Source organism: Somniosus microcephalus, chromosome 12 (genome assembly GCF_052327205.1).
Source record: "Somniosus microcephalus isolate GS21.2 chromosome 12, FLI_Smic_1.0, whole genome shotgun sequence".
In the NCBI taxonomy this organism is placed as follows: Eukaryota; Metazoa; Chordata; class Chondrichthyes; order Squaliformes; family Somniosidae; genus Somniosus; species Somniosus microcephalus.
Window position 1 is genome coordinate 5,128,286 of NC_140998.1, and position 142,791 is coordinate 5,271,076.

Here is a 142,791-nt window from a genome sequence, read left to right on the forward strand (position 1 = left end):
ACACAGACACACTCACTCACACTCACACACAGACACACACAGACACACACTCACACACACTCACTCACTCACACTCACACACAGACACACACAGACACAGACTCACTCACTCACACACACACAGACACAGACACACTCACTCACACTCACACACAGACACACACACACACACACTCACACTCACACACACTCACACACAGACACACACAGACACACACAGACACAGACACACTCACTCACACTCACACACAGACACACACACACACACACTCACACTCACACACACTCACACACACACAGACACACACTCACACAGACTCACTCACTCTCACTCACACTCACTCACACTCACACACAGACTCACTCACTCTCACTCACACTCACTCACACTGACACACACTCACTCACACTCACACACCCACAGACACACACAGACACAGACAGACACAGACTCACACTCACACTCACTCACACTCACACTCACACACAGACACAGACTCACACTCACACTCACACTCACACACAGACACACACACACACACACAGACTCACTCACTCACTCGCACTCACACTCACACACTCACACACAGACTCACACTCACACTCACACACAGACACACACACACACACAGACTCACTCACTCACTCGCACTCACACTCACACACTCACACACAGACTCACACAGAGACTCACTCACTCAGACACACACACACACTCACACTCACTCACACTCACACACAGACACACACAGACACTCACAGACACACACTCACACTCACACTCACACACACTCACACACACTCACACACACACAGACACACACACACACACAGACTCACTCACTCACACTCACACACAGACACACACACACACAGACTCACTCACTCACACTCACACACAGACACACACAGACACAGACACACTCACTCACACTCACACTCAGACACACACAGACACACACTCACTCACTCACACTCACACTCACACACAGACACACACAGACACACACACACTCACACTCACACTCACTCACACACACACTCACACACAGACACACACACTCACACACAGACACACACACACTCACACTCACTCACTCACACACACACTCACACACAGACACACACACTCACACACAGACACACACACACTCTCACTCACTCACACACACACACACACAGACACACACACACACACTCACTCACTCACTCTCACACTCACACTCACACACAGACACACACACAGGAGAAATGATCTGCCTCTTCTGTTCGACATGAGCTCCCCTCCCTTGTGGCTCTCTGCCTCGCAAAGATTACTTCCGAATCAGTGTCATTATTTCTAACACCTTTAACTTAATGTTGGGCTCGAGTCTCACTCCCTGATGGAAATCTTAATACTTGGTATTGAAAGGGAGATTGGTGAATTACATGATGTTCTCAGTGACAATGATGAGTGAAATTAATTTTTATATAGAGATTGAGCGAGTTTGCGGTGAATGGATTGGGGTATTTTTAGCACACTCTGATATTAATATTAGTCCGAGATAACATTAGCCGCTGGCTGCGAGGGAGGATGGGAGAACGACACTAATACAAATGTTAGTGTGAGGAGTTTATTACACAATGGGATCCAATTATCATTTCAGTGAAAGCTTTTGTAAGGAGAATTTAGCAAATCCATTAATGAACCCAGTCACCTGTCAGGGTCACCTCTGACCTCCCCTCACTTCCACAGCCCCCGGTCCCAGTAACACTTCCAATGCACACAGTAAAGATCGGCGGTAAAATTCAGCGGGGCATAAAGCGGGCACTGGCGGATTGGCCGCCCGCTACACCCCGCTCAATTACTGCTTTCAGTGGAGGGTCCCAAAGCTCTTCACTACTGGGGTTTACTCGCCTGCTGTCCGGCTCTGTTGTAGACTCACTGGTGGAGATTGATCGCTGTGATTGGTCAACAACTCCATGATCCTTGGATCATGGGACTCCCAGGATGGGAGAGGGCCAGCTCGATGAAGCCGGGTCTTTCTCTTCCAGCAATTCCCCTGTTCCTGTGTGACTGGGGAAGGGAATCGGGCGGGTGTTAAACGGGCAGCACATCTCCCCTCCGAGTTGCATTTTACTCCCACTGTTCCATCTCGGGCCTGGGGTCACATCCAGCGCTAACTCGCACCAAGTCCCGCTTGTTGTGTATGTAACCTGTTCCACCTTAAGAGAGCTTAAGCCTGTTCCACCTTAAGAGATGTACTACTTTCTCAGGCTGCTGTAGACGTAATACCGGGGGTGAACACACCGGTATATAAGCACTGTGCAGTAATCTTGTATTCAGTATAGTCCCTACCTCCAACCAGTAAAGACCTGTTTTTATTGTTACTCATTAGTCTGTGTCTTAATTAACTAAATAATTCACAGACTTAACACCGCTCACCCATCACCCCTGTGCTCGCTGACCTACACTGGCTCCCGGTCAGTGTCCTAACTCGCACCAAGTCCTGTTCCCCCATCACCCCTGTGCTCGCTGACCTACACTGGCTCCCAGTCAGTGTCCTAACTCGCACCGAGTCCCGTTCACCCATCACCCCTGTGCTCGCTGACCTACACTGGCTCCCGGTCAGTGTCCTAACTCACACCAAGTCCTGTTCCCCCATCACCCCTGTGCTCGCTGACCTACACTGGCTCCCGGTCAGTGTCCTAACTCGCACCAAGTCCTGTTCCCCCATCACCCCTGTGCTCGCTGACCTACACTGGCTCCCGGTCAGTGTCCTAACTCGCACCAAGTCCCGTTCACCCATCACCCCTGTGCTCACTGACCTACATTGGCTCCCGGTCAGTGTCCTAACTCGCACCAAGTCCCGTTCACCCATCACCCCTGTGCTCGCTGACCTACACTGGCTCCCGGTCAGTGTCCTAACTCGCACCAAGTCCCGTTCACCCATCACCCCTGTGCTCACTGACCTACATTGGCTCCTGGTTAAGCAGCGCCTCGATTTCAAAACTCTCATCCATGTTTTCAAATCCCCCCCTGGCCTCGCCTCTCCCTATCTCTGTAATCTCCTCCAGCCCCACAACCCCCGAGATATCTGCGCTCCTCTAATTCTGCCCTCGTGAGTATCCCTGATTATAATCGCTCCACCATTGGCGGCCGTGCCTTCTGTTGCCTCGGCCCTAAGCTCTGGAATTCCCTCCCTAAACCTCTCCGCCTCGCTACCTCTCTCTCCTCCTTTAAGATGCTCCTTAAAATCTACCTCTTTGACCAAGCTTTTGGTCACCTGCCCTAATTTCTCCTTATGTGGCTCGGTGTCAAATTTTTTTTGTCTTAAAATACTCCTGTGCAGCGCCTTGGGACGTTTTACTACATTAAAGGAGCTATATAAATACAAGTTGTTGTTGTTGTTGGACAGAGGGGGTGAAGGACTCCTCGCTCTGACCTTTCACCCTCTGGGACCTAGGCTCAAACCCAGCCCCATAAACAGCAAGGTGGTCTCCTCTCTGTAGTGGGGTCCAGTAGATATTAGATGTTGGGGCGGGTTAGACACTCTCCTTTGTTTCTGGGACCCAGACCCAAATCCAACCCTGTAATAACAACAACTTGCATTTATATAGCGCCTTTAAACATAGAAGATAGGAGCAGGAGTAGGCCATTCGGCCCCTCGAGCCTGCTCCGCCATTCAATAAGATCATGGCTGATCTGATCCTAACCGCCAATCTACTATCACAGAACCATCTCCTGCATCTAACAGAATTAGACACACGAAATAGGAGCAGGACCAGGCTACACGGCCCCTGGGCCCGCTCCGCTACCCACAGGGCCATGACCGATCCGAACCTAGACTCATGTCCAAATTCCTGCCCGCTCCCCGTAACCCTTAATTCCCTTTACTTCTAGGAAACTGTCTATTTCTGTTTTAAATTTATGTAATGATGTAGCTTCTACAGCTTTTTGGGGCAGCATATTCCATGGATCTACCACCCTCTGAGTGAAGTAGTTCCTCCTCATCTCAGTTTTGAAAGAGCAGCCCCTTATTCTAAGACTATGCCCCCTAGTTCTAGTTTCACCCATCATCGGGAACATCCTCCCCGCATCCACCCGATCCAACCCCTTCACAATCTTATATGTTTCAATAAGATCGCCTCTCATTCTTCTGAACTCCAATGAGTAGAGTCCCAATCTACTCAACCTCTCCTCATATGTCCATCCCCTCATCCCCGGGATTAACAAAGTGAACCTTCTTTGTACTGACTCGAGAGCAAGTATGTCCTTTCTTAAGTATGGACACCAAAACTGTATGCAGTATTCCAGGTGCGGTCTCACCAATACCTTGTACAACTGAAGCAATACCTCCCTATTTTTATATTCTATCCCCCTAGCAATGAAAGCCAACATTCCATTGGCCTTCTTAATCACTTGCTGCACCTGCATACTAACCTTTTGAGTTTCGTGCACCAGGACCCCCAGATCCCTTTGTACTTCAGTACTTTCCAGTTTCTTGCCATTAAGATAATAACTTGCTCTACGATTTTTCCTGCCAAAGTGCATAACCTCACACTTTCCAGTATTGTATTCCATCTGCCAAATCTCTGCCCACTTCCTTAGCCTGTCTATGTCCCCTTGCAGGTTTTTTATGTCCTCCTCACTCACTACTTTCCCTCCCATCTTAGTATCATCTGCAAACTTTGATATGTTACACTCGGTCCCCTCCTCCAAATCGTTAATATAGATTGTAAAGAGTTGGGGACCCAGCACTGACCCCTGCGGAACACCACTAGTTACTGATTGCCAGTCTGAGAATGAACCATTTATCCCAACTCTCTGCCTTCTGTTAGATAGCCAATCCTCTATCCATGCCAGAATATTACCCCCAATCCCGTGATTTTTTATCTTAAGCAATAATCTTTTGTGTGGCACCTTGTCAAATGCCTTTTGGAAGTCTAAATACACTACGTCCACTGGTTCCCCTTTATTCACCCTATATGTTACTTCCTCAAAGAACTCCAGCAAATTTGTCAAACATGACTTCCCCTTCATAAAACCATGCTGACTTTGTCTTATTAAATTATGATTATCCAAATGTCCTGTTACTGTCTCCTTAATAATGGACTCCAATATTTTACCTACCACAGATGTTAGGCTAACCGATCTATAGTTTCCAGCCTTCTGTCTACTGCCCTTTTTAAATAAGGACGTTACATTAGCAGTTTTCCAGTCTGCCGGGACCTTTGCTGAGTCCAGGGAGTTTTGGAAAATTATTACCAATGCATCCACAATCCCTACCGCCACTTCCCTCAAGACCCTAGGATGTAAGCCATCAGGTCCAGGTGATTTATCCACCTTGAGTCCCATTATTTTACCAAGTACCACTTCCTTAGTGATTTTGATCGTGTTTAGCTCCTCCCCACCTATAGCCCCCTGTTTGTCCAGTGTTGGGATATTCTTAGTGTCTTCTACTATAAAGACTGATACAAAATATTCATTCAGCGTTTTTGCCATCTCCATATTTCCCACCATTAATTTCCCGGTCTCATCCTCTAAGGGACCAACATTTACTCAATGAGATCATGGCTGATCATCCAAACTCAGTACCCTGTCCCTGCCTTCTCCCCATATCCCTTGATCCCTTTAGCCTTAAGAAATATATCCAACTCTTTCTTGAATATATTTAATGAATTGGCCTCCACTGCCTTCTGTGGTAGAGAATTCCACAGGTTCACCACACTCTGGGTGGAGAAATTCCTCCTCATCTCTGTCCTAAATGGCTTACCCCTTATCTTTAGACTGTGACCCCTGGTTCTGGACTCCCCCGCCATCGGGAACATCCTTCCTGCATCTAGTCTGCCTAGTCCTGTTAGAATTTTATAAGTTTCAAGGAGATCACCTCTCATTCTTCTGAACTCCAGCGAGTACAAGCCCAATCGACCCAATCTCTCCTCATATGTCATTGAAGGTAGTAAAACGTCCCAAGCTGCTTCACAGGAGCGATTATCAAACAAAGTTTGACACAGAGTCACATAAGGACAGGTGACCAAAAGCTTGGTCAAAGAGGTAGATTTTAAGGAGCGTCTTAAATGAGGAGAGAGAGGTGGAGAGGTTTAGGGAGGGAACTCCAGAGTTTAGGGCCCAGGTAGTTGAAGGCATGGCCACCAATGGTGGAGCGATTAAAATCAGGATGCTCAAGAGGCCAGAATTGGAGGAGCGCAGAGATCTCGGAAGTTTGTAGGGCTGGAGGAGGTTACAGAGATAGGGAGGGGCGAGGCCATGGAGTGATTTGAAAACAAGGATGAGAATTTTAAAATCGAGACGTTGCCGGACCGGGAGCCAGTGTAGGTCAACGAGCACAGGGGGTGATGGGTGGAAGATGGGCGGTTAGTCAGGAGAGCATTGGAATCGTCGAGTCTAATACAACGAGGCTCTCTCCTCTCTCCAATGGTGCAATAGGTCTCTCAGTGTGTAAGACACTGCCCCTCCCACCACTGGAAATCACAGTCTCTCCTCTGTCTTATCTCCTCTCTTTGATGAAGAGCAGATATTAAAGTATCAGAAACAATTAACTGTGAACCTTGAAAAGATAGAGAGATATATCATTTAGCAATTAGTCATCCAGATTCAATCGTTTACTCCCAGTAACTGACAAGGGCGAGAGAAACTCTCCAAATTCAGACTCCCCTGACATTCCTCCAGCCAAGCGGGTCAGGACTGGTGCAGGCAACTCACTCAGAGAATGCTGTCAATGGTGGCCAAAGGACACGGCTCCAAATGTACAAGAAGATGGCAAATGTAAAGAAATCTGACAAAGTGTGGGATCCTGAGCGGCTTTCTCTGCCATTTTGCTTTGCCAATTACGTACAGCACAAAACGTTTCCACATAGGCTGTTAGTCTTTCACTGCCTTTTCTAAAGCATGGTACAAACTCACTTGGTATGGTGGTGTAGTATATTAGTGGTGTAGTATATTAGTGGTGTAGTATATTAGTGGTGTAGTATATTAGTGGTGTAGTATATTAGTGGTGTAGTATATTAGTGGTGTAGTATATTAGTGGTGTAGTATATTAGTGGTGTAGTATATTACAGGGCCAGTCATCCACAGCTGGGATCAGTAATGGTGACCATGAAGCTGTTAGATTGTCGTAAAAACCCACCTGGTTCACTAATGTCCTTTAGGGAAGGAAATCTGCCGTCCTTACCCGGTCTGGCCGATATGTGACTCCAGACCCACAGCAATGTGGTTGATTCTCAACTACCCTCTGAAATGGCCGAGCGAGACACTCAGTTGTATCAAACTGACCCTAACTGGTGTCAGGTATTCTGGTCACTCTCCATAAGATACCTGACACATCAAGGGAAATCCTTGGACACTGACTGTCATTCACTACACATTCTGGTCTAACATCCACTGTTGGTTTGACTCACGGGACTCCATGGATGACTGAAAGAATTATGGGATGGTTTCTGTGCAGGCTGGCTGCTGAACGACTATGCCAAGCCTCAAAGCAAATAGACACCTGGTAGTTTGGTGAATTTGGGCTGGGTGCTGAGTGAGATTGGCTCGCAAAACAAATCCAGAGGAACACAGGAACAGGAGGAGGCCATTCAGCCCCTCAAGGCTGTCCCGCCATTCAATTAGACCATGGCTGATCGGTGTCTTAACTCCATCTACTCGCCTTGGTTCCGTGACCCCTAACACCGTTACCCAACAAAAATCTATCAATCTCAGTTTTGTAATTTCCAATTGACTCCCAACCTCAACAACATTTTTGGGGGTGAGAGTTCCAGATTTCCACTGCCCTTTGTGTGAAGAAGTGCTTCCTGACATCACCCTTGAATGGCCTGGCTCCAATTTTAAGGTTCTGACCCCTTGTTCTGGACTCCCCCCACCAGAGGAAATAGTTTCTCTCTCTCGACCCGATCAACTCCTTTAATCATTTTAATCACCTCAGTTAGATCACCCCTTCATCTTCTAAACTCAAAGGAACACAAGCCTAGTTTATGCAACCTGTCCTCATCATTTAACCCTGTTAGCCCCGGGTATCATTCTGGTGAATCTGCACTGCCCCCCCTCCAAGGCCAGAGGAAAGGGAAACAGGGATAAAAGCAAAAGATAGGAAGGAGAAAAACAAAAGTGGCAGTCAGAGAAATCAACGGTTTAAATCAAACGTGGCCACAGTAAATAATAATTCTAATAGGTCTAAGAGCGTTAAAAAAACAAGCCTGAAGGCTTTGTGTCTTAATGCGAGGAGCATTTGTAATAAGGTGGATGAATTGGCTGCGCAAATAGAAGTAAACAAATATGATTTGGTTGGGATTACGGAAACGTGGCTCAAGGATGGCCAAGACTGGGAACTCAACATCCAGGGGTATTCGATATTCAGGAAAGATAGGCAAAAAGGAAAGGGAGGTGGGGTAGCATTGCTGGTTAAAGAAGGGATTACACAATTGTAATGAAGGATATTAGCTCTGATGATGTGGAATCTGTATGGGTAGAATTGAGAAATACTAAGGGGAAAAAAACATTAGTGGGAGTGCAGACGACACTAAACTAGGAGGGGGGGTGGGCTCAGAGGAAGAGACCAGGAAGCTCCAGAGCGATTTGGACAGACTGGGCGATTGGGCGGATAAATGGCAGATGCACTATAATGTGGACAAGTGCGAAGTTATCCACCTTGGGTGCAGGAACGGGAGGGCAAATTATTATTTAAATGGCAATAGATTGGGAGAGGGGGAAGTACAGAGAGACCTGGGTGTTCTTGTACACCAGTCACTGAAGGCGAGCATGCAGGTGCAACAGGCGGTCAAGAAGGCAAACGGTATGCTGGCCTTCATAGCAAAAGGGTTAGAATACAGGAACAGGGATACCTTGCTGCAGCTGTACAGGGCACTGGTGAGACCACACCTCGAGTACTGTGTACAGTTTTGGTCGCCTCATCTGAGGAAGGATGTTCTTGCCATGGAGGGGGTGCAGCGGCGATTCACCAGGCTGATACCAGGAATGGCGGGAATGACCTATGAGGAGAGACTATGTAGTTTAGGGATGTACACACTGGAGTTTAGAAGATTGAGAGGGGACCTCATAGAAGTGTATAAAATTCTGACAGGTCTAGACAGACTGGATGCAGAAGGAATGTTTCCCTTGGCGGGTGAGAACAGAACTAGAGGACATAATTTAAGGATAAGGGCTAAACCATTTAGGACAGAGATGAGGGGGAATTTCTTCACTCAGAGAGTGGTGAACCTGTGGAACTCATTGCCACAGAGGGCAGTGTACGCCAGCTCATTAAATATATTTAAGAGGGAATTAGATATATTTCTACGGGCAAAAGGGGTTAAGGGTTACGGAGAGAAGGCGGGGACGGGATACTGAATTAAAGGATCAGCCATGATCTCATCGAATGGCGGAGCAGGCACGAAGGGCCGAATGGCCTACTCCTGCTCCTATCTTCTATGTATCTATGTATCTATGTATAGACCTCCAAACAGTAAGGCGGAGGTTGGGGATGGCATTAAAAGGGAAATTAAAGAAGCGTGCAATAAGGGTATGTAGTGTATGTACCTTTAAGAGGAACTATGTTTTTTTTGAAGCCCCTGTGTACTGTAGTACCGGTAGTGACCACTCGGGTATATAAGCCTGTATAGCGTCTTGTATAGTTTAGTTCACCTCCAGACTTTGCTCAGTAAACACTTGTTAAATCAACTCCTGCATTCCGTGTTTCCATTAACACACGGATTCAACAGTGGCGACGAGTTAGAAACGAACTTACCTGCAATTCGGCAGCACCTCAAGGAGATCGATTCCTCAGACGAAGGTCGAAGAAAAAAAAAACTGTGGTTTCACCAGCTAAACGGGCTGGTGGCAGGTAGTGCACTGATCCTTCCTGGGCGGTGGGCTGGGGCTCGATCGGGGCCGGGCAGCGAGTCGGAAGGCAGAAGCAAACAGAGACAGAGGGTGGAGCACTCAGGAGATGGCCGGCGCTGCAAAGCAGGTTGGCGTTTGGGCCAAGCAGAGGGAGGGGAAAGTCCCAGAGAGTCCGACGGGAACGATTCTCCAAGTGACGGAGAAACTGTTTAAAATATATGTGTACATAAAAACCGCGGAGAACAGCGTTGGCAGCAGCGGCAGCGGCGGGAAAGCGCGGGAGGCGCCATCTTGACTCGGCAGGGAAGAAGGGAAAGCGCGGGAGGCGCCATTTTTGATTTTCAGGATGCCTAAGACTGGCAATATTACTGCTTTCGATAGTGATATAGAGGATTGGACCACATATGTGGAAAGAGTGGAGGTATATTGCAAGGCGAATGAAGTAACGGATGATAAAAAGGCATCGGTACTTCTAAATCTGATGGGCGCAAGGACATACGGGCTGTTACGAAACTTGATCACTCCAGCCAAACCGATGGACAAGAATTTTAAGGAGATTGTTGATACCCTACAGGAGCACTTAAACCCAACACCGCTGCTGATAGCGGAACGATTCAAATTCTTCAGGAGGAATCAGCACAAGAGTGAAATTAACGCTGATTACCTCACCGAATTACGAAAGCTGTCAAAGCACTGCCAATTCGGGGCAGGACTGGCAGATTCTCTACGAGACAAATTCGTCTGCGGTCTCCTAAGCGAAGGAACACAGAAAAGACTACTTTCTGAGAAAATTTGACACTGGACAAGGCTTTCAGTGTGGCTGTATCATACGAAGCAGCAGCAAGAGGAGCTGCAGAGATACAACAAAAGCCACAGGACTTCGGCACCCATGAAATGACACGGGGTTTCGAGAGATGTTATCGCTGCGGCAGATCCACCCATGACCAGAGGGACTGCTGGTTCAAGGACAAAGCATGCAGGCAATGCGGAAAGATGGGACACATTGCACGTGTATGCCGATCTGGAAAAAAATCCACTGACAGTAAAAAGGTCAATAAGGAAAAGTACAGAAAGGTACAAATGATGACGGACAGTAGCTCCGAAGACCAGAAGAGCGATAGCGACTCCGGAAACAAGAGACTAAGCTGTCTCAAATTACATAGTGTAATTGCCAAAGAAGATTACCAGACCATTTGCATTACCCTCACGATAGCGGGGTCCCCAGTTAAAATGGAGCTAGATATAGGATCAGCTCTGACCGTCATAAGTCGACGGGATTACGAGCGGCTATTTCCGCATATACCTTTGAAAGACACATCCATTATCTTGAAGACATATACGGGGCAGAAAGTATACCCCAGAGGGAAAATAAGGGTGCCTGTTGTATACAACGGCAAGGAAATACAGAAGTTGTATTTATACGTTCTGCAAGATGGTGGTCCACCGTTGTTGGGACGTGAATGGATCAGAAAGATACGTTTAGACTGGCACTCCATTCAGGCACTGACGGTGACCAGTAAGAAAAAAAATGATGATGACGTCATACCTGGACGATTAAAATAAATCTTGGCTAACGCCAAAGAAGTGTTTCAACAGGAACTAGGAACCCTGAAAGGTGCCACCGCCTCAATAAAAGTGGAAGATGCGGCAATTCCCAAGTTTTTTAAGGCAAGGCCGGTGCCATACGCAATTCGTCCAGCAGTCGAGGCAAAGCTGGAGAATTTGGAAAAGGCAGGCGTATTATCCAAGATAGATTGGAGCGAGTGGGCAACACCCATCGTCCCGGTCATGAAGAAAACGTTGAATAATGATAAATCTGAAGAACAGAGAAAAGTTCGCATCTGTGGGGACTTCAAGGTGACTGTAAACCCGGTTCTTCATACGGTACAGTATCCTCTTCCGAGGATAGAAGATATTTTTGCCTCACTATCCGGAGGGAAACGTTTCACCAAAATTGACTTGGCACAGGCATATCTACAGATGGAGGTTGAGGAGGCCTCTAAAAAGTATCTCGCGATAAACACACACAAAGGCCTGTACCAGTACAATCGACTGGTTTTCGGAGTAGCATCAGCTCCAGCTATCTGGCAAAGAGCTATGGAGCAAGTCCTGCAAGGGATTCCGGGGACTCAATGCTACCTAGACGACATCCTTGTAACAGGAGAAAATGACAACAAGCACCTTGCCAATTTGGAGCAGGTACTCACGAGGCTGAGAGAACGGGGCCTACGAGCAAATCGCCCCAAGTGCGAATTTTTCCAGAAACAAATATCATATCGTGGCCATGTCATTAACGAAGAAGGGTTGCATAAGTCACCTGAAAAAAATGAAGCGGTCGTAAAAGCCCCAGCACCTGAAAATGTCTCACAATTAAGGTCGTTCCTGGGATTAATAAATTACTATCATAAATTTTTACCGAACTTGTCAACGGTTCTGCACCCTCTTAACGCACTGCTACAAACGGGAGTAATTTGGAAATGGAGTGAAGACTGTAAACGTGCCTTCCATAACTGCAAAGGCTTGATCACGTCCAAGGAAGTGTTGGCTCATTACAACCCATCACTGCCAATCAGACTGGCGTGCGATGCATCCCCTTACGGCGTGGGAGCGGTATTATCGCATAGATTCCCTGATGGCTCGGCGCGGCCGATAGCTTTTGCGTCACGCTCATTGAACTCAGCTGAGCGTAACTATGCCCAGATTGACAGGGAGGCACTCAGCCTGGTGTGGGGGGTGAAGAAATTCAACCATTACCTACATGGACAAAAATTTACCTTGTTGACTGACCATCAACCCCTCGTCTCCACATTCAACCCTAAAAAGGGCGTTCCCATTATGACAGCGCAAAGGCTACAGAGGTGGTCCCTTTTCCTAGGGGCACACCGATATGACATAGAATACAAAGGAACAAAACAGCATGGGAATGCTGACGGTTTATCGCGCCTACCGTTGCCAACGGTAGAAGAGGCACCTACAGTGGACCCAGTGGAGATGATCCACTCGACCATAGTGGAATGTCTACCAGTGACAAATTCTACCATTGAAAAGGAAACGAGAAATGACCCGACTCTCTCACGAGTCTACGATTTAATGGTGAAGGGATGGCCAGCACATGGCGAACCATTGTTGCCAGCATTCTCGCAAAGAAGAGAACAGCTGTCAGTGTGCCGAGGAACCTTGATGTGTGGATCCAGAGTGGTGATTCCACCCAAACTCCAGGATAAAGTGCTAAAGGAGCTTCACGAGGGGCATCTGGGTGGAGTGAAAATGAAGAACCTAGCCAGAGCGTTTGTGTGGTGGCCAGGTATCGATGGAGACATCGAAGAAATGACCAAGAGCTGTCTAGGATGCCAGAAGGTCCAAAACGCCCCACCACAAGCCCCTCTACATCCATGGGAGTGGCCCTCATCTCCATGGCAAAGGGTACATATCGACTTTGCTGGTCCATTTATGGACTCAATGTTCTTAATCGCGGTTGATGCACACTCCAAGTGGTCGGAGGTAATAAAGATGTCCTCCACCACCACGGAAAAAACCATGACAGTATTAAGGACCATATTCACCAGGAATGGGCTGCCTGAACAGATCTGTTCTGATAATGGACCGCAATTTGTATCCGAAGAATTCAGGAAGTTCTTAAAAAACAATGGGGTTAAGCACTACACGTCCGCCCCATACCATCCCGCCACCAATGGATTAGCTGAAAGGTTTGTCCAGACCTTTAAGAAGGCCATAAAGGCCATGGGTAATGAAAACATAAATCTACAACATAAGGTAGATAACTTCTTGTTTGCGTACAGGAATGCAACACATGTGGTTACAAACCAAACCCCCGCCATGATGTTTTTCAATAGAAGACTAAGATGCCGGCTGGATTTGATCAAGCCAAACATCAGAAGGGACGTAGAGAACCGGCAATTTCAAGGCATGAATGAAAGGCCAACTAGAACCTTCCAGATAGGTCAACAAGTTTTGGCCCGGGACTACCGTACCGAGAAATGGCAGCCTGGAACTATTTGCACACGACTAGGACCGCTGATGTATACCGTGGACATTGGAGAAAGCATAATAAGGCGCCATGCTGACCAGATCATAGAGTCATCCGAAAAGTGACAACCTACACCACAACTCTATACGCCTAATGATGAAGCAGAGATACCCATAGTATCTACCTCCGATCCGGTGATACTGGAACCAGATGAACCCGACACTGGCATTCAAGCCGAATCGACCTTGTCAAAAGAACCTACTACACCACCGAGGCGTTATCCGGACCGAGTCAGGAAGCCTCCAGAGAGACTGAATTTGTAATTGATTAACTTCAGCAAATGTGTAGATTATTGTTCTTGTAAAAATGTTAATTAATGATTACTTAAAATGTTATGTACTATTTATCTAAAAGGGGAGGAATTGTAGTGTATGTACCTTTAAGAGGAACTATGTTTTTTTTGAAGCCCCTGTGTACTGTAGTACCGGTAGTGACCACTCGGGTATATAAGCCTGTATAGCGTCTTGTATAGTTTAGTTCACCTCCAGACTTTGCTCAGTAAACACTTGTTAAATCAACTCCTGCATTCCGTGTTTCCATTAACACACGGATTCAACAGTGGCGACGAGTTAGAAACGAACTTACCTGCAATTCGGCAGCACCTCAAGGAGATCGATTCCTCAGACGAAGGTCGAAGAAAAAAAAAACTGTGGTTTCACCAGCTAAACGGGCTGGTGGCAGGTAGTGCACTGATCCTTCCTGGGCGGTGGGCTGGGGCTCGATCGGGGCCGGGCAGCGAGTCGGAAGGCAGAAGCAAACAGAGACAGAGGGTGGAGCACTCAGGAGATGGCCGGCGCTGCAAAGCAGGTTGGCGTTTGGGCCAAGCAGAGGGAGGGGAAAGTCCCAGAGAGTCCGACGGGAACGATTCTCCAAGTGACGGAGAAACTGTTTAAAATATATGTGTACATAAAAACCGCGGAGAACAGCGTTGGCAGCAGCGGCAGCGGCGGGAAAGCGCGGGAGGCGCCATCTTGACTCGGCAGGGAAGAAGGGAAAGCGCGGGAGGCGCCATTTTTGATTTTCAGGATGCCTAAGACTGGCAATATTACTGCTTTCGATAGTGATATAGAGGATTGGACCACATATGTGGAAAGAGTGGAGGTATATTGCAAGGCGAATGAAGTAACGGATGATAAAAAGGCATCGGTACTTCTAAATCTGATGGGCGCAAGGACATACGGGCTGTTACGAAACTTGATCACTCCAGCCAAACCGATGGACAAGAATTTTAAGGAGATTGTTGATACCCTACAGGAGCACTTAAACCCAACACCGCTGCTGATAGCGGAACGATTCAAATTCTTCAGGAGGAATCAGCACAAGAGTGAAATTAACGCTGATTACCTCACCGAATTACGAAAGCTGTCAAAGCACTGCCAATTCGGGGCAGGACTGGCAGATTCTCTACGAGACAAATTCGTCTGCGGTCTCCTAAGCGAAGGAACACAGAAAAGACTACTTTCTGAGAAAATTTGACACTGGACAAGGCTTTCAGTGTGGCTGTATCATACGAAGCAGCAGCAAGAGGAGCTGCAGAGATACAACAAAAGCCACAGGACTTCGGCACCCATGAAATGACACGGGGTTTCGAGAGATGTTATCGCTGCGGCAGATCCACCCATGACCAGAGGGACTGCTGGTTCAAGGACAAAGCATGCAGGCAATGCGGAAAGATGGGACACATTGCACGTGTATGCCGATCTGGAAAAAAATCCACTGACAGTAAAAAGGTCAATAAGGAAAAGTACAGAAAGGTACAAATGATGACGGACAGTAGCTCCGAAGACCAGAAGAGCGATAGCGACTCCGGAAACAAGAGACTAAGCTGTCTCAAATTACATAGTGTAATTGCCAAAGAAGATTACCAGACCATTTGCGTTACCCTCACGATAGCGGGGTCCCCAGTTAAAATGGAGCTAGATATAGGATCAGCTCTGACCGTCATAAGTCGACGGGATTACGAGCGGCTATTTCCGCATATACCTTTGAAAGACACATCCATTATCTTGAAGACATATACGGGGCAGAAAGTATACCCCAGAGGGAAAATAAGGGTGCCTGTTGTATACAACGGCAAGGAAATACAGAAGTTGTATTTATACGTTCTGCAAGATGGTGGTCCACCGTTGTTGGGACGTGAATGGATCAGAAAGATACGTTTAGACTGGCACTCCATTCAGGCACTGACGGTGACCAGTAAGAAAAAAAATGATGATGACGTCATACCTGGACGATTAAAAGAAATCTTGGCTAACGCCAAAGAAGTGTTTCAACAGGAACTAGGAACCCTGAAAGGTGCCACCGCCTCAATAAAAGTGGAAGATGCGGCAATTCCCAAGTTTTTTAAGGCAAGGCCGGTGCCATACGCAATTCGTCCAGCAGTCGAGGCAAAGCTGGAGAATTTGGAAAAGGCAGGCGTATTATCCAAGATAGATTGGAGCGAGTGGGCAACACCCATCGTCCCGGTCATGAAGAAAACGTTGAATAATGATAAATCTGAAGAACAGAGAAAAGTTCGCATCTGTGGGGACTTCAAGGTGACTGTAAACCCGGTTCTTCATACGGTACAGTATCCTCTTCCGAGGATAGAAGATATTTTTGCCTCACTATCCGGAGGGAAACGTTTCACCAAAATTGACTTGGCACAGGCATATCTACAGATGGAGGTTGAGGAGGCCTCTAAAAAGTATCTCACGATAAACACACACAAAGGCCTGTACCAGTACAATCGACTGGTTTTCGGAGTAGCATCAGCTCCAGCTATCTGGCAAAGAGCTATGGAGCAAGTCCTGCAAGGGATTCCGGGGACTCAATGCTACCTAGACGACATCCTTGTAACAGGAGAAAATGACAACAAGCACCTTGCCAATTTGGAGCAGGTACTCACGAGGCTGAGAGAACGGGGCCTACGAGCAAATCGCCCCAAGTGCGAATTTTTCCAGAAACAAATATCATATCGTGGCCATGTCATTAACGAAGAAGGGTTGCATAAGTCACCTGAAAAAAATGAAGCGGTCGTAAAAGCCCCAGCACCTGAAAATGTCTCACAATTAAGGTCGTTCCTGGGATTAATAAATTACTATCATAAATTTTTACCGAACTTGTCAACGGTTCTGCACCCTCTTAACGCACTGCTACAAACAGGAGTAATTTGGAAATGGAGTGAAGACTGTAAACGTGCCTTCCATAACTGCAAAGGCTTGATCACGTCCAAGGAAGTGTTGGCTCATTACAACCCATCACTGCCAATCAGACTGGCGTGCGATGCATCCCCTTACGGCGTGGGAGCGGTATTATCGCATAGATTCCCTGATGGCTCGGCGCGGCCGATAGCTTTTGCGTCACGCTCATTGAACTCAGCTGAGCGTAACTATGCCCAGATCGACAGGGAGGCACTCAGCCTGGTGTGGGGGGTGAAGAAATTCAACCATTACCTACATGGACAAAAATTTACCTTGTTGACTGACCATCAACCCCTCGTCTCCACATTCAACCCTAAAAAGGGCGTTCCCATTATGACAGCGCAAAGGCTACAGAGGTGGTCCCTTTTCCTAGGGGCACACCGATATGACATAGAATACAAAGGAACAAAACAGCATGGGAATGCTGACGGTTTTGTATAGTTTAGTTCACCTCCAGACTTTGTTCAGTAAACACTTGTTAAATCACTCCTGCATTCCGTGTCTCCATTAACACACGGATACAACAGCGCACACCAGTCATCATGGGTGACTTTAATCTACATATAGATTGGGCTAACCAAATTGGTAACAATACTGTGGAGGAGGAATTCCTGCAGTGTTTACGGGATGGTTTCCTGGACCAATATGTCGAGGAACTAACCAGAGATCAGGCCATCTTAGACTGGGTATTATGTAACGAGAAAGGATTAATTAGCAATCTTGTTGTACGAGGCCCCTTGGGTCAGAGCGATCATAATATGATCGAATTCTTCATTAAGATGGAGAATGAAGTAGTTGACTCAGAAACAAGGGTCCTCAATTTAAATAAAGGAAACTACAATGGTCTGAGGAGCGAGCTGGGTAGGATTGATTGGGGAATGGCACTCAAAGGGGTGACGGTGGATAGGCAATGGCAAACATTCAAAGACTGAATGGATGAACTACAGAAGTTGTTCATCCCAGTTTGGCATAAAAATAAAACAAAAAAGGTGACTCAACCGTGGGTAACAAGGGAAATTAGGGATAGTATAAGATCCAAGGAGAGGACATACAAATTGGCCAGAAAAAGCAATAATCCTGAGGATTGGGAGCAGTTTAGGATTCAACAAAGGAGGACAAAGGGATTAATTAAGAAAGGGAAAATAGAATATGAGAGTAAGCTTGCAGGGAACATAAAAACTGACTGTAAAAGCATTTATAGATTTGTGAAGAGAAAAAGATTGGTGAAGTCAAGCGTAGGTCCCTTGCAGACAGAATCGGGGGAATTTATAATGGGGAACAAAGAAATGGCAGACCAACTAAATACATATTTTGGTTCTGTCTTCACAAAGGAGGACACAAATAACCTCCCAGAAATACCGGGGAACATAGGGTCTGATGAAAGGGTGGAACTGAAAGAAATCAGTATTTGTAGGGAAATGGTGTTAGGAAAATTGATGGGACTGAAGGCCGATAAATCCCCAGGGCCTGATAATCTACATCCCAGGGTACTTAAGGAAGTGGCCCTAGAAATAGTAGATGCATTGCTGGTCATCTTCCAGAACTCGATAGACTCTGGAACAGTACCCATGGATTGGAGGGTAGCTAATGTTACCCCACTATTCAAAAAAGATGGCAGAGAAAAAGCGGGGAATTATAGACCGGTAAGCCTGACATCGGTAGTGGGGAAAATGCTAGAGTCCATTATAAAAGATGTAATAGCAGAGCACTTGGAAAGCAGTGACAGGATCGGACAAAGTCAACATGGATTTACAAAAGATAAATCATGCTTGACTAATCTACTGGAATTTTTTGAGGATGTAACTGGTAAAATAGATAAGGGAGAACCAGTGTATTTGGACTTTCAGAAGGCTTTCGATAAGGTCCCGCATAAGAGATTAGCGTGCAAAATTAAGGCACATGGGATTGGGGGCAAGGTATTGACTTGGATAGAGAACAGGTTGGCGGACAGAAAGCAAAGAGTTGGAATAAACGAGTCGTTTTCCAAGTGGCAGGCAGTGACTAGTGGGGTACCGCAAGGATCGGTCCTAGGACCCCAGCTGTTCACAATATATATTAATGATCTGGACGAGGGAATTGGATGTAATATCTCCAAATTTGCAGACGACACAAAGCTGGGTGGGAGGGTATGCTGCGAGGAGGATATCATGAAACTCCAGTACGATTTGGACAGGTTAGGTGATTGGGCAGAAACATGGCAAATGCACTATAATGTGGATAAATGTGAGGTTATCCACTTTGGTGGCAAAAACAGGAAGGCAGATTATTATTTGAATGGTAATAGATTGGGAGAAGGGGAAGTGCAAAGAGACCTGGGTGTTCTTGTGCACCAGTCGCTGAAGGTAAGCATGCAGGTGCAGCAGGCGGTTAAGAAGGCAAATGGTATGTTGGCCTTCGTAGCAAGATGGTTCGAGTACAAGAACAAGGATGTCTTGCTGCAGTTGTACAGGGCCTTGGTGAGACCGCACCTTGAGTATTGTGTGCAGTTTTGGTCGCCTTATCTGAGGAAGGACGTTCTTGCCATGGAAGGAGAGCAGCGAAGATTCACCAGGCTGATACCTGGGATGGCAGGAATGACGTCTGAGGAGAGATTGTGTCGATTGGGCTTATACTCGCTGGAGTTTAGAAGGATGAGAGGGGATCTATAAAATTCTGTCAGGCCTGGACAGACTAGATGCTGGAAGGATGCTCCCGATGGCCGGGGAGTCCAGAACCAGGGGTCATAGTCTAAGGATAAGGGGTAGGACATTTAGGACTGAAATGAGGAGGAATTTCTTCACCCAGAGAGTGGTGAACCCGTGGAATTCTCTGCCACAGAGGGTGGTGGAGGCCAGTTCATTAAATATATTCAAGAAAGAGTTGGATATATTTCTTAAGGCTAAAGGGATCAAGGGATATGGGGAGAAGGCAGGGACCGGGTACTGAATTTGGATGATCAGCCATGATCTCATTGAATGGCGGAGCAGGCTCGAAGGGCCGAATGGCCTACTCCTGCTCCTATCTTCTATGTTTCTATGTTTCTATCCCTCCTGAGGTGCGGGGCCCAGAACTGAACCCAGTGCTCCGTGTGGGGTCTGACCAAGGCTCCGTACAACTGTAACATCACTTCCAGCCCTTTGTATTCCAGCCCTCTCGGGATACAGGCCTGCAGGCCATTAGACTTTTTAATTAGCTTTTGTACACGTCCACTAGCTTTTAGTGATTCCTGTACATGGCCCCTTAAATCTCTCTGCTCACTCACCATTGAGAAAATACTCCGATCCATCATTCTTAGGTCCAAAGTGGGTGACCTCACACTTCCCCACATTGAACTCCATCTGCCAGTTTTGCCCACTCACTGAATCTCGCAACGTTCTGCTCCCGTCTACACTGCTGATTGTGCCACCAACTTCGTGTAGTTTCTGGTTATTCTCTCATCTGTTTGTGGGATCTTGCTGTGCGTATATTGACTGCCATGTTTCCCTACACTGTGACTATGCTGAGGTCGTGAGAGGCGCTATATAAATGCAAATTCTTTCTTTCCTTCCTGGATTTCTTGCAGTGGCGAAGTCAGGTTTGACCGGCTGCGAGGTAGGGTTCAAAATAAATGTTTGTGACTCTGAATAAACTTGTTTTCGATCTCCTGACAGTTGAAATATGTAAAATATATAAAACAATTATATTAGGAAAAAGAGGATAGTCAGAAGCAATGCTGGCCCCTGAAAACCTGATAACGGCGATATTGTCAATGATGATAAGGAAATGGCGGACATGTTGAATAATTACGTTGCGTCAGTATTTACAGTAGAGGAAGAGGATCGCATGCCGGAAACCCTAAGGAAACTAAATCAGGGACAGGGACTCAATAAAATTAACATAAGTAAAAATAACAGTAATTAAGAAAATAATGGCACTACAGAGTGACAAATCCCCAGGACCAGATGGTTTCCATCCCAGGGATTAAATGAAGTAGGCGAGCACATTGCAGATGCCCTAACTATAATCTTCCAAAGTTCTCTCGATTCAGGAACCGTTCCTTTAGATTGGAATATTGCGCATGTCACTCCGCTGTTTAAGAAAGGTGAGAGAAGGAAACCAGGGAATTATAGACCAGGTTAGCCTAACATCTGTTGTCGGGAAATTGCTAGAGTCTATAATTAAGGTTAGGGTGACTGAACACCTTGAAAAAATTCAACTAATCAGAGAGAGCCAGCATGGATTTGTGAAAGGGGAATGTCTACGGATGTTATTTATATGGACCTCCAGAAGGCATGTGATAAAGTCCCACATAAGAGTTAGTAAGCTAAAGTTGAAGCTCATGGAATTGAAGGCAAATTATTGGCCTGATTAGGAAATTGGCTGAGTGGCAGGAGACAAGCAGTAGGGATAAAGGGCAGGTATTCTAACTGGCAGGATGTGACTAGTGGTGTCCCGCAGGGATCAGTTGGGACCTCAACTATTCACCGTATTTATTAATGACTTAGATGATGCCATAGAAAGTCACATATCCAAGTTTGCCGATAACACAAAGATAGACGGCATTGTAGGCAGTGTAGATCATAGAATCATAGAATGGTTACAGCATGGAAGGTGGCCATTCGGCCCATCGAGCCCGTGCCAACTCTCAGCTAGTCCCACTCCCCCGTCCTTTCCCCGTACCCCTGTCAATTTTTTTCCTTCAGATACTTATCTAACTCCCTTTTGAAAGATAAGATTGAATCTGCCTCCACCACCCTTTCAGGCAGTGCATTCCAGATCCTAACCACTCGCTGCGTAAAAAGGTTTTCCTCGTGTCGCCTTTGGTTCTTTTGCCAATCACCTTAAATCTGTGTCCTCTGGTTCTCGGCCCTTCCACCAATGGGAGCAGTTTCTCTCTATCTACTCTGTCCAGACCCCTCATGATTTTGAACACCTCTATCAAATCTCCTCTCAATCTTCTCTGCTTCAAGGAGAACAACCCCAGCTTCTCCAGTCTATCCACGTAACTGAAGTCCCTCATCCCTGGAACCATTCTTGTAAATCTTTTCTACACCCTCTCTAAGTCCTTCACATCCTTCCTAAAGTGTGGTGCCCAGAATTGGACAAAATACTGCAGTTGGGGCCGAACCAGTGCTTTATACAGGTTCATTATAATTTGCACACTTTTGTACTCTATGGGCTCGAATTTCCCAGGGCCGTGGAGGCGGGAATGGAGGCGTGTGGGGTGTTAAAATTGCAAAAAGTGGCGGGCAAGCCCAACCCCGCCTCCATCCCGCCTCCAAGCAATTTTCAAGAAATCGTGTTTACTGCTCCCGTCTCCGTCCCGCCTCCAAGAGGTGGGATAGGCCCTTAAGGCCCTTAACAAGCACTAAATTGCCTCTATTATCCCATTTTGAAAGGCCTTGGTGAATTTAACCCTTTTCCGACGTGAAACACGCCTGTTCTGAAACACAACGATGAAACCTGGCGGGAGCACAATTGGATTGCTGACTATCAGCTGCAGCTCCACCATTAAAGAGGAGATTTGATCAGTCGTCATTTGCAGGTGGCAGGACTTTGTTGTCTCAGGTCTGGGGGAACTTTTAGCAGGCATGACCACAGCTGTGGAAGTTTGGAGCCTGACACCCATCTCCAGTGTGACCTCCTGGGAAACCCCTCTCGCCACCTTCACTCAGCGCTTCCTCAACTGAGGTATCTACCAGAAGCATGGGAGCCATTTATTTCCCACCTTCTGGACATTAGATGAGGACGAAGAACAGCCGTGGCACCAGCAGAACCATGAACAACAGCAGCACCAACATCAGCAGCAGCAGGAGCACCAGGCTGCTGCTCACCCACCTGAAACTGCACAGGCCAGAAAGGGCCAGCACATGGAAGCCCGTCGGGGCAGGAGATACCCCCCAAACAGGGTCTACAGACACAGGGTCAGCTACCTCAACATGTCTGAGCAGCAGTGCCAATGGCGGCTCTGACTTTCATGAGAGGTAGTGGGTGACATCTGCGCAATGCTGCAACAAGACCTGCTGCCCAGAGGACCAGGTGGACAATCATTACCAGTGGCCGTCAAAGTCACCACCGCACTCAACTTTTTTGCCTCCGGCTCATTCCAGGGATCAGCAGCAGACATCAGCGGCGTCTCCCAGGCAGCCGCACACACTTGCATCACGCAGGTAACCGATGCCCTCTTTCCCCTCGCGCACAATCACATCCATTTCACCAAGGATCAAGCAAGTGTCACGGCGCGTGCGGTTGGATTAGCTCATCTGGCAGGCTTTCCAAGGTGCAGGGCGTCATTGACTGCACACATGTGGCCCTTAAGGCACCCCATTGCAATCCAGGTATTTTTGTCAACTGCAAGGGTTTCCACTCCCTTAACGTTCAGCTGGTGTGTGTGAGGGTGCCGGTCAGTTCCTTCAGTAACCCCTAGATGGCACCTTCACTGGTTGGTATCCCTTTGTTAATTGTTACCAGTTTCTCCTGTGTTTATTATTTAACTGCCTTTTATCTGGTTTATTGGTTTCACCTGTTTTTGCTTGTATTTAAGTTCTGTGGTTTCTTTCCTCTGGACTCAGTCCTGACAAGGGAGTCAGTCTTGACAAGGTGCTCTGTCTTGACTAGGTGCTCAGTTTTGGACAAGCTGGTTGCCCTGTGGTAGCTTGCCTTGAGCTCAGTTTGGACAAGCCGGTTGCCTCACGGTAGCTTGTCTTGAGTTCCTATCTTGACTAGCCGGTTGCCCTGGGGTTGCTTGTCTTGAGCTCAGTCTTGACAAGCTGGTTGCCTCACGGTAGCTTGTCTTGAGTTCCTATCTTGACTAGCCAGTTGCCCTGGGGTTGCTTGTCTTGGGCTCAGTCTTGACAAGCTGGTTGCCTCACGGTAGCTTGTCTTGAGTTCCTATCTTGACTAGCCATTTGCCTATGTGGTAGCTTGTCTTGAGCTCCTATGTTTTGTAACTGTTTACCTGTGTGATTCTAGTAAAGTACTGTTATTTAAGACTGCATATCTGCTTCTCGCCTCGTCTGTCTGCACTTGGGTCCAGAACCAGCCTCGCCCGGACAGCACGGCCCCGTGTCTACACAGCCCCGTGACAGCAACCCTGACAGTGTGTGACCACAAGAAGGAAATTTTGCATGTTTATGCCAAGTACCCTGGCAGTTGCCATGACTCCTTCATACTGCACCAGTCTAATGTGCCTCTGCTATTCAGTCCACCAGACCAACTTAACGGATGGCTACTTGGAGACAAGGGCTATCCCCTGAGGACGTGGCTAATGACGCCGTTGAGGAGGCCAGCCAACGAAGCTGAGGAGTGCTACAACTCCAGCCACATTTCCACCAGATCCATAAGCGAGCGAACCATCGGTTTGCTGAAGATGTGCTTCAGATGCCTGGATAGATCAGGTGGAGCCCTACAGTACTCAGCAGCCAGGGTCTCCAGAATCATCGTGGTTTGCTGTGCACTTCACAACATGGCACAGCGTCGTGGCTTGCAGATTCCTGAGGACCAAGTGGCTCCTCACATATCCTACTCAGATGAGGAGGAGGAGGTGGAGTGCGAAAACGAACATCTTGCAGAGGCCCATCAACCAGCGGCAGCAGTACGCGAGAACATAGCTGCCCGGGATGCAAGGTACGCACTCATCTTGGCCAGATTTGCTTAGCCTAGACGATCAAGCAATTTTGCCTCACAGCTTCTTACCAGAGCTTTGACAATGGCCAAGAACCAGCGGAGTCCTAACAATTTGATCACCATACTGACAATTGCAAGTAATCCTAAGCCCTGAATGTGGAAGTCCCATTAGCAAAATGACACACACCACAACTGCAGCAGTAGCCATCAGATTTTTTATTTACATTAACCATCTGATGGCTTTTTAACATTAAACATCAAATTTCACCCAAGTGACTACCCTTGTGACTATTTGTGCAGTATCTTTCTCTTACGCGTGCTCCTATGTGATGCTTCCCCTGTGGCTTCAGCAGATGTGGAGGCCTCTTGCTCACTTTCTTGCTGCTCCTGTCTCGACACCTTTGGCGGACATCATCTGGGGTAGCGAACCTGTGTGGGCTCGTCAGCAGTCTGCTGCTCCTGTGGCTGTGCAGGGGTTGAGACGCCCATCTCAGTTGGGTGAGGACTCTGGTGGGGCTCTGACCGAGGGCTCTGCAGTGGCATGGAAGTGTGAGCGCTTGGAGAGGAGCCCCCACTTCCTTGAGGTCTGCCACCAACTTCCCTCTCATGGGTCAGGTCCCCCTCAGCGCTTGCAAGTGGCTTGCAAGCACCTTGCTGCAATTCAAGGGGGCCATGGGGACCCGTTTCTGTAGTGGAAGTCCTACTCCCGAGGACTTGCCCGAAGGTCTGGTTTGTTTGCTCAACAGCCGACCATCGCTCCTCAAGAGATGTCAGTCTATTGTGAACAATGACCATGTTTTCACGACCCTGGCGACTCGGCTCCTCCATGGCCGTAGCCATCCTCTCCTCTACCATAGCCATCCTCTCCTCTACCGTAGCCATCCTCTCCTCTACCGTAGCCATCCTCTCCTCTACCGTAGCCATCCTCTCCTCTACCGTAGCCATCCTTTCCTCTACGGTAGCCATCCTCTCCTCTACCGTAGCCATCCTTTCCTCTACGGTAGCCATCCTCTCCTCTACCGTAGCCATCCTCTCCTCTACCGTAGCCATCCTCTCCTCTACCGTAGCCATCCTCTCCTCTACCGTAGCCATCCTTTCCTCTACGGTAGCCATCCTCTCCTCTACCGTAGCCATCCTTTCCTCTACCGTAGCCATCCTCTCCTCTACCGTAGCCATCCTCTCCTCTACCGTAGCCATCCTCTCCTCTACCGTAGCCATCCTTTCCTCTACCGTAGCCATCCTCTCCTCTACGGTAGCCATCCTCTCCTCTACCGTAGCCATCCTCTCCTCTACCGTAGCCAGCCTTACCACGGAGGCAGCAATCATTTCCATGTAGGTAGCCATCCTGTCCACGGAGGTAGCCATCGTTTCCGTGGTGATGCGTTCATGCGCCAATGCCGCCACAAAGGCTCTGCTCATGTTAGTGATGGACTCCTCCATTCGCTCCACACTCGCAGCGACCCTGGAGACAAAACCTGCCAGAGACTCCTGCACCTGTTCCTGGAGTTCCAGCACCGCTCTCCTTCTGGATGGACCCGGAGTCACAGGGTCGACATGCAGTGGAGCCGAGCTGGCAGAGTCCTGCGCCCTCTGACCAGGACTCTCCACTGCTGTCCCTGTCTCCACCATCTGCTGATGCTCACTTGTGAGCTGTGATACATCAGGTGACAACACTGCACTATCTCGCGAAGGTCCCACCGAGGTGTGAGTGTCTGCACTGGTGCTGGGTGCTCTGAATTCTGGTGACGTTGTGCCCTCAGAGGTTGCAGCTTCCTCTGAGGAGTCTGGCTGCTCAGGCTGTTCCTCCTGGATAGTGGGGACGGGGGCTTTCGATGGTCCTGTGGGGGAATAAAGGAAAGAGTCAGAGATGTGAGGCCAAGGTTACATGCACATTGAATATTGCAGATGATCAAAAGTCAATCTGTTAGAGCATCAGAATCATTATCAGTGACTCATGCAATGTCAATGAAAGAGATGATAAATTATTCTGTCACCAGCTTGCTCTGATGCACCCGCCTGTCTGTCCCCCACTTGCGCCTCATCCTCCAGTCCTACAATCTCCAGGGCCGCCTCCTCCGAGGTGGTGAGCTGGGCTACTGAGGGTGGCCCTCCTCCTGTCCTCGCTCTTTCCCTCTTATTGTGAGCTCTCTTTTCCTGCAATGAGGGAGACAAGTGGAGTTTGAGTGAGAATGAAGGAGTGAGTGTAGAGATTCCATAGCATAGATACTTAGAAGGAGACAAAGATGGAGTGAGGTGGCAAGACCAAGGGCCCTCCCTGTGTGTTGTCAGTTGTTTTTATAGCATCAGAGTGATAGGGAGTGTGAGGGCTGCATAGTCGAATAGTTAGGTGAATGTGACCATAGAGAGAGAGAGGGAATGGGTAAGGGTGCATGGATGTCAGTGTCAAGTGGGATGTGGAGGAAGAGATTGCTGAAGCTGAGTGCAGGTGAGGAGAGGCAATGGGGATCAGATTGAGGGTGATGGGAAATTCATACTCACTTTTCCAGTGCGCAGAAGGTCATGAAACCTCTTCCTGCACTGAAGCCAGGTTCTGCGGGTTATCGACAACAAGTTGACCTCCTGGGCCACCTGGATCCACACAGCCTTGGTCTGCTGGGGAGGCTTCTTCCTCCCTGAAGAAGGGAAGAGCACCTCTTTATTGGCTCTTGCTCCCTCCACTAAAGCTTGCAGGGCAACGTCATCAAACCTGGGAGCACACCTAGGTCTCTGGCTGGCCATTCTGCCTCTGAGGGGGCTCGACAGGGTAGATGATGTGAGAATATTTCCCCTCGTGGGGGAATCTAGAACGAGGGGGCATAGTTTCAGAATAAGGGGGCACCCATTTAAAACGGAGATGAGGAGGAATTTCTTCTGAGGGTCGTGAATCTTTGGAACTCTCTTCCCCAGAGAGCTGTGGAGGCGGAGTCAGTGAATATATTTAAGGTGGAGATAGACAGATATTTGAGCTACAGGGGAGTCGGGTTATGGGGATCGGGCGGGAAAGTGGAGTTGAGGTCGATGATCAGCCATGATCTCATTGAATGGCAGAGCAGGCTCGAGGGGCCGTATGGCCGACTCCTGCTCCTATTTCTTATGTTTTTATGTTCTTTTCCATCGCTAATCTAAACCTTATGATACTATGATCACTGTTCCCTAAATGTTCACCTAAATTGCTCCACTTGACCCACCTCATTCCCCAGAACCAGATCCAGCAATGCCTCCTCCCTCGTTGGGCCAGAAACGTACTGATCAAGAAAGTTCTCCTGAACACACTTCAGAAATTCTTCCCCTTCTCTGCTAAAGTAGCGCCCCAGCGAAGTTAACGCCCCAAAGGGGGCGCAAGCCAATTTTCCCCCCTGAGAGTCTTAAAAGTCGGGCCTACTTTTATCTCTGGCTGCTTCTCTTGCTCTCTTATTTAAAGTCTTTATTCACACGATTATCTATAGTTATATTAATTTGTTTATCTACTTACGTTAGAGAGAATGAAACACAAATACTCGCCCAACAATCACCTACCTGCAGTCCTGTGACGTCACTCCTTGCTTTTGCTGTTCTTTTGGAATTCGGCAGCCCCGAGCTCTTTACCCTGAGCTGCCGATTCCTGTCAGTCCACTGTCCCCGGGCCCCGCGCTCTTTACCCTGCGCTGCCGATTTCTGTCAGTCCGCTGTCCCCGGGCCCCGCGCTCTTTACCCCGCGCTGCCGATTCCTGTCAGTCCACTGTCCCCGGGCCCCGCGCTCTTTACCCTGCGCTGCTGATTTCTGTCAGTCCGCTGTCCCCGGGCCCCGCGCTCTTTACCCCGCACTGCCGATTCCTTTCAGTCCGCTGTCCTTGGGCCCCGCGCTGCCGATTCCCGTCGGTCTGCTGTCCTCAGGCCAACGGACTTTAATTAGACCAAAACTGTACGCAGTACTCCAGGTGTGGTCTCACCAATACCCTGTACAGTTGTAGCAGGACTTCCCTGCTTTTATACTCCAACCCCCTTGAAATAAAGGCCAACATTCCATTTGCCTTTTTGATTACTTGCTGTACCTGCATGCTAACTTTTTGTGTTTCATGCACAAGGACCCCCAGATCCCTCTAAACCTCAGCATTTTGTAATCTCTGCATTTAAATAATAATTTGCTTTTTTATTTTGTTTACCAAAGTGGATAACCTCACACTTTCCCACATTATACTCCATCTGCCAAATGTTTGCCCACTCACTGAACCTGTCTCTATCCCTTTGCAGATTCTTTGTGTCCTCTTCACAACTTGCTTTCCCACCTATCTTTGTATCATCCGCAAACTTGGCTACATTACACTCAGTCCCTTCATCCAAGTCATTAATATAGATTGTAAATAGTTGAGACCCCAGCACCGATCCCTGCGGCACCCCACTAGTTACAGTTTGCCAACCGGAAAATGACCCGTTTATCCCGACTCTCTGCTTTCTGTTAGTTAGCCAATCCTCTATCCATGCTAATGTAGGAACGGAGGTTCCTATCTGAATAATGGAGTTCGACTCAGTGAATCAAAACAACAAAGTTTAATAAACAAACAAGTTAACTGGTAAACTACAGGAGAAGGTTTACACAGGTCTGTCCCCTTGTCAGGCCCCCGAAGACTGCTTTAAGGCCCTGGAAGCTGACGTCATGACGTCATCACGTTCTCCGTGCCACTCGCGGTCACGTGATCGGCGTCATGACGTCATCACGCAGAGTGCAAGAAAGTACATACAGTATAGTTAACAGACAGTTTAAAGGTGCAGTCCACAGCTACACTACACTGTAGTTAAAGGGATTATTACTAATTGCCCTGAGTCTCTTGGTGGCTCCGCCACAGGCGCCCCCCCAGAATTCTCTTTAACAGACAGTGTCAAACGAACAGGAGGTTTGATGATCCTGCCCGAACGACTACGAAACTCAGGCAGCAGCAGTGGAACGTCGGGAGACGAGCTGGTGCTTGGCTGTGTCTGAAGCGGCGCATCAGGCGTGGAGGAAACAGTAGCAGGAGGTGTGGGGGAGGATGAGGCAGAAGCAGGCGGTTCAATGGCGGGCTGTTGCATAACTGGTCTGGCGAGCAACGGTGGTCGTCCACGGCGAGGTGGCTGGGCGACAACAACTGGTTTACTTCGATCTAGATGGGCTGGTTTAAGTCGGTCGATAGAGATGGCATCAGACTTGCCTCCCACTTCGACCGTGAAAATTTTTTCTCCCGATGAGATGACACGAAACGATCCAGCATAAGGCGGTCTGAGCAGATCTCTGTGAGCGTCCTGCCGAATAAAAACGTAATCGGAGCTCATGAGTTCTGCCGGAACATGAGGCCTCTGTAGGCTGTGATGCGAGGTTGGAATAGGCAGGAAACTCTTTGCCACCTCGTGATGCTGAAGGAGCTGCTGAGCCGGCGACCACGGTTCTGTATGTGGAGGGAGGAAGTCCCCTGGTACTCGAAGTGCTCGACCGTAGACTAACTCAGCCGATGAAGACTGGAGGTCATCTTTGGGGACTGTGCGGAGGCCTAGCATCACTCAGGGGAGTCTGTCCACCCAGTTGGGTCCACGCAAGCTGGCACGGAGGGGCGCCTTGAGAGGCCGATGAAACCTCTCGCACAGACCATTCGCCTGCGGATGGTAAGCGGTGGTACGGTACAGCTTGGTACCCAAGCCCTGTGCAACTGCGTTCCACAACTCTGACGTGAATTGTGGACCTCGGTCAGAAGAGATGTCAGATGGTACCCCAAACCGGGCCACCCACGACGAAATGAACGCCCTGGAGATGTCCGCTGCAGTGGTAGCGACCAAGGGAATCACCTGTGGCCACCTGGTGGTGCGGTCCACTACTGTCAGGAGATGCATGAAACCCCGCGAAGCGGGGAGAGGACCCACTAAGTCCACGTGTACGTGATTGAACCAGCGTTCCGGCACCGGGAAGATGGCCACTGGAGCCTTAACATGACGATGGGCTTTTTATTTTTGACAGTCCACGCAATTGTTTGTCCAGTCCCGAACGCCCGAATGCATCCCTTTCCAAACAAATTTGCGGGACATGAGCCGTTGTGAAGCTCGCATCCCTGGGTGTGATAAACCATGTATAGCCTGGAAAATTTTCTTACGCCATTCGACCGGCACAATGGGCCGGGGCACTCCCATGGATGTGTCGCACAAGAGCGTGGTTCCTGCTGCTTGGAACATAACATCGGCTACCTGCAAACTGGAAGGCGTGGTCCGGTACGCCTGTACTTCGGGATCTGCCAGTTGTTCTTCCGCCAACCCGACGAAATCGATTCCCAGGTGAACTGCCTGGACTGGAGCACGTGAAAGGCAATCAGCCACGAGATTATCTTTGCCGGACACATGTCGTAAATCCGTCGTAAATTCAGATATAAATGTCAGGTGGCGCTGTTGCCGAGCTGACCACGGCTCCGCCGTTTTGGCCATTGTGAAAGTGAGCGGCTTGTGGTCCACGAACGCAGTGAATGGGCGCCCTTCTAGGAGAAAATGGAAATGCCGGATGGCCAAAAACAGGGCCAGCAACTCCCTGTCAAAGTGCTATATTTTCGCTCGTTTTTGCGCAGTTGGCGGCTGAAAAAGGCCAACGGCTGCCAAGTCCCGTCGACCCATTGTTCCTGAACCGCCCCGATGGCGTAGTCGGAAGCATCGGTAGTGAGGGCGATGGTCGCGCCCGGGAGTGGATGTGCAAGCATGGTTGCATCTGCCAACACCGCCTTGGTGTCAAGGAACGCCTGGTCCATCTGCGGTGTCCAAGTGATAACATTCTTGCCCGACTTCCCTTTGAGTGCTTCGTACAGCGGCTGCATCAACTGGGCTGCCTTGGGGATGAAACGATGATAAAAATTTACCATCCCCAGGTGATGAGAGGGAGGAACTGAAAGAAGTCAGTATTTGTAGGGAAATGGTGTTGGGGAAATTGATGGGATTGAGGGCCGATAAATCCCATGGGCCTGATAATCTACATCCTAGGGTACTTAAGGAAGTGGCCCTAGAAATAGCAGATGCATTGCTGATCATCTTCCAAAATTCGCTGGAATCTGGAACTGTACCTATGGATTAGAGGGTAGCTAATGTTACCCCACTATTCAAAAAGGGTGGTAGAGAGAAAGCGGGGAATTACAGACCGGTAAGCCTGACATCAGTAGTGGGGAAAATGCTAGAGTCCATTATAAAAGATGTAATAGCTGAACACTTGGAAAACAGTGACAGGATCGGACAAAGTCAACATGGATTTACAAAAGGTAAATCGTGCTTGACTAATCTACTGGAATTTTTTGAGGATGTAACTGGGAAAATAGATAAGGGAGAACCAGTAGATGTGGTGTATTTGGACTTTCAAAAGGCTTTCGATAAGGTCCCGCATAAGAGATTAGCGTGTAAAGTTAAGGCACATGGGATTGGGGGCAAGGTATTGACTTGGATAGAGAACTGGTTGGCGAACAGAAAGCAGAGAGTAGGAATTAACGGGTCTTTTTCTGAGTGGCAGGCGGTGACTAGTGGGGCACCGCAGGGATCGGTCCTTGGACCCCAGCTATTCACAATATACATTAATGATCTAAATAAGGGAACTAGATGTAATATCTCCAAGTTTGCAGATGACACAAAGCTGGGTGGGTGTGTGAGCTGCGAGGAGGATACCGAGAAACTCCAGGATGATTTGGACAGGTTGGGTGATTGGGCAGAAGCGTGGCAGATGCAATATAACGTGGATAAATGCGAGGTTATCCACTTTGGTGTCAAAAACAGAAAGGCAGACTATTATCTGAATGGCAATAGATTAGGAGAAGGGGAAGTGCAACGAGACCTGGGTGTCCTTGTGCACCAGTTGCTGAAGGTAAGCATGCAGGTGCAGCAGGCAGTGAAGAAGGCAAATGGTATGTTGGCCTTCATAGCAAAAGGGTTTGAGTACAGGAACAAGGATGTCCTGCTGCAGTTGTACAGGGCCTTGGTGAGACCACACCTTGAGTATTGTGTGCAGTTTTGGTCACCTTATCTGAGGAAGGATGTTCTTGCCATGGAAGGAGTTCAGCGAAGATTCACAAGATTGATCCCTGGGATGGCAGGAATGACGTATGAGGAGAGATTGGGTCGATTGGGCTTATACTCGCTGGAGTTTAGAAGAATGAGAGGGGATCTCATCGAAACTTATAAAATTCTGACAGGCCTGGACAAACTAGATGCAGGTAGAATGTTCCCGATGGTCGTAGAGTCCAGAACCAGGGGTCACAGCCTAAGGATAAGGGGTAAGCCATTTAGGACAGAGATGAGGAAGAATTTCTTCACCCAGAGAGTGGTGAACCTGTGGAATTCTCTACCACAGAAGGCGGTTGAGGCCAAGTCTTTAAATATATTCAAGAAGGAGTTAGATATATTTCTTAGAGCTAAAGGTATCAAGGGGTATGGGGAGAAGGCAGGTACAGGGTACTGAATTTGGATGATCAGCCATGATCTCATCGAATGGCGGAGCAGGCTCGAGGGGTCGAATGGCCTACTCCTGCTCCTATCTTCTATGTTTCTAATATGAACTCCTGAAGAGATTTGAGTGTGTGAGGCTGCGGGAATGCCGTAACTGCCTCTACCTTGGTGGCCAGTGGGACGGCGCCTTCTGAGGTAATCCTGTGCCCCAGAAAGTCAATGCTGGTTAACCCAAACTGGCATTTGGCTAGGTTTATGATGAGGCCATGTTGGCTGAGACGGGCAAAGAGTGTGCGTAAATGGGCCATGTGCTCCTTCATATCCTTACTAGCGATGAGAATGTCATCCAAGTAAACGAAAATGAAGGGAAGGTCCCGTAACACAGAGTCCATGAGTCGCTGGAAGGCCTGAGCTGCGTTTTTCAATCCGAACGGCATTCGGAGGAACTCAAAAAGGCCGAACGGTGTGATGACCGCTGTTTTGGGGACGTCCTGAGGGTGCACAGGAACTTGGTGATATCCGCGGACGAGACCCACTTTGGAAAATACTGAGTTGCCAGCCAGATGGGCCGAAAAATCTTGTATATGCGGTGTTGGATACCTATCCGGCATAATGCCTTCGTTAAGGCATCTGTAATCCCCGCAAGGCCTCCATCCGCCGCCTGGTTTAGGGACAATGTGCAGTGGGGAGGACCAAGGACTGTCGGAGCGTCGGACAATCCCGAGGCGCTCCATGGTCTGAAACTCCACCTTTGCAGCCGCAAGCTTTCCGGGTTCCAATCTTCGTGCCCGAGCGTAAACAGGCGATCCCGTCGTGGTGATGTGATGCGCCACACCGTGCCTTGCGACTGCTGCCGAAAATGTAGGCCTGGTGAGCTCCGGGAACTCGCCGAGTAGGCGCGTAAACCTGTCCTGCGTTGGAACCACACAGGCGACCGACCAGGAGACGGTGGTGCTGCGGTGGCAAGGCACTGCGTGGAAAGTGGACGCATTAATGAGTCGGCAGTGTTGGACGTCGACCAGAAAGCCGTTGGCACAGAAAAAATCAGCCCCCAGGATGGCCTGTGATACTTTAGCCGTTATAAACTCCCACACAAAACGTTGACCACCGAGGGTTAAATTGACTGTCCGTTTACCAAACGTGCGAATAGCCGCGCCATTGGCTGCCTCGAGGGAAGGACCGTGACCGCCGGATTGCAGATCCAGCTTTGAAACTGGCAAAATACTGCACTGAGAACCAGTGTCGCACAGGAATCATCGCCCTGTCATGGAATGTAGAGGAGTTTTCCCGCTGAACCGACTGCCATAGTGAACTGGACGTGTTTTTCAGACCCTGTCATCCTTATCGAAGCTCGCGGGCTTGCTGGAGATTTTTTTGGGGCGAAACTGCAGGGAGGACGGCAGCACCGAGCCTTGGCGCCAAAACGGGCGTGGTACGCACACCAGCCTGCTGGAGGAGGGCTGGGCTTCGCTCGCGTGCGGGAAAGGCACTTCATGGCTGCACAGCATTGCTGTGTGACCATAAAAATCTTGTCTGCCTCTGCAGCGAGCTCGGCACAGTCCGTAATTGCAGAACTGGCCAAGGCTGCCTGAACTGGTTCAGGTAGCTGGCAGAAGAAGAGTTCTCGGAACAAAAAACATTGGGGCTCCGAACCCAAAAGCGTGAGCATCTGGCTCATCAGTTCCGATGGTTTTGAGTCCCCGAGGCCGGGCATAGAAATAAGCCTGCGTGCGCGCTCCGACTTATTTAGACCAAACACCTGTAGTAAACGAGTTTTTAGAGCTTCATACTTGCCCTCTGCCGGTGGATTGCCAAGGAGGCTGATGACCCGCGAGGCCGTGGCGCTGTCGAGAGCGGAGACCACGTAATAATAACGGGTCGAATCCGCTGTAACCTCCCGGAGTGCGAACTGGGCTTCTGCCTGGAAAAACCATGCTGCTGGTTGCTGTTCCCAGAACTGCAGCAATTTGAGGGCGACGGCGTTCGTGTTCATTATGAATATCTCAACGAAAGTTGTCCGACGAGATCGGGGTCACCAATTGTAGGAACGGAGGTTCCTACCTGAATAATGGAGTTCGACTCAGTGAATCAAAATAACAAAGTTTAATAAACAAACAAGTTAACTGGTAAACTACAGGAGAAGGTTTACACAGGTCTGTCCCCTTGCCAGGCCCCCGAAGACTGCTGTAAGGCCCTGGAAGCTGACGTCATGACGTTATCACGTTCTCCGTGCCACTCGCGGTCACGTGATCAGCGTCATGACGTCATCACGCAGAGTGCAAGAAAGTACATACAGTATAGTTAACAGACAGCTTAAAGGTACAGTCCACAGCTGCACTACACTGTAGTTAAAGGGATTATTACTAATTGCCCTGAGTCTCTTGGTGGCTCCGCCACACTAATATATTACCCCCAACTCCGTGAGCTCTTATCTTGTGTCGTAACCTTCTATGTGGCATCTTATCGAATGCCATCTGGAAATCCAAATACACCACATCTACTGGTTCCCCTTTATCCACCCTGCTCATTACATCCTCAAAGAACTCCAGCAAATTTGTCAAACATGATTTCCCTTTCCTAAAACCATGCCGACTCTGCTTGACTATATTATGATTTTCTAAATGCCCTGCTACCACTTCCTTAATGATGGACTCCAGCATTTTCCCAACGACATATGTTAGGCTAATTGGTCTATAGTTTCCTGCTTTCTGTCTCCCTCCTTTCTTAAATAGGGGTGTTACATTTTTCCAATCCGCGAGGACCTCTCCAGAATTGAGGGAAATTTGGTAGATTATAACCAATGTATCCACTATCTCTGCAGCCACTTATTTTAAGACCCTAGCATACAGTTTAAACACAGGGGCCTGTGAGTGCAGTCAGCACAGAGTGAACTACTGGGAGTTTGTTAAGTGTGAGAGTTCGGTGAAATGGAGGAAGGAGGTGCTTACTTTTCCTATCTTGTCCCGCAGAGCGGTGGCGGCGGACCTGAGTGGCAGCAGACCGAGGCCCGAGAGCGAGGATAAAAGCATCAGCAGACCTGCATCAACAAGAGAAAACGGCAGTGTGACGTCACAGGTAAGGCAGGTGAGTGATTGGTAGTGACTGTGGGCTAAGTGTTAAGTTAACATATAGCATATAACTACATTTTTAAAACTAAACTTAATTTAATTAATTTAATAAACTAAACAAGGTAAATAATTTGATTAATACTAAACGAATTAATTAAATTAATAAAATAATGGGAGAACAGGAGATGTGTTGTTGCTGCAATATGTGGGAGCTTGTGGACATTTTAAAAATGTGAGGTTATCCACTTTGGTGTCAAAAACAGGAAGGCAGATTATTATCTGAATGGCAATAGATTGGGAGAAGGGGAAGTGCAACGAGACCTGGGTGTCCTTGTGCACCAGTCGCTGAAATTAACATGCAGGTGCAGCAGGCGGTTAAGAAGGCAAATGGTATGTTGGCCTCCGTAGCGAGAGGGTTTGAGTACAGGAACAAGGATGTCTTGCTGCAGTTGTACAGGGCCTTGGTGAGACCACATCTTGAGTATTGTGTGCAGTTTTGGTCGCCTTATCTGAGGAAGGATGTTTTTGCCATGGAGAGAGTGCAGCGAAGATTCACCAGACTGATACCTGGGATGGCAGGAATGACGTATGAGGAGAAATTGAGTCGATTGGGCTTGTACTCGCTGGAGTTTAGAAGAATGAGAGGGGATCTCATCAAAACTTATAAAATTCTAACAGGACTAGACCGACTAGATGCAGGAAGGATGTTCCCGATGGCGGGGGAGTCCAGAACCAGGGGTCACAGTCTAAGGATAAGGGGTAAGCCATTTAGGACAGAGATGAGGAGGAATTTCTTCACCCAGAGAGTGGTGAACCTGTGGAATTCTCTACCACAGAAGGCAGCTGAGGCCAATTCATTAAATATATTCAAGAAGGAGTTAGATATATTTCTTAAGGCTAAAGGGATCAAGGGTTATGGGGAGAAAGCGGGGACTGGGTACTGAATTTAGATGATCAGCCATGATCTCGTTGAATGGCGGAGCAGGCTCGAGGGGCCGAATGGCCTACTCCTGCTCCTATGTTTCTATGTTTCTATGTTTCTATGTCCAGGGTGACCACATCTGCGGTAAGTGTCTGCAGCTCGAGGAACTTCGGCTCCGAGTCGAGGAGCTGGAATCCGAGCTGCAGATATTGCGAGACATCAGGGAGGGAGAAAGTTACCTGGACCTTTTGCTCCAGGAGGCAGCCACACCCCTTAGATTAAATACTTTATAATTGACACGTGGTCAGGGACAGGAGGGTGTGACTGCGAGTGAGGCCAGTACGGGGAACCAGGAGGTAGTATTGTAGGAGCCTCAGTCCCTGCACTTGTCCAATAGATTCGAGGTTCTTGCAACCCTTGTGGACAAGTGCAGGGACTGCGGGGAGGACGAGCAAACTGACCACGGCACCGTGGTACTGCAAGCCTTTCAAGTGGGGGGAGTAAAAAGGAAGGTGGTTGTAGTAGGCGACAGTATAGTTAGGGGGATAGACGCTGTTCTCTGCAGCCAGGAGCGTGAGTCCCGAAGGCTATGTTGCCTACCTGGTGCCAGGGTAAAGGACATCTCCTCCAGGCTGGAGAAGAACTTGGAGTGGGAGGGGGAGGATCCAGTTGTCATGGTCCACGTAGGTACCAATGACATAGGTAGGGCAAAGAAAGAGGTTCTGCTGAGAGAGTTTGAGCAGCTAGGGACTAAATTAAAAAGCAGAACCACAAAGGTCATAAACTCTGGATTATTACCAGAGCCATGAGCAAATTGGCACAGGGTCAATAGGATCAGGGTGATGAATGCGTGGCTCAAAGATTGGTGTGGGAGAAGTGGGTTTCGATTCGTGGGGCACTGGCACCAGTACTGGGGAAAGAGAGCGCTGTTCCGTTGGGACGGACTACACCTGAACCATGCTGGGACCAGAATTCTAGCGAATCGAATAACTAGGGAGGTAGATAGGGCTTTATACTAAATAAGGGGAGGGGAGGGGGAGCGAGGGAGAGAAATCTAGAATGCTGAAGAGAAAAGACAAGGAAGCAGTGCAGGAAAGTGATTGGGGTAAGGATAACCAGATTGTGTCAGGAAGGGACAGAGCGTACACACAAAGGAGTGCGCTAACAAACAGGGTCCGGGTAAGAACAAATGGTAATAAGACAAATAGAGCCATAGTACAAAAAATGTTAAGATGTCTAAAAATGTTAAAGAGACAAATCTAAGGGCACTGTATCTGAATGCACGAAGCATTCGTAATAAGGTAGACAAATTAACAGCGCAAATAGATGTAAACGGATACGATATAATTACGATTACGGAGACATGGCTACAGGGTGACCAAGGCTGGGAGCTGAATATCCAAGGATATTCGATATTTAGGAAAGACAGGCAAAAAGGAAAAGGAGGTGGGGTGGCGTTGTTAGTAAAGGATGAAATCAGAGCAATAGTGAGAAAGGATATTGGCTCAGAAAATCAAGATGTAGAATCAGTCTGGGTGGAGCTAAGAAGCACCAAGGGGCAGAAAACACTGGTGGGAGTTGTCTATAGGCCTCCAAACAGTAGTGGTAATGTAGGGAATGGCATCAAATAGGAAATTAGAGATGCATGTAACAAGGGTACTACAGTAATCATGGGTGACTTTAATCTACATATAGACTGGCCAAACTAAATTAGCAATAATACTGTGGAGGATGAATTCCTGGAGTGTGTACAAGATGGTTTTTTAGATCAGTACATTGAGAAGCCAACTAGGGAACAGGCTATCCTAGATTGGGTATTGTGCAATGAGAAGGAGTTAATTAATAATCTTCTTGTGCGGGGTCCTTTAGGGAAGAGTGACCATAACATGATAAGAATTCTTCATTAAGATGGAAGTGAAGAACTCCAATTCGAAACTAGGGTCCTAAATCTAAACAAAGGGAACTACGAAGGTATGAGGAGTGAGTTGGCTATGATAGATTGGGGAGCTTCATTAAAAGGCATGACGGTGGATAGACAATGGCTAACATTTAAGGAGCGAATGCATGAATTGCAACAGTTATACATTCCTTTCTGGCGCAAAAACACAAGAGGAAAAGCGGCCCAACCATGGCTAACAAAAGAAATTAAGGATAATATTAGATTCGAAGAGGAGTCATATAAAGTTGCCAGAAAAAATAGCAAGCCTGAGGATTGGGAGCAGTTTAGAGTTCAGCAAAAAAGGACCAAAAGATTGATTAAGAGGGGAAAAATAGAGTATGAGAGTAAACTTGCAAGGAACATAAAAGCGGACTGTAAAAGCTTCTACAAGTATGTAAAAAGAAAAAAATCTGTGAAGACAAATGTAGGTCCCTTACAGTCAGAAACGGGAGAATTTATAATGGGGAACAAGGAAATGGCAGAGCAATTAAACAAATACTTTGGTTCTGTCTTCACGGTAGAGGACACAAATAACTTCCCAGAAATGCTAGGAAACCAAGGGTTTAGTGAGAAGGAGGAATTAAAGGAAATTAGTATTAGTAAAAAAATAGTGCTGGAGTAATTAATGGGACTGAAAGCCGATAAATCCCCAGGGCCTGATAATCTCCATCCCAGAGTATTAAAAGATGTAGCCATGGAAATAGTGGATGTATTGGTTGTCATCTTCCAAAATTCTATAGATTATGGAACAGTTCCTACAGATTGGAGGGTGGCAAATGTAACCCCACTATTTAAAAAAGGAGAGAGAGAGAAAACAGGGAACTACAGACCGGTTAGCCTAACATCAGTGGTAGGGAAAATGCTAGAGTCTATTATAAAAGATGTGATAACAGGACACTTAGAAAATATCAATGGGATTAGACAAAGTCAACATGGATTTATGAAAGGGAAATCGTGTTTGACAAACCTACTGGAGTTTTTTGAGGATGTAACTGGTAGAATAGATAAGGGAGAACCAGTGGATGTGGTGTATTTGGATTTTCAGAAGTCCTTTGATAAAGTCCCACATAAGAGGTTAGTGTGCAAAATTAAAGCACATGGGATTGGGGGTAATATACTGGCATGGATTGAAAATTGGTTAACAGACAGGAAACAGAGAGTAGGAATAAATGGATCTTTTTTGGGGTGGCAAGCGATGACTAGTGGGGTACCGCAGGGATCAGTGCTTGGGCCCCAGCTATTCACAATATATATCAATGATTTGGATGAGGGAACCAAATGTAATATTTCCAAGTTTGCTGACGACACAAAACTAGGTGGGATTGAGAGTTGTGAGGAGGGTGCAAAGAGGCTTCAAGGCGATTTAGGCAAGTTGAGTGAGTGGGCAAATACATGGCAGATGCAGTATAACGTGGATAAATGTGAAGTTACCACTTCGGTAGGAAAAACAGAAAGGCAGAGTATTATTTAAATGGTGATAGATTGGGAAATGCTGATGTACAAAGGGACCTGGGTGTCCTTGTACACCAGTCACTGAAAGCAAACATGCAGGTGCAGCAAGCAGTTAGGAAGGCAAATGGTATGTTGGCCTTCACTGCAAGAGGATTTGAGTACAGGAGCAAGGATGTCTTACTATAGTTATACAGCGCCTTGGTGAGACCACACCTGGAGTACTGTGTGCAGTTTTGGTCTCCTTACCTAAGAAAGGATATACTTGCCATAGAGGGAGTGCAGCGAAGGTTCACCAGACTGATTCCTGGGATGGCAGGACTGTCGTATGAGGAGAGATTGGGTCGACTAGGCTTGTATTCACTAGAGTTTAGAAGAATGAGAGGGGATCTCATTGAAACGTATAAAGGGCTAGACAGACTGGATGCAGGGAGGATGTTTCCCCTGACTAGGGGGTTTAGAAAGAGGGGTCACAGTCTCAGGATACGTGGTAGGACATTTAGGACTGAGATGAGGAGAAATTTCTTCACTCAGAGGGTGGTGAACCTATGGAATTCTCTACCACAGAAGGCTGTGGAGGCCAAGTCACTGAATATATTTAAGAAGAAGATAGATTGATTTGTAGACACAAAAGGCATCAAGGGGTATGGGGAGAGAGCGGGAATATGGTATTGAGATAGAGGATCAGCCATGATCATATTGAATGGCGGAGCAGGCTCGAAGGACCGAATGGCCGACTCCTGCTCCTATTTTTCTATGTTTCTAGGATGGAGGCCATCAGGTCCAGGGGACTTGTCCACCTTTAGTCCCATTATTTTACCGAGTACTTTTTCTTTAGTGATGGTGATTGTTTTAAGTTCCCCCCTCCCTATAGCCCCCTGATTATGTGTTATTGGGATGGTTTTAGTGTCTTCTACCGTGAAGACTGATACAAAATATTTGTTCAAAGTCTCGGCCATTTCCTTGTTCCCCATTATTAATTGCTCAGTCTCATCCTCTAAGGGGCCAACGTTTACTTTAGCTACTCTCTCCCTTTTTATATACCCATAGAAGCTCTTACTATCTGTTTTTATATTTCTTGCTAGTTTACTCTCATAATCCAAAATCACTCTCTTTATTTTTTTAGTCGTCCTTTGCTGGTTTTTAAAAATTTCCTAATCCTCTGGCCTTCCACTAATGTTGGCAACATTGTATGCCTTTGTTTTCAATTTGATACCATCTTTTACTTCCTTAGTTAGCCACGGATGGTTCTCCCTTCTCTTAAAGTCTTTCTTTCTCACTGGAATATATTTTTGTTGAGAGTTATGAAATATCTCCTTCAGTGTCTGCTATTGCTTATCAACCGTCTTATCCTTTAATCTATTTTCCCAGTCCACTTTAACCAACTCTGCCTTCATACCTTTGTAATTGCCTTTATTTAAGTTCAGGACACTGGTTTGAGACCCAACTTTCTCACCCTCCAATTGAATTTGAAATTCAACCATGCTGTGATCACTCTTTCCTAGAGGATCCTTTACTATGAGATCATTAATTAATCCTGTCTCATTACACAGTACCAGATCTAAGATAGCCTGCTCCCTGGTTGGTTCCACAATGTATTGTTCTAGGAAACCATCCTGGATACACTCTATGAACTCTTCCTCACGGCTACCTTGGCCAATTTGATTTGTCCAATCAATATGAAGATTAAAATTGCCCATGATTATTGCTGTACCTTTCTTACAAGCCTCCATTATTTCTTGATTTATACTCTGTCCAACAATGTAGCGACTGTTAGGGGGCCTATAGACTACACCCACCAGTGACTTTCCCTTATTACGTCTTATCTCCACCCAACTGATTCTACATCTTGCTCCTCTGAGCCATGAACAGGTACAGAAAATAATCAAAAAGGCTAATGGAATGCTGGCCTTTATATCTAGAGGACTAGAATACAAGGTGGTAGAAGTTATGCTGCAGCTGTACAAAACCCTGGTTAGACCACACCTGGAGCACTGGGAGCAGTTCTGGGCACCACACCTTAGGAAGGATATATTGGCCTTGGAGGGAGTGCAGCGTAGGTTTACCAGAATGATACCCGGGCTCCAAGGGTTAAGTTACGAGGAGAGATTACACAAACTAGGGTTGTATTCCCCAGAATTTAGAAGGTTAAGGGGTGATTGGATTGAAGTTTTCAAGATATTCAGGGGAACAGATAGGGGAGATAGAGAGAAACTATTTCCGCTGGTTGGGGATTCTAGGACTAGGGGGCAGAGTCTAAAAATTAGAGCCAGTCTGTTAGGGAATATATTTTAATAACATAGATTTTAATATGATTAAACTAATGATTTAAAGAAATCTGAACCAGCCATTTTGAACACGAAGTCAGTCGGATGAAGGAAGTCAAACAGTGTAAATCAAGTGATGCAATAAATCGATTATTTAAAACTTACCACCGGACCCGCAAACTTTTATTTTAGTGTGTTGACCTCAAATCAGTGTGGTCCACTGAAATTACCCTGATCTAACACAGACCTTTCAGGAGTGAAATTAGGAAACACTTCTACACACAAAGGGTGGTAGAAGTTTGGAACTCTCTTCCGCAATCGGCAATTGATGCTAGATCAATTGTTAATTTTAAGTCTGAGATTGACAGATTTCTGTTACCCAAAGCTATTAAGGGATATGGGGCAAAGGCGGGTATATGGAGTTAGGTCACAGATCAGCCATGATCTCCTTGAATGACGGAAGAGGCTCGAAGGGCTGAATGGCGTGAGGGAGGAGGAAAACAACCAGCCTTCGTCCTCCAGGGTCGCCAACTCTGATTGGGCCTATTCCTGGAGGTTCCACCACTTGACCACGCGCCTCATACGGCCCTGCCCCCACACTCCCACCATTGGTTGCTGAACACGTCCATCACCGTAATGCTCCGCCTCCCTCGCCCAAATGGAAAGCCGACAAACTCTCTGTTACCTGGTTGGATGATTCAGCCCAGCAGCACTTTTCCCCGTTTCCAATACTTTTATAACTGATAAAGGGAATTGGATCAAAACTTGAAAAGGAGAAATTTGCAGGGCTGTGGGGAAAGAGCAGGGGGGAGTGGGATTAATTGGAGAGCTCTTTCAAATAGGCGTGATGGGCCGAGAGGCCTCCTCCTGTGCTGTGTGATTCGATGATTCTAAACATAGCACTCCATTCGTGTTTAGCGCACCCGATGATTTTTCTGCCCTGTTGCTCCCAGCAGTGTCCAGGAGATTAATCTACAATTCCTGGAGACTCCAGGACAGTCCTGGAGGGATGGTGACCGTACATGAAGCCTGGGGGCAGCACTGGCAGATCCTCTTTCTACAGAAGCGCCGACATCAGGTCCCACCGCCCCGCGACACATCACAGCCCGCCCTGCGCTTATAAAAATATCAACTTCAATCTAAGAATTAGCCGTTTGTGAAGCATGCCAATAAATAAAGGACGATAAATTACTTATCTCCTGCAAAAAAGCTTTGAATGCGCTCTTTAAAAAACTAAATATTAGTGAGGAATATTAAGTTTGGAGGAATCGAAAGTTTCCCACTTGTAAAAGATTTCCCGAGGGAGACAAGCACCAAATTGTTAATTATGTCTTTGAAAAGAACTGCTCCTGATACGCGAGGCTTGGAGCAGCATGCGGCAATGAAAGAGTGAGCCTTGCTCTTTCTCTTGCCTTGCTTTGAATTCCCTCTCTGGGCTTCCTCTCCTGCACAGAACAATGGGTAGCTGGGAACTGGAGGCCCTGGCTAGCCTCCAGGGGACTAGGCCGAGGGCAGGGTTCTAAGGAGAGCTGGAGCCCGCTCGTAAATATGGAAGAGAGAGATAAGACGGTGTCGGAGAGAAGGGACCTGCTCCCGGGGGATGCTGAGAAACGTGCGGCTCTGATGAAAGAGATGAGAGAGATTAAATGCCTCCTTTTTTTATTTACTGTCTTCATGTCCAAGATAAAAGAAGTTGTAATTGACTTTTCTCTGGAAGCTGCCTTTCCTGCGTTTAACGCTTTGAAATCGGAATAGTCTGCGGCGAGTTCACACACCGCGGCTCCAGAAGGTCACAAGGTCAAGTCCAATACAGGCTGCGGAGAGAGGCTTTAGTCATGACCCCAGGCAGAGTCAGACCCAGTCTGTGATTGGCACACCCAGAAATTACTAAAATGAAAACCAGGAGTTTTAAAATAAAACTCCTACCATTTCCCCCCTCCCCGGCTATATCTGTGTTGTGTGATGGGGGGATCTTTGGTGATTAACCAGGCTGGGGAACATCAGGTGGAGCCTGGGTACGAGATGGACGAACTAACTCTCCAGGCCATTGAGCAGCCCTGCGATGAGCAATATCAGACTGGCTATGCTCAACAACACCTTGATTGGCAGCTGTTCGGTAAGTGAGTCAGGATCAAATGATTGAGTTAGGCAGAACTCTCAGCTTCCTTCATGGAATGCTCTACACCCTGACTTTGCTAAGATAGACACAGTTCCCATTAGTTCAAGGTTGGACAAAGCCCTTGCTGCACAGAGTTTCATAGAAAACTCCTCCAAGTACCCGCCGTGGCTCAGTGGGCAGCACTCTCACCTCTGGGTCTGAAGGTCGTGGGGTCAAGTCCCACTCCAGACACTTGAGCACATAATGCAGACTGACAGTCCCAGTGCAGTACTGAGGAACATAGGAAGAGGAGGAGGCCATGTGAAGGAATAGCCATATTCAGAAAAATACACCATCCTATGAAAGAAAAAGCCTTATTAAAACATGACATACTGGGTTTGGAAATCTGGAAGCCTTAACAATCAAAAGCTGTAAACAGCATACAGACTTTTGAGATAAGATAAGTTGTTGACACTGAGACAATAGCCTTATTGAAGTAGAAAGTTAAAGGTTCCAGAAGTCTGAAGCCTTGGAACAGAACACAATAGCCATATCCACTTTAGGTGTTATAAACCAACACTTCGGAAAGAAACACAGAACATTAAAGAAACATGTGCCTTTGTAAAAATGACATCAAGTAAAAGGAACACCTGCCGGCAAATCATTTTTATGTTAAACTTAGAACACAAGAGACACGAGTCTGTGGTACAACCAGCTGAGGTGATTAAGAATTGTATAGATCATCCTAAGTAAGGTGTTCTAAATGCAAAATATGCAAACAGGAGACTTTGATAAGAATGACATCAAATAGATGCACCTGTTACAACCATTTTTTTTTTAAGCTTGAGACACCTACACAGCAGACATAATTCTGTAAGCTACAAGCTGATCTAACTGTAAGAACAGCAGGGGTCAGCAGAAGAATGACTAGAGATAATTAGCTTACATCAGCAGAAAACTTCAAAGGATATACCACTGCAGAAAGGGTATAAAAATTAGATGTTCAAATGGGAAGACAGAGTCGCTGAAAGGGGCAAAGCGATTCTCAGGCTTCAGAGGCAGGCTCTGTAAGTTTTCAACTCTTTGAGTCTCGGGTATCAAAGGTATTTGATTTTGGTAGATATCCTGGAATAGACTGTACGAAAGGCTGATATTTAAAGATATTTAGTAGACGAGAATCATATATGTATAACTTCAAGTGTAGCCATTGCCCAAATAATATTGCCCATAATTACTCCTGGGTAACTAGAAAACTTGTTCAAAATGTAGCTGCACAGTCAAAAGCAGTTTTGACTAAGTTTTGATAACAAAGAGCCACAGACTGCGAGTGAAGGTTAAATCATTAAATAACATATTATAATGCTGTATAGAACTTAGAATTCGCTTAACAAAACTATAAACAAGATAAGACTGAACATGGCAAAGTTGGTGGAAAAATACTGGAAAGGCGGGATGCTACCTTAGTCTAAGTGACAATGGTATTTTGGCCATTAGAACCAATTAAAAAAGGTGATTTTGTTAAAAACCATATATGGACACTGGCCAAACCAACTTTTGATAAGAAAAGGGTTAAAATCTCGATACCCAAAGAACAACTTCACACAGACATACTGCGAGGACAAAGGAACAGACTTAAGACGACGTCATCTGTGTCCGAGAGGTTCCAGAGACCGAGGGCTGTGAGCTACTCGTTAAAGCTATCGCCTAATGTTAAGTATGTTACGCTGTAAGCTTAATAAATCTTGACCTATTGCTCAAACATAATGGCTGCTGCCTATTGCTGTCTTGTCCAAGAACTCAGAGATCATTAAGATCTTACAAGACTAAGAAATGTAAAAATGTAACGAAGTTAAGATTTGAGAATAAGGATCTCTGATAATAAGAATTGTAAGCTTTTTGTATTTGGAACTGTTAAAGTTGCGATTGAATCACCAGCTGTAATTACATGTTGGTTCTTTAATAAATCTATATTTTTTTAGAATTGTCTCACATAGTACTTCTGTTTCAAACTCGCGAACTCAATCTCTGTACACACTTTGTTGAGGAGTTGCAGAATTCTGGGGGAGTTTTCCGGACCCTCATAATATCCGGAAGGTTACAGTCTAGTTAAACTTATTAAAAGTGCTATCTGGAGGACAGTAACATCTTCAGGTCGTTCCTTTCCTTTAGGGAGAGATAGTCTGGACCTTTAGACCCAATTAAGCGTCTTTAGGATTCGGCTACCTCTAACTTTAGTTGAAGGTGAACGTCTGAGGAATAGGCCTGATCTGGGGTAGCCCGAAAGGGGCTAGGACTAGTAATAATCCCTTTCAGCCCCTCGAGCATGCTCCAACAGTCACTGAGATCAGGGCTGATCTGGACCTCAACTCCATTTACCTGCCTGTGCTCCAAATCCTCTGATACTCTTACCCAACAAAAATCTATCAATCTCAGACAATTAAACAACTATTGGGAGGAGGAGGCTCCAGGAATATCCCCATCCTCAATGATGGTGGAGCCCAGCACGTGAGTGCAAAAGACAAGGCTGAAGCGTTTGCAACCATCTTCAGCCAGAAGTGCCGAGTGGATGAACCATATCGGCCTCCTCCTGAGGTCTCCACCATCACTGAAGCCAGTCTTCAGCCAATTCGATTCACTCCACATGATATCAAGAAACGGCTGAGCGCACTGGATACAGCAAAGGCTCTGGGCCCTGACAACATCCCAGCTGTCGTGCTGAAGACTTGTGCTCCAGAACTAGCCGCGCCTCTAGCCAAGCTGCTCCAGTACAGCTACAACACTGGCATCTACCCGACAATGTGGAAAACTGCCCAGGTATGTCCTGTCCACAAAAAGCAGGACAAGTCCAATCTGGCCAATTACCGCCCTATCAATCATCAGCAAAGTGATGGAATGGAAGGTGTTGTTGACAGTCTATCAAGCGGCACTTACTCACCAATAACCTGCTCACTGATGCCCAGTTTGGGTTCCACCAAGACCACTCGGCCCCAGACCTCATTACAGCCTTGGTCCAAACATGGACAAAAGAGTTGAATTCCAGAGGTGCGGTGAGAGTGACTGCCCTTGACATCAAGGCAGCATTTGACCGAGTGTGGTATCAAGGAGCCCTAGTAAAACTGAAGTCAATGGGAATCAGGGGGAAACTCTCCACTGGCTGGAGTCATATCTAGCACAAAGGAAGATGGTTGTAGTGGTTGGAAGTCAATCATCACAGCCCCAGGGCATCGCTGCAGGAGTTCCTCAGGGCAGTGTCCTAGGCCCAACCATCTTCCGCTGCTTCATCATAGAAACATAGAAACATAGAAGATAGGAGCAGGAGTAGGCCATTCAGCCCTTTGAGCCTGTTCCGCCATTTAATGGGATCATGGCTGATCATCCCAATTCAGTACCCTGTCCCTGCTTTCTCCCCATAGCCCTTGATCCCTTTAGCCTTAACTGAGGTAGTGCTGCACTGTCGGAGGGGCAGTACTGAGGGAGTGCTGCACTGTCGATGGGGCAGTACTGAGGGAGCACCGCACTATCGGACGAGCAGTACCAAAGGAGCCCTGCACTGTCGGAGGGGCGGTACTGAGGGAGTATTGCACTGTCGACGGGGGAGTTAAAGGGAGTGTTGCACTGTCAGAGCGTCAGTACTGAGGCATGTGTTTCACTGTCGGAGGGGCAGTACCGAGGGAGAGTTCCACTGTCAGAGGGGCAGTACTGAGGGACCGCTGCACTGTCAGAGGGGCAGTACTGAGGGAGTGCGGCACTGTCGACGGGGCAGTACTGAGGGAATGCTGCATTGTGGGCGGGGCAGGACTGAGGGAGCGCTGCACTGTTGCAGGGGCAGTACTGAGGGAGCGCTGCACTGTCGACGGGGCAGTACCGAGGGAGCCCTGCACTGTCGGAGGGGCATTACTGAGGCAGTGTTTCACTGTCGGAGGGGCAGTACTGAGGGAGCGCTGCACTGTCAGAGGGGCAGTACTGAGGGACCACTGCACTTCGGAGGGGCAGTACTGAGGGAGTGCGGCACTGTCGACGGGGCAGTACTGAGGGAACGTTGCACTGTGGGCGGGGCAGGACTGAGGGAGCGCTGCACTGTTGGAGGGGCAGTACTGAGGGAGCTCAGCACTGTTGGAGGGGCAGTACTGAGGGACCGCAGCACTGTCGGAGGGTCAGTACTGAGGGTGTGCTGCACTGTCGGAGGTGCAGTACCGAGGGAGCGCTGCACTGTTGATGGGGCAGTACTGTGGGAGCGCCGCACTGTCGGACCGGCAGTACCAAGGGAGCCCTGCATTGTCGGAGGGGCTGTACCGAGGGAGTGCGGCACTGTCGACAGGGCAGTACTGTGGGAGCGCCGCACTGTCGGACCGGCAGTACCAAGGGAGCCCTGCATTGTTGGAAGGGCTGTACCGAGGGAGTGCGGCACTGTCGACAGGGCAGTACTGAGGGAGCGCTACACTGTTGGAGGGGCAGTACTGAGGGTGTGCTGCACTGTCAGAGGTGCAATACTGAGGGACCGCTGCACTGTCGGAGGGGCAGTACTGAGGGAGCGCTGCATTGTCAGAGGGGCAGTACTGAGGGAGTGCTACACTGTCAGAGGGGCAGTACTGAGGGACCGATGCACTGTCAGAGGGATAGTACTGAGGGAGCGCTGCACTGTCGACGGGGCAGTACTGAGGGAATGTTGCACTGTCGACGGGGCAGTACTGAGGGAGTGTTGCACTGTCGGAGGGGCAGTACTAAGGGAGTGCTGCACTGTCGGAGGGGCAGTACTGAGGTGGTGCTGCACTGTCGGAGGGGCGGTACTGAGGGAGCGCTGCAATGTTGGCGGGGATGGACTGAGAGAACGCTGTACTGTTGGATGGGCAGTACTGATGTAGCGCTGCACTGTCAGACGTGCAGTATTGAGGGAGTGCTGCACTGTCGGAGGGGCAGTACTGAGGGAGCGCTGCACTGTCGGAGGGGCAGTCCTGAGGGAGCGCTGCACTGTTGGAGGGGCAGTACTAAGGGAGTGCTGCATTGTAGGGCGGGTAGTACTGAGGGAGCGCTGCACTGTCAGAGGGGCTGTACTCAGGGAGCGCCACACTGTTGGAGGGGCAGTACTTATGGAGCGCTGCACTGTTGGCGGGGCAGTGCTGAGGGAGCGCCACACTGTTGGAGGGGCAATACTGAGGGAGCGCTGCACTGTTGGAGGGGCAGTACTGAGGGAGTTCTGCATTGTTGGAGGGGCAGGACTGAGGGAGCGCTGCACTGTTGGAGGGGCAGTAAGAGGGAGTGCTGCACTGTTGGAGGGGCAGTACTGAGGGAGCGCCGCACTGTTGGAGGGGCAGTACTGAGGGAGCGCCGCACTGTCGGAGGGGCAGTACTGAGGGAGCGCTGCACTGTTGGAGGGGCAGTACTGAGGGAGCGCTGCATTGTAGGGCGGGCAGTACTGAGGGAGCGCTACGCTGTTCAAGGGGCATTACTGATGGAGCGCTGCACTGTCGGAGGGACAATACTGAGGGAGCGTTGCACTTTCGGTGCGGCAGTACTGAGGGAGCGCAGCACTGTCGGAGGGGCAGTACCGAGGGAGCGCAGCATGTTGGAGGGGCAGTACCGAGGGAGCACTGCACAGTCGAAGGGGCAGTACCAAGGGAGCGGTGCACTTTCGGTGTGGCAGCACTGAGGGAGCGCCGCACTGTCGGAGGGGCAGTACTGAGGGAGCGCTGCACTGTTGGAGGGGCAGTACTGAGGGAGCGCTGCATTGTAGGGCGGGCAGTACTGAGGGAGCGCTACGCTGTTCAAGGGGCATTACTGATGGAGCGCTGCACTGTCGGAGGGACAATACTGAGGGAGCGTTGCACTTTCGGTGCGGCAGTACTGAGGGAGCGCAGCACTGTCGGAGGGGCAGTACCGAGGGAGCGCAGCATGTTGGAGGGGCAGTACCGAGGGAGCACTGCACAGTCGAAGGGGCAGTACCAAGGGAGCGGTGCACTTTCGGTGTGGCAGCACTGAGGGAGCGCAGCACTGTCGGAGGGGCAGTACCGAGGGAGCGCTGCACTGTTGACGGGGCAGTACTGTGGGAGCGCCACACTGTCGGACCGGCAGTACCAAGGGAGCCCTGCATTGTCGGAGGGGCTGTACCGAGGGAGTGCGGCACTGTCGACAGGGCAGCACTGAGGGAGCGCTACACTGTTGGAGGGGCAGTACTGAGGGTGTGCTGCACTGTCAGAGGTGCAATACTGAGGGACCGCTGCACTGTCGGAGGGGCAGTACTGAGGGAGCGCTGCATTGTCAGAGGGGCAGTACTGAGGGAGTGCTACACTGTCAGAGGGGCAGTACTGAGGGACCGATGCACTGTCAGAGGGATAGTACTGAGGGAGCGCTGCACTGTCGACGGGGCAGTACTGAGGGAATGTTGCACTGTCGACGGGGCAGTACTGAGGGAGTGTTGCACTGTCGGAGGGGCAGTACTAAGGGAGTGCTGCACTGTCGGAGGGGCAGTACTGAGGTGGTGCTGCACTGTCGGAGGGGCGGTACTGAGGGAGCGCTGCAATGTTGGCGGGGATGGACTGAGAGAACACTGTACTGTTGGATGGGCAGTACTGATGGAGCGCTGCACTGTCAGACGTGCAGTATTGAGGGAGTGCTGCACTGTCGGAGGGGCAGTACTGAGGGAGCGCTGCACTGTCGGAGGGGCTGTACCGAGGGAGCGCTGCACTGTCAGAGGGACAGTACTGATGCAGCGCTGCACTGTCAGAGGGGCAGTACTGAGGGAGCGCTGCACTGTCGGAGGGGCAGTATTGAGGGAGCACCGCACTGTTGGACAGGCAGTGCAAAGGGAACCCTGCAATGTCGGAGGGCCAGTACTGAGGAAGTGTTGCACTGTCGGAGGGTCAGTACTGAGGGAACGCTACACCTTTGGATGGGCAGTACTGAGGGAGTGCTGCACTGTCGGAGGGGCAGTACTGAGGGAGTGCTGCACTGTTGGAGGGGCAGTACCGAGTGAGTGCTGCACTGTCGACGGGGCAGTACTGAGGGACCGCTGCACTGTCGGAGGGGCAGTACTGAGGGAGCGCTGCACTGTCGACGGGGCAGTACTGAGGGAGTGTTGCACTGTCGGAGGGTCAGTACCAAGGGATACCCGCACTGTAGGTGGGGCAGTACTGAGGAACTGTTGCACTGTCGACGGGGCAGTACTGAGGGAGTGTTGCCCTGTCGGAGGGGCAGTACCGAGAGCGTGCTGCACTGTCGGAAGGGCAGTACCGAGAGAGCGCAGCACTGTCGGAGTGGCAGTACTGAGGCAATGTTTCACTGTCGGAGGGCCAGTACTGAGGGAGCGCTGCAATGTCGGCGGGGATGGACTGAGAGAGCGCTGCACTGTCGACGGGGCAGTACTGAGGGAGTGTTGCCCTGTCGGAGGGTCAGTACCAAGGGAAACCTGCACTGTAGGTGGGGCAGTACTGAGGAACTGTTGCACTGTCGACGGGGCAGTACTGAGGGAGTGTTGCCCTGTCGGAGGGGCAGTACCGAGAGCGTGCTGCACTGTCGGAGGGGCTGCACCGAGGGAGCACCGCACTGTCGGACGGGCAGTACCAAGGGAGTGCTGCACTGTCGGAGGGGCAGTACTGAGGGACTGCTGCACTGTCGGAGGGGCAGTACTGAGGGAGTGCTGCACTGTCGACGGGGCAGTACTGAGGGAGTGTTGCACTGTCGATGGGGCAGTACTGAGGGAGTATTGCACTGTTGGAGGGACAGTACCAAGGGAGTGCTGCACTGTCGGAGGGGCTGTACCGAGGGAGTGCGGCACTGTCAACGGGAATCAGCGTGTCTGCTGGGAACCACTGTGTGTGACGGGACTCACTGTGTCTGACAGAACTCACTGTGTCTGCTGGGACTCACTGTGTCTGCTGGGACTCCCTGTGTGTGATGGGAATCAGTGTGTCTGCTGGGACTCCCTGTGTCTGCAGGGAATCTCTGTGTCTGCTGGGACTCACTGTGTCTGCAGGGAATCTCTGTGTCTGCTGGGACTCACTGTGTCTGCAGGGAATCACTGTGTCTGCTGGGGCTCACTGTGTCTGCTGGGTCTCGCTGTGTGTGACGGGACTCACTGTGTGTGACGGGACTCACTGTGTCTGCTGGGACTCCCTGTGTGTGACGGGCCTCATTGTGTCTGCTGGGACTCACTGTGTCTGCTGGGATTCCCTGTGTGTGACGGGCCTCACGGAGGTCTGCTGGGACTCCCTGTGTCTGCTGGGACTGCGTGTCTGCTGGGAGTCACTGTGTCCGCTGGGTATTATGCAATGAGAAAGGATTAATTAGCAATCTTGTTGTACGAGGCCCCTTGGGTCAGAGCGATCATAATATGATCGAATTCTTCATTAAGAGGGAGAGGGAAGTAGTTGACTCAAAGACTACGGTCCTGAATTTAAATAAAGGGAACTATGATGGTATGAGACGCGAGTTGGGTAGGATTAATTGGTTAATGTCACTCAAAGGGTTGATGGTGGATAGGCAATGGCAAACATTCAAAGATCACATGGATGAACTACAGAATTTGTTTATCCCAGTTTGGCATAAAAATAAATCAAAAAAGGTGACTCAACCGTGGCTAACAAGGGAAATTAGGGATAGCATAAGATCCAAAGAGAGGACATATAAATTGGCCAAAAAAAGCAGCAAACCTGAGGATTGGGAGCAGTTTAGGATTCAGCAAAGGAGGACAAAGGGATTAATTAAGAGGGGGAAAATAGAATATGAGAGTAAGCTTTCAGGGAACATAAAAACTGACTGTAAAAGCTTCTATAGATATGTGAAGAGAAAAAGCTTGGTGAAGTCAAGCGTAGGTCCCTTGCAGTCAGAATCAGGGGAATTTATAATGGGGAACAAAGAAATGGCTGACCAATTAAATACATATTTTGGTTCTGTCTTCACAAAGGAGAACACAAATAACCTCCCAGAGATGTCAGGGAACATAGGGTCTAATGAGAGGGAGGAACTGAATGAAATCAGTATTTGTAGGGAAATGGTGTTGGGGAAGTTGATGGGACTGAAGGCCGATAAATCCCCAGGGCCTGATAATCTACATCCTAGGGTACTTAAGGAAGTGGCCCTAGAAATAGTAGATGCATTGCTGGTCATCTTCCAGAACTCGATAGACTCTGGAACAGTACCCATGGATTGGAGGGTAGCTAATGTTACCCCACCATTCAAAAAGGTGGTAGAGAAAAAGCAGGGAGTTATAGATCGGTAAGCCTGACATCGGTAGTGGGGAAAATGCTAGAGTCCATTATAAAAGATGTAATAGCAGAGCACTTGGAAAACAGTGACAGGATCGGACAAAGTCAACATGGATTTACAAAAGGTAAATCTTGCTTGGCTAATCTACTGGAATTTTTTGAGGATGTAACTGGTAAAATAGATAAGGGAGAACCAGTGGATGTGGTGTATTTGGACTTTCAGGAGGCTTTCGATAAGGTCCCGCATAAGAGATTAGCCTGTAAAATTAAGGCACATGGGATTGGGGGCAAGGTATTGACTTGGAGAGAGAACTGGTTGGCAGATAGAAAGCAAAGAGTTGGAATAAACGGCTCTTTTTCCGAGTGGCAGGCAGTGACTAGTGGGGTACCGCTAGGATCGGTCCTAGGACCCCAGCTGTTCACAATATATATTAATGATCTGGACGAGGGAATTGGATGTAGTATCTCCAAATTTGCAGACGACACAAAGCTGGGTGGGAGGGTATGCTGTGAGGAGGATGTCATGAAACTCCAGTACGATTTGGACAGCTTGGGTGATTGGGCAGAAACATGGCAAATGCACTATAATGTGGATAAATGTGAGGTTATCCACTTTGGTGGCAAAAACAGGAAGGCAGATTATTATTTGAATGGCAATAGATTGGGAGAAGGGGAAGTGCAAAGAGACCTGGGTGTTCTTGTGCACCAGTCGCTGAAGGTAAGCATGCAGGTGCAGCAGGCGGTTAAGAAGGCAAATGGTATGTTGGCCTTCGTAGCAAGAGGGTTCGAGTACAGGAACAAGGATGTCTTGCTGCAGTTGTACAGGGCCTTTGTGAGACCACACCTTGAGTATTGTGTGCAGTTTTGGTCGCCTTATCTGAGGAAGGACGTTCTTGCCATGGAAGGAGTGCAGCGAAGATTCACCAGGCTAATACCTGGGATGGCAGGAATGATGTACGAGGAGAGATCGGGTCGATTGGGCTTGTACTCACTGGAGTTTAGAAGATTGAAAGGTGATCTCATCAAAGCCTATACAATTCTGTCAGGCCTGGACAGACTAGATGCAGGAAGGATGTTCCCGATGGCTGGGGAGTCCAGAACTAGGGGTCATAGTCTAAGGATAAGGGGTAAGCCATTTAGGACTGAGATGAGGAGGAATTTCTTCACCCAGAGAGTGGTTGTAGGGCTGTAGAGAGGGCTTTAAACTAACTAGTGGGGGGGAGGTTCCTAGAGAGCAAATAATACAAATGACAACAGAGAGGGTCATAGACTTAGGTAGCAGTGGGGAAATTAAAAACCAGAGCATGTCAGGAAGGGGCAGAAGGTATGGAGTAAAAGGTAAAGTAAGAAAAAGGGCAAAAGCAGGAACTAAGTGTCACAAAATATCTTTGAAAGTTCTCTATCTGAATGCACGTAGCATTCGTAACAAAATAGATGAGTTAATGGCACAAATAACTACATATGGGTATGATCTTGTGGCCATTACAGAAACATGGCTGCAGGGTGACAATGCCTGGGAATTAAACATACCAGGTTATTTAACGATCAGGAAGGACAGGCAGGAAGGAAGGGGAGGTGGGGTGGCTATGTTAATAAAGGAAGGAATCATTGTAATACAGAGAAATGATATTGGGTCAAAAGATCAGGACAATGAAACAGTTTGGGTGGAGGTAAGGAATAATAAGGGGAAAAAAACACCAGTGGGCGTAGTCTATAGGCCTCCGAACTGTGGCAACTCTGTTGGACGGAGTATCAATCAGGAAATAGTTGAGGCTTGTAATAAGGGAACATCTATAATTATGGGGGATTTTAACTATCATATTAATTGGACAAATCAAATTGGGCAGGGCTGCCTTGAGAATGAGTTCATTGAGTGTATTAGGGATGGGTTTCTTGAGCAGTATGTAACTGAACCGACCAGGGGGCAGGCAACCTTAGATCTGGTCCTGTGTAACGAGACAGGATTAATTAAAAATGTCCTAGTAAAGGATCCCCTTGGAATGAGTGACCATAACATGGTTGAATTCCATATTCAATTAGAGGGTGAGAAGGTTGGATCTCAAACAAGCGTGCTAAACCTGAATAAAGGAGACTATGAAGGTATGAGAGCGGAATTGAGTAGAGTGGATTGGGAAAATAGATTAAAGGGTAAGACGATACATGATCAGTGGTGTACATTTAAGGAGTTATTTAACAACTTCCAAAAAAAATATATTCCACTGAGTAGAAAAGGGTGTAAAAGAAAAGACAGCCATCCGTGGCTGAGTAAAGAAATTAAGGATAGTATTCGACTAAAAACAAGGGCATATAAGGTAGCCAAATCTAGTGGGAGGATAGAGGATTGGGAAAACTTTAAAAGACAGCAAAAAATAACAAAAAGATTGATTAAGAAAGGGAAGATAGATTATGAAAGCAAATTAGCAAAAAATATAAAAACAGATAGTAAGAGTTTTTATAGTTATATAAAAAGAAAAAGGGTGGCTAAAGTAAATGTTGGTCCCTTAGAGGATGAGACCGGGAAATTAATGGCGGGAAATATGGAGATGGCAAAAACACTAATGAATATTTTATATAAGCCTTTACAGTAGAAGACAGTAAGAATATCCCAACACTGGACAAACAGGGGGCTAAAGGGGGGGAGGAGCTAAACACGATCAAAATCATTAAGGAAGTGGTACTCGGTAAAATAATGGGACTCAAGGCGGATAAATCACCTGGACCTGATGGCTTACATCCTAGGGTCTTGAGGGAAGTGGCGGTAGGGATTGTGGATGCATTGGTAATAATTTTCCAAAACTCCCTGGACTCGGCAATGGTCCCGGCAGACTGGAAAACTGCTAATGTAACACCCTTATTTAAAAAGGGCAGTAGACAGAAGGCTGGAAACTATAGACCGGTTAGCCTAACATCTGTGGTAGGTAACATTTTGGAGTCCATTATTAAGGAGACAGTAACAGGACATTTGGATAATCATAATTTAATAGGACAAAGTCAGCATGGTTTTATGAAGGGGAAGTCATGTTTGACAAATTTGCTGGAGTTCTTTGAGGAAGTAACATATAGGGTGGATAAAGGGGAACCAGTGGACGTAGTGTATTTAGACTTCCAAAAGGCATTTGACAAGGTGCCACACAAAAGATTATTGCTTAAGATAAAAAATCATGGGATTGGGGGTAATATTCTGGCATGGATAGAGGATTGGCTATCTAACAGAAGGCAGAGAGTTGGGATAAATGGTTCATTCTCAGACTGGCAATCAGTAACTAGTGGTGTTCTGCAGGGGTCAGTGCTGGGTCCCCAACTCTTTACAATCGTTATTAACGATTTGGAGGAGGGGACCGAGTGTAACATATCAAAGTTTGCAGATGATACTAAGATGGGAGGGAAAGTAGTGAGTGAGGAGGACATAAAAACCTTCAAGGGGACATAGACAGGCTAAGTAAGTGGGCAGAGATTTGGCAGATGGAATACAATACTGGGAAGTGTGAGGTTATGCACTTTGGCAGGAAAAATCGTAGAGCAAGTTATTATCTTAATGGCAAGAAACTGGAAAGTACTGAAGTACAAAGGGATCTGGGGGTCCTGGTGCACGAAACTCAAAAGGTTAGTATGCAGGTGCAGCAAGCGATTAAGAAGGCCAATGGAATGTTGGCTTTCATTGCTAGGGGGATGGAATATAAAAATAGGGAGGTATTGCTTCAGTTGTACAAGGTATTGGTGAGACCACACCTGGAATACTGCGTACAGCTTTGGTGTCCATACTTAAGAAAGGACATACTTGCTCTCGAGTCAGTACAAAGAAGGTTCACTCGGTTAATCCCGGGGATGAGGGGATGGACATATGAGGAGAGGTTGAGTAGATTGGGACTCTACTCATTGGAGTTCAGAAGAATGAGAGGCGATCTTATTGAAACATATAAGATTGTGAAGGGGTTGGATCGGGTGGATGCAGGGAAGATGTTCCCGATGATGGGTGAAACTAGAACTAGGGGGCATAGTCTTAGAATAAGGGGCTGCTCTTTCAAAACTGAGATGAGGAGGAACTACTTCACTCAGAGGGTGGTAGGTCCATGGAATATGCTGCCCCAAAAAGCTGTAGAAGCTACATCATTACATAAATTTAAAACAGAAATAGACAGTTTCCTAGAAGTAAAGGGAATTAAGGGTTACGGGGAGCGGGCAGGAATTTGGACATGAGTCTAGGTTCGGATCGGCCATGGCCCTGTGGGTAGCGGAGCGGGCCCAGGGGCCGTGTAGCCTGATCCTGCTCCTATTTCTTGTGTCTAAGTCTGTTAGATGCAGGAGATGGATCTGTGATAGTGGATTGGCGGTTAGGATCAGATCAGCCATGATCTTATTGAATGGCGGAGCAGGCGCGAGGGGCTGATTGGCCTACTCCTGCTCCTATTTCTTATGTTCTTATGTTCTTATGTTCTTATGAACCTGTGGAATTCTCTACCACAGAAGGCAGTGGAGGCTAATTCATTAAATATATTCAAGAAGGAGTTGGATATATTTCTTAAGGCTAAAGGGATCAAGGGATATGGGGAGAAGGCAGGGACAGGGTACTGAGTTTGGATGATCAGCCATGATCTCATTGAATGGCGGAGCAGGCTCGAGGGGCCGAATGGCCTACTCCTGCTCCTATCTTCTATGTTTCTATGACTCACTGTGTCTGCTGGGACTCCCTGTGTGAGACGGGCCTCAATGTGTCCGCTGGGACTCACTGTGTCTGCTGGGACTCACTGTGTCTGCTGGGACTCAGTGTCTGCTGGGACTACCTGTGTCTGCTGGGACTCTGTGTCTGTTGGGACTCCCTGTGTCTGCTGGGACTCCCTGTGTCTGCTGGGACTCCCTGTTGTCTGCTGGGACACTCTGTGTCTGCTGGGACTCCCTGTGTCTGCTGGGACTCACTGTGTCGGCTGGGCTCTGTGTTCGCTGGGACTCACTGTGTCTGCTGGGACTCCCTGTGTCTGCTGCGACTCCCTCCTTCTGCTGGGACTGCCTGTGTCTGCTGGGACTCCCTGTATGCAGGGACACCCTGTGACTGCTGGGACACTCTGTGTCTGCTGGGACTCTCTGTGTCTGCTGCGACTCCCTGTGTCTGCTGGGGTTCTCTGTGTCTGCTGGGACTCTCTCTGTCTGCTGGGACTCACTGTGTCTGCTGGGACGCACTGTGTCTGCCGGGCCTCACTGTGTCTGCTGGGACTCCCTCTTGCTGCTAGGACTCTGTGTCTGCTGGGACACCTTGTGTCTGCTGGGACTCCCTGTGTCTGCTGGGAGTCCATGTGTCTGCTGGGACTCACTGTGTCGGCTGGGACTCCCTATGGCTACTGGGGATCTCTGTGTCCGCTGGGACTCACTGTGTCCACTGGGACTCCCTGTGTCTGCTGGGACTCACTATGTCTGCTGGGACTCGCTGTGTCTGCTGCGACTCCCTCTTTCTGCTGGGACGCCCTGTGTCTCCTGGGACTCCCTGTCTGCAGGGACACCCTGTGTCTGCTGGGATTCTCTGTGTCTGCTGGGATGCTCTATGTCTGCTGGGACTCTCTGTGTCTGCTGGGGCTCTCGGTGTCTGCTGGGACTCCCTGTGTCTGCTGGGACTCCCTCTGTCTGCTGGGACTCTCTGTGTCTGCTGGGAATCTCTGTGCCTGCTGGGACTCCCAGTGTCTGCTGGGTCTCACTGTGTCTGCTGGGACTCCCCGTGTCTGCTGGGACACCCCGCGTCTGCTGGGACTCACTGTGTCTGCTGGGACTCACTGTGTCTGCTGGGACTCATCGTGTAAGCTGTGACTCACCGTGTAAGCTGGGACTCCCCGTGTCTGCTGGGACTCACTGTGTCTGCTGGGACTCCCTATGTCTCCTGGGACTCCCCGTTTCTGCTGGGACTCTCTGTGTCTGCTGGGACTCACTGTGTCTGCTGGGACTCCATTTGTCTGCTGGGACACCCTGTGTCTGCTGGGACTCACTGTGTCTGCGGGGCCTCCCTGTGTCTGCTGGGACTCTCTGTGTCTGCTGGGACTCTATGTGTCTGCTGGGACGCCCTGTGTCTGCTGGGACTCACTCTGTGTCTGCTGGGACTCCCTGTGTCTGCTGCGACTCACTGTGGCTGCTGGGACTCACTGTGTCTGCCGGGCCTCTCTGTGTCTGCTGGGACTCGCTGTGTCTGCTGGGACTCCCTGTGTCTGCTGGGACTCTCTGTGTCTGCTGGGATTCCCTGTGTCTGCTGGGACTCTCTGTGCCTGCTGGGACTCCCTGTTTCTGCTGGGACTCCCTGTGTCTGCTGGGACTCTCTGTGTCTGCTGGGACTCCCGGTGTCTGCTGGGACTCACTGTGTCTGCTGGGACGCCCTGTGTCTGCTGGGACTCCCTGTGTCTGCTGGGACTCCCGGTGTCTGCTGGGACTCTCTGTGTCTGCTGGGACGCACTGTGTCTGCTGGGACTCACTCTGTGTCTGCTGGGACTCCCTGTGTCTGCGGGGACTCCCTGTGTCTGCTGGGACTCACTCTGTGTCTGTTGGGACTCCCTGTGTGATGGACTCACTCTGTGTCTGCTGGGACTCCCTGTGTCTGTTGGGACTCACTCTATGTCTGCTGGGACTCTCTGTGTCTGCTGGGACTCCCTGTGTGACGGACTCACTCTGTGTCTGCTGGGACACCCTGTGTCTGCTGGGTCTCCCTGTTCCTGCTGGGACTCCCTGTGCCTGCTGGGTCTCACTCTGTGTCTGCTGGGACTCCCTGTGTCTGTTGGGACTGCCTGTGTCTGCTGGGACTCTCTGTGTCTGCTGGGACTCCCTGTGTCTGCTGGGACTCACTCTGTGTCTGCTGGGACTCTCTGTGTCTGCTGCGACTCCCTGCTTCTGCAGGGACTCTCTGTGTCTGCTGGGACTCAATATGTTTCTGCAGGGACTCTCTGTGACTGCTGCGACACACTCTGTGTCTGCTGGGACTCACTGTGTCTGCAGGGACACTCTGTGTCTGCTGGGACTCCCTGTGTCTGCTGGGACTCCCTGTGGCTGCTGGGACTCTGTGTCTGCTGGGACTCCCTGTGTCTGCTGGGACTCCCTGTGTCTGTTGGGACTCTCAGTGTCTGCAGGGAATCTCTGTGTCTGCTGGGACTCCCTGTGTCTGCTGGGACTCCCTGTGTCTGCTGGGAGTCCCTGTGTCTGCTGGGACTCCCTGTGTGATGGACTCACTGTGTCTGCTGGGACTCTCTGTGTCTGCTGGGACTCATTCTGTATCTGCTGGGACTCCCTGTGTCTGCTGGGACTGTCTGTGTCTGCAGGGACTGTGTCTGCTGTGACTCCCTGTGTCTGCTGGGACTCCCTGTGTCTGCTGGGACTCCCTTTGTCTGCTGGGACTCACTCTGTGTCTGCAGGGACTCCCTGTGTCGGCTGGGACTCCCTGTGTCTGCTGGGACTCCCTGTGTGATGGACTCTCTGTGTCTGCTGGGACTCCCTGTGTCTGCAGGGACTCTCTGTGTCTGCTGCGACTCACTCTTTGTCTGCTGGGACTCCCTGTGTCTGCTGGGACTCCCTGTGTCTGCTGGGACTGCCAGTGTCTGCAGGGACTCTCTGTGTCTGCTGGGACTCCCTGTGTCTGCTGGGACTCCCTGTGTCTGCAGGGACTCTCTGTGTCTGCTGGGACTCCCTGTGTCTGCTGGGACTCCCTGTGTCTGCTGCGCCTCCCTGTGTGATGGACTCACTGTGTCTGCTGGGACTCTCTGTGTCTGCTGGGACTCCCTGTGTCTGCTGGGACTCCCGGTGTCTGCAGGGACTGGGTCTGCTGGGACTCCCTTTGTCTGCTGGGACTCCCTGTGTTTGCTGGGACACTCTGTGTCTGCAGGGGCTACTTGTGTCTGCTGGGGCTCACTCTGTGTCTGCAGGGACTCCCTGTGTTTGCTGGGACGCGTTATGCCTGCTGGGACTCTCTGTTTCTGCTGGGGCTCTCTGTATCTGCTGGGACTCCCTGTGTCTGCTGGGACTCCCTGTGTCTGTTGGGACTCACTGTGTCTGCTGGGTCTCTCTGTGCCTGCTGGGACTCCCTGTGTCTGCTGGGTGTCACTGTGTCTGCTGTGACTCACTGTGTCTGCTGGGACTCACCGTGTAAGCTGTGACTCACCGTGTAAGCTGGGACTCCCCGTGTCTGCTGGGACTCCCTGTGTCTGCTGGGACTCCCTGTGTGATGGACTCATTGTGTCTGCTGGGACTCTCTGTGTCTGCTGGGAATCCCTGTGTCTGCTGGGACTCCCGGTGTCTGCAGGGACTGTGTCTGCTGGGACTCCATTTGTCTGCTGGGACTCACTGTGTTTGCTGGGACACTCTGTGTCTGCTGGGGCTCTCTGTATCTGCTGGGACTCCCTGTGTCTGCTGGGACTCCCTGTGTCTGTTGGGACTCACTGTGTCTGCTGGGACTCTCTGTGCCTGCTGGGACTCCCTGTGTCTGCTGGGTGTCACTGTGTCTGCTGGGACTCACTGTGTCTGCTGGGACTCACCGTGTAAGCTGTGACTCACCGTGTAAGCTGGGACTCCCGTGTCTGCTGGGACTCACTGTGTCTGCTGGGACTCCCTGTGTCTGCTGGGACTCATTGATTCTGCTGGGACTCACTGTGTCTGCTGGGACTCTCTGTGTCTGCTGGGACTCCCTGTGTCTGCTGGGACTCCCAGTGTCTGCTGGGACTCACTGTGTCTGCTGGGACGCCCTGTGTCTGCTGGGACTCACTCTGTGTCTGCTGGGACTCCCTGTGTCTGCGGGGACTCCCTGTGTCTGCTGGGACTCACTCTGTGTCTGTTGGGACTCCCTGTGTGACGGACTCACTCTGTGTCTGCTGGGACTCCCTGTGTGACGGACTCACTCTGTGTCTGCTGGGACTCCCTGTGTCTGCTGGGACTCACTCTATGTCTGCTGGGACTCTCTGTGTCTGCTGGGACTCCCTGTGTGACGGACTCACTCTGTGTCTGCTGGGTCTCCCTGTTTCTGCTGGGACTCCCTGTGCCTGCTGGGACTCACTCTGTGTCTGCTGGGACTCCCTGTGTCTGTTGGGACTGCCTGTGTCTGCTGGGACTCTCTGTGTCTGCTGGGACTCCCTGTGTGATGGACTCATTCTGTGTCTACTGGGACTCCCTGTGTGACGGACTCACTCTGTGTCTGCTAGGACACCCTGTGTCTGCTGGGACTCATTCAATGTCTGCTGGGACTCTCTGTGTCTGCTGGGACTCCCTGTGTGACGGACTCACTCTGTGCCTGCTGGGTCTCCCTGTTTCTGCTGGGACTCCCTGTGCCTGCTGGGACTCACTCTGTGTCTGCTGGGACTCCCTGTGTCTGTTGGGACTAACTGTGTCTGCTGGGACTCTCTGTGTCTGCTGGGACTCCCTGTGTCTGCTGGGACTCACTCTGTGTCTGCTGGGACTCTCTGTGTCTGCTGCGACTCCCTGCTTCTGCAGGGACTCTCTGTGTCTGCTGGGACTCAATATGTGTCTGCAGGGACTCTCTGTGACTGCTGGGTAACACTCTGTGTCTGCTGGGACTCACTGTGTCTGCAGGGACACTCTGTGTCTGCTGGGACTCTCTGTGTCTGCTGGGACTCCCTGTGGCTGCTGGGACTCTGTGTCTGCTGGGACTCCCTGTGTCTGCTGGGACTCCCTGTGTCTGTTGGGGCTCTCAGTGTCTGCAGGGAATCTCTGTGTCTGCTGGGACTCCCTGTGTCAGCTGGGACTCCCTGTGTCTGCAGGGACTCTCTGTGTCTGCTGGGAGTCCCTGTGTCTGCTGGGACTCCCTGTGTGATGGACTCACTGTGTCTGCTGGGACTCTCTGTGTCTGCTGGGACTCACTCTGTGTCTGCTGGGACTCTCTGTGTCTGCTGCAGCTCCCTGCTTCTGCAGGGACTCTCTGTGTCTGCTGGGACTCAATATGTGTCTGCAGGGACTCTCTTTGACTGCTAGGACACACTCTGTGTCTGCTGGGACTCACTGTGTCTGCAGGGACACTCTGTGTCTGCTGGGACTCCCTGTGTCTGCTGGGACTCCCTGTGGCTGCTGGGACTCTGTGTCTGCTGGGACTCCCTGTGTCTGCTGGGACTCCCTGTGTCTGCTGGGACTCCCTGTGTCTGCTGGGAGTCCCTGTGTCTGCTGGGACTCCCTGTGTGATGGACTCACTGTGTCTGCTGGGACTCTCTGTGTCTGCTGGGACTCATTCTGTATCTGCTGGGACTCCCTGTGTCTGCTGGGACTGTCTGTGTCTGCAGGGACTGTGTCTGCTGGGACTCCCTGTTTCTGCTGGGACTCCCTGTGTCTGCTGGGTCTCCCTTTGTCTGCTGGGACTCACTCTGTGTCTGCAGGGACTCCCTGTGTCGGCTGGGACTCCCTGTGTCTGCTGGGACTCCCTGTGTGATGGACTCTCTGTGTCTGCTGGGACTCCCTGTGTCTGCAGGGACTCTCTGTGTCTGCTGCGACTCACTCTTTGTCTGCTGGGACTCCCTGTGTCTGCTGGGACTCCCTGTGTCTGCTGGGACTGCCAGTGTCTGCTGGGACTCCCTGTGTCTGCTGGGACTCCCTGTGTCTGCTGGGACTCACTGTGTCAGCTGGGACTCTCTGTGTCTGCTGGGACTCCCTGTGTCTGCTGGGACTCCCAGTGTCTGCAGGGACTGTGTCTGCTGGGACTCCCTTTGTCTGCTGTGACTCCCTGTGTTTGCTGGGACACTCTGTGTCTGCAGGGGCTCCTTGTGTCTGCTGAGGCTCACTCTGTGTCTGCAGGGACTCCCTGTGTTTGCTGGGACGCGTTATGTCTGCTGGGACTCTCTGTTTCTGCTGGGGCTCTCTGTATCTGCTGGGACTCCCTGTGTCTGCTGGGACTCCCTGTGTCTGTTGGGACTCACTGTGTCTGCTGGGACTTTCTGTGCCTGCTGGGACTCCCTGTGTCTGCTGGGTGTCACTGTGTCTGCTGTGACTCACTGTGTCTGCTGGGACTCACCGTGTAAGCTGTGACTCACCGTGTAAGCTGGGACTCCCCGTGTCTGCTGGGACTCACTGTGTCTGCTGGGACTCCCTGTGTCTGCTGGGACTCATTGATTCTGCTGGGACTCACTGTGTCTGCTGGGACTCCCCGTGTCTGCTGGGACTCCCCGTGTCTGCTGGGATTCACTGTGTCTGCTGGGACTCCCTGTGTCTGCTGGGACTCCCTGTGTCTGCTGGGACTCCCAGTGTCTGCTGGGATTCTCTTTTTCTGCTGGGATTCCCTGTGTCTGCTGGGACACTCTGTGTCTGCTGGGACTCCCTGTTTCTGCTGGGACTCCCTGTGTCTGCTGGGACTCTCTGTGTCTGCTGGGACTCCCTGTGTCTGCTGGGACTCCCGGTGTCTGCTGGGACTCACTGTGTCTGCTGGGACGCCCTGTGTCTGCTGGGACTCACTCTGTGTCTGCTGGGACTCCCTGTGTCTGCGGGGACTCCCTGTGTCTGCTGGGACTCACTCTGTGTCTGTTGGGACTCCCTGTGTGACGGACTCACTCTGTGTCTGCTGGGACTCCCTGTGTGACGGACTCACTCTGTGTCTGCTGGCACTCCCTGTGTCTGCTGGGACTCACTCTATGTCTGCTGGGACTCTCTGTGTCTGCTGGGACTCCCTGTGTGAGGGACTCACTCTGTGTCTGCTGGGTCTCCCTGTTTCTGCTGGGACTCCCTGTGCCTGCTGGGACTCACTCTGTGTCTGCTGGGACTCCCTGTGTCTGTTGGGACTGCCTGTGTCTGCTGGGACTCTCTGTGCCTGCTGGGACTCCCTGTGTCTGCTGGGACTCACTCTGTGTCTGCTGGGACTCACTCTGTGTCTGCTGGGACTCTCTTTGTCAGCTGCGACTCCCTGCTTCTGCAGGGACTCTCTGTGTCTGCTGGGACTCAATATGTGTCTGCAGGGACTCTCTGTGACTGCTGGGACACACTCTGTGTCTGCTGGGACTCACTGTGTCTGCAGGGACACTCTGTGTCTGCTGGGACTCTCTGTGTCTGCTGGGACTCCCTGTGGCTGCTGGGACTCTGTGTCTGCTGGGACTCCCTGTGTCTGCTGGGACTCCCTGTGTCTGTTGGGACTCTCAGTGTCTGCAGGGAATCTCTGTGTCTGCTGGGACTCCCTGTGTCTGCTGGGACTCCCTGTGTCTGCAGGGACACTCTGTGTCTGCTGGGAGTCCCTGTGTCTGCTGGGACTCCCTGTGTGATGGACTCACTGTGTCTGCTGGGATTCTCTGTGTCTGCTGGGACTCACTCTGTGTCTGCTGGGACTCTCTGTGTCTGCTGCGACTCCCTGCTTCTGCAGGGACTCTCTGTGTCTGCTGGGACTCAATATGTGTCTGCAGGGACTCTCTGTGACTGCTGGGACACACTCTGTGTCTGCTGGGACTCACTGTGTCTGCAGGGACACTCTGTGTCTGCTGGGACTCCCTGTGTCTGCTGGGACTCCCTGTGGCCGCTGGGACTCTGTGTCTGCTGGGACTCCCTGTGTCTGCTGGGACTCCCTGTGAATGTTGGGACTCTCAGTGTCTGCAGGGAATCTCTGTGTCTGCTGGGACTCCCTGTGTCTGCTGGGAGTCCCTGTGTCTGCTGGGACTCCCTGTGTCTGCTGGGACTCCCTGTGTGATGGACTCACTGTGTCTGCTGGGACTCTCTGTGTCTGCTGGGACTCATTCTGTATCTGCTGGGACTCCCTGTGTCTGCTGGGACTGTCTGTGTCTGCAGGGACTGTGTCTGCTGGGACTCCCTGTGTCTGCTGGGACTCCCTGTGTCTGCTGGGTCTCCCTTTGTCTGCTGGGACTCACTCTGTGTCTGCAGGGACTCCCTGTGTCGGCTGGGACTCCCTGTGTCTGCTGGGACTCCCTGTGTGATGGACTCTCTGTGTCTGCTGGGACTCCCTGTGTCTGCAGGAACTCTCTGTGTCTGCTGCGACTCACTCTTTGTCTGCTGGGACTCCCTGTGTCTGCTGGGACTCCCTGTGTCTGCTGGGACTGCCAGTGTCTGCAGGGACTCTCTGTGTCTGCTGGGACTCCCTGTGTCTGCAGGGACTCCCTGTGTTTGCTGGGACGCATTATGTCTGCTGGGACTCTCTGTTTCTGCTGGGGCTCTCTGTATCTGCTGGGACTCTCTGTGTCTGCTGGGACTCCCTGTGTCTGTTGGGACTCACTGTGTCTGCTGGGACTCTCTGTGCCTGCTGGGACTCCCTGTGTCTGCTGGGTGTCACTGTGTCTGCTGTGACTCACTGTGTCTGCTGGGACTCACCGTGTAAGCTGTGACTCACCGTGTAAGCTGGGACTCCCCGTGTCTGCTGGGACTCCCTGTGTCTGCTGGGACTCATTGATTCTGCTGGGACTCACTGTGTCTGCTGGGACTCCCCGTGTCTGCTGGGACGCATTATGTCTGCTGGGACTCTCTGTTTCTGCTGGGGCTCTCTATATCTGCTGGGACTCCCTGTGTCTGCTGGGACTCCCTGTGTCTGTTGGGACTCACTGTGTCTGCTGGGACTCTCTGTGCCTGCTGGGACTCCCTGTGTCTGCTGGGTGTCACTGTGTCTGCTGTGACTCACTGTGTCTGCTGGGACTCACCGTGTAAGCTGTGACTCACCGTGTAAGCTGGGACTCCCCGTGTCTGCTGGGACTCCCTGTGTCTGCTGGGACTCCCTGTGTGATGGACTCACTGTGTCTGCTGGGACTCTCTGTGTCTGCTGGGACTCCCTGTGTCTGCTGGGACTCCCGGTGTCTGCAGGGACTGTGTCTGCTGGGACTCCCTTTGTCTGCTGGGACTCACTGTGTTTGCTGGGACACTCTGTGTCTGCTGGGGCTCTCTGTATCTGCTGGGACTCCCTGTGTCTGCTGGGACTCCCTGTGTCTGTTGGGACTCACTGTGTCTGCTGGGACTCTCTGTGCCTGCTGGGTCTCCCTGTGTCTGCTGGGTGTCACTGTGCCTGCTGGGACTCACCGTGTAAGCTGTGACTCACCGTGTAAGCTGGGACTCCCGTGTCTGCTGGGACTCACTGTGTCTGCTGGGACTCACTGTGTCTGCTGGGACTCATTGATTCTGCTGGGACTCACTGTGTCTGCTGGGACTCCCCGTGTCTGCTGGGATTCCCCGTGTCTGCTGGGACTCACTGTGTCTGCTGGGACTCCCTGTGTCTGCTGGGACTCCCTGTGTCTGCTGGGCCTCCCTGTGTCTGCTGGGACTCCCAGTGTCTGCTGGGACTCTCTGTGTCTGCGGGGATTCCCTGTGTCTGCTGGGACTCTCTGTGTCTGCTGGGACTCCCTGTTTCTGCTGGGACTCCCTGTGTCTGCTGGGTCTCTCTGTGTCTGCTGGGACTCCCAGTGTCTGCTGGGACTCCCGGTGTCTGCTGGGACTCACTGTGTCTGCTGGGATGCCCTGTGTCTGCTGGGACTCACTCTGTGTCTGCTGGGACTCCCTGTGTCTGCGGGGACTCCCTGTGTCTGCTGGGACTCACTCTGTGTCTGTTGGGACTCCCTGTGTGACGGACTCACTCTGTGTCTGCTGGGACTCCCTGTGTGACGGACTCACTCTGTGTCTGCTGGGACTCCCTGTGTCTGCTGGGACTCACTCTATGTCTGCTGGGACTCTCTGTGTCTGCTGGGACTCCCTGTGTGACGGACTCACTCTGTGTCTGCTGGGTCTCCCTGTTACTGCTGGGACTCCCTGTGCCTGCTGGGACTCACTCTGTGTCTGCTGGGACTCCCTGTGTCTGTTGGGACTGCCTGTGTCTGCTGGGACTCTCTGTGTCTGCTGGGACTCCCTGTGTGACGGACTCATTCTGTGTCTGCTGGGACTCCCTGTGTGACGGACTCACTCTGTGTCTGCTGGGACTCCCTGTGACTGCTGGGACTCACTCTATGTCTGCTGGGACTCTCTGTGTCTGCTGGGACTTCCTGTGTGAGGGACTCACTCTGTGTCTGCTGGGTCTCCCTGTTTCTGCTGGGACTCCCTGTGCCTGCTGGGACTCACTCTGTGTCTGCTGGGACTCCCTGTGTCTGTTGGGACTGCCTGTGTCTGCTGGGACTCTCTGTGTCTGCTGGGACTCCCTGTGTCTGCTGGGACTCACTCTGTGTCTGCTGGGACTCTCTGTGTCTGCTGCGACTCCCTGCCTCTGCAGGGACTCTCTGTGTCTGCTGGGACTCAATATGTGTCTGCAGGGACTCTCTGTGACTGCTGGGACACACTCTGTGTCTGCTGGGACTCACTGTGTCTGCAGGGACACTCTGTGTCTGCTGGGACTCTCTGTGTCTGCTGGGACTCCCTGTGGCTGCTGGGACTCTGTGTCTGCTGGTACTCCCTGTGTCTGCTGGGACTCCCTGTGTCTGTTGGGGCTCTCAGTGTCTGCAGGGAATCTCTGTGTCTGCTGGGACTCCCTGTGTCTGCTGGGACTCCCTGTGTCTGCAGGGACTCTCTGTGTCTGCTGGGAGTCCCTGTGTCTGCTGGGACTCCCTGTGTGATGGACTCACTGTGTCTGCTGGGACTCTCTGTGTCTGCTGGGACTCTCTGTGTCTGCTGCAACTCCCTGCTTCTGCAGGGACTCTCTGTGTCTGCTGGGACTCAATATGTGTCTGCAGGGACTCTCTGTGACTGCTAGGACACACTCTGTGTCTGCTGGGACTCACTGTGTCTGCAGGGACACTCTGTGTCTGCTGGGACTCCCTGTGTCTGCTGGGATTCCCTGTGGCTGCTGGGACTCTGTGTCTGCTGGGACTCCCTGTGTCTGCTGGGACTCCCTGTGTCTGTTGGGACTCTCAGTGTCTGCAGGGAAACTCTGTGTCTGCTGGGACTCCCTGTGTCTGCTGGGACTCCCTGTGTCTGCTGGGAGTCCCTGTGTCTGCTGGGACTCCCTGTGTGATGGACTCACTGTGTCTGCTGGGACTCTCTGTGTCTGCTGGGACTCATTCTGTATCTGCTGGGACTCCCTGTGTCTGCTGGGACTGTCTGTGTCTGCAGGGACTGTGTCTGCTGGGACTCCCTGTGTCTGCTGGGACTCCCTGTGTCTGTTGGGACTGCCTGTGTCTGCTGGGACTCTCTGTGTCTGCTGGGACTCCCTGTGTCTGCTGGGACTCACTCTGTGTCTGCTGGGACTCTCTGTGTCTGCTGCGACTCCCTGCTTCTGCAGGGACTCTCTGTGTCTGCTGGGACTCAATATGTGTCTGCAGGGACTCTCTGTGACTGCTGGGACACACTCTGTGTCTGCTGGGACTCACTGTGTCTGCAGGGACACTCTGTGTCTGCTGGGACTCTCTGTGTCTGCTGGGACTCGCTGTGGCTGCTGGGATTCTGTGTCTGCTGGGACTCCCTGTGTCTGCTGGGACTCCCTGTGTCTGTTGGGGCTCTCAGTGTCTGCAGGGAATCTCTGTGTCTGCTGGGACTCCCTGTGTCTGCTGGGACTCCCTGTGTCTGCAGGGACTCTCTGTGTCTGCTGGGAGTCCCTGTGTCTGCTGGGACTCCCTGTGTGATGGACTCACTGTGTCTGCTGGGACTCTCTGTGTCTGCTGGGACTCACTCTGTGTCTGCTGGGACTCTCTGTGTCTGCTGCGACTCCCTGCTTCTGCAGGGACTCTCTGTGTCTGCTGGGACTCAATATGTGTCTGCAGGGACTCGCTGTGACTGCTAGGACACACTCTCTGTCTGCTGGGACTCACTGTGTCTGCAGGGACACTCTGTGTCTGCTGGGACTCCCTGTGTCTGCTGGGACTCCCTGTGGCTGCTGGGACTCTGTGTCTGCTGGGACTCCCTGTGTCTGCTGGGACTCCCTGTGTCTGTTGGGACTCTCAGTGTCTGCAGGGAATCTCTGTGTCTGCTGGGACTCCCTGTGTCTGCTGGGACTCCCTGTGTCTGCTGGGAGTCCCTGTGTCTGCTGGGACTCTCTGTGTCTGCTGGGACTCCCTGTGTCTGCAGGGATTCTCTGTGTCTGCTGCGACTCACTCTTTGTCTGCTGGGACTCCCTGTGTCTGCTGGGACTCCCTGTGTCTGCTGGGACTGCCAGTGTCTGCAGGGACTCTCTGTGTCTGCTGGGACTCCCTGTGTCTGCTGGGACTCCCTGTGTCTGCAGGGACTCTCTGTGTCTGCTGGGACTCCCTGTGTCTGCTGGGACTCCCTGTGTCTGCTGGGACTCCCTGTGTGATGGACTCACTTTGTCTGCTGGGACTCTCTGTGTCTGCTGGGACTCCCTGTGTCTGCTGGGACTCCCGGTGTCTGCAGGGACTGTGTCTGCTGGGACTCCCTGTGTCTGCTGGGACTCCCTGTGTTTGCTGGGACACTCTGTGACTGCAGGGGCTCCTTGTGTCTGCTGGGGCTCACTCTGTGTCTGCAGGGACTCCCTGTGTTTGCTGGGACGCGTTATGTCTGCTGGGACTCTCTGTTTCTGCTGGGGCTCTCTGTATCTGCTGGGACTCTCTGTGTCTGCTGGGACTCCCTGTGTCTGTTCGGACTCACTGTGTCTGCTGGGACTCTCTGTGCCTGCTGGGACTCCCTGTGTCTGCTGGGTGTCACTGTGTCTGCTGTGACTCACTGTGTCTGCTGGGACTCACCGTGTAAGCTGTGACTCACCATGTAAGCTGGGACTCCCCGTGTCTGCTGGGACTCACTGTGTCTGCTGGGACTCCCTGTGTCTGCTGGGACTCATTGATTCTGCTGGGACTCACTGTGTCTGCTGGGACACCCCGTGTCTGCTGGGACGCATTATGTCTGCTGGGACTCTCTGTATCTGCTGGGGCTCTCTGTATCTGCTGGGACTCCCTGTGTCTGCTGGGACTCCCTGTGTCTGTTGGGACTCACTGTGTCTGCTGGGACTCTCTGTGCCTGCTGGGACTCCCTGTGTCTGCTGGGTGTCACTGTCTCTGCTGTGACTCACTGTGTCTGCTGGGACTCACCGTGTAAGCTGTGACTCACCGTGTAAGCTGGGACTCCCCGTGTCTGCTGGGACTCCCTGTGTCTGCTGGGACTCCCTGTGTGATGGACTCACTGTGTCTGCTGGGACTCTCTGTGTCTGCTGGGACTCCCTGTGTCTGCTGGGACTCCCGGTGTCTGCAGGGACTGTGTCTGCTGGGACTCCCTTTGTCTGCTGGGACTCACTGTGTTTGCTGGGACACTCTGTGTCTGCTGGGGCTCTCTGTATCTGCTGGGACTCCCTGTGTCTGCTGGGACTCCCTGTGTCTGTTGGGACTCACTGTGTCTGCTGGGTCTCTCTGTGCCTGCTGGGACTCCCTTTGTCTGCTGGGTGTCACTGTGTCTGCTGGGACTCACTGTGTCTGCTGGGACTCCCTGTGTCTGCTGGGACTCATTGATTCTGCTGGGACTCACTGTGTCAGCTGCGACTCCCTGCTTCTGCAGGGACTCTCTGTGTCTGCTGGGACTCAATATGTGTCTGCAGGGACTCTCTGTGACTGCTGGGACACACTCTGTGTCTGCTGGGACACACTGTCTCTGCAGGGACACTCTGTGTCTGCTGGGACTCTCTGTGTCTGCTGGGACTCCCTGTGGCTGCTGGGACTCTGTGTCTGCTGGGACTCCCTGTGTCTGCTGGGACTCCCTGTGTCTGTTGGGACTCTCAGTGTCTGCAGGGAATCTCTGTGTCTGCTGGGACTCCATGTGTCTGCTGGGACTCCCTGTGTCTGCAGGGACTCTCTGTGTCTGCTGGGAGTCCCTGTGTCTGCTGGGACTCCCTGTGTGATGGACTCACTGTGTCTGCTGGGTTTCTCTGTGTCTGCTGGGACTCACTCTGTGTCTGCTGGGATTCTCTGTGTCTGCTGCGACTCCCTGCTTCTGCAGGGACTCTCTGTGTCTGCTGGGACTCAATATGTGTCTGCAGGGACTCTCTGTGACTGCTGGGACACACTCTGTGTCTGCTGGGACTCACTGTGTCTGCAGGGACACTCTGTGTCTGCTGGGACTCCCTGTGTCTGCTGGGACTCCCTGTGGCCGCTGGGACTCTGTGTCTGCTGGGGCTCCCTGTGTCTGTTGGGACTCTCAGTGTCTGCAGGGAATCTCTGTGTCTGCTGGGACTCCCTGTGTCTGCTGGGAGTCACTGTGTCTGCTGGGACTCCCTGTGTCTGCTGGGACTCCCTATGTGATGGACTCACTGTGTCTGCTGGGACTCTCTGTGTCTGCTGGGACTCATTCTGTATCTGCTGGGACTCCCTGTGTCTGCTGGGACTGTCTGTGTCTGCAGGGACTGTGTCTGCTGGGACTCCCTGTGTCTGCTGGGACTCCCTGTGTCTGCTGGGACTCCCTTTGTCTGCTGGGACTCACTCTGTGTCTGCAGGGACTCCCTGTGTCGGCTGGGACTCCCTGTGTCTGCTGGGACTGCCAGTGTCTGCAGGGACTCTCTGTGTCTGCTGGGATTCCCTGTGTCTGCTGGGACTCCCTGTGTGTGCAGGGACTCTCTGTGTCTGCTGGGACTCCCTGTGTCTGCTGGGACTCCCTGTGTCTGCTGGGACTCCCTGTGTGATGGACTCACTGTGTCTGCTGGGACTCTCTGTGTCTGCTGGGACTCTCTGTGTCTGCTGGGACTCCCAGTGTCTGCAGGGACTGTGTCTGCTGGGACTCCCTTTGTCTGCTGTGACTCCCTGTGTTTGCTGGGACACTCTGTGTCTGCAGGGGCTCCTTGTGTCTGCTGAGGCTCACTCTGTGTCTGCAGGGACTCCCTGTGTTTGCTGGGACGCGTTATGTCTGCTGGGACTCTCTGTTTCTGCTGGGGCTCTCTGTATCTGCTGGGACTCTCTGTGTCTGCTGGGACTCCCTGTGTCTGTTGGGACTCACTGTGTCTGCTGGGACTCTCTGTGCCTGCTGGGACTCCCTGTGTCTGCTGGGTGTCACTGTGTCTGCTGTGACTCACTGTGTCTGCTGGGACTCACCGTGTAAGCTGTGACTCACCGTGTAAGCTGGGACTCCCCGTGTCTGCTGGGACTCACTGTGTCTGCTGGGACTCCCTGTGTCTGCTGGGACTCATTGATTCTGCTGGGACTCACTGTGTCTGCTGGGACTCCCCGTGTCTGCTGGGACGCGTTATGTCTGCTGAGACTCTCTGTTTCTGCTGGGGCTCTCTGTATCTGCTGGGACTCCCTGTGTCTGCTGGGACTCCCTGTGTCTTTTGGGACTCACTGTGTCTGCTGGGGCTCTCTGTGCCTGCTGGGACTCCCTGTGTCTGCTGGGTGTCACTGTGTCTGCTGTGACTCACTGTGTCTGCTGGGACTCACCGTGTAAGCTGTGACTCACCGTGTAAGCTGGGACTCCCCGTGTCTGCTGGGACTCCCTGTGTCTGCTGGGACTCCCTGTGTGATGGACTCACTGTGTCTGCTGGGACTCTCTGTGTCTGCTGGGACTCCCTGTGTCTGCTGGGACTCCCGGTGTCTGCAGGGACTGTGTCTGCTGGGACTCCCTTTGTCTGCTGGGACTCACTGTGTTTGCTGGGACACTCTGTGTCTGCTGGGGCTCTCTGTATCTGCTGGGACTCCCTGTGTCTGCTGGGACTCCCTGTGTCTGTTGGGACTCACTGTGTCTGCTGGGACTCTCTGTGCCTGCTGGGACTCCCTGTGTCTGCTGGGTGTCACTGTGTCTGCTGGGACTCACTGTGTCTGCTGGGACTCACCGTGTAAGCTGTGACTCACCGTGTAAGCTGGGACTCCCGTGTCTGCTGGGACTCACTGTGTCTGCTGGGACTCCCTGTGTCTGCTGGGACTCGTTGATTCTGCTGGGACTCACTGTGTCTGCTGGGACTCCCCGTATCTGCTGGGACTCCCCGTGTCTGCTGGGACTCCCTGTGTCTGCTGGGCCTCCCTGTGTCTGCTGGGACTCCCAGTGTCTGCTGGGACTCTCTGTGTCTGCGGGGATTTCCTGTGTCTGCTGGGACTCTCTGTGTCTGCTGGGACTCCCTGTTTCTGCTGGGACTCCCTGTGTCTGCTGGGACTGTCTGTGTCTGCTGGGACTCCCTGTGTCTGCTGGGACTCCCGGTGTCTGCTGGGACTCACTGTGTCTGCTGGGATGCCCTGTGTCTGCTGGGACTCACTCTGTGTCTGCTGGGACTCCCTGTGTCTGCGGGGACTCCCTGTGTCTGCTGGGACTCACTCTGTGTCTGTTGGGACTCCCTGTGTGACGGACGCACTCTGTGTCTGCTGGGACTCCCTGTGTGACGGACTCACTCTGTGTCTGCTGGGACTCCCTGTGTCTGCTGGGACTCACTCTATGTCTGCTGGGACTCTCTGTGTCTGCTGGGACTCCCTGTGTGACGGACTCACTCTGTGTCTGCTGGGTCTCCCTGTTTCTGCTGGGACTCCCTGTGCCTGCTGGGACTCACTCTGTGTCTGCTGGGACTCCCTGTGTCTGTTGGGACTGCCTGTGTCTGCTGGGACTCTCTGTGTCTGCTGGGACTCCCTGTGTGATGGACTCATTCTGTGTCTGCTGGGACTCCCTGTGTGACGGACTCACTCTGTGTCTGCTGGGACACCCTGTGTCTGCTGGGACTCACTCTATGTCTGCTGGGACTCTCTGTGTCTGCTGGGACTCCCTGTGTGACGACTCACTCTGTGTCTGCTGGGTCTCCCTGTTTCTGCTGGGACTCCCTGTGCCTGCTGGGACTCACTCTGTGTCTGCTGGGACTCCCTGTGTCTGTTGGGACTGCCTGTGTCTGCTGGGACTCTCTGTGTCTGCTGGGACTCCCTGTGTCTGCTGGGACTCACTCTGTGTCTGCTGGGACTCTCTGTGTCTGCTGCGACTCCCTGCTTCTGCAGGGACTCTCTGTGTCTGCTGGGACTCAATATGTGTCTGCAGGGACTCTCTGTGACTGCTGGGACACACTCTGTGTCTGCTGGGACTCACTGTGTCTGCAGGGACACTCTGTGTCTGCTGGGACTCTCTGTGTCTGCTGGGACTCCCTGTGGCTGCTGGGACTCTGTGTCTGCTGGGACTCCCTGTGTCTGCTGGGACTCCCTGTGTCTGTTGGGGCTCTCAGTCTCTGCAGGGAATCTCTGTGTCTGCTGGGACTCCCTGTGTCTGCTGGGACTCCCTGTGTCTGCAGGGACTCTCTGTGTCTGCTGGGAGTCCCTGTGTCTGCTGGGACTCCCTGTGTGATGGACTCACTGTGTCTGCTGGGACTCTCTGTGTCTGCTGGGACTCTCTGTGTCTGCTGCGACTCCCTGCTTCTGCAGGGACTCTCTGTGTCTGCTGGGACTCAATATGTGTCTGCAGGGACTCTCTGTGACTGCTAGGACACACACTGTGTCTGCTGGGACTCACTGTGTCTGCAGGGACACTCTGTGTCTGCTGGGACTCCCTGTGTCTGCTGGGATTCCCTGTGGCTGCTGGGACTCTGTGTCTGCTGGGACTCCCTGTGTCTGTTGGGACTCTCAGTGTCTGCAGGGAAACTCTGTGTCTGCTGGGACTCCCTGTGTCTGCTGGGACTCCCTGTGTCTGCTGGGAGTCCCTGTGTCTGCTGGGACTCCCTGTGTGATGGACTCACTGTGTCTGCTGGGACTCTCTGTGTCTGCTGGGACTCATTCTGTATCTGCTGGGACTCCCTGTGTCTGCTGGGACTGTCTGTGTCTGCAGGGACTGTGTCTGCTGGGACTCCCTGTGTCTGCTGGGACTCCCTGTGTCTGTTGGGACTGACTGTGTCTGCTGGGATTCTCTGTGTCTGCTGGGACTCCCTGTGTCTGCTGGGACTCACTCTGTGTCTGCTGGGACTCTCTGTGTCTGCTGCGACTCCCTGCTTCTGCAGGGACTCTCTGTGTCTGCTGGGACTCAATATGTGTCTGCAGGGACTCTCTGCGACTGCTGGGACACAGTGTCTGCTGGGACTCACTGTGTCTGCAGGGACACTCTGTGTCTGCTGGGACTCTCTGTGTCTGCTGGGACTCCCTGTGGCTGCTGGGACTCTGTGTCTGCTGGGACTCCCTGTGTCTGCTGGGACTCCCTGTGTCTGTTGGGGCTCTCAGTCTCTGCAGGGAATCTCTGTGTCTGCTGGGACTCCCTGTGTCTGCTGGGACTCCCTGTGTCTGCAGGGACTCTCTGTGTCTGCTGGGAGTCCCTGTGTCTGCTGGGACTCCCTGTGTGATGGACTCACTGTGTCTGCTGGGACTCTCTGTGTCTGCTGGGACTCTCTGTGTCTGCTGCGACTCCCTGCTTCTGCAGGGACTCTCTGTGTCTGCTGGGACTCAATATGTGTCTGCAGGGACTCTCTGTGACTGCTAGGACACACTCTGTGTCTGCTGGGACTCACTGTGTCTGCAGGGACACTCTGTGTCTGCTGGGACTCCCTGTGTCTGCTGGGATTCCCTGTGGCTGCTGGGACTCTGTGTCTGCTGGGACTCCCTGTGTCTGCTGGGACTCCCTGTGTCTGTTGGGACTCTCAGTGTCTGCAGGGAAACTCTGTGTCTGCTGGGACTCCCTGTGTGATGGACTCACTGTGTCTGCTGGGACTCTCTGTGTCTGCTGGGATTCATTCTGTATCTGCTGGGACTCCCTGTGTCTGCTGGGACTGTCTGTGTCTGCAGGGACTGTGTCTGCTGGGACTCCCTGTGTCTGCTGGGACTCCCTGTGTCTGTTGGGACTGCCTGTGTCTGCTGGGACTCTCTGTGTCTGCTGGGACTCCCTGTGTCTGCTGGGACTCACTCTGTGTCTGCTGGGACTCTCTGTGTCTGCTGCGACTCCCTGCTTCTGCAGGGACTCTCTGTGTCTGCTGGGACTCAATATGTGTCTGCAGGGACTCCCTGTGTCTGCTGGGACTCCCAGTGTCTGCAGGGACTGTGTCTGCTGGGACTCCCTTTGTCTGCTGTGACTCCCTGTGTTTGCTGGGACACTCTGTGTCTGCAGGGGCTCCTTGTGTCTGCTGAGGCTCACTCTGTGTCTGCAGGGACTCCCTGTGTTTGCTGGGACGCGTTATGTCTGCTGGGACTCTCTGTTTCTGCTGGGGCTCTCTGTATCTGCTGGGACTCTCTGTGTCTGCTGGGACTCCCTGTGTCTGCTGGGACTCCCTGTGTCTGCAGGGACTCTCTGTGTCTGCTGGGACTCCCTGTGTCTGCTGGGACTCCCTGTGTCTGCTGGGACTCCCTGTGTGATGGACTCACTGTGTCTGCTGGGACTCTCTGTGTCTGCTGGGACTCCCTGTGTCTGCTGGGACTCCCGGTGTCTGCAGGGACTGTGTCTGCTGGGACTCCCTGTGTCTGCTGGGACTCCCTGTGTTTGCTGGGACACTCTGTGTCTGCAGGGGCTCCTTGTGTCTGCTGGGGCTCACTCTGTGTCTGCAGGGACTCCCTGTGTTTGCTGGGACGCGTTATGTCTGCTGGGACTCTCTGTTTCTGCTGGGGCTCTCTGTATCTGCTGGGACTCTCTGTGTCTGCTGGGACTCCCTGTGTCTGTTGGGACTCACTGTGTCTGCTGGGACTCTCTGTGCCTGCTGGGACTCCCTGTGTCTGCTGGGTGTCACTGTGTCTGCTGTGACTCACTGTGTCTGCTGGGACTCACCGTGTAAGCTGTGACTCACCATGTAAGCTGGGACTCCCCGTGTCTGCTGGGACTCACTGTGTCTGCTGGGACTCCTTGTGTCTGCTGGGACTCATTGATTCTGCTGGGACTCACTGTGTCTGCTGGGACTCCCCGTGTCTGCTGGGACGCATTATGTCTGCTGGGACTCTCTGTATCTGCTGGGGCTCTCTGTATCTGCTGGGACTCCCTGTGTCTGCTGGGACTCCCTGTGTCTGTTGGGACTCACTGTGTCTGCTGGGACTCTCTGTGCCTGCTGGGACTCCCTGTGTCTGCTGGGTGTCACTGTGTCTGCTGTGACTCACTGTGTCTGCTGGGACTCACCGTGTAAGCTGTGACTCACCGTGTAAGCTGGGACTCCCCGTGTCTGCTGGGACTCCCTGTGTCTGCTGGGACTCCCTGTGTGATGGACTCACTGTGTCTGCTGGGACTCTCTGTGTCTGCTGGGACTCCCTGTGTCTGCTGGGACTCCCGGTGTCTGCAGGGACTGTGTCTGCTGGGACTCCCTTTGTCAGCTGGGACTCACTGTGTTTGCTGGGACACTCTGTGTCTGCTGGGGCTCTCTGTATCTGCTGGGACTCCCTGTGTCTGCTGGGACTCCCTGTGTCTGTTGGGACTCACTGTGTCTGCTGGGACTCTCTGTGCCTGCTGGGACTCCCTGTGTCTGCTGGGTGTCACTGTGTCTGCTGGGACTCACTGTGTCTGCTGGGACTCACCGTGTAATCTGTGACTCACCGTGTAAGCTGGGACTCCCGTGTCTGCTGGGACTCACTGTGTCTGCTGGGACTCCCTGTGTCTGCTGGGACTCATTGATTCTGCTGGGACTCACTGTGTCAGCTGCGACTCCCTGCTTCTGCAGGGACTCTCTGTGTCTGCTGGGACTCAATATGTGTCTGCAGGGACTCTCTGTGACTGCTGGGACACACTCTGTGTCTGCTGGGACTCACTGTGTCTGCAGGGACACTCTGTGTCTGCTGGGACTCTCTGTGTCTGCTGGGACTCCCTGTGGCTGCTGGGACTCTGTGTCTGCTGGGACTCCCTGTGTCTGCTGGGACTCCCTGTGTCTGTTGGGACTCTCAGTGTCTGCAGGGAAACTCTGTGTCTGCTGGGACTCCCTGTGTCTGCTGGGACTCCCTGTGTCTGCTGGGAGTCCCTGTGTCTGCTGGGACTCCCTGTGTGATGGACTCACTGTGTCTGCTGGGACTCTCTGTGTCTGCTGGGACTCATTCTGTATCTGCTGGGACTCCCTGTGTCTGCTGGGACTGTCTGTGTCTGCAGGGACTGTGTCTGCTGGGACTCCCTGTGTCTGCTGGGACTCCCTGTGTCTGTTGGGACTGACTGTGTCTGCTGGGATTCTCTGTGTCTGCTGGGACTCCCTGTGTCTGCTGGGACTCACTCTGTGTCTGCTGGGACTCTCTGTGTCTGCTGCGACTCCCTGCTTCTGCAGGGACTCTCTGTGTCTGCTGGGACTCAATATGTGTCTGCAGGGACTCTCTGTGACTGATGGGACACAGTGTCTGCTGGGACTCACTGTGTCTGCAGGGACACTCTGTGTCTGCTGGGACTCTCTGTGTCTGCTGGGACTCCCTGTGGCTGCTGGGACTCTGTGTCTGCTGGGACTCCCTGTGTCTGCTGGGACTCCCTGTGTCTGTTGGGGCTCTCAGTCTCTGCAGGGAATCTCTGTGTCTGCTGGGACTCCCTGTGTCTGCTGGGACTCCCTGTGTCTGCAGGGACTCTCTGTGTCTGCTGGGAGTCCCTGTGTCTGCTGGGACTCCCTGTGTGATGGACTCACTGTGTCTGCTGGGACTCTCTGTGTCTGCTGGGACTCTCTGTGTCTGCTGCGACTCCCTGCTTCTGCAGGGACTCTCTGTGTCTGCTGGGGCTCAATATGTGTCTGCAGGGACTCTCTGTGACTGCTAGGACACACTCTGTGTCTGCTGGGACTCCCTGTGTCTGCAGGGACACTCTGTGTCTGCTGGGACTCCCTGTGTCTGCTGGGATTCCCTGTGGCTGCTGGGACTCTGTGTCTGCTGGGACTCCCTGTGTCTGCTGGGACTCCCTGTGTCTGTTGGGACTCTCAGTGTCTGCAGGGAAACTCTGTGTCTGCTGGGACTCCCTGTGTCTGCTGGGAGTCCCTGTGTCTGCTGGGACTCCCTGTGTGATGGACTCACTGTGTCTGCTGGGACTCTCTGTGTCTGCTGGGATTCATTCTGTATCTGCTGGGACTCCCTGTGTCTGCTGGGACTGTCTGTGTCTGCAGGGACTGTGTCTGCTGGGACTCCCTGTGTCTGCTGGGACTCCCTGTGTCTGTTGGGACTGCCTGTGTCTGCTGGGACTCTCTGTGTCTGCTGGGACTCCCTGTGTCTGCTGGGACTCACTCTGTGTCTGCTGGGACTCTCTGTGTCTGCTGCGACTCCCTGCTTCTGCAGGGACTCTCTGTGTCTGCTGGGACTCAATATGTGTCTGCAGGGACTCCCTGTGTCTGCTGGGACTCCCAGTGTCTGCAGGGACTGTGTCTGCTGGGACTCCCTTTGTCTGCTGTGACTCCCTGTGTTTGCTGGGACACTCTGTGTCTGCAGGGGCTCCTTGTGTCTGCTGAGGCTCACTCTGTGTCTGCAGGGACTCCCTGTGTTTGCTGGGACGCGTTATGTCTGCTGGGACTCTCTGTTTCTGCTGGGGCTCTCTGTATCTGCTGGGACTCTCTGTGTCTGCTGGGACTCCCTGTGTCTGCTGGGACTCCCTGTGTCTGCAGGGACTCTCTGTGTCTGCTGGGACTCCCTGTGTCTGCTGGGACTCCCTGTGTCTGCTGGGACTCCCTGTGTGATGGACTCACTGTGTCTGCTGGGACTCTCTGTGTCTGCTGGGACTCCCTGTGTCTGCTGGGACTCCCGGTGTCTGCAGGGACTGTGTCTGCTGGGACTCCCTGTGTCTGCTGGGACTCCCTGTGTTTGCTGGGACACTCTGTGTCTGCAGGGGCTCCTTGTGTCTGCTGGGGCTCACTCTGTGTCTGCAGGGACTCCCTGTGTTTGCTGGGACGCGTTATGTCTGCTGGGACTCTCTGTTTCTGCTGGGGCTCTCTGTATCTGCTGGGACTCTCTGTGTCTGCTGGGACTCCCTGTGTCTGTTGGGACTCACTGTGTCTGCTGGGACTCTCTGTGCCTGCTGGGACTCCCTGTGTCTGCTGGGTGTCACTGTGTCTGCTGTGACTCACTGTGTCTGCTGGGACTCACCGTGTAAGCTGTGACTCACCATGTAAGCTGGGACTCCCCGTGTCTGCTGGGACTCACTGTGTCTGCTGGGACTCCCTGTGTCTGCTGGGACTCATTGATTCTGCTGGGACTCACTGTGTCTGCTGGGACTCCCCGTGTCTGCTGGGACGCATTATGTCTGCTGGGACTCTCTGTATCTGCTGGGGCTCTCTGTATCTGCTGGGACTCCCTGTGTCTGCTGGGACTCCCTGTGTCTGTTGGGACTCACTGTGTCTGCTGGGACTCTCTGTGCCTGCTGGGACTCCCTGTGTCTGCTGGGTGTCACTGTGTCTGCTGTGACTCACTGTGTCTGCTGGGACTCACCGTGTAAGCTGTGACTCACCGTGTAAGCTGGGACTCCCCGTGTCTGCTGGGACTCCCTGTGTCTGCTGGGACTCCCTGTGTGATGGACTCACTGTGTCTGCTGGGACTCTCTGTGTCTGCTGGGACTCCCTGTGTCTGCTGGGACTCCCGGTGTCTGCAGGGACTGTGTCTGCTGGGACTCCCTTTGTCTGCTGGGACTCACTGTGTTTGCTGGGACACTCTGTGTCTGCTGGGGCTCTCTGTATCTGCTGGGACTCCCTGTGTCTGCTGGGACTCCCTGTGTCTGTTGGGACTCACTGTGTCTGCTGGGACTCTCTGTGCCTGCTGGGACTCCCTGTGTCTGCTGGGTGTCACTGTGTCTGCTGGAACTCACTGTGTCTGCTGGGACTCACCGTGTAATCTGTGACTCACCGTGTAAGCTGGGACTCCCGTGTCTGCTGGGACTCACTGTGTCTGCTGGGACTCCCTGTGTCTGCTGGGACTCATTGATTCTGCTGGGACTCACTGTGTCAGCTGCGACTCCCTGCTTCTGCAGGGACTCTCTGTGTCTGCTGGGACTCAATATGTGTCTGCAGGGGCTCTCTGTGACTGCTGGGACACACTCTGTGTCTGCTGGGACTCACTGTGTCTGCAGGGACACTCTGTGTCTGCTGGGACTCTCTGTGTCTGCTGGGACTCCCTGTGGCTGCTGGGACTCTGTGTCTGCTGGGACTCCCTGTGTCTGCTGGGACTCCCTGTGTCTGTTGGGACTCTCAGTGTCTGCAGGGAATCTCTGTGTCTGCTGGGACTCCCTGTGTCTGCTGGGACTCCCAGTGTCTGCAGGGACTCTCTGTGTCTGCTGGGAGTCCCTGTGTCTGCTGGGACTCCCTGTGTGATGGACTCACTGTGTCTGCTGGGATTCTCTGTGTCTGCTGGGACTCACTCTGTGTCTGCTGGGACTCTCTGTGTCTGCTGCGACTCCCTGCTTCTGCAGGGACTCTCTGTGTCTGCTGGGACTCAATATGTGTCTGCAGGGACTCTCTGTGACTGCTGGGACACACTCTGTGTCTGCTGGGACTCACTGTGTCTGCAGGGACACTCTGTGTCTGCTGGGACTCCCTGTGTCTGCTGGGACTCCCTGTGGCCGCTGGGACTCTGTGTCTGCTGGGACTCCCTGTGTCTGCTGGGACTCCCTGTGTCTGTTGGGACTCTAAGTGTCTGCAGGGAATCTCTGTGTCTGCTGGGACTCCCTGTGTCTGCTGGGAGTCACTGTGTCTGCTGGGACTCCCTGTGTCTGCTGGGACTCCCTATGTGATGGACTCACTGTGTCTGCTGGGACTCTCTGTGTCTGCTGGGACTCATTCTGTATCTGCTGGTACTCCCTGTGTCTGCTGGGACTGTCTGTGTCTGCAGGGACTGTGTCTGCTGGGACTCCCTGTGTCTGCTGGGACTCCCTGTGTCTGCTGGGACTCCCTTTGTCTGCTGGGACTCACTCTGTGTCTGCAGGGACTCCCTGTGTCGGCTGGGACTCCCTGTGTCTGCTGGGACTCCCTGTGTGATGGACTCTCTGTGTCTGCTGGGACTCCCTGTGTCTGCAGGGACTCTCTGTGTCTGCTGCGACTCACTCTTTGTCTGCTGGGACTCCCTGTGTCTGCTGGGACTCCCTGTGTCTGCTGGGACTGCCAGTGTCTGCAGGGACTCTCTGTGTCTGCTGGGACTCCCTGTGTCTGCAGGGACTCCCTGTGTTTGCTGGGACGCGTTATGTCTGCTGGGACTCTCTGTTTCTGCTGGGGCTCTCTGTATCTGCTGGGACTCTCTGTGTCTGCTGGGACTCCCTGTGTCTGTTGGGACTCACTGTGTCTGCTGGGACTCTCTGTGCCTGCTGGGACTCCCTGTGTCTGCTGGGTGTCACTGTGTCTGCTGTGACTCACTGTGTCTGCTGGGAATCACCGTGTAAGCTGTGACTCACCGTGTAAGCTGGGACTCCCCGTGTCTGCTGGGACTCACTGTGTCTGCTGGGACTCCCTGTGTCTGCTGGGACTCATTGATTCTGCTGGGACTCACTGTGTCTGCTGGGACTCCCCGTGTCTGCTGGGACGCGTTATGTCTGCTGAGACTCTCTGTTTCTGCTGGGGCTCTCTGTATCTGCTGGGACTCCCTGTGTCTGCTGGGACTCCCTGTGTCTGTTGGGACTCACTGTGTCTGCTGGGACTCTCTGTGCCTGCTGGGACTCCCTGTGTCTGCTGGGTGTCACTGTGTCTGCTGTGACTCACTGTGTCTGCTGGGACTCACCGTGTAAGCTGTGACTCACCGTGTAAGCTGGGACTCCCCGTGTCTGCTGGGACTCCCTGTGTCTGCTGGGACTCCCTGTGTGATGGACGCACTGTGTCTGCTGGGACTCTCTGTGTCTGCTGGGACTCCCTGTGTCTGCTGGGACTCCCGGTGTCTGCAGGGACTGTGTCTGCTGGGACTCCCTTTGTCTGCTGGGACTCACTGTGTTTGCTGGGACACTCTGTGTCTGCTGGGGCTCTCTGTATCTGCTGGGACTCCCTGTGTCTGCTGGGACTCCCTGTGTCTGTTGGGACTCACTGTGTCTGCTGGGACTCTCTGTGCCTGCTGGGACTCCCTGTGTCTGCTGGGTGTCACTGTGTCTGCTGGGACTCACTGTGTCTGCTGGGACTCACCGTGTAAGCTGTGACTCACCGTGTAAGCTGGGACTCCCGTGTCTGCTGGGACTCACTGTGTCTGCTGGGACTCCCTGTGTCTGCTGGGACTCCCTGTGTCTGCAGGGACTCTCTGTGTCTGCTGGGAGTCCCTGTGTCTGCTGGGACTCCCTGTGTGATGGACTCACTGTGTCTGCTGGGATTCTCTGTGTCTGCTGGGACTCACTCTGTGTCTGCTGGGACTCTCTGTGTCTGCTGCGCCTCCCTGCTTCTGCAGGGACTCTCTGTGTCTGCTGGGACTCAATATGTGTCTGCAGGGACTCTCTGTGACTGCTGGGACACACTCTGTGTCTGCTGGGACTCACTGTGTCTGCAGGGACACTCTGTGTCTGTTGGGACTCCCTGTGTCTGCTGGGACTCCCTGTGGCCGCTGGGACTCTGTGTCTGCTGGGACTCCCTGTGTCTGCTGGGACTCCCTGTGTCTGTTGGGACTCTCAGTGTCTGCAGGGAATCTCTGTGTCTGCTGGGACTCCCTGTGTCTGCTGGGACAACCTGTGTCTGCTGGGAGTCACTGTGTCTGCTGGGACTCCCTATGTGATGGACTCACTGTGTCTGCTGCGACTCTCTGTGTCTGCTGGGACTCATTCTGTATCTGCTGGAACTCCCTGTGTCTGCTGGGACTGTCTGTGTCTGCAGGGACTGTGTCTGCTGGGACTCCCTGTGTCTGCTGGGACTCCCTGTGTCTGCTGGGACTCCCTTTGTCTGCTGGGACTCACTCTGTGTCTGCAGGGACTCCCTGTGTCGGCTGGGACTCCCTGTGTCTGCTGGGACTCCCTGTGTGATGGACTCTCTGTGTCTGCTGGGACTCCCTGTGTCTGCAGGGACTCTCTGTGTCTGCTGCGACTCACTCTTTGTCTGCTGGGACTCCCTGTGTCTGCTGGGACTCCCTGTGTCTGCTGGGACTGCCAGTGTCTGCAGGGACTCTCTGTGTCTGCTGGGACTCCCTGTGTCTGCAGGGACTCCCTGTGTTTGCTGGGACGCATTATGTCTGCTGGGACTCTCTGTTTCTGCTGGGGCTCTCTGTATCTGCTGGGACTCTCTGTGTCTGCTGGGACTCCCTGTGTCTGTTGGGACTCACTGTGTCTGCTGGGACTCTCTGTGCCTGCTGGGACTCCCTGTGTCTGCTGGGTGTCACTGTGTCTGCTGTGACTCACTGTGTCTGCTGGGACTCACCGTGTAAGCTGTGACTCACCATGTAAGCTGGGACTCCCCGTGTCTGCTGGGACTCACTGTGTCTGCTGGGACTCCCTGTGTCTGCTGGGACTCATTGATTCTGCTGGGACTCACTGTGTCTGCTGGGACTCCCCGTGTCTGCTGGGACGCGTTATGTCTGCTGAGACTCTCTGTTTCTGCTGGGGCTCTCTGTATCTGCTGGGACTCCCTGTGTCTGCTGGGACTCCCTGTGTCTGTTGGGACTCACTGTGTCTGCTGGGACTCTCTGTGCCTGCTGGGACTCCCTGTGTCTGCTGGGTGTCACTGTGTCTGCTGTGACTCACTGTGTCTGCTGGGACTCACCGTGTAAGCTGGGACTCCCCGTGTCTGCTGGGACTCCCTGTGTCTGCTGGGACTCCCTGTGTGATGGACTCACTGTGTCTGCTGGGACGCTCTGTGTCTGCTGGGACTCCCTGTGTCTGCTGGGACTCCCGGTGTCTGCAGGGACTGTGTCTGCTGGGACTCCCTTTGTCTGCTGGGACTCACTGTGTTTGCTGGGACACTCTGTGTCTGCTGGGGCTCTCTGTATCTGCTGGGACTCCCTGTGTCTGCTGGGACTCCCTGTGTCTGTTGGGACTCACTGTGTCTGCTGGGACTCTCTGTGCCTGCTGGGACTCCCTGTGTCTGCTGGGTGTCACTGTGTAAGCTGTGACTCACCGTGTAAGCTGGGACTCCCGTGTCTGCTGGGACTCACTGTGTCTGCTGGGACTCCCTGTGTCTGCTGGGACTCATTGATTCTGCTGGGACTCACTGTGTCTGCTGGGACTCCCCGTATCTGCTGGGACTCCCCGTGTCTGCTGGGACTCTCTGTGTCTGCTGGGACTCACTGTGTCTGCTGGGACTCCCTGTGTCTGCTGGGCCTCCCTGTGTCTGCTGGGACTCCCAGTGTCTGCTGGGACTCTCTGTGTCTGCGGGGATTCCCTGTGTCTGCTGGGACTCTCTGTGTCTGCTGGGACTCCCTGTTTCTGCTGGGACTCCCTGTGTCTGCTGGGACTCTCTGTGTCTGCTGGGACTCCCTGTGTCTGCTGGGACTCCCGGTGTCTGCTGGGACTCACTGTGTCTGCTGGGATGCCCTGTGTCTGCTGGGACTCACTCTGTGTCTGCTGGGACTCCCTGTGTCTGCGGGGACTCCCTGTGTCTGCTGGGACTCACTCTGTGTCTGTTGGGACTCCCTGTGTGACGGACTCACTCTGTGTCTGCTGGGACTCCCTGTGTGACGGACTCACTCTGTGTCTGCTGGGACTCCCTGTGTCTGCTGGGACTCACTCTATGTCTGCTGGGACTCTCTGTGTCTGCTGGGACTCCCTGTGTGACGGACTCACTCTGTGTCTGCTGGGTCTCCCTGTTTCTGCTGGGACTCCCTGTGCCTGCTGGGACTCACTCTGTGTCTGCTGGGACTCCCTGTGTCTGTTGGGACTGCCTGTGTCTGCTGGGACTCTCTTTGTCTGCTGGGACTCCCTGTGTGACGGACTCATTCTGTGTCTGCTGGGACTCCCTGTGTGACGGACTCACTCTGTGTCTGCTGGGACTCCCTGTGTCTGCTGGGACTCACTCTATGTCTGCTGGGACTCTCTGTGTCTGCTGGGACTCCCTGTGTGACGACTCACTCTGTGTCTGCTGGGTCTCCCTGTTTCTGCTGGGACTCCCTGTGCCTGCTGGGACTCACTCTGTGTCTGCTGGGACTCCCTGTGTCTGTTGGGACTGCCTGTGTCTGCTGGGACTCTCTGTGTCTGCTGGGACTCCCTGTGTCTGCTGGGACTCACTCTGTGTCTGCTGGGACTCTCTGTGTCTGCTGCGACTCCCTGCTTCTGCAGGGACTCTCTGTGTCTGCTGGGACTCAATATGTGTCTGCAGAGACTCTCTGTGACTGCTGGGACACACTCTGTGTCTGCTGGGACTCACTGTGTCTGCAGGGACACTCTGTGTCTGCTGGGACTCTCTGTGTCTGCTGGGACTCCCTGTGGCTGCTGGGTCTCTGTGTCTGCTGGGACTCCCTGTGTCTGCTGGGACTCCCTGTGTCTGTTGGGGCTCTCAGTGTCTGCAGGGAATCTCTGTGTCTGCTGGGACTCCCTGTGTCTGCTGGGACTCCCTGTGTCTGCAGGGACTCTCTGTGTCTGCTGGGAGTCCCTGTGTCTGCTGGGACTCCCTGTGTGATGGACTCACTGTGTCTGCTGGGACTCTCTGTGTCTGCTGGGACTCTCTGTGTCTGCTGCGACTCCCTGCTTCTGCAGGGACTCTCTGTGTCTGCTGGGACTCAATATGTGTCTGCAGGGACTCTCTGTGACTGCTAGGACACACTCTGTGTCTGCTGGGACTCACTGTGTCTGCAGGGACACTCTGTGTCTGCTGGGACTCCCTGTGTCTGCTGGGATTCCCTGTGGCTGCTGGGACTCTGTGTCTGCTGGGACTCCCTGTGTCTGCTGGGACTCCCTGTGTCTGTTGGGACTCTCAGTGTCTGCAGGGAAACTCTGTGTCTGCTGGGACTCCCTGTGTCTGCTGGGACTCCCTGTGTCTGCTGGGAGTCCCTGTGTCTGCTGGGACTCCCTGTGTGATGGACTCACTGTGTCTGCTGGGACTCTCTGTGTCTGCTGGGACTCATTCTGTATCTGCTGGGACTCCCTGTGTCTGCTGGGACTGTCTGTGTCTGCAGGGACTGTGTCTGCTGGGACTCCCTGTGTCTGCTGGGACTCCCTGTGTCTGTTGGGACTGCCTGTGTCTGCTGGGACTCTCTGTGTCTGCTGGGACTCCCTGTGTCTGCTGGGACTCACTCTGTGTCTGCTGGGACTCTCTGTGTCTGCTGTGACTCCCTGCTTCTGCAGGGACTCTCTGTGTCAGCTGGGACTCAATATGTGTCTGCAGGGACTCTCTGTGACTGCTGGGACACACTCTGTGTCTGCTGGGACTCACTGTGTCTGCAGGGACACTCTGTGTCTGCTGGGACTCTCTGTGTCTGCTGGGACTCCCTGTGGCTGCTGGGACTCTGTGTCTGCTGGGACTCCCTGTGTCTGCTGGGACTCCCTGTGTCTGTTGGGGCTCTCAGTGTCTGCAGGGAATCTCTGTGTCTGCTGGGACTCCCTGTGTCTGCTGGGACTCCCTGTGTCTGCAGGGACTCTCTGTGTCTGCTGGGAGTCCCTGTGTCTGCTGGGACTCCCTGTGTGATGGACTCACTGTGTCTGCTGGGACTCTCTGTGTCTGCTGGGACTCTCTGTGTCTGCTGCGACTCCCTGCTTCTGCAGGGACTCTCTGTGTCTGCTGGGACTCAATATGTGTCTGCAGGGACTCTCTGTGACTGCTAGGACACACTCTGTGTCTGCTGGGACTCACTGTGTCTGCAGGGACACTCTGTGTCAGCTGGGACTCCCTGTGTCTGCTGGGATTCCCTGTGGCTGCTGGGACTCTGTGTCTGCTGGGACTCTCTGTGTCTGCTGGGACTCCCTGTGTCTGTTGGGACTCTCAGTGTCTGCAGGGAAACTCTGTGTCTGCTGGGACTCCCTGTGTCTGCTGGGACTCCCTGTGTCTGCTGGGAGTCCCTGTGTCTGCTGGGACTCCCTGTGTGATGGACTCACTGTGTCTGCTGGGACTCTCTGTGTCTGCTGGGGCTCATTCTGTATCTGCTGGGACTCCCTGTGTCTGCTGGGACTGTCTGTGTCTGCAGGGACTGTGTCTGCTGGGACTCCCTGTGTCTGCTGGGACTCCCTGTGTCTGTTGGGACTGCCTGTGTCTGCTGGGACTCTCTGTGTCTGCTGGGACTCCCTGTGTCTGTTGGGACTCACTGTGTCTGCTGGGACTCTCTGTGCCTGCTGGGACTCCCTGTGTCTGCTGGGTGTCACTGTGTAAGCTGTGACTCACCGTGTAAGCTGGGACTCCCGTGTCTGCTGGGATTCACTGTGTCTGCTGGGACTCCCTGTGTCTGCTGGGACTCATTGATTCTGCTGGGACTCACTGTGTCTGCTGGGACTCCCCGTATCTGCTGGGACTCCCCGTGTCTGCTGGGACTCTCTGTGTCTGCTGGGACTCACTGTGTCTGCTGGGACTCCCTGTGTCTGCTGGGCCTCCCTGTGTCTGCTGGGACTCCCAGTGTCTGCTGGGACTCTCTGTGTCTGCGGGGATTCCCTGTGTCTGCTGGGACTCTCTGTGTCTGCTGGGACTCCCTGTTTCTGCTGGGACTCCCTGTGTCTGCTGGGACTCTCTGTGTCTGCTGGGACTCCCTGTGTCTGCTGGGACTCCCGGTGTCTGCTGGGACTCACTGTGTCTGCTGGGATGCCCTGTGTCTGCTGGGACTCACTCTGTGTCTGCTGGGACTCCCTGTGTCTGCGGGGACTCCCTGTGTCTGCTGGGACTCACTCTGTGTCTGTTGGGACTCCCTGTGTGACGGACTCACTCTGTGTCTGCTGGGACTCCCTGTGTGACGGACTCACTCTGTGTCTGCTGGGACTCCCTGTGTCTGCTGGGACTCACTCTATGTCTGCTGGGACTCTCTGTGTCTGCTGGGACTCCCTGTGTGACGGACTCACTCTGTGTCTGCTGGGTCTCCCTGTTTCTGCTGGGACTCCCTGTGCCTGCTGGGACTCACTCTGTGTCTGCTGGGACTCCCTGTGTCTGTTGGGACTGCCTGTGTCTGCTGGGACTCTCTTTGTCTGCTGGGACTCCCTGTGTGACGGACTCATTCTGTGTCTGCTGGGACTCCCTGTGTGACGGACTCACTCTGTGTCTGCTGGGACTCCCTGTGTCTGCTGGGACTCACTCTATGTCTGCTGGGACTCTCTGTGTCTGCTGGGACTCCCTGTGTGACGACTCACTCTGTGTCTGCTGGGTCTCCCTGTTTCTGCTGGGACTCCCTGTGCCTGCTGGGACTCACTCTGTGTCTGCTGGGACTCCCTGTGTCTGTTGGGACTGCCTGTGTCTGCTGGGACTCTCTGTGTCTGCTGGGACTCCCTGTGTCTGCTGGGACTCACTCTGTGTCTGCTGGGACTCTCTGTGTCTGCTGCGACTCCCTGCTTCTGCAGGGACTCTCTGTGTCTGCTGGGACTCAATATGTGTCTGCAGAGACTCTCTGTGACTGCTGGGACACACTCTGTGTCTGCTGGGACTCACTGTGTCTGCAGGGACACTCTGTGTCTGCTGGGACTCTCTGTGTCTGCTGGGACTCCGTGTGGCTGCTGGGTCTCTGTGTCTGCTGGGACTCCCTGTGTCTGCTGGGACTCCCTGTGTCTGTTGGGACTCCCTGTGTCTGCAGGGACTCTCTGTGTCTGCTGGGAGTCCCTGTGTCTGCTGGGACTCCCTGTGTGATGGACTCACTGTGTCTGCTGGGACTCTCTGTGTCTGCTGGGACTCTCTGTGTCTGCTGCGACTCCCTGCTTCTGCAGGGACTCTCTGTGTCTGCTGGGACTCAATATGTGTCTGCAGGGACTCTCTGTGACTGCTAGGACACACTCTGTGTCTGCTGGGACTCACTGTGTCTGCAGGGACACTCTGTGTCTGCTGGGACTCCCTGTGTCTGCTGGGATTCCCTGTGGCTGCTGGGACTCTGTGTCTGCTGGGACTCCCTGTGTCTGCTGGGACTCCCTGTGTCTGTTGGGACTCTCAGTGTCTGCAGGGAAACTCTGTGTCTGCTGGGACTCCCTGTGTCTGCTGGGACTCCCTGTGTCTGCTGGGAGTCCCTGTGTCTGCTGGGACTCCCTGTGTGATGGACTCACTGTGTCTGCTGGGACTCTCTGTGTCTGCTGGGACTCATTCTGTATCTGCTGGGACTCCCTGTGTCTGCTGGGACTGTCTGTGTCTGCAGGGACTGTGTCTGCTGGGACTCCCTGTGTCTGCTGGGACTCCCTGTGTCTGTTGGGACTGCCTGTGTCTGCTGGGACTCTCTGTGTCTGCTGGGACTCCCTGTGTCTGCTGGGACTCACTCTGTGTCTGCTGGGACTCTCTGTGTCTGCTGTGACTCCCTGCTTCTGCAGGGACTCTCTGTGTCAGCTGGGACTCAATATGTGTCTGCAGGGACTCTCTGTGACTGCTGGGACACACTCTGTGTCTGCTGGGACTCACTGTGTCTGCAGGGACACTCTGTGTCTGCTGGGACTCTCTGTGTCTGCTGGGACTCCCTGTGGCTGCTGGGACTCTGTGTCTGCTGGGACTCCCTGTGTCTGCTGGGACTCCCTGTGTCTGTTGGGGCTCTCAGTGTCTGCAGGGAATCTCTGTGTCTGCTGGGACTCCCTGTGTCTGCTGGGACTCCCTGTGTCTGCAGGGACTCTCTGTGTCTGCTGGGAGTCCCTGTGTCTGCTGGGACTCCCTGTGTGATGGACTCACTGTGTCTGCTGGGACTCTCTGTGTCTGCTGGGACTCTCTGTGTCTGCTGCGACTCCCTGCTTCTGCAGGGACTCTCTGTGTCTGCTGGGACTCAATATGTGTCTGCAGGGACTCTCTGTGACTGCTAGGACACACTCTGTGTCTGCTGGGACTCACTGTGTCTGCAGGGACACTCTGTGTCTGCTGGGACTCCCTGTGTCTGCTGGGATTCCCTGTGGCTGCTGGGACTCTGTGTCTGCTGGGACTCTCTGTGTCTGCTGGGACTCCCTGTGTCTGTTGGGACTCTCAGTGTCTGCAGGGAAACTCTGTGTCTGCTGGGACTCCCTGTGTCTGCTGGGACTCCCTGTGTCTGCTGGGAGTCCCTGTGTCTGCTGGGACTCCCTGTGTGATGGACTCACTGTGTCTGCTGGGACTCTCTGTGTCTGCTGGGGCTCATTCTGTATCTGCTGGGACTCCCTGTGTCTGCTGGGACTGTCTGTGTCTGCAGGGACTGTGTCTGCTGGGACTCCCTGTGTCTGCTGGGACTCCCTGTGTCTGTTGGGACTGCCTGTGTCTGCTGGGACTCTCTGTGTCTGCTGGGACTCCCTGTGTCTGCTGGGACTCACTCTGTGTCTGCTGGGACTCTCTGTGTCTGCTGCGACTCCCTGCTTCTGCAGGGACTCTCTGTGTCTGCTGGGACTCAATATGTGTCTGCAGGGACTCTCTGTGACTGCTGGGACACACTCTGTGTCTGCTGGGACTCACTGTGTCTGCAGGGACACTCTGTGTCTGCTGGGACTCTCTGTGTCTGCTGGGACTCCCTGTGGCTGCTGGGATTCTGTGTCTGCTGGGACTCCCTGTGTCTGCTGGGACTCCCTGTGTCTGTTGGGGCTCTCAGTGTCTGCAGGGAATCTCTGTGTCTGCTGGGACTCCCTGTGTCTGCTGGGACTCCCTGTGTCTGCAGGGACTCTCTGTGTCTGCTGGGAGTCCCGTGTCTGCTGGGACTCCCTGTGTGATGGACTCACTGTGTCTGCTGGGACTCTCTGTGTCTGCTGGGACTCACTCTGTGTCTGCTGGGACTCTCTGTGTCTGCTGCGACTCCCTGCTTCTGCAGGGACTCTCTGTGTCTGCTGGGACTCAATATGTGTCTGCAGGGACTCTCTGTGACTGCTAGGACACACTCTGTGTCTGCTGGGACTCACTGTGTCTGCAGGGACACTCTGTGTCTGCTGGGACTCCCTGTGTCTGCTGGGACTCCCTGTGGCTGCTGGGACTCTGTGCCTGCTGGGACTCCCTGTGTCTGCTGGGACTCCCTGTGTCTGTTGGGACTCTCAGTGTCTGCAGGGAATCTCTGTGTCTGCTGGGACTCCCTGTGTCTGCTGGGACTCCCTGTGTGATGGACTCACTGTGTCTGCTGGGACTCTCTGTGTCTGCTGGGACTCATTCTGTATCTGCTGGGACTCCCTGTGTCTGCTGGGACTGTCTGTGTCTGCAGGGACTGTGTCTGCTGGGACTCCCTGTGTCTGCTGGGACTCCCTGTGTCTGCTGGGTCTCCCTTTGTCTGCTGGGACTCACTCTGTGTCTGCAGGGACTCCCTGTGTCGGCTGGGACTCCCTGTGTCTGCTGGGACTCCCTGTGTGATGGACTCTCTGTGTCTGCTGGGACTCCCTGTGTCTGCAGGGACTCTCTGTGTCTGCTGCGACTCACTCTTTGTCTGCTGGGACTCCCTGTGTCTGCTGGGACTCCCTGTGTCTGCTGGGACTGCCAGTGTCTGCAGGGACTCTCTGTGTCTGCTGGGACTCCCTGTGTCTGCTGGGACTCCCTGTGTGTGCAGGGACTCTCTGTGTCTGCTGGGACTCCCTGTGTCTGCTGGGACTCCCTGTGTCTGCTGGGACTCCCTGTGTGATGGACTCACTGTGTCTGCTGGGACTCTCTGTGTCTGCTGGGACTCCCTGTGTCTGCTGGGACTCCCAGTGTCTGCAGGGACTGTGTCTGCTGGGACTCCCTTTGTCTGCTGTGACTCCCTGTGTTTGCTGGGACACTCTGTGTCTGCAGGGGCTCCTTGTGTCTGCTGAGGCTCACTCTGTGTCTGCAGGGACTCCCTGTGTTTGCTGGGACGCGTTATGTCTGCTGGGACTCTCTGTTTCTGCTGGGGCTCTCTGTATCTGCTGGGACTCTCTGTGTCTGCTGGGACTCCCTGTGTCTGTTGGGACTCACTGTGTCTGCTGGGACTCTCTGTGCCTGCTGGGACTCCCTGTGTCTGCTGGGTGTCACTGTGTCTGCTGTGACTCACTGTGTCTGCTGGGACTCACCGTGTAAGCTGTGACTCACCGTGTAAGCTGGGACTCCCCGTGTCTGCTGGGACTCACTGTGTCTGCTGGGACTCCCTGTGTCTGCTGGGACTCATTGATTCTGCTGGGACTCACTGTGTCTGCTGGGACTCCCCGTGTCTGCTGGGACTCCCCGTGTCTGCTGGGACTCCCTGTGTCTGCTGGGACTCCCTGTGTCTGCTGGGCCTCCCTGTGTCTGCTGGGACTCCCAGTGTCTGCTGGGTCTCTCTTTTTCTGCTGGGATTCCCTGTGTCTGCTGGGACTCTCTGTGTCTGCTGGGACTCCCTGTTTCTGCTGGGACTCCCTGTGTCTGCTGGGACTCTCTGTGTCTGCTGGGACTCCCTGTGTCTGCTGGGGCTCCCGGTGTCTGCTGGGACTCACTGTGTCTGCTGGGACGCCCTGTGTCTGCTGGGACTCACTCTGTGTCTGCTGGGACTCCCTGTGTCTGCGGGGACTCCCTGTGTCTGCTGGGACTCTGTGTCTGCTAGGACTCCCTGTGTCTGCTGGGACTCCCTGTGTCTGTTGGGACTCTCAGTGTCTGCAGGGAGTCTCTGTGTCTGCTGGGACTCCCTGTGTCTGCTGGGACTCCCTGTGTCTGCAGGGACTCTCTGTGTCTGCTGGGAGTCCCTGTGTCTGCTGGGACTCCCTGTGTGATGGACTCACTGTGTCTGCTGGGACTCTCTGTGTCTGCTGGGACTCATTCTGTATCTGCTGGGACTCCCTGTGTCTGCTGGGACTCCCAGTGTCTGCAGGGACTGTGTCTGCTGGGACTCCCTTTGTCTGCTGTGACTCCCTGTGTTTGCTGGGACACTCTGTGCCTGCAGGGGCTCCGTGTGTCTGCTGAGGCTCACTCTGTGTCTGCAGGGACTCCCTGTGTTTGCTGGGACGCGTTATGTCTGCTGGGACTCTCTGTTTCTGCTGGGGCTCTCTGTATCTGCTGGGACTCTCTGTGTCTGCTGGGACTCCCTGTGTCTGTTGGGACTCACTGTGTCTGCTGGGACTCTCTGTGCCTGCTGGGACTCCCTGTGTCTGCTGGGTGTCACTGTGTCTGCTGTGACTCACTGTGTCTGCTGGGACTCACCGTGTAAGCTGTGACTCACCGTGTAAGCTGGGACTCCCCGTGTCCGCTGGGACTCACTGTGTCTGCTGGGACTCCCTGTGTCTGCTGGGACTCATTGATTCTGCTGGGACTCACTGTGTCTGCTGGGACTCCCCGTGTCTGCTGGGACTCCCCGTGTCTGCTGGGACTCTCTGTGTCTGCTGGGACTCACTGTGTCTGCTGGGACTCCCTGTGTCTGCTGGGACTCCCTGTGTCTGCTGGGCCTCCCTGTGTCTGCTGGGACTCCCAGTGTCTGCTGGGACTCTCTTTTTCTGCTGGGATTCCCTGTGTCTGCTGGGACTCTATGTGTCTGCTGGGACTCCCTGTTTCTGCTGGGACTCCCTGTGTCTGCTGGGACTCTCTGTGTCTGCTGGGACTCCCTGTGTCTGCTGGGACTCCCGGTGTCTGCTGGGACTCACTGTGTCTGCTGGGACGCCCTGTGTCTGCTGGGACTCACTCTGTGTCTGCTGGGACTCCCTGTGTCTGCGGGGACTCCCTGTGTCTGCTGGGACTCACTCTGTGTCTGTTGGGACTCCCTGTGTGACGGACTCACTCTGTGTCTGCTGGGACTCCCTGTGTGACGGACTCACTCTGTGTCTGCTGGGACTCCCTGTGTCTGCTGGGACTCACTCTATGTCTGCTGGGACTCTCTGTGTCTGCTGGGACTCCCTGTGTGACGGACTCACTCTGTGTCTGCTGGGACTCCCTGTGTGACGGACTCACTCTGTGTCTGCAGGGGCTCCTTTTGTCTGCTGGGGCTCACTCTGTGTCTGCAGGGACTCCCTGTGTTTGCTGGGACGCGTTATGTCTGCTGGGACTCTCTGTTTCTGCTGGGGCTCTCTGTATCTGCTGGGACTCTCTGTGTCTGCTGGGACTCCCTGTGTCTGTTGGGACTCACTGTGTCTGCTGGGACTCTCTGTGCCTGCTGGGACTCCCTGTGTCTGCTGGGTGTCACTGTGTCTGCTGTGACTCACTGTGTCTGCTGGGACTCACCGTGTAAGCTGTGACTCACCGTGTAAGCTGGGACTCCCCGTGTCTGCTGGGACTCACTGTGTCTGCTGGGACTCCCTGTGTTTGCTGGGACTCATTGATTCTGCTGGGACTCACTGTGTCTGCTGGGACTCCCCGTGTCTGCTGGGACTCCCCGTGTCTGCTGGGACTCCCCGTGTCTGCTGGGACTCTCTCTGTCTGATGGGATTCACTGTGTCTGCTGGGACTCCCTGTGTCTTCTGGGCCTCCCTGTGTCTGCTGGGACTCCCTGTGTCTGCTGGGACTCTATGTGTCTGCTGGGACTCCCTGTGTCTGCTGGGACACACTCTGTGTCTGCTGGGACTACATGTGTCTGCTCGGACTCCCTGAGTCTGCTGGGACTCACTGTGGCTGCTGGGACTCACTGTGTCTGCCGGGCCGCACTGTGTCTGCTGGGACTCCCTGTGTCTGCTGGGACTCTCTTTCTGCTGGGTCACCCTGTGTCTGCTGTGACTCCCTGTGTCTGCTGGGAGTCCCTGTGTCTGCTGGGACTCCCTGTGTCTGCTGGGACTCTCTGTGTCTGTAGGGAATCTCTGTGTCTGCTGGGACTCCCTGTTTCTGCTGGGACTCCCTGTGTCTGCTGGGACTCCCTGTGTCTGCTGGGACTGCCAGTGTCTGCAGGGACTCTCTGTGTCTGCTGGGACTCCCTGTGTCTGCTGGGACTCCCTGTGTGTGCAGGGACTCTCTGTGTCTGCTGGGACTCCCTGTGTCTGCTGGGACTCCCTGTGTCTGCTGGGACTCCCTGTGTGATGGACTCACTGTGTCTGCTGGGACTCTCTGTGTCTGCTGGGACTCCCTGTGTCTGCTGGGACTCCCAGTGTCTGCAGGGACTGTGTCTGCTGGGACTCCCTTTGTCTGCTGTGACTCCCTGTGTTTGCTGGGACACTCTGTGTCTGCAGGGGCTCCTTGTGTCTGCTGAGGCTCACTCTGTGTCTGCAGGGACTCCCTGTGTTTGCTGGGACGCGTTATGTCTGCTGGGACTCTCTGTTTCTGCTGGGGCTCTCTGTATCTGCTGGGACTCTCTGTGTCTGCTGGGACTCCCTGTGTCTGTTGGGACTCACTGTGTCTGCTGGGACTCTCTGTGCCTGCTGGGACTCCCTGTGTCTGCTGGGTGTCACTGTGTCTGCTGTGACTCACTGTGTCTGCTGGGACTCACCGTGTAAGCTGTGACTCACCGTGTAAGCTGGGACTCCCCGTGTCTGCTGGGACTCACTGTGTCTGCTGGGACTCCCTGTGTCTGCTGGGACTCATTGATTCTGCTGGGACTCACTGTGTCTGCTGGGACTCCCCGTGTCTGCTGGGACTCCCCGTGTCTGCTGGGACTCCCTGTGTCTGCTGGGACTCCCTGTGTCTGCTGGGCCTCCCTGTGTCTGCTGGGACTCCCAGTGTCTGCTGGGTCTCTCTTTTTCTGCTGGGATTCCCTGTGTCTGCTGGGACTCTCTGTGTCTGCTGGGACTCCCTGTTTCTGCTGGGACTCCCTGTGTCTGCTGGGACTCTCTGTGTCTGCTGGGACTCCCTGTGTCTGCTGGGGCTCCCGGTGTCTGCTGGGACTCACTGTGTCTGCTGGGACGCCCTGTGTCTGCTGGGACTCACTCTGTGTCTGCTGGGACTCCCTGTGTCTGCGGGGACTCCCTGTGTCTGCTGGGACTCTGTGTCTGCTAGGACTCCCTGTGTCTGCTGGGACTCCCTGTGTCTGTTGGGACTCTCAGTGTCTGCAGGGAGTCTCTGTGTCTGCTGGGACTCCCTGTGTCTGCTGGGACTCCCTGTGTCTGCAGGGACTCTCTGTGTCTGCTGGGAGTCCCTGTGTCTGCTGGGACTCCCTGTGTGATGGACTCACTGTGTCTGCTGGGACTCTCTGTGTCTGCTGGGACTCATTCTGTATCTGCTGGGACTCCCTGTGTCTGCTGGGACTCCCAGTGTCTGCAGGGACTGTGTCTGCTGGGACTCCCTTTGTCTGCTGTGACTCCCTGTGTTTGCTGGGACACTCTGTGCCTGCAGGGGCTCCGTGTGTCTGCTGAGGCTCACTCTGTGTCTGCAGGGACTCCCTGTGTTTGCTGGGACGCGTTATGTCTGCTGGGACTCTCTGTTTCTGCTGGGGCTCTCTGTATCTGCTGGGACTCTCTGTGTCTGCTGGGACTCCCTGTGTCTGTTGGGACTCACTGTGTCTGCTGGGACTCTCTGTGCCTGCTGGGACTCCCTGTGTCTGCTGGGTGTCACTGTGTCTGCTGTGACTCACTGTGTCTGCTGGGACTCACCGTGTAAGCTGTGACTCACCGTGTAAGCTGGGACTCCCCGTGTCTGCTGGGACTCACTGTGTCTGCTGGGACTCCCTGTGTCTGCTGGGACTCATTGATTCTGCTGGGACTCACTGTGTCTGCTGGGACTCCCCGTGTCTGCTGGGACTCCCCGTGTCTGCTGGGACTCTCTGTGTCTGCTGGGACTCACTGTGTCTGCTGGGACTCCCTGTGTCTGCTGGGACTCCCTGTGTCTGCTGGGCCTCCCTGTGTCTGCTGGGACTCCCAGTGTCTGCTGGGACTCTCTTTTTCTGCTGGGATTCCCTGTGTCTGCTGGGACTCTATGTGTCTGCTGGGACTCCCTGTTTCTGCTGGGACTCCCTGTGTCTGCTGGGACTCTCTGTGTCTGCTGGGACTCCCTGTGTCTGCTGGGACTCCCGGTGTCTGCTGGGACTCACTGTGTCTGCTGGGACGCCCTGTGTCTGCTGGGACTCACTCTGTGTCTGCTGGGACTCCCTGTGTCTGCGGGGACTCCCTGTGTCTGCTGGGACTCACTCTGTGTCTGTTGGGACTCCCTGTGTGACGGACTCACTCTGTGTCTGCTGGGACTCCCTGTGTGACGGACTCACTCTGTGTCTGCTGGGACTCCCTGTGTCTGCTGGGACTCACTCTATGTCTGCTGGGACTCTCTGTGTCTGCTGGGACTCCCTGTGTGACGGACTCACTCTGTGTCTGCTGGGACTCCCTGTGTGACGGACTCACTCTGTGTCTGCAGGGGCTCCTTTTGTCTGCTGGGGCTCACTCTGTGTCTGCAGGGACTCCCTGTGTTTGCTGGGACGCGTTATGTCTGCTGGGACTCTCTGTTTCTGCTGGGGCTCTCTGTATCTGCTGGGACTCTCTGTGTCTGCTGGGACTCCCTGTGTCTGTTGGGACTCACTGTGTCTGCTGGGACTCTCTGTGCCTGCTGGGACTCCCTGTGTCTGCTGGGTGTCACTGTGTCTGCTGTGACTCACTGTGTCTGCTGGGACTCACCGTGTAAGCTGTGACTCACCGTGTAAGCTGGGACTCCCCGTGTCTGCTGGGACTCACTGTGTCTGCTGGGACTCCCTGTGTTTGCTGGGACTCATTGATTCTGCTGGGACTCACTGTGTCTGCTGGGACTCCCCGTGTCTGCTGGGACTCCCCGTGTCTGCTGGGACTCCCCGTGTCTGCTGGGACTCTCTCTGTCTGATGGGATTCACTGTGTCTGCTGGGACTCCCTGTGTCTTCTGGGCCTCCCTGTGTCTGCTGGGACTCCCTGTGTCTGCTGGGACTCTATGTGTCTGCTGGGACTCCCTGTGTCTGCTGGGACACACTCTGTGTCTGCTGGGACTACATGTGTCTGCTCGGACTCCCTGAGTCTGCTGGGACTCACTGTGGCTGCTGGGACTCACTGTGTCTGCCGGGCCGCACTGTGTCTGCTGGGACTCCCTGTGTCTGCTGGGACTCTCTTTCTGCTGGGACACCCTGTGTCTGCTGTGACTCCCTGTGTCTGCTGGGAGTCCCTGTGTCTGCTGGGACTCCCTGTGTCTGCTGGGACTCTCTGTGTCTGTAGGGAATCTCTGTGTCTGCTGGGACTCCCTGTTTCTGCTGGGACTCCCTGTGTCTGCTGGGACTCCCAGTGTCTGCTGGGACTCTCTGTGTCTGCTGGGATTCCCTGTGTCTGCTGGGACTCACTGTGTCTGCTGGGACTCCCTGTGTCTGCTGGGACTCACTCTGTGTCTGCTGGGACTCCCTGTGTCTGCAGGGACTCCCTGTGTCTGCTGGGACTCACTCTGTGTCTGTTGGGACTCCCTGTGTGACGGACTCACTCTGTGTCTGCTGGGACTCCCTGTGTGACGGACTCACTCTGTGTCTGCTGGGACTCCCTGTGTCTGCTGGGACTCCCTGTGTCTGCTGGGACTCCCTGTGTGATGGACTCACTGTGTCTGCTGGGACTCTCTGTGTCTGCTGGGACTCCCTGTGTCTGCTGGGACTCCCAGTGTCTGCAGGGACTGTGTCTGCTGGGACTCCCTTTGTCTGCTGTGACTCCCTGTGTTTGCTGGGACACTCTGTGTCTGCAGGGGCTCCTTGTGTCTGCTGAGGCTCACTCTGTGTCTGCAGGGACTCCCTGTGTTTGCTGGGACGCGTTATGTCTGCTGGGACTCTCTGTTTCTGCTGGGGCTCTCTGTATCTGCTGGGACTCTCTGTGTCTGCTGGGACTCCCTGTGTCTGTTGGGACTCACTGTGTCTGCTGGGACTCTCTGTGCCTGCTGGGACTCCCTGTGTCTGCTGGGTGTCACTGTGTCTGCTGTGACTCACTGTGTCTGCTGGGACTCACCGTGTAAGCTGTGACTCACCGTGTAAGCTGGGACTCCCCGTGTCTGCTGGGACTCACTGTGTCTGCTGGGACTCCCTGTGTCTGCTGGGACTCATTGATTCTGCTGGGACTCACTGTGTCTGCTGGGACTCCCCGTGTCTGCTGGGACTCCCCGTGTCTGCTGGGACTCCCTGTGTCTGCTGGGACTCCCTGTGTCTGCTGGGCCTCCCTGTGTCTGCTGGGACTCCCAGTGTCTGCTGGGTCTCTCTTTTTCTGCTGGGATTCCCTGTGTCTGCTGGGACTCTCTGTGTCTGCTGGGACTCCCTGTTTCTGCTGGGACTCCCTGTGTCTGCTGGGACTCTCTGTGTCTGCTGGGACTCCCTGTGTCTGCTGGGGCTCCCGGTGTCTGCTGGGACTCACTGTGTCTGCTGGGACGCCCTGTGTCTGCTGGGACTCACTCTGTGTCTGCTGGGACTCCCTGTGTCTGCGGGGACTCCCTGTGTCTGCTGGGACTCTGTGTCTGCTAGGACTCCCTGTGTCTGCTGGGACTCCCTGTGTCTGTTGGGACTCTCAGTGTCTGCAGGGAGTCTCTGTGTCTGCTGGGACTCCCTGTGTCTGCTGGGACTCCCTGTGTCTGCAGGGACTCTCTGTGTCTGCTGGGAGTCCCTGTGTCTGCTGGGACTCCCTGTGTGATGGACTCACTGTGTCTGCTGGGACTCTCTGTGTCTGCTGGGACTCATTCTGTATCTGCTGGGACTCCCTGTGTCTGCTGGGACTCCCAGTGTCTGCAGGGACTGTGTCTGCTGGGACTCCCTTTGTCTGCTGTGACTCCCTGTGTTTGCTGGGACACTCTGTGCCTGCAGGGGCTCCGTGTGTCTGCTGAGGCTCACTCTGTGTCTGCAGGGACTCCCTGTGTTTGCTGGGACGCGTTATGTCTGCTGGGACTCTCTGTTTCTGCTGGGGCTCTCTGTATCTGCTGGGACTCTCTGTGTCTGCTGGGACTCCCTGTGTCTGTTGGGACTCACTGTGTCTGCTGGGACTCTCTGTGCCTGCTGGGACTCCCTGTGTCTGCTGGGTGTCACTGTGTCTGCTGTGACTCACTGTGTCTGCTGGGACTCACCGTGTAAGCTGTGACTCACCGTGTAAGCTGGGACTCCCCGTGTCTGCTGGGACTCACTGTGTCTGCTGGGACTCCCTGTGTCTGCTGGGACTCATTGATTCTGCTGGGACTCACTGTGTCTGCTGGGACTCCCCGTGTCTGCTGGGACTCCCCGTGTCTGCTGGGACTCTCTGTGTCTGCTGGGACTCACTGTGTCTGCTGGGACTCCCTGTGTCTGCTGGGACTCCCTGTGTCTGCTGGGCCTCCCTGTGTCTGCTGGGACTCCCAGTGTCTGCTGGGACTCTCTTTTTCTGCTGGGATTCCCTGTGTCTGCTGGGACTCTATGTGTCTGCTGGGACTCCCTGTTTCTGCTGGGACTCCCTGTGTCTGCTGGGACTCTCTGTGTCTGCTGGGACTCCCTGTGTCTGCTGGGACTCCCGGTGTCTGCTGGGACTCACTGTGTCTGCTGGGACGCCCTGTGTCTGCTGGGACTCACTCTGTGTCTGCTGGGACTCCCTGTGTCTGCGGGGACTCCCTGTGTCTGCTGGGACTCACTCTGTGTCTGTTGGGACTCCCTGTGTGACGGACTCACTCTGTGTCTGCTGGGACTCCCTGTGTGACGGACTCACTCTGTGTCTGCTGGGACTCCCTGTGTCTGCTGGGACTCACTCTATGTCTGCTGGGACTCTCTGTGTCTGCTGGGACTCCCTGTGTGACGGACTCACTCTGTGTCTGCTGGGACTCCCTGTGTGACGGACTCACTCTGTGTCTGCAGGGGCTCCTTTTGTCTGCTGGGGCTCACTCTGTGTCTGCAGGGACTCCCTGTGTTTGCTGGGACGCGTTATGTCTGCTGGGACTCTCTGTTTCTGCTGGGGCTCTCTGTATCTGCTGGGACTCTCTGTGTCTGCTGGGACTCCCTGTGTCTGTTGGGACTCACTGTGTCTGCTGGGACTCTCTGTGCCTGCTGGGACTCCCTGTGTCTGCTGGGTGTCACTGTGTCTGCTGTGACTCACTGTGTCTGCTGGGACTCACCGTGTAAGCTGTGACTCACCGTGTAAGCTGGGACTCCCCGTGTCTGCTGGGACTCACTGTGTCTGCTGGGACTCCCTGTGTTTGCTGGGACTCATTGATTCTGCTGGGACTCACTGTGTCTGCTGGGACTCCCCGTGTCTGCTGGGACTCCCCGTGTCTGCTGGGACTCCCCGTGTCTGCTGGGACTCTCTCTGTCTGATGGGATTCACTGTGTCTGCTGGGACTCCCTGTGTCTTCTGGGCCTCCCTGTGTCTGCTGGGACTCCCTGTGTCTGCTGGGACTCTATGTGTCTGCTGGGACTCCCTGTGTCTGCTGGGACACACTCTGTGTCTGCTGGGACTACATGTGTCTGCTCGGACTCCCTGAGTCTGCTGGGACTCACTGTGGCTGCTGGGACTCACTGTGTCTGCCGGGCCGCACTGTGTCTGCTGGGACTCCCTGTGTCTGCTGGGACTCTCTTTCTGCTGGGACACCCTGTGTCTGCTGTGACTCCCTGTGTCTGCTGGGAGTCCCTGTGTCTGCTGGGACTCCCTGTGTCTGCTGGGACTCTCTGTGTCTGTAGGGAATCTCTGTGTCTGCTGGGACTCCCTGTTTCTGCTGGGACTCCCTGTGTCTGCTGGGACTCCCAGTGTCTGCTGGGACTCTCTGTGTCTGCTGGGATTCCCTGTGTCTGCTGGGACTCACTGTGTCTGCTGGGACTCCCTGTGTCTGCTGGGACTCACTCTGTGTCTGCTGGGACTCCCTGTGTCTGCAGGGACTCCCTGTGTCTGCTGGGACTCACTCTGTGTCTGTTGGGACTCCCTGTGTGACGGACTCACTCTGTGTCTGCTGGGACTCCCTGTGTGACGGACTCACTCTGTGTCTGCTGGGACTCCCTGTGTCTGCTGGGACTCACTCTATGTCTGCTGGGACTCTCTGTGTCTGCTGGGACTCACTCTATGTCTGCTGGGACTCTCTGTGTCTGCTGGGACTCCCTGTGTCTGCAGGGACTCTCTGTGTCTGCTGCGACTCACTCTTTGTCTGCTGGGACTCCCTGTGTCTGCTGGGACTCCCTGTGTCTGCTGGGACTGCCAGTGTCTGCAGGGACTCTCTGTGTCTGCTGGGACTCCCTGTGTCTGCTGGGACTCCCTGTGTCTGCAGGGACTCTCTGTGTCTGCTGGGACTCCCTGTGTCTGCTGGGACTCCCTGTGTCTGCTGGGACTCCCTGTGTGATGGACTCACTGTGTCTGCTGGGACTCTCTGTGTCTGCTGGGACTCCCTGTGTCTGCTGGGACTCCCGGTGTCTGCAGGGACTGTGTCTGCTGGGACTCCCTGTGTCTGCTGGGACTCCCTGTGTTTGCTGGGACACTCTGTGTCTGCAGGGGCTCCTTGTGTCTGCTGGGGCTCACTCTGTGTCTGCAGGGACTCCCTGTGTTTGCTGGGACGCGTTATGTCTGCTGGGACTCTCTGTTTCTGCTGGGGCTCTCTGTATCTGCTGGGACTCTCTGTGTCTGCTGGGACTCCCTGTGTCTGTTGGGACTCACTGTGTCTGCTGGGACTCTCTGTGCCTGCTGGGACTCCCTGTGTCTGCTGGGTGTCACTGTGTCTGCTGTGACTCACTGTGTCTGCTGGGACTCACCGTGTAAGCTGTGACTCACCATGTAAGCTGGGACTCCCCGTGTCTGCTGGGACTCACTGTGTCTGCTAGGACTCCCTGTGTCTGCTGGGACTCATTGATTCTGCTGGGACTCACTGTGTCTGCTGGGACTCCCCGTGTCTGCTGGGACGCATTATGTCTGCTGGGACTCTCTGTATCTGCTGGGGCTCTCTGTATCTGCTGGGACTCCCTGTGTCTGCTGGGACTCCCTGTGTCTGTTGGGACTCACTGTGTCTGCTGGGACTCTCTGTGCCTGCTGGGACTCCCTGTGTCTGCTGGGTGTCACTGTGTCTGCTGTGACTCACTGTGTCTGCTGGGACTCACCGTGTAAGCTGTGACTCACCGTGTAAGCTGGGACTCCCCGTGTCTGCTGGGACTCCCTGTGTCTGCTGGGACTCCCTGTGTGATGGACTCACTGTGTCTGCTGGGACTCTCTGTGTCTGCTGGGACTCCCTGTGTCTGCTGGGACTCCCGGTGTCTGCAGGGACTGTGTCTGCTGGGACTCCCTTTGTCTGCTGGGACTCACTGTGTTTGCTGGGACACTCTGTGTCTGCTGGGGCTCTCTGTATCTGCTGGGTTTCCCTGTGTCTGCTGGGACTCCCTGTGTCTGTTGGGACACACTGTGTCTGCTGGGACTCTCTGTGCCTGCTGGGACTCCCTGTGTCTGCTGGGTGTCACTGTGTCTGCTGGGACTCACTGTGTCTGCTGGGACTCACCGTGTAATCGGTGACTCACCGTGTAAGCTGGGACTCCCGTGTCTGCTGGGACTCACTGTGTCTGCTGGGATTCCCTGTGTCTGCTGGGACTCATTGATTCTGCTGGGACTCACTGTCTCTGCTGGGACTCCCCGTGTCTGCTGGGGCTCCCCGTGTCTGCTGGGACTCACTGTGTCTGCTGGGACTCCCTGTGTCTGCTGGGACTCCCTGTGTCTGCTGGGCCTCCCTGTGTCTGCTGGGACTCCCAGTGTCTGCTGGGACTCTCTGTGTCTGCGGGGATTCCCACTGTCTGCTGGGACTCTCTGTGTCTGCTGGGACTCCCTGTTTCTGCTGGGACTCCCTGTGTCTGCTGGGACTCTCTGTGTCTGCTGGGACTCCCTGTGTCTGCTGGGACTCCCGGTGTCTGCTGGGACTCACTGTGTCTGCTGGGATGCCCTGTGTCTGCTGGGACTCACTCTGTGTCTGCTGGGACTCACTCTGTGTCTGCGGGGTCTCCCTGTGTGACGGACTCACTCTGTGTCTGCTGGGACTCCCTGTGTGACGGACTCACTCTGTGTCTGCTGGGACTCCCTGTGTCTGCTGGGACTCACTCTATGTCTGCTGGGACTCTCTGTGTCTGCTGGGACTCCCTGTGTGACGGACTCACTCTGTGTCTGCTGGGTCTCCCTGTTTCTGCTGGGACTCCCTGTGCCTGCTGGGACTCACTCTGTGTCTGCTGGGACTCCCTGTGTCTGTTGGGACTGCCTGTGTCTGCTGGGACTCTCTGTGTCTGCTGGGACTCCCTGTGTGACGGACTCATTCTGTGTCTGCTGGGACTCCCTGTGTGACGGACTCACTCTGTGTCTGCTGGGACTCCCTGTGTCTGCTGGGACTCACTCTATGTCTGCTGGGACTCTCTGTGTCTGCTGGGACTCCCTGTGTGACGGACTCACTCTGTGTCTGCTGGGTCTCCCTGTTTCTGCTGGGACTCCCTGTGCCTGCTGGGACTCACTCTGTGTCTGCTGGGACTCCCTGTGTCTGCTGGGACTCCCTGTGTCTGCTGGGACTCACTCTGTGTCTGCTGGGACTCTCTGTGTCTGGTGCGACTCCCTGCTTCTGCAGGGACTCTCTGTGTCTGCTGGGACTCAATATGTGTCTGCAGGGACTCTCTGTGACTGCTGGGACACACTCTGTGTCTGCTGGGACTCACTGTGTCTGCAGGGACACTCTGTGTCTGCTGGGACTCTCTGTGTCTGCTGGGACTCCCTGTGGCTGCTGGGACTCTGTGTCTGCTGGGACTCCCTGTGTCTGTTGGGGCTCTCAGTGTCTGCAGGGAATCTCTGTGTCTGCTGGGAATCCCTGTGTCTGCTGGGACTCCCTGTGTCTGCAGGGAGTCTCTGTGTCTGCTGGGAGTCCCTGTGTCTGCTGGGACTCCCTGTGTGATGGACTCACTGTGTCTGCTGGGACTCTCTGTGTCTGCTGGGACTCACTCTGTGTCTGCTGGGACTCTCTGTGTCTGCTGCGGCTCCCTGCTTCTGCAGGGACTCTCTGTGTCTGCTGGGACTCAATATGTGTCTGCAGGGACTCTCTGTGACTGCTAGGACACACTCTGTGTCTGCTGGGACTCACTGTGTCTGCAGGGACACTCTGTGTCTGCTGGGACTCCCTGTGTCTGCTGGGACTCCCTGTGGCTGCTGGGACTCTGTGTCTGCTGGGACTCCTGTGTCTGCTGGGATTCCCTGTGTCTGTTGGGACTCTCAGTGTCTGCAGGGAATCTCTGTGTCTGCTGGGACTCCCTGTGTCTGCTGGGACTCCCTGTGTCTGCTGGGAGTCCCTGTGTCTGCCGGGACTCCCTGTGTGATGGACTCACTGTGTCTGCTGGGACTCTCTGTGTCTGCTGGGACTCATTCTGTATCTGCTGGGACTCCCTGTGTCTGCTGGGACTGTCTGTGTCTGCAGGGACTGTGTCTGCTGGGACTCCCTGTGTCTGCTGGGACTCCCTGTGTCTGCTGGGTCTCCCTTTGTCTGCTGGGACTCACTCTGTGTCTGCAGGGACTCCCTGTGTCGGCTGGGACTCCCTGTGTCTGCTGGGACTCCCTGTGTGATGGACTCTCTGTGTCTGCTGGGACTCCCTGTGTCTGCAGGGACTCTCTGTGTCTGCTGCGACTCACTCTTTGTCTGCTGGGACTCCCTGTGTCTGCTGGGACTCCCTGTGTCTGCTGGGACTGCCAGTGTCTGCAGGGACTCTCTGTGTCTGCTGGGACTCCCTGTGTCTGCTGGGACTCCCTGTGTCTGCAGGGACTCTCTGTGTCTGCTGGGACTCCCTGTGTTTGCTGGGACTCACTGTGTCTGCTGGGACTCCCTGTGTCTGCTGGGACTCATTGATTCTGCTGGGACTCACTGTGTCTGCTGGGACTCCCCGTGTCTGCTGGGACGCGTTATGTCTGCTGGGACTCTCTGTATCTGCTGGGGCTCTCTGTATCTGCTGGGACTCCCTGTGTCTGCTGGGACTCCCTGTGTCTGTTGGGACTCACTGTGTCTGCTGGGACGCCCTGTGTCTGCTGGGACTCACTCTGTGTCTGCTGGGACTCCCTGTGTCTGCGGGGACTCCCTGTGTCTGCTGGGACTCACTCTGTGTCTGTTGGGACTCCCTGTGTGACGGACTCACTCTGTGTCTGCTGGGACTCCCTGTGTGACGGACTCACTCTGTGTCTGCTGGGACTCCCTGTGTCTGCTGGGACTCACTCTATGTCTGCTGGGACTCTCTGTGTCTGCTGGGACTCCCTGTGTGACGGACTCACTCTGTGTCTGCTGGGTCTCCCTGTTTCTGCTGGGACTCCCTGTGCCTGCTGGGACTCACTCTGTGTCTGCTGGGACTCCCTGTGTCTGTTGGGACTGCCTGTGTCTGCTGGGACTCTCTGTGTCTGCTGGGACTCCCTGTGTCTGCTGGGACTCACTCTGTGTCTGCTGGGACTCTCTGTGTCAGCTGCGACTCCCTGCTTCTGCAGGGACTTTCTGTGTCTGCTGGGACTCAATATGTGTCTGCAGGGACTCTCTGTGAATGCTGGGACACAATCTGTGTCTGCTGGGACTCACTGTGTCTGCAGGGACACTCTGTGTCTGCTGGGACTCTCTGTGTCTGCTGGGACTCCCTGTGGCTGCTGGGACTCTGTGTCTGCTGGGACTCCCTGTGTCTGCTGGGACTCCCTGTGTCTGTTGGGACTCTCAGTGTCTGCAGGGAATCTCTGTGTCTGCTGGGACTCCCTGTGTCTGCTGGGACTCCCTGTGTGATGGACTCACTGTGTCTGCTGGGACTCTCTGTGTCTGCTGGGACTCATTCTGTATCTGCTGGGACTCCCTGTTTCTGCTGGGATTGTCTGTGTCTGCAGGGACTGTGTCTGCTGGGACTCCCTGTGTCTGCTGGGACTCCCTGTGTCTGCTGGGACTCCCTTTGTCTGCTGGGACTCATTCTGTGTCTGCAGGGACTCCCTGTGTCGGCTGGGACTCCCTGTGTCTGCTGGGACTCCCTGTGTGATGGACTCTCTGTGTCTGCTGGGACTCCCTGTGTCTGTTGGGACTGCCTGTGTCTGCTGGGACTCTCTGTGTCTGCTGGGACTCCCTGTGTGACGGACTCATTCTGTGTCTGCTGGGACTCCCTGTGTGACGGACTCACTCTGTGTCTGCTGGGACTCCCTGTGTCTGCTGGGACTCACTCTATGTCTGCTGGGACTCTCTGTGTCTGCTGGGACTCCCTGTGTGACGGACTCACTCTGTGTCTGCTGGGTCTCCCTGTTTCTGCTGGGACTCCCTGTGCCTGCTGGGACTCTCTCTGTGTCTGCTGGGACTCCCTGTGTCTGTTGGGACTGCCTGTGTCTGCTGGGACTCTCTGTGTCTGCTGGGACTCCCTGTGTCTGCTGGGACTCACTCTGTGTCTGCTGGGACTCTCTGTGTCTGCTGCGACTCCCTGCTTCTGCAGGGACTCTCTGTGTCTGCTGGGACTCAATATGTGTCTGCAGGGACTCTCTGTGACTGCTGGGACACACTCTGTGTCTGCTGGGACTCACTGTGTCTGCAGGGACACTCTGTGTCTGCTGGGACTCTCTGTGTCTGCTGGGACTCCCTGTGGCTGCTGGGACTCTGTGTCTGCTGGGACTCCCTGTGTCTGCTGGGACTCCCTGTGTCTGTTGGGGCTCTCAGTGTCTGCAGGGAATCTCTGTGTCTGCTGGGACTCCCTGTGTCTGCTGGGACTCCCTGTGTCTGCAGGGAGTCTCTGTGTCTGCTGGGAGTCCCTGTGTCTGCTGGGACTCCCTGTGTGATGGACTCACTGTGTCTGCTGGGACTCTCTGTGTCTGCTGGGACTCACTCTGTGTCTGCTGGGACTCTCTGTGTCTGCTGCGGCTCCCTGCTTCTGCAGGGACTCTCTGTGTCTGCTGGGACTCAATGTGTGTCTGCAGGGACTCTCTGTGACTGCTAGGACACACTCTGTGTCTGCTGGGACTCACTGTGTCTGCAGGGACACTCTGTGTCTGCTGGGACTCCCTGTGTCTGCTGGGACTCCCTGTGGCTGCTGGGACTCTGTGTCTGCTGGGACTCCCTGTGTCTGCTGGGATTCCCTGTGTCTGTTGGGACTCTCAGTGTCTGCAGGGAATCTCTGTGTCTGCTGGGACTCCCTGTGTCTGCTGGGACTCCCTGTGTCTGCTGGGAGTCCCTGTGTCTGCCGGGACTCCCTGTGTGATGGACTCACTGTGTCTGCTGGGACTCTCTGTGTCTGCTGGGACTCATTCTGTATCTGCTGGGACTCCCTGTGTCTGCTGGGACTGTCTGTGTCTGCTGGGACTCTCTGTGTCTGCTGGGACTCCCTGTGTGACGGACTCATTCTGTGTCTGCTGGGACTCCCTGTGTGACGGACTCACTCTGTGTCTGCTGGGACTCCCTGTGTCTGCTGGGACTCACTCTATGTCTGCTGGGACTCTCTGTGTCTGCTGGGACTCCCTGTGTGACGGACTCACTCTGTGTCTGCTGGGTCTCCCTGTTTCTGCTGGGACTCCCTGTGCCTGCTGGGACTCACTCTGTGTCTGCTGGGACTCCCTGTGTCTGCTGGGACTCCCTGTGTCTGCTGGGACTCACTCTGTGTCTGCTGGGACTCTCTGTGTCTGGTGCGACTCCCTGCTTCTGCAGGGACTCTCTGTGTCTGCTGGGACTCAATATGTGTCTGCAGGGACTCTCTGTGACTGCTGGGACACACTCTGTGTCTGCTGGGACTCACTGTGTCTGCAGGGACACTCTGTGTCTGCTGGGACTCTCTGTGTCTGCTGGGACTCCCTGTGGCTGCTGGGACTCTGTGTCTGCTGGGACTCCCTGTGTCTGTTGGGGCTCTCAGTGTCTGCAGGGAATCTCTGTGTCTGCTGGGAATCCCTGTGTCTGCTGGGACTCCCTGTGTCTGCAGGGAGTCTCTGTGTCTGCTGGGAGTCCCTGTGTCTGCTGGGACTCCCTGTGTGATGGACTCACTGTGTCTGCTGGGACTCTCTGTGTCTGCTGGGACTCACTCTGTGTCTGCTGGGACTCTCTGTGTCTGCTGCGGCTCCCTGCTTCTGCAGGGACTCTCTGTGTCTGCTGGGACTCAATATGTGTCTGCAGGGACTCTCTGTGACTGCTAGGACACACTCTGTGTCTGCTGGGACTCACTGTGTCTGCAGGGACACTCTGTGTCTGCTGGGACTCCCTGTGTCTGCTGGGACTCCCTGTGGCTGCTGGGACTCTGTGTCTGCTGGGACTCCTGTGTCTGCTGGGATTCCCTGTGTCTGTTGGGACTCTCAGTGTCTGCAGGGAATCTCTGTGTCTGCTGGGACTCCCTGTGTCTGCTGGGACTCCCTGTGTCTGCTGGGAGTCCCTGTGTCTGCCGGGACTCCCTGTGTGATGGACTCACTGTGTCTGCTGGGACTCTCTGTGTCTGCTGGGACTCATTCTGTATCTGCTGGGACTCCCTGTGTCTGCTGGGACTGTCTGTGTCTGCAGGGACTGTGTCTGCTGGGACTCCCTGTGTCTGCTGGGACTCCCTGTGTCTGCTGGGTCTCCCTTTGTCTGCTGGGACTCACTCTGTGTCTGCAGGGACTCCCTGTGTCGGCTGGGACTCCCTGTGTCTGCTGGGACTCCCTGTGTGATGGACTCTCTGTGTCTGCTGGGACTCCCTGTGTCTGCAGGGACTCTCTGTGTCTGCTGCGACTCACTCTTTGTCTGCTGGGACTCCCTGTGTCTGCTGGGACTCCCTGTGTCTGCTGGGACTGCCAGTGTCTGCAGGGACTCTCTGTGTCTGCTGGGACTCCCTGTGTCTGCTGGGACTCCCTGTGTCTGCAGGGACTCTCTGTGTCTGCTGGGACTCCCTGTGTTTGCTGGGACTCACTGTGTCTGCTGGGACTCCCTGTGTCTGCTGGGACTCATTGATTCTGCTGGGACTCACTGTGTCTGCTGGGACTCCCCGTGTCTGCTGGGACGCGTTATGTCTGCTGGGACTCTCTGTATCTGCTGGGGCTCTCTGTATCTGCTGGGACTCCCTGTGTCTGCTGGGACTCCCTGTGTCTGTTGGGACTCACTGTGTCTGCTGGGACGCCCTGTGTCTGCTGGGACTCACTCTGTGTCTGCTGGGACTCCCTGTGTCTGCGGGGACTCCCTGTGTCTGCTGGGACTCACTCTGTGTCTGTTGGGACTCCCTGTGTGACGGACTCACTCTGTGTCTGCTGGGACTCCCTGTGTGACGGACTCACTCTGTGTCTGCTGGGACTCCCTGTGTCTGCTGGGACTCACTCTATGTCTGCTGGGACTCTCTGTGTCTGCTGGGACTCCCTGTGTGACGGACTCACTCTGTGTCTGCTGGGTCTCCCTGTTTCTGCTGGGACTCCCTGTGCCTGCTGGGACTCACTCTGTGTCTGCTGGGACTCCCTGTGTCTGTTGGGACTGCCTGTGTCTGCTGGGACTCTCTGTGTCTGCTGGGACTCCCTGTGTCTGCTGGGACTCACTCTGTGTCTGCTGGGACTCTCTGTGTCAGCTGCGACTCCCTGCTTCTGCAGGGACTTTCTGTGTCTGCTGGGACTCAATATGTGTCTGCAGGGACTCTCTGTGAATGCTGGGACACAATCTGTGTCTGCTGGGACTCACTGTGTCTGCAGGGACACTCTGTGTCTGCTGGGACTCTCTGTGTCTGCTGGGACTCCCTGTGGCTGCTGGGACTCTGTGTCTGCTGGGACTCCCTGTGTCTGCTGGGACTCCCTGTGTCTGTTGGGACTCTCAGTGTCTGCAGGGAATCTCTGTGTCTGCTGGGACTCCCTGTGTCTGCTGGGACTCCCTGTGTGATGGACTCACTGTGTCTGCTGGGACTCTCTGTGTCTGCTGGGACTCATTCTGTATCTGCTGGGACTCCCTGTTTCTGCTGGGATTGTCTGTGTCTGCAGGGACTGTGTCTGCTGGGACTCCCTGTGTCTGCTGGGACTCCCTGTGTCTGCTGGGACTCCCTTTGTCTGCTGGGACTCATTCTGTGTCTGCAGGGACTCCCTGTGTCGGCTGGGACTCCCTGTGTCTGCTGGGACTCCCTGTGTGATGGACTCTCTGTGTCTGCTGGGACTCCCTGTGTCTGTTGGGACTGCCTGTGTCTGCTGGGACTCTCTGTGTCTGCTGGGACTCCCTGTGTGACGGACTCATTCTGTGTCTGCTGGGACTCCCTGTGTGACGGACTCACTCTGTGTCTGCTGGGACTCCCTGTGTCTGCTGGGACTCACTCTATGTCTGCTGGGACTCTCTGTGTCTGCTGGGACTCCCTGTGTGACGGACTCACTCTGTGTCTGCTGGGTCTCCCTGTTTCTGCTGGGACTCCCTGTGCCTGCTGGGACTCTCTCTGTGTCTGCTGGGACTCCCTGTGTCTGTTGGGACTGCCTGTGTCTGCTGGGACTCTCTGTGTCTGCTGGGACTCCCTGTGTCTGCTGGGACTCACTCTGTGTCTGCTGGGACTCTCTGTGTCTGCTGCGACTCCCTGCTTCTGCAGGGACTCTCTGTGTCTGCTGGGACTCAATATGTGTCTGCAGGGACTCTCTGTGACTGCTGGGACACACTCTGTGTCTGCTGGGACTCACTGTGTCTGCAGGGACACTCTGTGTCTGCTGGGACTCTCTGTGTCTGCTGGGACTCCCTGTGGCTGCTGGGACTCTGTGTCTGCTGGGACTCCCTGTGTCTGCTGGGACTCCCTGTGTCTGTTGGGGCTCTCAGTGTCTGCAGGGAATCTCTGTGTCTGCTGGGACTCCCTGTGTCTGCTGGGACTCCCTGTGTCTGCAGGGAGTCTCTGTGTCTGCTGGGAGTCCCTGTGTCTGCTGGGACTCCCTGTGTGATGGACTCACTGTGTCTGCTGGGACTCTCTGTGTCTGCTGGGACTCACTCTGTGTCTGCTGGGACTCTCTGTGTCTGCTGCGGCTCCCTGCTTCTGCAGGGACTCTCTGTGTCTGCTGGGACTCAATGTGTGTCTGCAGGGACTCTCTGTGACTGCTAGGACACACTCTGTGTCTGCTGGGACTCACTGTGTCTGCAGGGACACTCTGTGTCTGCTGGGACTCCCTGTGTCTGCTGGGACTCCCTGTGGCTGCTGGGACTCTGTGTCTGCTGGGACTCCCTGTGTCTGCTGGGATTCCCTGTGTCTGTTGGGACTCTCAGTGTCTGCAGGGAATCTCTGTGTCTGCTGGGACTCCCTGTGTCTGCTGGGACTCCCTGTGTCTGCTGGGAGTCCCTGTGTCTGCCGGGACTCCCTGTGTGATGGACTCACTGTGTCTGCTGGGACTCTCTGTGTCTGCTGGGACTCATTCTGTATCTGCTGGGACTCCCTGTGTCTGCTGGGACTGTCTGTGTCTGCAGGGACTGTGTCTGCTGGGACTCCCTGTGTCTGCTGGGACTCCCTGTGTCTGCTGGGTCTCCCTTTGTCTGCTGGGACTCACTCTGTGTCTGCAGGGACTCCCTGTGTCGGCTGGGACTCCCTGTGTCTGCTGGGACTCCCTGTGTGATGGACTCTCTGTGTCTGCTGGGACTCCCTGTGTCTGCAGGGACTCTCTGTGTCTGCTGCGACTCAATCTTTGTCTGCTGGGACTCCCTGTGTCTGCTGGGACTCCCTGTGTCTGCTGGGACTGCCAGTGTCTGCAGGGACTCTCTGTGTCTGCTGGGACTCCCTGTGTCTGCTGGGACTCCCTGTGTCTGCAGGGACTCTCTGTGTCTGCTGGGACTCCCTGTGTTTGCTGGGACTCACTGTGTCTGCTGGGACTCCCTGTGTCTGCTGGGTCTCATTGATTCTGCTGGGACTCACTGTGTCTGCTGGGACTCCCCGTGTCTGCTGGGACGCGTTATGTCTGCTGGGACTCTCTGTATCTGCTGGGGCTCTCTGTATCTGCTGGGACTCCCTGTGTCTGCTGGGACTCCCTGTGTCTGTTGGGACTCACTGTGTCTGCTGGGACGCCCTGTGTCTGCTGGGACTCACTCTGTGTCTGCTGGGACTCCCTGTGTCTGGGGGGCTCCCTGTGTCTGCTGGGACTCACTCTGTGTCTGTTGGGACTCCCTGTGTGACGGACTCACTCTGTGTCTGCTGGGACTCCCTGTGTGACGGACTCACCCTGTGTCTGCTGGGACTCCCTGTGTCTGCTGGGACTCACTCTATGTCTGCTGGAACTCTCTGTGTCTGCTGGGAATCCCTGTGTGACGGACTCACTCTGTGTCTGCTGGGTCTCCCTGTTTCTGCTGGGACTCCCTGTGCCTGCTGGGACTCACTCTGTGTCTGCTGGGACTCCCTGTGTCTGTTGGGACTGCCTGTGTCTGCTGGGACTCTCTGTGTCTGCTGGGACTCCCTGTGTCTGCTGGGACTCACTCTGTGTCTGCTGGGACTCTCTGTGTCAGCTGCGACTCCCTGCTTCTGCAGGGACTCTCTGTGTCTGCTGCGACTCCCTGCTTCTGCAGGGACTCTCTGTGTCTGCTGGGACTCAATATGTGTCTGCAGGGACTCTCTGTGACTGCTGGGACACACTCTGTGTCTGCTGGGACTCACTGTGTCTGCAGGGACACTCTGTGTCTGCTGGGACTCTCTGTGTCTGCTGGGACTCCCTGTGGCTGCTGGGACTCTGTGTCTGCTGGGACTCCCTGTGTCTGTTGGGGCTCTCAGTGTCTGCAGGGAATCTCTGTGTCTGCTGGGACTCCCTGTGTCTGCTGGGACTCCCTGTGTCTGCAGGGAGTCTCTGTGTCTGCTGGGAGTCCCTGTGTCTGCTGGGACTCCCTGTGTGATGGACTCACTGTGTCTGCTGGGACTCTTTGTGTCTGCTGGGACTCACTCTGTGTCTGCTGGGACTCTCTGTGTCTGCTGCGGCTCCCTGCTTCTGCAGGGACTCTCTGTGTCTGCTGGGACTCAATATGTGTCTGCAGGGACTCTCTGTGACTGCTAGGACACACTCTGTGTCTGCTGGGACTCACTGTGTCTGCAGGGACACTCTGTGTCTGCTGGGACTCCCTGTGTCTGCTGGGACTCCCTGTGGCTGCTGGGACTCTGTGTCTGCTGGGACTCCCTGTGTCTGCTGGGATTCCCTGTGTCTGTTGGGACTCTCAGTGTCTGCAGGGAATCTCTGTGTCTGCTGGGACTCCCTGTGTCTGCTGGGACTCCCTGTGTCTGCTGGGAGTCCCTGTGTCTGCCGGGACTCCCTGTGTGATGGACTCACTGTGTCTGCTGGGACTCTCTGTGTCTGCTGGGACTCATTCTGTATCTGCTGGGACTCCCTGTGTCTGCTGGGACTGTCTGTGTCTGCAGGGACTGTGTCTGCTGGGACTCCGTGTGTCTGCTGGGACTCCCTGTCTCTGCTGGGTCTCCCTTTGTCTGCTGGGACTCACTCTGTGTCTGCAGGGACTCCCTGTGTCGGCTGGGACTCCCTGTGTCTGCTGGGACTCCCTGTGTGATGGACTCTCTGTGTCTGCTGGGACTCCCTGTGTCTGCAGGGACTCTCTGTGTCTGCTGCGACTCACTCTTTGTCTGCTGGGACTCCCTGTGTCTGCTGGGACTCCCTGTGTCTGCTGGGACTGCCAGTGTCTGCAGGGACTCTCTGTGTCTGCTGGGACTCCCTGTGTCTGCTGGGACTCCCTGTGTCTGCAGGGACTCTCTGTGTCTGCTGGGACTCCCTGTGTTTGCTGGGACTCACTGTGTCTGCTGGGACTCCCTGTGTCTGCTGGGACTCATTAATTCTGCTGGGACTCACTGTGTCTGCTGGGACTCCCCGTGTCTGCTGGGACGCGTTATGTCTGCTGGGACTCTCTGTATCTGCTGGGGATCTCTGTATCTGCTGGGACTCCCTGTGTCTGCTGGGACTCCCTGTGTCTGTTGGGACTCACTGTGTCTGCTGGGACGCCCTGTGTCTGCTGGGACTCACTCTGTGTCTGCTGGGACTCCCTGTGTCTGCGGGGACTCCCTGTGTCTGCTGGGACTCACTCTGTGTCTGTTGGGACTCCCTGTGTGACGGACTCACTCTGTGTCTGCTGGGACTCCCTGTGTGACGGACTCACTCTGTGTCTGCTGGGACTCCCTGTGTCTGCTGGGACTCACTCTATGTCTGCTGGGACTCTCTGTGTCTGCTGGGACTCCCTGTGTGACGGACTCACTCTGTGTCTGCTGGGTCTCCCTGTTTCTGCTGGGACTCCCTGTGCCTGCTGGGACTCACTCTGTGTCTGCTGGGACTCCCTGTGTCTGTTGGGACTGCCTGTGTCTGCTGGGACTCTCTGTGTCTGCTGGGACTCCCTGTGTCTGCTGGGACTCACTCTGTGTCTGCTGGGACTCTCTGTGTCAGCTGCGACTCCCTGCTTCTGCAGGGACTCTCTGTGTCTGCTGGGACTCAATATGTGTCTGCAGGGACTCTCTCTGAATGCTGGGACACACTCTGTGTCTGCTGGGACTCACTGTGTCTGCAGGGACACTCTGTGTCTGCTGGGACTCTCTGTGTCTGCTGGGACTCCCTGTGGCTGCTGGGACTCTGTGTCTGCTGGGACTACATGTGTCTGCTGGGACTCCCTGTGTCTGCTGGGACTCTCGGTGTCTGCAGGGAATCTCTGTGTCTGCTGGGACTCCCTGTGTCTGCTGGGACTCCCTGTGTGATGGACTCACTGTGTCTGCTGGGACTCTCTGTGTCTGCTGGGACTCATTCTGTATCTGCTGGGACTCCCTGTGTCTGCTGGGACTGTGTGTGTCTGCAGGGACTGTGTCTGCTGGGACTCCCTGTGTCTGCTGGGACTCCCTGTGTCTGCTGGGACTCCCTTTGTCTGCTGGGACTCATTCTGTGTCTGCAGGGACTCCCTGTGTCGGCTGGGACTCCCTGTGTCTGCTGGGACTCCCTGTGTGATGGACTCTCTGTGTCTGCTGGGACTCCCTGTGTCTGTTGGGACTGCCTGTGTCTGCTGGGACTCTCTGTGTCTGCTGGGACTCCCTGTGTGACGGACTCATTCTGTGTCTGCTGGGACTCCCTGTGTGACGGACTCACTCTGTGTCTGCTGGGACTCCCTGTGTCTGCTGGGACTCACTCTATGTCTGCTGGGACTCTCTGTGTCTGCTGGGACTCCCTGTGTGACGGACTCACTCTGTGTCTGCTGGGTCTCCCTGTTTCTGCTGGGACTCCCTGTGCCTGCTGGGACTCTCTCTGTGTCTGCTGGGACTCCCTGTGTCTGTTGGGACTGCCTGTGTCTGCTGGGACTCTCTGTGTCTGCTGGGACTCCCTGTGTCTGCTGGGACTCACTCTGTGTCTGCTGGGACTCTCTGTGTCTGCTGCGACTCCCTGCTTCTGCAGGGACTCTCTGTGTCTGCTGGGACTCAATATGTGTCTGCAGGGACTCTCTGTGACTGCTGGGACACACTCTGTGTCTGCTGGGACTCACTGTGTCTGCAGGGACACTCTGTGTCTGCTGGGACTCTCTGTGTCTGCTGGGACTCCCTGTGGCTGCTGGGACTCTGTGTCTGCTGGGACTCCCTGTGTCTGCTGGGACTCCCTGTGTCTGTTGGGGCTCTCAGTGTCTGCAGGGAATCTCTGTGTCTGCTGGGACTCCCTGTGTCTGCTGGGACTCCCTGTGTCTGCAGGGACTCTCTGTGTCTGCTGGGAGTCCCTGTGTCTGCTGGGACTCTCTGTGTGATGGACTCACTGTGTCTGCTGGGACTCTCTGTGTCTGCTGGGACTCACTCTGTGTCTGCTGGGACTCTCTGTGTCTGCTGCGGCTCCCTGCTTCTGCAGGGACTCTCTGTGTCTGCTGGGACTCAATATGTGTCTGCAGGGACTCTCTGTGACTGCTAGGACACACTCTGTGTCTGCTGGGACTCGCTGTGTCTGCAGGGACACTCTGTGTCTGCTGGGACTCCCTGTGTCTGCTGGGACTCCCTGTGGCTGCTGGGACTCTGTGTCTGCTGGGACTCCCTGTGTCTGCTGGGATTCCCTGTGTCTGTTGGGACTCTCAGTGTCTGCAGGGAATCTCTGTGTCTGCTGGGACTCCCTGTGTCTGCTGGGACTCCCTGTGTTTGCTGGGAGTCCCTGTGTCTGCCGGGACTCCCTGTGTGATGGACTCACTGTGTCTGCTGGGACTCTCTGTGTCTGCTGGGACTCATTCTGTATCTGCTGGGACTCCCTGTGTCTGCTGGGACTGTCTGTGTCTGCAGGGACTGTGTCTGCTGGGACTCCCTGTGTCTGCTGGGACTCCCTGTGTCTGCTGGGTCTCCCTTTGTCTGCTGGGACTCACTCTGTGTCTGCAGGGACTCCCTGTGTCGGCTGGGACTCCCTGTGTCTGCTGGGACTCCCTGTGTGATGGACTCTCTGTGTCTGCTGGGACTCCCTGTGTCTGCAGGGACTCTCTGTGTCTGCTGCGACTCACTCTTTGTCTGCTGGGACTCCCTGTGTCTGCTGGGACTCCCTGTGTCTGCTGGGACTGCCAGTGTCTGCAGGGACTCTCTGTGTCTGCTGGGACTCCCTGTGTCTGCTGGGACTCCCTGTGTCTGCAGGGACTCTCTGTGTCTGCTGGGACTCCCTGTGTGACGGACTCTCTGTGTCTGCTGGGACTCTCTGTGTCTGCTGGGACTCTCTGTGTGACGGACTCTCTGTGTCTGCTGGGACTCCCTGTGTGACGGACTCTCTGTGTCTGCTGGGACTGCCTGTGTGACGGACACTCTGTGTCTGCTGGGACTCTCTGTGTCTGCTGGGACTTTCTGTGTGACAGACTCTCTGTGTCTGCTGGGACTCTCTGTGTGATGGACTCTCTGTGTTTGCTGGGACTCTCTGTGTCTGCTGGGACTCTCTGTGTGATGGACTCTCTGTGTCTGCTGGGACTCTCTGTGTCTGCTGGGACTCTCTGTGTGACGGACTCTCTGTGTCTGCTGGGACTCTGTGTGTGACGGACTCTCTGTGTCTGCTGGGACTCTCTGTGTGACGGACTCTCTGTGTCAGCTGGTACTCTCTGTGTGATGGACTCTCTGTGTCTGCTGGGACTCCCTCTGTGACGGACTCTCTGTGTCTGCTGGGACTCACTCTGTGACGGACTCTCTGTGTCTGCTGGGACTCCCTGTGTGACGGACTCTCTGTGTCTGCTGGGACTCCCTGTGTGACGGACACTCTGTGTCTGCTGGGACTCCCTGTGTGACGGACTCTCTGTGTCTGCTGGGACTCCCTGTGTGACGGACTCTCTGTGTCTGCTGGGACTCTCTGTGTCTGCTGCGACTCTCTGTGTGACGAACTCTCTGTGTCTGCTGGGACTCCCTGTGTGACGGACTCTCTGTGTCTGCTGGGATTCCTTGTGTGACGGACTCTCTGTGACTGCTGGGACTCTCTCTGTGACGGACTCTCTCTGTCTGCGGGGACTCCCTGTGTGACGGACTCTCTGTGTCTGCTGGGACTCCCTGTGTGACGGACTCTCTGTGTCTGCTGGGACTCCCTGTGTGACGGACTCTCTGTGTCTGCTGGGACTCCCTGTGTGACGGACTCTCTGTGGCTGCTGGGACTCTCTGTGTCTGCTGGGACTCACTCTGTGACGGACTCTCTGTGTCTGCTGGGACTCACTCTGTGACGGACACTCTGTGTCTGCTGGGCCTCCCTGTGTGACGGACTCTCTGTGTCTGCTGGGACTCCCTGTGTGACGGACTCTCTGTGTCTGCTGGGACTCCCTGTGTGACGGACTCTCTGTGTCTGCTGGGACTCCCTGTGTGACGGACTCTCTGTGCCTGCTGGGACTCTCTGTGTCTGCTGGGACTCTCTGTGTGACGGACTCTGTGTCTGCTGGGACTCCCTGTGTGATGGACTCTCTGTGTCTGCTGGGACTCACTCTGTAACGGATTCTCTGTGTCTGCTGGGACTCCCTGTGTGACGGACTCTCTGTGTCTGCTGGGACTCTGTGTGTGACGGACTCTCTGTGTCTGCTGGGACTCTCTGTGTGACGGACTCTCTGTGTCTGCTGGGACTCTGTGTGTGACGGACTCTCTGTGTCTGCTGGGACTCTCTGTGTGACGGACTCTCTGTGTCTGCTGGGACTCTCTGTGTGACGGACTCTCTGTGTCGGCTGGGACTCCCAGTGTGATGGACCCTCTGTGTCTGCTGGGATTCACCCTGTGACGGTCTCTCTGTGTCTGCTGGGACTCCCTGTGTGACGGACTCTCTGTGTCTGCTGGGACTCTCTGTGTCTGCTGGGACTCTCTGTGTGACAGACTCTCTGTGTCAGCTGGGACACTCTGTGTCTGCTGGGACTCTCTGTGTGATGGACTCTCTGTGTCTGCTGGGACTCTGTGTGTGACGGACTCTCTGTGTCTGCTGGGACTCTCTGTGTGACGGACTCTCTGTGTCTGCTGGGACTCTCTGTGTGACGGACTCTCTGTGTCTGCTGGGACTCCCTGTGTGACGGACTCTCTGTGTCTGCTGGAACTCACTCTGTGACGGACTCTCTGTGTCTGCTGGGACTCCCTGTTTGACGGACTCTCTGTGTCTGCAATGACTCCCTGTGTGACGGACTCTCTGTGTCTGCTGGGACTCTGTGTGTGACGGACTCTCTGTGTCTGCTGGGACTCTCTATGTGACGGACTCTCTGTGTCTGCTGGGACTCTCTGTTTGACGGACTCTCTGTGTCTGCTGGGACTCCCAGTGTGACGGACTCTCTGTGTCTGCTGGGACTCCCTGTGTGACGGACTCACTGTGTCTGCTGGGACTCCCTGTGTGACGCACTCTCTGTGCCTGCTTCGACTCCCTGTGTGACGGACTCTCTGTGTCTGCTGGGACTCCCTGTGTGCCGGACTCTCTGTGTCTGCTGGGACTCTCTGTGTCTGCTGGGACTCTCTGTGTGATGGTCTCTCTGTGTCTGCTGGGACTCCCTGTGTGACGGGCTCTCTGTGTCTGCTGGAACTCACTGTGTCTGCTGGGACTCTTTGTGTGACGGACTCTCGGTGTCTGCTGGGACTCCCTGTGTGATGGACTCTCTGTGTCTGCTGGGACTCACTCTGTGACGGACACTCTGTGTCTGCTGGGCCTCCCTGTGTGACGGACTCTCTGTGTCTGCTGGGACTCCCTGTATGACGGACTCTCTGTGTCTGCTGGGACTCCCTGTGTGACGGACTCTCTGAGTCTGCTGGGACTCCCTGTGTGACGGACTCTCTGTGTCTGCTGGGACTCTCTGTGTCTGCTGGGACTCTCTGTGTGACGGACTCTCTGTGTCTGCTGGGACTCCCTGTGTGACGGACTCTCTGTGTCTGCTGGGACTCCCTGTGTGACGGACTCTCTGTGTCTGCTGGGACCCTCTGTGTCTGCTGGGACTTTCTGTGTGACAGACTCTCTGTGTCTGCTGGGACTCTGTGTGTGACGGACTCTCTGTGTCTGCTGGGACTCTCTGTGTGACGGACTCTCTGTGTCTGCTGGGACTCTCTGTGTAACGGACTCTCTGTGTCGGCAGGGACTCCCAGTGTGATGGACCCTCTGTGTCTGCTGGGATTCACTCTGTGACGGACTCTCTGTGTCTGCTGGGACTCCCTGTGTGACGGACTCTCTGTGTCTGCTGGGACTCTCTGTGTCTGCTGGGACTCTCTGTGTGACCGGCTCTCTGTGTCAGCTGGGACTCTCTGCGTCTGCTGGGACTCTCTGTGTGATGGACTCTCTGTGTCTGCTGGGACTCTGTGTGTGACGGACTCTCTGTGTCTGCTGGGACTCTCTGTGTGACGGACTCTCTGTGTCTGCTAGGACTCTCTGTGTGACGGACTCTCTGTGTCTGCTGGGACTCCCTGTGTGACGGACTCTCTGTGTCTGCTGGGACTCACTCTGTGACGGACTCTCTGTGTCTGCTGGGACTCCCTGTTTGACGGACTCTCTGTGTCTGCAATGACTCCCTGAGTGACGGACTCTCTGTGTCTGCTGGGACTCTGTGTGTGACGGACTCTCTGTGTCTGCTGGGACTCTCTATGTGACGGACTCTCTGTGTCTGCTGGGACTCTCTGTTTGACGGACTCTCTGTGTCTGCTGGGACTCCCAGTGTGAAGGACTCTCTGTGTCTGCTGGGACTCACTCTGTGACGGACTCTCTGTGTCTGCTGGGACTCACTCTGTGACGGACACTCTGTGTCTGCTGGGCCTCCCTGTGTGACGGACTCTCTGTGTCTGCTGGGACTCCCTGTGTGACGGACTCTCTGTGTCTGCTGGGACTCCCTGTGTGACGGACTCTCTGTGTCTGCTGGGACTCCCTGTGTGACGGACTCTCTGTGTCTGCTGGGACTCTCTGTGTCTGCTGGGACTCTCTGTGTGACGGACTCTGTGTCTGCTGGGACTCCCTGTGTGATGGACTCTCTGTGTCTGCTGGGACTCACTCTGTAACGGATTCTCTGTGTCTGCTGGGACTCCCTGTGTGACGGACTCTCTGTGTCTGCTGGGACTCTGTGTGTGACGGACTCTCTGTGTCTGCTGGGACTCTCTGTGTGACGGACTCTCTGTGTCTGCTGGGACTCTGTGTGTGACGGACTCTCTGTGTCTGCTGGGACTCTCTGTGTGACGGACTCTCTGTGTCTGCTGGGACTCTCTGTGTGACGGACTCTCTGTGTCGGCTGGGACTCCCAGTGTGATGGACCCTCTGTGTCTGCTGGGATTCACCCTGTGATGGACTCTCTGTGTCTGCTGGGACTCCCTGTGTGACGGACTCTCTGTGTCTGCTGGGACTCTCTGTGTCTGCTGGGACTCTCTGTGTGACAGACTCTCTGTGTCAGCTGGGACACTCTGTGTCTGCTGGGACTCTCTGTGTGATGGACTCTCTGTGTCTGCTGGGATTCTGTGTGTGACGGACTCTCTGTGTCTGCTGGGACTCTCTGTGTGACGGACTCTCTGTGTCTGCTGGGACTCTCTGTGTGACGGACTCTCTGTGTCTGCTGGGACTCCCTGTGTGACGGACTCTCTGTGTCTGCTGGAACTCACTCTGTGACGGACTCTCTGTGTCTGCTGGGACTCCCTGTTTGACGGACTCTCTGTGTCTGCAATGACTCCCTGTGTGACGGACTCTCTGTGTCTGCTGGGACTCTGTGTGTGACGGACTCTCTGTGTCTGCTGGGACTCTCTATGTGACGGACTCTCTGTGTCTGCTGGGACTCTCTGTTTGACGGACTCTCTGTGTCTGCTGGGACTCCCAGTGTGACGGACTCTCTGTGTCTGCTGGGACTCCCTGTGTGACGGACTCACTGTGTCTGCTGGGACTCCCTGTGTGACGCACTCTCTGTGCCTGCTTCGACTCCCTGTGTGACGGACTCTCTGTGTCTGCTGGGACTCCCTGTGTGCCGGACTCTCTGTGTCTGCTGGGACTCTCTGTGTCTGCTGGGACTCTCTGTGTGATGGTCTCTCTGTGTCTGCTGGGACTCCCTGTGTGACGGGCTCTCTGTGTCTGCTGGAACTCACTGTGTCTGCTGGGACTCTCTCTGTGACGGACTCTCGGTGTCTGCTGGGACTCCCTGTGTGACGGACACTCTGTGTCTGCTGGGCCTCCCTGTGTGACGGACTCTCTGTGTCTGCTGGGACTCCCTGTATGACGGACTCTCTGTGTCTGCTGGGACTCCCTGTGTGACGGACTCTCTGAGTCTGCTGGGACTCCCTGTGTGACGGACTCTCTGTGTCTGCTGGGACTCTCTGTGTCTGCTGGGACTCTCTGTGTGACGGACTCTCTGTGTCTGCTGGGATTCCCTGTGTGACGGACTCTCTGTGTCTGCTGGGACTCCCTGTGTGACAGACTCTCTGTGTCTGCTGGGACTCTCTGTGTCTGCTAGGACTTTCTGTGTGACAGACTCTCTGTGTCTGCTGGGACTCTGTGTGTGACGGACTCTCTGTGTCTGCTGGGACTCTCTGTGTGACGGACTCTCTGTGTCTGCTGGGACTCTCTGTGTGACGGACTCTCTGTGTCGGCAGGGACTCCCAGTGTGATGGACCCTCTGTGTCTGCTGGGATTCACTCTGTGACGGACTCTCTGTGTCTGCTGGGACTCCCTGTGTGACGGACTCTCTGTGTCTGCTGGGACTCTCTGTGTCTGCTGGGACTCTCTGTGTGACCGGCTCTCTGTGTCAGCTGGGACTCTCTGTGTCTGCTGGGACTCTCTGTGTGATGGACTCTCTGTGTCTGCTGGGACTCTGTGTGTGACGGACTCTCTGTGTCTGCTGGGACTCTCTGTGTGACGGACTCTCTGTGTCTGCTAGGACTCTCTGTGTGACGGACTCTCTGTGTCTGCTGGGACTCCCTGTGTGACGGACTCTCTGTGTCTGCTGGGACTCACTCTGTGACGGACTCTCTGTGTCTGCTGGGACTCCCTGTTTGACGGACTCTCTGTGTCTGCAATGACTCCCTGTGTGACGGACTCTCTGTGTCTGCTGGGACTCTGTGTGTGACGGACTCTCTGTGTCTGCTGGGACTCTCTATGTGACGGACTCTCTGTGTCTGCTGGGACTCTCTGTTTGACGGACTCTCTGTGTCTGCTGGGACTCCCAGTGTGAAGGACTCTCTGTGTCTGCTGGGACTCACACTGTGACGGACTCTCTGTGTCTGCTGGGACTCACTCTGTGACGGACACTCTGTGTCTGCTGGGCCTCCCTGTGTGACGGACTCTCTGTGTCTGCTGGGACTCCCTGTGTGACGGACTCTCTGTGTCTGCTGGGACTCCCTGTGTGACGGACTCTCTGTGTCTGCTGGGACTCCCTGTGTGACGGACTCTCTGTGTCTGCTGGGACTCTCTGTGTCTGCTGGGACTCTCTGTGTGACGGACTCTCTGTGTCTGCTGGGACTCCCTGTGTGACGGACTCTCTGTGTCTGCTGGGACTGCCTGTGTGACGGACACTCTGTGTCTGCTGGGACTCTCTGTGTCTGCTGGGACTTTCTGTGTGACAGACTCTCTGTGTCTGCTGGGACTCTCTGTGTGATGGACTCTCTGTGTTTGCTGGGACTCTCTGTGTCTGCTGGGACTCTCTGTGTGATGGACTCTCTGTGTCTGCTGGGACTCTCTGTGTCTGCTGGGACTCTCTGTGTGACGGACTCTCTGTGTCTGCTGGGACTCTGTGTGTGACGGACTCTCTGTGTCTGCTGGGACTCTCTGTGTGACGGACTCTCTGTGTCAGCTGGGACTCTCTGTGTGATGGACTCTCTGTGTCTGCTGGGACTCCCTCTGTGACGGACTCTCTGTGTCTGCTGGGACTCACTCTGTGACGGACTCTCTGTGTCTGCTGGGACTCCCTGTGTGACGGACTCTCTGTGTCTGCTGGGACTCCCTGTGTGACGGACACTCTGTGTCTGCTGGGACTCCCTGTGTGACGGACTCTCTGTGTCTGCTGGGACTCCCTGTGTGACGGACTCTCTGTGTCTGCTGGGACTCTCTGTGTCTGCTGCGACTCTCTGTGTGACGAACTCTCTGTGTCTGCTGGGACTCCCTGTGTGACGGACTCTCTGTGTCTGCTGGGATTCCTTGTGTGACGGACTCTCTGTGACTGCTGGGACTCTCTCTGTGACGGACTCTCTCTGTCTGCGGGGACTCCCTGTGTGACGGACTCTCTGTGTCTGCTGGGACTCCCTGTGTGACGGACTCTCTGTGTCTGCTGGGACTCCCTGTGTGACGGACTCTCTGTGTCTGCTGGGACTCCCTGTGTGACGGACTCTCTGTGGCTGCTGGGACTCTCTGTGTCTGCTGGGACTCACTCTGTGACGGACTCTCTGTGTCTGCTGGGACTCACTCTGTGACGGACACTCTGTGTCTGCTGGGCCTCCCTGTGTGACGGACTCTCTGTGTCTGCTGGGACTCCCTGTGTGACGGACTCTCTGTGTCTGCTGGGACTCCCTGTGTGACGGACTCTCTGTGTCTGCTGGGACTCCCTGTGTGACGGACTCTCTGTGTCTGCTGGGACTCTCTGTGTCTGCTGGGACTCTCTGTGTGACGGACTCTGTGTCTGCTGGGACTCCCTGTGTGATGGACTCTCTGTGTCTGCTGGGACTCACTCTGTAACGGATTCTCTGTGTCTGCTGGGACTCCCTGTGTGACGGACTCTCTGTGTCTGCTGGGACTCTGTGTGTGACGGACTCTCTGTGTCTGCTGGGACTCTCTGTGTGACGGACTCTCTGTGTCTGCTGGGACTCTGTGTGTGACGGACTCTCTGTGTCTGCTGGGACTCTCTGTGTGACGGACTCTCTGTGTCTGCTGGGACTCTCTGTGTGACGGACTCTCTGTGTCGGCTGGGACTCCCAGTGTGATGGACCCTCTGTGTCTGCTGGGATTCACCCTGTGACGGACTCTCTGTGTCTGCTGGGACTCCCTGTGTGACGGACTCTCTGTGTCTGCTGGGACTCTCTGTGTCTGCTGGGACTCTCTGTGTGACAGACTCTCTGTGTCAGCTGGGACACTCTGTGTCTGCTGGGACTCTCTGTGTGATGGACTCTCTGTGTCTGCTGGGACTCTGTGTGTGACGGACTCTCTGTGTCTGCTGGGACTCTCTGTGTGACGGACTCTCTGTGTCTGCTGGGACTCTCTGTGTGACGGACTCTCTGTGTCTGCTGGGACTCCCTGTGTGACGGACTCTCTGTGTCTGCTGGAACTCACTCTGTGACGGACTCTCTGTGTCTGCTGGGACTCCCTGTTTGACGGACTCTCTGTGTCTGCAATGACTCCCTGTGTGACGGACTCTCTGTGTCTGCTGGGACTCTGTGTGTGACGGACTCTCTGTGTCTGCTGGGACTCTCTATGTGACGGACTCTCTGTGTCTGCTGGGACTCTCTGTTTGACGGACTCTCTGTGTCTGCTGGGACTCCCAGTGTGACGGACTCTCTGTGTCTGCTGGGACTCCCTGTGTGACGGACTCACTGTGTCTGCTGGGACTCCCTGTGTGACGCACTCTCTGTGCCTGCTTCGACTCCCTGTGTGACGGACTCTCTGTGTCTGCTGGGACTCCCTGTGTGCCGGACTCTCTGTGTCTGCTGGGACTCTCTGTGTCTGCTGGGACTCTCTGTGTGATGGTCTCTCTGTGTCTGCTGGGACTCCCTGTGTGACGGGCTCTCTGTGTCTGCTGGAACTCACTGTGTCTGCTGGGACTCTCTGTGTGAAGGACTCTCGGTGTCTGCTGGGACTCCCTGTGTGATGGACTCTCTGTGTCTGCTGGGACTCACTCTGTGACGGACACTCTGTGTCTGCTGGGCCTCCCTGTGTGACGGACTCTCTGTGTCTGCTGGGACTCCCTGTATGACGGACTCTCTGTGTCTGCTGGGACTCCCTGTGTGACGGACTCTCTGAGTCTGCTGGGACTCCCTGTGTGACGGACTCTCTGTGTCTGCTGGGACTCTCTGTGTCTGCTGGGACTCTCTGTGTGACGGACTCTCTGTGTCTGCTGGGACTCCCTGTGTGACGGACTCTCTGTGTCTGCTGGGACTCCCTGTGTGACGGACTCTCTGTGTCTGCTGGGACCCTCTGTGTCTGCTGGGACTTTCTGTGTGACAGACTCTCTGTGTCTGCTGGGACTCTGTGTGTGACGGACTCTCTGTGTCTGCTGGGACTCTCTGTGTGACGGACTCTCTGTGTCTGCTGGGACTCTCTGTGTAACGGACTCTCTGTGTCGGCAGGGACTCCCAGTGTGATGGACCCTCTGTGTCTGCTGGGATTCACTCTGTGACGGACTCTCTGTGTCTGCTGGGACTCCCTGTGTGACGGACTCTCTGTGTCTGCTGGGACTCTCTGTGTCTGCTGGGACTCTCTGTGTGACCGGCTCTCTGTGTCAGCTGGGACTCTCTGCGTCTGCTGGGACTCTCTGTGTGATGGACTCTCTGTGTCTGCTGGGACTCTGTGTGTGACGGACTCTCTGTGTCTGCTGGGACTCTCTGTGTGACGGACTCTCTGTGTCTGCTAGGACTCTCTGTGTGACGGACTCTCTGTGTCTGCTGGGACTCCCTGTGTGACGGACTCTCTGTGTCTGCTGGGACTCACTCTGTGACGGACTCTCTGTGTCTGCTGGGACTCCCTGTTTGACGGACTCTCTGTGTCTGCAATGACTCCCTGAGTGACGGACTCTCTGTGTCTGCTGGGACTCTGTGTGTGACGGATTCTCTGTGTCTGCTGGGACTCTCTATGTGACGGACTCTCTGTGTCTGCTGGGACTCTCTGTTTGACGGACTCTCTGTGTCTGCTGGGACTCCCAGTGTGAAGGACTCTCTGTGTCTGCTGGGACTCACTCTGTGACGGACTCTCTGTGTCTGCTGGGACTCACTCTGTGACGGACACTCTGTGTCTGCTGGGCCTCCCTGTGTGACGGACTCTCTGTGTCTGCTGGGACTCCCTGTGTGACGGACTCTCTGTGTCTGCTGGGACTCCCTGTGTGACGGACTCTCTGTGTCTGCTGGGACTCCCTGTGTGACGGACTCTCTGTGTCTGCTGGGACTCCCTGTGTGATGGACTCTCTGTGTCTGCTGGGACTCACTCTGTAACGGATTCTCTGTGTCTGCTGGGACTCCCTGTGTGACGGACTCTCTGTGTCTGCTGGGACTCTGTGTGTGACGGACTCTCTGTGTCTGCTGGGACTCTCTGTGTGACGGACTCTCTGTGTCTGCTGGGACTCTGTGTGTGACGGACTCTCTGTGTCTGCTGGGACTCTCTGTGTGACGGACTCTCTGTGTCTGCTGGGACTCTCTGTGTGACGGACTCTCTGTGTCGGCTGGGACTCCCAGTGTGATGGACCCTCTGTGTCTGCTGGGATTCACCCTGTGACGGACTCTCTGTGTCTGCTGGGACTCTCTGTGTCTGCTGGGACTCTCTGTGTGACAGACTCTCTGTGTCAGCTGGGACACTCTGTGTCTGCTGGGACTCTCTGTGTGATGGACTCTCTGTGTCTGCTGGGATTCTGTGTGTGACGGACTCTCTGTGTCTGCTGGGACTCTCTGTGTGACGGACTCTCTGTGTCTGCTGGGACTCTCTGTGTGACGGACTCTCTGTGTCTGCTGGGACTCCCTGTGTGACGGACTCTCTGTGTCTGCTGGAACTCACTCTGTGACGGACTCTCTGTGTCTGCTGGGACTCCCTGTTTGACGGACTCTCTGTGTCTGCAATGACTCCCTGTGTGACGGACTCTCTGTGTCTGCTGGGACTCTGTGTGTGACGGACTCTCTGTGTCTGCTGGGACTCTCTATGTGACGGACTCTCTGTGTCTGCTGGGACTCTCTGTTTGACGGACTCTCTGTGTCTGCTGGGACTCCCAGTGTGACGGACTCTCTGTGTCTGCTGGGACTCCCTGTGTGACGGACTCACTGTGTCTGCTGGGACTCCCTGTGTGACGCACTCTCTGTGCCTGCTTCGACTCCCTGTGTGACGGACTCTCTGTGTCTGCTGGGACTCTCTGTGTCTGCTGGGACTCTCTGTGTGATGGTCTCTCTGTGTCTGCTGGGACTCCCTGTGTGACGGGCTCTCTGTGTCTGCTGGAACTCACTGTGTCTGCTGGGACTCTCTCTGTGACGGACTCTCGGTGTCTGCTGGGACTCCCTGTGTGATGGACTCTCTGTGTCTGCTGGGACTCACTCTGTGACGGACACTCTGTGTCTGCTGGGCCTCCCTGTGTGACGGACTCTCTGTGTCTGCTGGGACTCCCTGTATGACGGACTCTCTGTGTCTGCTGGGACTCCCTGTGTGACGGACTCTCTGAGTCTGCTGGGACTCCCTGTGTGACGGACTCTCTGTGTCTGCTGGGACTCTCTGTGTCTGCTGGGACTCTCTGTGTGACGGACTCTCTGTGTCTGCTGGGACTCCCTGTGTGACGGACTCTCTGTGTCTGCTGGGACTCCCTGTGTGACAGACTCTCTGTGTCTGCTGGGACTCTCTGTGTCTGCTAGGACTTTCTGTGTGACAGACTCTCTGTGTCTGCTGGGACTCTGTGTGTGACGGACTCTCTGTGTCTGCTGGGACTCTCTGTGTGACGGACTCTCTGTGTCTGCTGGGACTCTCTGTGTGACGGACTCTCTGTGTCGGCAGGGACTCCCAGTGTGATGGACCCTCTGTGTCTGCTGGGATTCACTCTGTGACGGACTCTCTGTGTCTGCTGGGACTCCCTGTGTGACGGACTCTCTGTGTCTGCTGGGACTCTCTGTGTCTGCTGGGACTCTCTGTGTGACCGGCTCTCTGTGTCAGCTGGGACTCTCTGTGTCTGCTGGGACTCTCTGTGTGATGGACTCTCTGTGTCTGCTGGGACTCTGTGTGTGACGGACTCTCTGTGTCTGCTGGGACTCTCTGTGTGACGGACTCTCTGTGTCTGCTAGGACTCTCTGTGTGACGGACTCTCTGTGTCTGCTGGGACTCCCAATGTGACGGACTCTCTGTGTCTGCTGGGACTCACTCTGTGACGGACTCTCTGTGTCTGCTGGGACTCCCTGTTTGACGGACTCTCTGTGTCTGCAATGACTCCCTGTGTGACGGACTCTCTGTGTCTGCTGGGACTCTGTGTGTGACGGACTCTCTGTGTCTGCTGGGACTCTCTATGTGACGGACTCTCTGTGTCTGCTGGGACTCTCTGTTTGACGGACTCTCTGTGTCTGCTGGGACTCCCAGTGTGAAGGACTCTCTGTGTCTGCTGGGACTCACACTGTGACGGACTCTCTGTGTCTGCTGGGACTCACTCTGTGACGGACACTCTGTGTCTGCTGGGCCTCCCTGTGTGACGGACTCTCTGTGTCTGCTGGGACTCCCTGTGTGACGGACTCTCTGTGTCTGCTGGGACTCCCTGTGTGACGGACTCTCTGTGTCTGCTGGGACTCCCTGTGTGACGGACTCTCTGTGTCTGCTGGGACTCTCTGTGTCTGCTGGGACTCTCTGTGTGACGGACTCTCTGTGTCTGCTGGGACTCCCTGTGTGACGGACTCTCTGTGTCTGCTGGGACTGCCTGTGTGACGGACACTCTGTGTCTGCTGGGACTCTCTGTTTCTGCTGGGACTTTCTGTGTGACAGACTCTCTGTGTCTGCTGGGACTCTCTGTGTGATGGACTCTCTGTGTTTGCTGGGACTCTCTGTGTCTGCTGGGACTCTCTGTGTGATGGACTCTCTGTGTTTGCTGGGACTCTCTGTGTCTGCTGGGACTTTCTGTGTGACGGACTCTCTGTGTCAGCTGGGACTCTCTGTGTGATGGACTCTCTGTGTCTGCTGGGACTCCCTCTGTGACGGACTCTCTGTGTCTGCTGGGACTCACTCTGTGACGGACTCTCTGTGTCTGCTGGGACTCCCTGTGTGACGGACTCTCTGTGTCTGCTGGGACTCCCTGTGTGACGGACACTCTGTGTCTGCTGGGACTCCCTGTGTGACGGACTCTCTGTGTCTGCTGGGACTCCCTGTGTGACGGACTCTCTGTGTCTGCTGGGACTCTCTGTGTCTGCTGCGACTCTCTGTGTGACGAACTCTCTGTGTCTGCTGGGACTCCCTGTGTGACGGACTCTCTGTGTCTGCTGGGATTCCTTGTGTGACGGACTCTCTGTGACTGCTGGGACTCTCTCTGTGACGGACTCTCTCTGTCTGCGGGGACTCCCTGTGTGACGGACTCTCTGTGTCTGCTGGGACTCCCTGTGTGACGGACTCTCTGTGTCTGCTGGGACTCACTGTGTCTGCTGGGACTCTCTGTGTGACGGACTCTCTGTGTCTGCTGGGACTCCCTGTGTGACGGACTCTCTGTGTCTGCTGGGACTCATTGTGTGACGGACTCTCTGTGTCTGCTGGGACTCCATGTGTGACGGACTCTCTGTGTCTGCTGGGACTCCCTGTGTGACGGACTCTCTGTGTCTGCTGGGACACCCTGTGTGACGGACTCTCTGTGTCTGCTGGGACTCCCGGTGTGACGGACTCTCTGTGTCTGCTGGGACTCTCTGTGTCTGCTGGGACTCTCTGCGTGACAGACTCTCTGTGTCTGCTGGGACTCTCTGTGTCTGCTGGGAATCTCTGTGTGACGGACTCTCTGTGTCTGCTGGGACTCTGTGTGTGACGGACTCTCTGTGTCTGCTGGGACTCTCTGTGTGACAGACTCCCTCTGTCTGCTGGGACTCTCTGTGTGACGGACTCTCTGTGTCTGCTGGGACTCCCTGTGTGACGGACTCTCTGTGTCTGCTGGGACTCACTCTGTGACGGATTCTCTGTGTCTGCTGGGACTCCCTGTGTGACGGACTCTCTGTGTCTGCAGGGACTCTGTGTGTGACGGACCCTCTGTGTCTGCTGGGACTCTCTGTGTGACGGACTCTCTGTGTCTGCTGGGACTCTGTGTGTGATGGACTCTCTGTGTCTGCTGGGACTCTCTGTGTGACGGACTCTCTGTGTCTGCTGGGACACTCTGTGTGACGGACTCTCTGTGTCTGCTGGGACTCCCAGTGTGACGGACTCTCTGTGTCTGCTGGGATTCCCTGTGTGACGGACTCTCTGTGTCAGCTGGGACTCTCTGTGTCTGCTGGGACTCTCTGTGTGATGGACTCTCTGTGTCTGCTGGGACTCCCTGTGTGACGGACTCTCTGTGTCTGCTGGGACTCCCTGTGTGACGGATTCTCTGTGTCTGCTGGGACTCTCTGTGTGTGCTGGGACTTTCTGTGTGACGGACTCACTGTGTCTGCTGGGACTCTCTGTGTGATGGACTCTCTGTGTTTGCTGGGACTCTCTGTGTCTGCTGGGACTCTGTGTGATGGACTCTCTGTGTCTGCTGGGACTCTCTGTGTCTGCTGGGACTCTCTGTGTGACGGACTCTCTGTGTCTGCTGGGACTCTGTGTGTGACAGACTCTCTGTGTCTGCTGGGACTCTCTGTGTGACGTACTCTCTGTGTCTGCTGGGACTCTCTGTGTGACGGACCCTCTGTGTCTGCTGGGACTCCCTGTGTGACGGACTCTCTGTGTCTGCTGGGACTCCCTGTGTGATGGACTGTGTCTGCTGGGACTCTCTGTGTCTGCTGGGACTCCCTGTGTGACGGACTCTCTGTGTCTGCTGGGACTCCCTGTGTGACGAACTCTCTGTGTCTGCTGGGACCCTCTGTGTCTGCTGGGACTCCCTGTGTGACGGACTCTCTGTGTCTGCTGGGACTCCCTGTGTGACGGACTCTCTGTGTCTGCTGGGACTCTCTGTGTCTGCTGGGACTCCCTGTGTGACAGACTCTCTGTGTCTGCTGGGACTCCCTGTGTGACGGACTCTCTGTGTCTGCTGGGACTCTCTGTGTCTGCTGGGACTCTCTGTGTGACGGACTCTCTGTGTCTGCTGGGACTCTCTCTGTGACGGACTCTCTGTGTCTGCTGGGACTCCCTGTGTGACGGGCTCTCTGTGTCGGCTGGGACTCTCTCTGTGACAGACTCTCTGTGTCTGCTGGGACTCCCTGTGTGACGGACTCTCTGTGTCTGCTGGGACTCCCTGTGTGACGGACTGTCTGTGTCTGCTGGCACTCTCTGTGTGACGGACTCTCTGTGTCTGCTGGGACTCCCTGTGTGACGGACTCTCTGTATCTGCTGGGACTCTCTGTGTCTGGTGGGACTCTCTGTGTGACGGACTCTCTGTGTCTGCTGAGACTCCCTGTGTGACGGACTCTCTGTGTCTGCTGGGACTCCCTGTGTGACGGACTCTCTGTGTCTGCTGGGACTCTCTGTGTCTGCTGGGACTTTCTATGTGTCGGACTCTCTGTGTCTGCTGGGACTCTCTGTGTGATGGACTCTGTGTGTCTGCTGGGACTCTCTGTGTCTGCTGGGTCTCTCTGTGTCTGGTGGGACTCTCTGTGTGACGGACTCTCTGTGTCTGCTGGGACTCCCTGTGTGACGGACTCTCTGTGTCTGCTGGGACTCACTCTGTGACGGATTCTCTGTGTCTGCTGGGACTCCCTGTGTGACGGACTCTCTGTGTCTGCAGGGACTCTGTGTGTGACAGACCCTCTGTGTCTGCTGGGACTCTCTGTGTGACGGACTCTCTGTGTCTGCTGGGACTCTGTGTGTGATGGACTCTCTGTGTCTGCTGGGACTCTCTGTGTGACGGACTCTCTGTGTCTGCTGGGACTCTCTATGTGACGGACTCTCTGTGTCTGCTGGGACTCCCAGTGTGACGGACTCTCTGTGTCTGCTGGCACTCTCTGTGTGTGCTGGGACTTTCAGTGTTACGGACTCTCTGTGTCTGCTGGGACTCTCTGTGTGATGGACTCTCTGTGTTTGCTGGGACTCTCTGTGTCTGCTGGGACTCTGTGTGACGGACTCTCTGTGTCTGCTGGGACTCTCTGTGTCTGCTGGGACTCTCTGTGTGACGGACTCTCTGTGTCTGCTGGGGCTCTGTGTGTGACGGACTCTCTGTGTCTGCTGGGACTCCCTGTGTGACGGACTCTCTGTGTCTGCTGGGACTCTCTGTGTCTGCTGGGACTCCCTGTGTGACAGACTCTCTGTGTCTGCTGGGACTCCCTGTGTGACGGACTCACTGTGTCTGCTGGGACTCTCTGTGTCTGCTGGGACTCTGTGTGACGGACTCTCTGTGTCTGCTGGGAGTCTCTGTGTCTGCTGGGACTCTCTGTGTGACGGACTCTCTGTGTCTGCTGGGACTCTCTCTGTGACGGACTCTCTGTGTCTGCTGGGACTCCCTGTGTGACGGGCTCTCTGTGTCGGCTGGGACTCTCTGTGTGACAGACTCTCTGTGTCTGCTGGGACTCCCTGTGTGACGGACTCTCTGTGTCTGCTGGGACTCCCTGTTTGACGGACTGTCTGTGTCTGCTGGCACTCCCTGTGTCTGGTGGGACTCTCTGTGTGACGGACTCTCTGTTTCTGCTGGGACTCTCTGTGTGACGGACCCTCTGTGTCTGCTGGGACTCCCTGTGTGACGGACTCTCTGTGTCTGCTGGGACTCCCTATGTGATGGACTGTGTCTGCTGGGACTCTCTGTGTCTGCTGGGACTCTCTGTGTCTGCTGGGACTCTCTGTGTGACGGACTCTCTGTGTCTGCTGGGACTCTCTCTGTGACGGACTCTCTGTGTCTGCTGGGACTCCCTGTGTGACGGGCTCTCTGTGTCGGCTGGGACTCTCTCTGTGACAGACTCTCTGTGTCTGCTGGGACTCCCTGTGTGACGGACTCTCTGTGTCTGCTGGGACTCCCTGTGTGACGGACTGTCTGTGTCTGCTGGCACTCTCTGTGTGACGGACTCTCTGTGTCTGCTGGGACTCCCTGTGTGACGGACTCTCTGTATCTGCTGGGACTCTCTGTGTCTGGTGGGACTCTCTGTGTGACGGACTCTCTGTGTCTGCTGAGACTCCCTGTGTGACGGACTCTCTGTGTCTGCTGGGACTCCCTGTGTGACGGACTCTCTGTGTCTGCTGGGACTCTCTGTGTCTGCTGGGACTTTCTATGTGTCGGACTCTCTGTGTCTGCTGGGACTCTCTGTGTGATGGACTCTGTGTGTCTGCTGGGACTCTCTGTGTCTGCTGGGTCTCTCTGTGTCTGGTGGGACTCTCTGTGTGACGGACTCTCTGTGTCTGCTGGGACTCCCTGTGTGACGGACTCTCTGTGTCTGCTGGGACTCACTCTGTGACGGATTCTCTGTGTCTGCTGGGACTCCCTGTGTGACGGACTCTCTGTGTCTGCAGGGACTCTGTGTGTGACAGACCCTCTGTGTCTGCTGGGACTCTCTGTGTGACGGACTCTCTGTGTCTGCTGGGACTCTGTGTGTGAGGGACTCTCTGTGTCTGCTGGGACTCTCTGTGTGACGGACTCTCTGTGTCTGCTGGGACTCTCTATGTGACGGACTCTCTGTGTCTGCTGGGACTCCCAGTGTGACGGACTCTCTGTGTCTGCTGGCACTCTCTGTGTGTGCTGGGACTTTCAGTGTTACGGACTCTCTGTGTCTGCTGGGACTCTCTGTGTGATGGACTCTCTGTGTTTGCTGGGACTCTCTGTGTCTGCTGGGACTCTGTGTGACGGACTCTCTGTGTCTGCTGGGACTCTCTGTGTCTGCTGGGACTCTCTGTGTGACGGACTCTCTGTGTCTGCTGGGACTCTGTGTGTGACGGACTCTCTGTGTCTGCTGGGACTCTCTGTGTGACGGACTCTCTGTGTCTGCTGGGACTCTCTGTGTGACGGACCCTCTGTGTCTGCTGGGACTCACTGTGTGACGGACTCTCTGTGTCTGCTGGGACTCCCTATGTGATGGACTGTGTCTGCTGGGACTCTCTGTGTCTGCTGGGACTCCCTGTGTGACGGACTCTCTTTGTCTGCTGGGACTCCCTGTGTGACGAACTCTCTGTGTCTGCTGGGACTCCCTGTGTCTGCTGGGACTCCCTGAGTGACGGACTCTCTGTGTCTGCTGGGACTCCCTGTGTGACGGACTCTGTGTCTGCTGTGACTCTCTGTGTCTGCTGGGACTCTCTGTGTGACGGACTCTCTGTGTCTGCTGGGACTCCCTGTGTGACGGACTCTCTGTGTCTGCTGGGACTCTCTGTGTCTGCTGGGACTCCCTGTGTGACAGACTCTCTGTGTCTGCTGGGACTCCCTGTGTGACGGACTCACTGTGTCTGCTGGGACTCTCTGTGTCTGCTGGGACTCTGTGTGACGGACTCTCTGTGTCTGCTGGGAGTCTCTGTGTCTGCTGGGACTCTCTGTGTGACGGACTCTCTGTGTCTGCTGGGACTCTCTCTGTGACGGACTCTCTGTGTCTGCTGGGACTCCCTGTGTGACGGGCTCTCTGTGTCGGCTGGGACTCTCTGTGTGACAGACTCTCTGTGTCTGCTGGGACTCCCTGTGTGACGGACTCTCTGTGTCTGCTGGGACTCCCTGTGTGACGGACTGTCTGTGTCTGCTGGCACTCCCTGTGTCTGGTGGGACTCTCTGTGTGACGGACTCTCTGTTTCTGCTGGGACTCTCTGTGTGACGGACCCTCTGTGTCTGCTGGGACTCCCTGTGTGACGGACTCTCTGTGTCTGCTGGGACTCCCTATGTGATGGACTGTGTCTGCTGGGACTCTCTGTGTCTGCTGGGACTCCCTGTGTGACGGACTCTCTGTGTCTGCTGGGACTCCCTGTGTGACGAACTCTCTGTGTCTGCTGGGACCCTCTGTGTCTGCTGGGACTCCCTGTGTGACGGACTCTCTGTGTCTGCTGGGACTCCCTGTGTGACGGACTCTCTGTGTCTGCTGGGACTCTCTGTGTCTGCTGGGACTCCCTGTGTGACAGACTCTCTGTGTCTGCTGGGACTCCCTGTGTGACGGACTCTCTGTGTCTGCTGGGACTCTCTGTGTCTGCTGGGACTCTCTGTGTGACGGACTCTCTGTGTCTGCTGGGACTCTCTCTGTGACGGACTCTCTGTGTCTGCTGGGACTCCCTGTGTGACGGGCTCTCTGTGTCGGCTGGGACTCTCTCTGTGACAGACTCTCTGTGTCTGCTGGGACTCCCTGTGTGACGGACTCTCTGTGTCTGCTGGGACTCCCTGTGTGACGGACTGTCTGTGTCTGCTGGCACTCTCTGTGTGACGGACTCTCTGTGTCTGCTGGGACTCCCTGTGTGACGGACTCTCTGTATCTGCTGGGACTCTCTGTGTCTGGTGGGACTCTCTGTGTGACGGACTCTCTGTGTCTGCTGAGACTCCCTGTGTGACGGACTCTCTGTGTCTGCTGGGACTCCCTGTGTGACGGACTCTCTGTGTCTGCTGGGACTCTCTGTGTCTGCTGGGACTTTCTGTGTGTCGGACTCTCTGTGTCTGCTGGGACTCTCTGTGTGATGGACTCTGTGTGTCTGCTGGGACTCTCTGTGTCTGCTGGGTCTCTCTGTGTCTGGTGGGACTCTCTGTGTGACGGACTCTCTGTGTCTGCTGGGACTCCCTGTGTGACGGACTCTCTGTGTCTGCTGGGACTCACTCTGTGACGGATTCTCTGTGTCTGCTGGGACTCCCTGTGTGACGGACTCTCTGTGTCTGCAGGGACTCTGTGTGTGACAGACCCTCTGTGTCTGCTGGGACTCTCTGTGTGACGGACTCTCTGTGTCTGCTGGGACTCTGTGTGTGATGGACTCTCTGTGTCTGCTGGGACTCTCTGTGTCTGCTGGGACTCTCTGTGTGACGGACTCTCTGTGTCTGCTGGGACTCTCTATGTGACGGACTCTCTGTGTCTGCTGGGACTCCCAGTGTGACGGACTCTCTGTGTCTGCTGGGACTCTCTGTGTGTGCTGGGACTTTCAGTGTTACGGACTCTCTGTGTCTGCTGGGACTCTCTGTGTGATGGACTCTCTGTGTTTGCTGGGACTCTCTGTGTCTGCTGGGACTCTGTGTGACGGACTCTCTGTGTCTGCTGGGACTCTCTGTGTCTGCTGGGACTCTCTGTGTGACGGACTCTCTGTGTCTGCTGGGACTCTGTGTGTGACGGACTCTCTGTGTCTGCTGGGACTCTCTGTGTGACAGACTCTCTGTGTCTGCTGGGACTCTCTGTGTGACGGACCCTGTGTGTCTGCTGGGACTCCCTGTGTGACGGACTCTCTGTGTCTGCTGGGACTCCCTATGTGATGGACTGTGTCTGCTGGGACTCTCTGTGTCTGCTGGGACTCCCTGTGTGACGGACTCTCTTTGTCTGCTGGGACTCCCTGTGTGACGAACTCTCTGTGTCTGCTGGGACTCCCTGTGTCTGCTGGGACTCCCTGAGTGACGGACTCTCTGTGTCTGCTGGGACTCCCTGTGTGACGGACTCTGTGTCTGCTGTGACTCTCTGTGTCTGCTGGGACTCTTTGTGTGACGGACTCTCTGTGTCTGCTGGGACTCCCTGTGTGACGGACTCTCTGTGTCTGCTGGGACTCTCTGTGTCTGCTGGGACTCCCTGTGTGACAGACTCTCTGTGTCTGCTGGGACTCCCTGTGTGACGGACTCACTGTGTCTGCTGGGACTCTCTGTGTCTGCTGGGACTCTGTGTGACGGACTCTCTGTGTCTGCTGGGAGTCTCTGTGTCTGCTGGGACTCTCTGTGTGACGGACTCTCTGTGTCTGCTGGGACTCTCTCTGTGACGGACTCTCTGTGTCTGCTGGGACTCCCTGTGTGACGGGCTCTCTGTGTCGGCTGGGACTCTCTGTGTGACAGACTCTCTGTGTCTGCTGGGACTCCCTGTGTGACGGACTCTCTGTGTCTGCTGGGACTCCCTGTGTGATGGACTGTCTGTGTCTGCTGGCACTCCCTGTGTCTGGTGGGACTCTCTGTGTGACGGACTCTCTGTTTCTGCTGGGACTCTCTGTGTGACGGACCCTCTGTGTCTGGTGGGACTCTCTGTGTGACGGTCTCTCTGTTTCTGCTGGGACTCTCTGTGTGACGGACTCTCTGTGTCTGCTGGGACTCCCTGTGTGACGGACTCTCTGTGTCTGCTGGGACTCTCTGTGTCTGCTGGGACTCCCTGTGTGACAGACTCTCTGTGTCTGCTGGGACTCCCTGTGTGACGGACTCACTGTGTCTGCTGGGACTCTCTGTGTCTGCTGGGACTCTGTGTGACGGACTCTCTGTGTCTGCTGGGAGTCTCTGTGTCTGCTGGGACTCTCTGTGTGACGGACTCTCTGTGTCTGCTGGGACTCTCTCTGTGACGGACTCTCTGTGTCTGCTGGGACTCCCTGTGTGACGGGCTCTCTGTGTCGGCTGGGACTCTCTGTGTGACAGACTCTCTGTGTCTGCTGGGACTCCCTGTGTGACGGACTCTCTGTGTCTACTGGGACTCCCTGTGTGACGGACTGTCTGTGTCTGCTGGCACTCCCTGTGTCTGGTGGGACTCTCTGTGTGACGGACTCTCTGTTTCTGCTGGGACTCTCTGTGTGACGGACCCTCTGTGTCTGCTGGGACTCCCTGTGTGACGGACTCTCTGTGTCTGCTGGGACTCCCTATGTGATGGACTGTGTCTGCTGGGACTCTCTGTGTCTGCTGGGACTCCCTGTGTGACGGACTCTCTGTGTCTGCTGGGACTCCCTGTGTGACGAACTCTCTGTGTCTGCTGGGACCCTCTGTGTCTGCTGGGACTCCCTGTGTGACGGACTCTCTGTGTCTGCTGGGACTCCCTGTGTGACGGACTCTCTGTGTCTGCTGGGACTCTCTGTGTCTGCTGGGACTCCCTGTGTGACAGACTCTCTGTGTCTGCTGGGACTCCCTGTGTGACGGACACTCTGTGTCTGCTGGGACTCTCTGTGTCTGCTCGGACTCTCTGTGTGACGGACTCTCTGTGTCTGCTGGGACTCTCTCTGTGACGGACTCTCTGTGTCTGCTGGGACTCCCTGTGTGACGGGCTCTCTGTGTCGGCTGGGACTCTCTCTGTGACAGACTCTCTGTGTCTGCTGGGACTCCCTGTGTGACGGACTCTCTGTGTCTGCTGGGACTCCCTGTGTGACGGACTGTCTGTGTCTGCTGGCACTCTCTGTGTGACGGACTCTCTGTGTCTGCTGGGACTCCCTGTGTGACGGACTCTCTGTATCTGCTGGGACTCTCTGTGTCTGGTGGGACTCTCTGTGTGACGGACTCTCTGTGTCTGCTGAGACTCCCTGTGTGACGGACTCTCTGTGTCTGCTGGGACTCCCTGTGTGATGGACTCTCTGTGTCTGCTGGGACTCTCTGTGTCTGCTGGGTCTTTCTGTGTGTCGGACTCTCTGTGTCTGCTGGGACTCTCTGTGTGATGGACTCTGTGTGTCTGCTGGGACTCTCTGTGTCTGCTGGGTCTCTCTGTGTCTTGTGGGACTCTCTGTGTGACGGACTCTCTGTGTCTGCTGGGACTCCCTGTGTGACGGACTCTCTGTGTCTGCTGGGACTCACTCTGTGACGGATTCTCTGTGTCTGCTGGGACTCCCTGTGTGACGGACTCTCTGTGTCTGCAGGGACTCTGTGTGTGACAGACCCTCTGTGTCTGCTGGGACTCTCTGTGTGACGGACTCTCTGTGTCTGCTGGGACTCTGTGTGTGATGGACTCTCTGTGTCTGCTGGGACTCTCTGTGTGACGGACTCTCTGTGTCTGCTGGGACTCTCTATGTGACGGACTCTCTGTGTCTGCTGGGACTCCCAGTGTGACGGACTCTCTGTGTCTGCTGGGACTCTCTGTGTGTGCTGGGACTTTCAGTGTTACGGACTCTCTGTGTCTGCTGGGACTCTCTGTGTGATGGACTCTCTGTGTTTGCTGGGACTCTCTGTGTCTGCTGGGACTCTGTGTGACGGACTCTCTGTGTCTGCTGGGACTCTCTGTGTCTGCTGGGACTCTCTGTGTGACGGACTCTCTGTGTCTGCTGGGACTCTGTGTGTGACGGACTCTCTGTGTCTGCTGGGACTCTCTGTGTGACGGACTCTCTGTGTCTGCTGGGACTCTCTGTGTGACGGACCCTCTGTGTCTGCTGGGACTCCCTGTGTGACGGACTCTCTGTGTCTGCTGGGACTCCCTATGTGATGGACTGTGTCTGCTGGGACTCTCTGTGTCTGCTGGGACTCCCTGTGTGACGGACTCTCTTTGTCTGCTGGGACTCCCTGTGTGACGAACTCTCTGTGTCTGCTGGGACTCCCTGTGTCTGCTGGGACTCCCTGAGTGACGGACTCTCTGTGTCTGCT